The sequence below is a fragment of the Martes martes genome (assembly GCF_963455335.1).
Source record: "Martes martes genome assembly, chromosome: 6".
Classification (NCBI taxonomy): domain Eukaryota; kingdom Metazoa; phylum Chordata; class Mammalia; order Carnivora; family Mustelidae; genus Martes; species Martes martes.
In genome coordinates this window covers 9,289,861-9,394,852 of record NC_137893.1, presented here as the reverse complement: position 1 = coordinate 9,394,852, position 104,992 = coordinate 9,289,861, and the positions used below count along the sequence as shown (strand labels likewise).

The window sequence follows — 104,992 nt, the reverse complement described above, 5'->3', positions numbered from 1 at the left end:
GTAGAGGAAATGCTTTTAGCTTTTCACCTTTTCACGATGTCAGCTGTGGGCTTGTCATATTAAGTTGAGGTACTTTCCTTCTATACCCACTTTGCTGAGAGTTTTTATCATGAATTAATGTTGAATTTTGTCAAATGCTTTTTCTTCCTTCATTTTGTTAATGTGTATCACAGTGATTGATTTGCAGACGTTGAACCATCTTGAATCCCTAGAATGAATCCCACTTGATCATGGTGTATTATCTTTCTAATGTACTGTTGAATTCAGTTGGCCATTATTTTGCTGAGCATTTTTTACATCTATTTCCTCAGGGATGTTGAATCCTTGTCAGGTTTTATTTCAGGGTAATCCTGGCCTCATAAAATGAGTTTCAAAGCATTCCCTCCTCTTCTGTTTTTTGAAAGATTGAGAAGGATTAGTATTAATTCTTTTTTAAATATTTGGTAGAATTCACCAGTGAAATGATCTGGTCTGGGACTTTTCTTTGCTGAATTTTTTGACTACTGATTCAATCTCCTTACTAAGAATTGGGCTGTGCAGATTTTCTACTTCTTCACAATTCAGTTTTGGTAGATTATATGTGTAGGATTTTATCCATTTCTTCTGGGTTGTACACTTTATTGGCAAATAATTGTTCCTATTCTGTCTCTTATAATTCTCAGTATTTGTGTGTTGTTAGTTCTAAGTCTCTTTCTCCTCCTCCACCCTCCTCCTTTTTTTCTTTTAAGTTCCAGAAAGGCTTTATTACTCAGAGGGAAGGGGTTCAGTCTTCCTTGGCTACCACTTTTATCATAAGCTGCCAGGATGTTACTCAGCTCCTCTCTCTTCCCCTTGGCATGGAAGTGTGTTTCCAGCCTTTTCTTGATGAAAGTGGAGGGTACGCTTGTCCTCGGAGACCTTGAGCAGCTCCACAGGATGCCACTCAAATGTGGTGATGCCACACGCTTCTTGGAGCTTGGTCCAAACAAATCCGATGTGCTTGGTGAGCCACTACAGCAGGAGCTGTGCCTCTGCTTGCTCGCATTCACTTGGTGGACCTTGTTGAGGCCCGTGGCCGTAAGGTAGCGCGGAGCCGTGGCTACTGCTCTTCAGTAGCTCCCCTGGAGGAAGGGCCTCCTCTTTCATTTATAATTTTGTTTGTCCTCTCCCTTTTATCTTGGTATGAGTAGCTAAAGTTTTGTCTATTTTGTTTATCTTTTCAAAAAACAACTCTTAGTTTCCTTGGTCTTTTCTATTATTTTTTATTTTTTTAAAGTAGGCGCCATGGCTAGCGTGCATCCCAGTGTGGGGCTTGAACTCATGACCCTGAGATCAAGACCTAGGCTGATATCAAGAGTCAGACACTTAAACAACTGAACTACCCACATGCCCCTTCTATTATCTTTTAAGAATTTATTTCTTTTATTTCCACTCTGATCTTCATTTCTTTCTTTCTGCTAACTTGGGGCACAGTTTGTTTTTTCTAGCTACTTAAGATACAAAGTCAGGTTGTTTGAAATCTTTTTTCTTAATGTAGGCATTTGTTGCTATAAACTTCCCTCTTAGAACTGTTTTTGGTGCATCCCTTAAGTTTTGGTATGTTGTATTTCCATTTTGATTTGTCTCAAGGTATTTTTTATTTCAATTTCTTCTTTCATCCATTGCTCATTCAGTTGCATGTTTAATCTCCACATATTTGTGACCTTTCCAGTTTTCTTCTTTTTCTGATTTCTAGTTTCATACCATTGAGGTCAGTAAAGATGCTTGATAGATTTGTCTTTTTTAATTTTATTGACTTGTTTTGTGGCCTAATGTATGACTTATCCTGGAGAATGTTCTGTGTGCACTTGAGAAAAATGTGTATTCTGCTACTGTTGGATGGAAGGTTCTGTAGTAATCTATTAAGTCCATCTGGTCTAATGTCATTAAGTCCAATGTTTATTGAGTTCTGTCTGAATGATGTATACATTGTTGAAAAGGAGGGTACTGAAGTCCTTGCTATTATTATATTGCTGTATATTTTACTCTTCAGGTGTGAAAATATGTTTCATATATTTAGGCGCTATGTTGGGTGTGTAATATTTATGTTATTTTCTCTTGATGAATTAACCTTTTTATCATTATATAATAACCTTCTCTGTCCCTTATTAGACTCTGGCTTTAAGTCTACTTTGTAGTAGTATATTAAGTAGACCCCTAAGTAGACTTAAATACAGCTACCCCTGCTTTCTGGTTCCCATGCATGGGATATCTCTTTCCATCTTTTCACTTGCAGTTTGTGTGTGTCCTTAAAGCTGGAGCAAGTGTCTTATAGCTAGCATATAGTTTGTTTGTTTGTTTTTTTAAATCCACTCAGCGACTCTTTTCTTTGGATTAGAGAATTCAGTCCATTCAAAGTAACTGATTAATGAAATGGCAATACTAAGTCCATGTCTAATTGTTTTCCTTTCTCTTTCTCTTTTATGTATTTACTCTAAATTTTTGCATTGAGGTCATCGTGAAGCTTACATAAAACATATTTATGTCATTTTAAACTAACAACTTTCCAGATGTCTACCTAAGCTGTTTTTACTCTTCTCAATGTCACAAATTACATATTTTTTGTTCTCAATGTCACAAATTACATATTTTACCTTGTATATCCAGTAACAAATTGTAGTTATTTTTGGTACTTTTTGTCTTTTAACCTTCATACTAGATTTGTGTTTACCCACCGTTACGTTAGCATGTTCTGAATTTATATATTTACACTTACCAGTGAGATTTATACTTTCGTATGTTTTCCTGTTACTAATTAGCATCCTTTCATTTCAGCTTGAAGGAGTCCCCTGAACATTTCATGTGGGACTGGTCCAGTGGTGACGAACTCCTTCAGTTTTTGCTTGTCCGGAAAACTCTATTGCTTCTTTAATCCTGAAGAACTTTGCCAGGTGTTCTTGATTGCCAATTTTTTTCTTTCAGCACTTGGACTCTATTATCCCATTTTTCTGGCCTACAAAGTTTCTGCTGAAAAACCTGCCAATAGCATTATGGATTTCTCTTGTACATAACCATTTGTTTTTCTCTTGCTACTCTTAAGACTCTCTGACCTTTAACTTTTGGAAATTTAAATATAATGTTTCTTGGTGTGGAAATATTTGGATTCATCTGTAAGGGCCTATTCAGCCAGAGCGGCCCCACCCCGGTTGAACTGCCATTTTGTTGTAAAACTTAAATTGACCTTGGCCCACCCCTCCCACCCCGCCCCCAGGGAAACTTATTTAAAAGCAAGTCTGGGAAACCAGTCCCAGGTAACAAAGTCCAAATACAAGGGTGGGTCAGGCCAGGTGGAGGTATTCAATCAGTGGGGGCGCATACTGTCTCCTAGCTACCCAAGGTGATGGGCTAGTTTCCATGGCTACTGTGGGGTAAATTGTAATTCAATTAGCCACCTGTGTGTGGCCAGGCCCAACCACATGGCCTTTGCTCTATAAAAGTTAGTCTGGAAAGCAGGGAGGGGTTGTCCTCTCTGTAGGGGCGGCCTCGACCGGTCTGTTTGATGGTCGACTGGTCTGTTTGACGGTCAGTTTGATTCTTGATGCTTGGCGTGAAATAAAGCTTTGCTTGACCTTTGCTTTGTATCAGTCTCGCTCCTTTAATCACGGACCCATTATTGGGGTACCCTGTTTTGGGGGGACCCAACATATCTTATTTGGTATTCTCTGGGCTTCCTGGTTGGGGGAGAATTCAGCCATTATTTCTTTGAATAACTTTCTGCCCCTTCCTCTTTTCCTTCAAGGAGACCTATAATGCAATGATATCCCCCAAGTCCCTTAAGCTATCTTCACTCTACCTTCACTCTTTTGTCTTTTTGCTTCTCTAACTGGTTCAATTCCACTGCCATCTTTGAATCTGCTGATCCTTTCTTTCACACAATCCAGTCTGTCATTGAAACACTCTATTGAGTTTTTCAGTTTATTTTCCAGCTTTATGATTTGTTTGGTATTTGCTTATATTTTCTAGGTCTGTGTTGAAATTCTCACTTTGCTCATGCATTATTCTTCTGACTTTAGTGACAATTTCTATTTTGAACTCTTTATCAGGTCACTTATCTCCATATTTAAGGTTTATTTCTCAAGTTTCATCTTCTATAGTCCTCTGTTTACTCATTTTTCTCAACACTCTGTTGATTTCTGTGCATTACGTAAAACAGCCACCTCTCCCAATCTTGACAGAGTGGTCTTATTTAGGAGATGAATCTTGTCGTTCAGTCTGCTGAGCTCTTGGTTCTCTCTCAAACCTTTGTGACTATCCAAGCCCTTTGTTCTTAGTGTCTGCCACCAGTTGAGGGTCTGCCAAAACCTGTCAGTGTTCCAAAGTGGAGGCGGATTTGTCAGTACCCAGAAGCAGGCTGATTGGAAGCTGGACTTCTAACGTATGTAAACAGACTTCTTTCAGGTAAGGACTGGAAGACGGGTGTTCCTGCCTGCTATCTCCGTGCTGAGCCCTGAATGGTTTGTTTTCTACAGTCCTGAGGGACCTGCAAACACAAGCTCTGCTGGCCACCAGAGCCAGGCAATGGAGGGGTGCATTCCCTGCATAGCAGCCACAAAAGCCAGGGCACAAGACAGGCATCAACTTCTTCCGCAGAGCCACCAGTGACCTGGAATGTACCACGAGGAGAATGCACTTATGGCTCCCTTCTGCCTCCCCAGTCTCCGTGGAGAATCAGTCTCTAGATGTGTGCTAAATTAGAAGCCTAAGCCTCAGGCTGAAGCTTTTAAGATATGCAAATAAGCATCCATTAGGTAGTACTTACTGTTAGTTAACTTAATGCGGTTAGCTAACGGTTACATTCGCTGTACCTACATAATAAAACCAGGGGCCAAGTCACTTGTTAGGTCGGTGCATAATGAAGCTGGGTTGATAGGGTTTAGGGGCGATCTCAGTTTACCTTCAGACACTATACTCCAGTTTCAGCTTTGACTATCCCATTCTACAAATGTCTACCATGAAGACACGACCCAGCAATTCCACTCTTAGTCTATATCCAAGAGAATGGAAAACATGTCCACATACAAAAACTTGTACATAAATGTTTACGGTTCCATTATTCATAATAGCCAAAAAACGAAAAGAACCTAAATACCCATCAGCTGATGAATGCATCCACAAATGTGTATCTCCACACAACTGACTGTTTGACCATGAAAAGGAATGAAGTACTGATACCTGCTACATCATCAAAGAACCCTGGAAACAGGCTAAGAAAAAGAAGCCAGACACTAAAAGGCCACGCATTGTATGATTTCGTTTATATGAAATGTCCATAACAGGCCAGATCCATAGAGAGAGGAAGTAGATTAGTGTCTGCCAGGAGCTAGGGGAAAGGTGAGGAGTGATTGCTAATAAGTATAGAGTTAATTTTAGGGATGATGAAATGTTCTGAAATTAGATAGTGGGGAGGGTTTTACAACAATGTATATTTAAAAGGGTGAATTTGATGGTATGTGATTTTTTTTTTAATTTTTAAATTTTTTTATAAGCATGTAATGTATTTTTAGCCCCAGGGGTACAGGTCTGTGAATCACCAGGTTTACACATTTCACAGCACTCACCATAGCACAGACCCTCCCCAATGTCCATAACACCACCACGCTCTCCTGACCCCCCTCCCCCAAGCAACCCTCAGTTTGTTTTGTGAGATTAAGAGTCTCTTATGCTTTGTCTCCCTCCCAATCCCATCTTGTTTCATTTATTCTTTTCCTACTACCCAAACCCCCCACGTTGCATCTCCACTTCCTCATATCAGGGAGATCATATGATAGTTGTCTTTCTCCAATTGACTTATTTCGCTAAGCATAATACCCTCCAGTTCCATCCACGTCGTCGCAAATGGCAAGATTTCATTTCTTTTGATGGCTGCATAGTATTCCATTGTATATATATACCACACCTTCTTTATCCATTCATCTGTTGATGGACATCTAGGTTCTTTCCATAGTTTGGCTATTGTGGACATTGTTGCTATAAACATTCAGGTGCACGTGCCCCTTCGGATCACTATATTTGTATCTTTAGGGTAAATACCCAGTAGTGCAATTGCTGGGTCATAGGGTAGCTCTATTCTCAACTTTTTGAGGAACCTCCATGCTGTTTTCCAGAGTGGTCGCACCAGCTTGCATTCCCACCAACAGTGTAGGAGGGTTCCCCTTTCTCCACATCCTTGCCAGCATCTGTCATTTCCTGACTTGTTAATTTTAGCCATTCTGACTGGTGTGAGGTGGTATCTCATTGTGGTTTTGATTTGTATTTCCCTGATGCCGAGTGATGTGGAGCATTTTTTCATGTGTCTGTTGGCCATCTGGATGTCTTCTTTGCAGAAATGTCTGTTCATGTCCTCTGCCCATTTCTTGATTGGATTATTTGTTCTTTGGGTGTTGAGTTTGCTAAGCTCCTTATAGATTTTGGATACTAGCCCTTTATCTGATATGTCGTTTGCAAATATCTTCCCCCATTCTGTCAGTTGTCTTTTCGTTTTGTTAACTTTCCTTTGCTGTGCAAAAGCTTTTGATCTTGATGAAATCCCAATAGTTCATTTTTGCCCTTGCTTCCCTTGCCTTTGGCAATGTTCCTAGGAAGAAGTTGCTGTGGCTGAGGTCGAAGAGGTTGTTGCCTGTGTTCTCAAGGATTTTTTTTTTTTTTAAGATTTTATTATTTATTTGACAGGCAGAGATCACAAGTAGGCAGAGAGGCAGGCAGAGAGAGAGGGGGAAGCAGGTTCCCTGCCAAGCAGAGAGCCCGATGCGGGGATCGATCCCAGGACCCTGAGATCATGACCCGAGCCGAAGGCAGAGGCTTTAATCCACTGAGCCACCCAGGTGCCCCTCCTCAAGGATTTTGATGGATTCTTTTCTCACATTGAGGTCCTTTATCCATTTTGAGTTTATTTTCATGTGTGGTGTAAGGAAATGGTCCAATTTCATTTTTTTGCATGTGGCTGTCCAATTTTCCCAACACCATTTGTTGAAGAGGCTTTTTTCCATTGGACATTCTTTCCTGCTTTGTCGAAGATTAGTTGACCATAGAGTAGAGGGTCTATTTCTGGGCTCTCTATTCTGTTCCATTGATCTATGTGTCTGTTTTTGTGCCAGTACCATACTGTCTTGATGATGACAGCTTTGTAATAGAGCTTGAAGTCCAGAATTGTGATGCCACCAACTTTGGCTATCTTTTTCAATATTCCTTTGGATATTCGAGGTCTTTTCTGGTTCCATATAAATTTTAGGATTATTTGTTCCATTTCTTTGAAAAAAATGGATGGTATTTTGATAGGGATTGCATTAAATGTGTAGATTGCTTTAGGTAGCATAGACATTTTCACAATATTTGTTCTTCCAATCCAGGAGCATGGAACATTTTTCCATTTCTTTGTGTCTTCTTCAATTTCTTTCATGAGTACTTTATAGTTTCCTGAGTATAGATTCTTTACCTCTTTGGTTAGGTTTATTCCTAGGTATCTTATGGTTTTGGGTGCAATTGTAAATGGGATTGACTCCTTAATTTCTCTTTCCTCTGTCTTGTTGTTATTATAAGGAAATGCAACTGATTTCTGGGCATTGATTTTATATCCTGACACTTTACTGAATTCCTGTACAAGTTCTAGCAGTTTTGGAGTCTTTTGGGTTTTCCACATATAGTATCATATCATCTGCAAAGAGTGATAGTTTGACTTCTTCTTTGCCAATTTGGATGCCTTTAATTTCTTTTTGTTGTCTGACTGCTGAGGCTAGGACTTCTAGTACTATGTTGAATAGCAGTGGTGGTAACAGACATCCCTGCTGTGTTCCTGACCTTAGCGGAAAAGCTTTCAGTTTTTCTCCATTAAGAATATTTGAGGTGGGTTTTTCATAGATGGCTTTGATAATATTGAGGTATGTGCCCTCTATCCCTACACTTTGAAGAGTTTTGATCAGGAAGGGATGCTGTATTTTGTCAAATGCTTTTTCAGCATCTATTAAGAATATCATATGGTTCTTGTTCTTTCTTTTATTAATGTATTGTATCACATTGATTGATTTACGGATGTTGAACCGAGCTTGCAGCCCTGGAATAAATCCCACTTGGTTGTGGTGAATAATCCTTTTAATGTACTGTTAGATCCTATTGGCTAGTATTTTGGTGAGAATTTTCACATCTGTGTTCAAGGATATTGGTCTGTAATTCTCTTTTTTGATGGGATCCTATGTATGTGATTTCTATCTTAACGATGCTGTTATTTAAAAATAAAAAGTCAATATGATTTCCTTTTTTTTTTTTTATTTTTAAACAATCTCTACACCCAATGTGGGGCTAGAACTAACGACCCCGAGATCAAGAGTCACATGCTCTACCAACTGAGCCAGATACATGATTTCCTATTTCTCACATGCTCAAGGTCAACTGATGCAACTTTCAAATGAGCATAAAAGAAAGGTATACATTGTTTAGCTAAAGAGAATCTTCATACTAAGTACTGTTAGTATATATAATAGTTTAGGATAGTTTTATTTCATACTCTGATCAATAATAGATTAGCTACATTATCCTTATCCGGGAAAAATTACAAGTATAGGTAGCTGGAAAGTATAGGTAGTGGAAAGAATTACTATAAGCTATAATTCTTTTAAAAAGAGAAGTATTTGTTCTCAGCAATACGAAAATAAAAACTTACAAGGAATTGACCCATGGATGACAACGGGTCTGACAAAGTTAACATGTGAGACAAGGTTTACATGGATATATATTTTTTAAAATTTAGAGCACATGGAAACCTAGGACAAAAAGTCTTTATATTCTAGTTCAGTCTCCTTTCTAGTCTAGGTACTTTCTGAGTGGTATTTTTATAGAAGGTGATGATTGTTCTCCCTTTAGAAACCATCAGTGTTCCTCCTCGTGTGAGCTGGAGACCATCGCAGATGACAAAAGGCATTTTCTATCCCTAGCAGCTTATTCCCTGTACCAGGGACAACACTGCAAAACATAAGCTGGCACACATGGAATTTCTTTTAAATCAAAAGAATCCAGTCAAGCCCTTCAATCTTTGATTGCCACTCTGTTTCTGCTTCGTGGTGCAGGAACTGAGAACCATATTCCGTCGCCTGCAACATGCTGCAGACCAGGTCAATGCCACAGAGACTATGTTCACATGATTGCACGGAGCTTAAAAAGAGAAACAGAACACCAAGTTTCTTGCAAAATGGAAGAAAGATAACTCAGTTTTCAAGGTCTTTGGCTAAAGTTTCACAGATGAATTGTAAGGTACGCTGGTATAAAAAAGCATCCTTTTTCTTTGGCTTACAGATGTTCAAATGGTCAACGTCCACAGGAATTAGATCTCCAATGCCTAAATCTGAAGAAAACAAAAATGTCAACAAAATCTAAGTAAAAATCTAGACCTCCCCCGTCAATACTGAAAGATGAATGGGTAGTTCTAAATGGTGATTTGGTTGTACTAAGGGACTTTAAAAAGATACAGGAACTGGAGGTTTGACCGTAGCAAAGCTACATGTGACTAATCACATGGGAATGGGTTCTCAGTAGGTATAATTTTAAGCTTTCATAAACTCTTTGTATGTGTTCTGGCCTACTTCCTAACTGATTAGTGAACAGAACCTGAACAGCAGCATCAAAACTTTTATTCCAATGCATGGTACTACTGAATTATTCCATACTTCTTTTAACCGCCTCTTTTTCTAGAGTTTATGTTATTGAGCTCCCCTGTCCTGATGACAGGAGTGGGAATATCTCACAGGATCCATTCTTCACCCTGCCAGGCGGAAGGTGATCTAGTGCTTGAGAGCTGTAGCTGAGTTTCTGATGTTTCAGCCTAACAAAGTGCACCTAGATGCAAGTGACAAGAGGTCCTGGAACGCAGGTGGTGGTTATGAAGGAAGACAAACCTTGTGATCCCAAAGAAAAGGCAGACAGAATTTTGACAAGGCTCTACAGCTACAAACAGCTGGTCCACAGTATTACTTTTACTTTTGGTTGAAGCTTCCACAAAGTCCTTTTTTTAAGTTCTTCAACTACTACATAGTAACTTCTCACCATAGAGCACATAACTTTGTGGTAAAGCCTCTTTAGGTTCTACTGTGGAGTAGTACATCTTTCATTTTAATCAGATAATACATAATGGAGTTAGGCCAAAGCTTGTCCTACAGGCTGAAGAACCATCTGGCAGGCACTCCGGCTTCCTGTCCCTGAGAGCTCTCAGGAGGGCCAAGTGCCACCAAGCACCGAACCCTGCCTCAGAAGTCACCAGGTTGGCCAGCTGAGAGAAAAGCATTTCAAGGAGGGAAATGTGTGGGTTATTTACTACATACCGAGTAATAAAGGAGTCAGTAAAGAGAATCAAGATTTGGGCCCTACCTCAAAAAGCCTTTAATACATTATAATACACCACAGTAATAGGTATTGGCCAGTTCCTTCAACCCCAGGGTTATAAAAAGAAATTGTTGCTTGAATATTCCCCATCTAAGATTCCACTGGAAAAAAGTGATGTTAAAAAAAAAATCTTTCATTTATTAAAGCTTCCACACCTTTAGCTGCACTATATGCAGCTTTAACAAATCAGTCTATTAAATGCCCCTTTTGCTGTAGCCGATAGAAGGACTTTGAATTCTTACTACAACAGAGCTCACTGGGGCAACCAGTTAACCTCCGCCAGCTAAAGGGAGGGAAGGAGGAGTAATGCCAAGGTTGTATGTTGGCAGAGAAACTGTAATCTATAGCTGAAAGGAACAGACTCTAGATCTTCACGTAACTGTCTCCTAAAACTGAGAAGCTGAATATACAAATGGGTTCTTTATGATTAACTATAGGTACCACCAACCAGGCATCTGATAGCAAACAAACGTCAAACGAAGGAATACCTGCTGATTCCACGGGTACCACGTGCAGTTTAATCATGCTACCGATGTAAGTTGGCAGTGTTTCGACAAAATTCAGCACCTGGAAATTCTTGTCTTTAGCAAATTCCAGAAAGTCATCTTGTAGTGTTTTAAGTGCAGGAGAATCTGTAAAATTACAGGAAACAAGACTGTGACAAATTCTATTTACCCAATTCATAATAAAATGTACTAAAGAGAAAATTAGGGTTCTAGTTCAAGATAGTAACTTGTTTATTTTCTCTCCTTCCTAAGAAGTCATTAAGATGAGCGCACAGTTAAAGTCACACCAGGACTGATAGAGGCCAGCAGGCCGAGGGAGAGGCTCCAGATGTTACTATGTGGGACTGGGGTCCCTCAGGGTGCTGGCTGGCACCTTCACCCTAAAGCACAGCCTCCCTCGATAAGACCTGTCTATAATCAGAGGGCCTGGTCCCCCATCCTCAACTAGAAAAAGGCAACCAAGACATACCAGGCCCTAGAATAGCTTATAACCCTACAGAGACAGACCCAGTGAGTAAACAAAACATCTGCACACAGAAGAGACAGAACCCAGTGAAGAAACAGAAAGGAACTTTAAGAAAAAACTCCAATTAGTATCGTTAGAATGATTTCAAAAGAATCAGAGAATAAGAAAGAGATTCTGTGAAATAAAACTTGACTGCAAAAAATAAAGTTCAATAGAAGGTTTAGAAGATAAAGTAACTCTCCATAAAGCAGAAGAAAGAGAAAATACAAACAAAAAGACAACTAGCATATTAAAGGCTCAGCCACGGCCTCCAAACTGATTAACAGGCATTCCAGAAACAGAGAAAATGTTTATTAATCAAAATAAGTAATAATTAAGATTTTCAGGATATTAAGTTTGTTTATATTTTACCAGTTGATTTTCCAAACTCATGGAAAATAAGCAGTTCATTGGTAATTTGGAATAATCCTTAAAACATTATATAACTTAAAAGTTTAAATATTTAAGATAGTACTAAAACTGTTATATATGAGCAAATAATGGCTTAAGGAAAGGTATCAAAGAAAAATCAAGCCCAAACTAAAAATTTTCCATGATAATCTAAGCACAATTTATACCCAAATAATAAAATGGGATAATACAGCCAAGTTAGAAACCGTCTTCTTTTTCTCCTTCTCCTGTATAACTGATATTAATACAATCCCAAGTCCCCTTCATGACACAATATAAATATTACCCTTGCTGAGTTCTTTGACTTCCAAAGAGGGAAAGAGAAGATAGCGAATATTAACAGAGTATTCAGCCAGATGGGATCCATGATGAGGGACGCTATAAAAAATTATTCCTCTGGTATTGTTTATAACAGTACTCATTTCTGGCTTCTTAGAGGCTTCCAACAGCATCTTTTTGACAAGAAGACCTAGCCATACAAAGAAAAACAATGCGTAAGGTGTTTTTCTTCCCTCCATTATTCTAAAACAAGAGGGGGTAGGGAGCAAATAATACAGAAAGATGTTTTCTTTAAAGTTTAAATAATTCTCTAGAGTCCAACAGACGGGCCTGAAAATACCAGCACTAGGTAATACTGCTGATCTAGAACTCAGCGGAGCCTTGACCAGCACGGTTTGAATGGTACAGGTGCACTTACACACATGGATTTCATACAGTACTATTAATTATCTGACGATTTTCTTTATTGTAAGAATACCTACAGAACACACACATAGAACATTAATTAAGATCAGTAAAGCTTCTGATCAACAGTAGGCTATTAGTAGCTAAGTTTTGGGGGAGTCAAAAGTTATATGCAGATTTCTGACTGCCCAGGGTAGTCAGTCCCCCTAATCCCCATGCTGTCTCAGGGCCAACTGTATATAATACAAGCCTACAAATGGGTAAGATTCTTGAAAGGCAGATCTTATATTACAGAATACACTATCCCACAGAAGGAGCACGCAGCATTGCTATGCTGGATGTCCATCAATGAAGTAAATATGCAGCACCATGTCTCCCCACCCTGCCCCCAGTGGCCCACAAATGACCACACCAATAGACAGTACTAAGATTCAAAAAAGATAGTCCTATAAAGCTTATCCACCAGGGAAAACAAAGTTTCTGTAGGCAAACGCACCTAGGAAGGCCCCATCTCTTGGGCCTGAAGCTGATAATACAACACAGAGGTCACTTCCATAGTAACCGTGGATCTCTGTGGGCACAAAGGGCTACGTCTACCTCCCTCGCAGCAAAAAGCCTTAACTCAAGAGTCTGCAGTCCTGAGCGTTTCATCAGATAAACTAGGCCTGGGGCTGTACCAAGGCAGATGGTGACAACTCTCATGAAAAATGGGCTGGGGAGTGGGCCGAGAACAGACGACAGTTAGCAAGTGCACACCAGGACCCAAAGAGCAGACATCTGCCATCGCACCGCCTCCTCAGCAAGCTCGGGGCTGTGGGCTCTGCGATGCTTGGGGATGCAGGGAGGAAAGGGGAGCACAGGGACCAGCCAGGAATGCTGAGGGACAGGCACAAGTCAGGCTGATACAACCCACAGACGGCTTCTGATGTTTACTGATTATTGCTATGTGAAAGCCGGACGTTGCCAGCCACATGTTCCCTTATGTGGTTTGTTACTGGTGGTCCCCTTGTGGAAAAACAATTAGAATGGAAGGAAAGTAGTAATTTAAAAACTCTCAGCTATAGCCAAAAACATTAATTTAGAGGGAAAGGGGGCCAGTATTAAGTGAACCAGGCAGCTCTGGTAACAGGTGAGCCCCACTAGCTGACGATAACCTCCCAGTGCTGGCTTCACAAAAATGCAACATACCTCCCATGCTGTGTGATACCCAAATGACTGGCCTGTCCCCAACGCCAGCAGCTCTGAGCTTCCTTAGAAGTTCGTTGCTCCTGAATGCAATGGACTTTCTGAACAAAATGAAAACAGCAGGCATTTTACGAAGCTATCGATTCTGTACCCCACTGCCACTGCCAAATTTTACTATCCAAGTTTTTAAGGCAAGAACTTTTATTGGGCCAATACTACATACCACATTTTAGGGTCAGGAGTCCCCTACTCTGTTTGATTTCTACAACTGCTCATTCCCCACTTCTAACGAAGTCACAGTAGAATAACTGGGAATATGTAGGCCCAGAACAAGCCACTCACTCCCTAAACAAGCAGGGTGAGAGCACCTATTACACATCTGGCAATTTTTACAAGTTGGATCTCACACCAACTGCCCCCACCACCTAGGATGTGTGTCCTTGTTACGATGTGGCCTGAAAATAATGCTGTGTTGTCTGCTGTGAGCTCACCTACTTAGTTCTACTTGTATTATGCTGCAGAATTAAGTTTTCATCATTTTGGTTTATTTAGAAATACCAGAAAGCTATGAATCTTTGAATCAGAAAATTCAAAGTAATTTTCCGGCTAAGAGGGAACTTTGAAACTACCAGAGTTGATAGTTTTGAACTGTTTATCCAAAAAATCCTTTCCTTGCAGTAAAAGTTTGTCAGAGCTCCTCTTGGTGCAATGGGGAAAGACCCCGGGGCTTTTGCTCACTGGCCCTGAGAACACTGCCTCGGCACCTACAGGGGGGCCACTCAGAGACGACGCTCAGCTTATTAACACTGATTCAGACCAATGCTCTCAGTCTGCAGACCAAGCTTCCCAGCAAGTTAGAGGACCTAAGACCGCACAGTGGGTCAAAGGGAGAGTCAGCTACCATCCAGGTCCCAGAGCCTAGCGGTCCAGGGCTCCTCTTCCTGTATATACAATCAGCACGTATGACGTACAAGTGACAGAGGTGGACTACATTGCTCAGTATCTTCTCCTTTGCTTCCTGTAGCCAATACACTTGTGGACACAAAAGCAAAAAGCCTCACATTTGCTTCTGGGAGTAAAGGAGATTTTGCTATAGAACACATGGTCCTTAGTACCAGAACAGTTATGAATGAACCACTCTAGGAACCCAAGACTGACACTCGATCTAAATCTTCCCCCAGTTCATTGTTTATATATTACTAACTCCTTCTAGAAGGAAGAGAAAAGAGGTTAGGTTTTTCATTTAAAAAATTCTGTCTGTGGCATCAAAAGATAAAGCTCTCCTTGGTCCCGGAGGGTGCTGGGCCCCAGCCCTTCCTCCCTGTCCACGGTGTCCCCTCTGTCACCTCTCCACAGGACACCTCGTTCTCCAGTCGCTAAGGCTGGTGTCATACTCCACAGATATAATTCGGAGAGCAGGACAGTCTCTTGCCAACCATGTCTACGCAAAACAGAAGGTACAAAAGAACACGCATGAATTTCCACCGCTCCCACTGTCTGCTGGTGCAACTGCCCCTCAGAACAATGTATTACTTAAAATATAACCCCTGGGAAATTTTACTAGTTCCCAAGCACATTTAGATACAGCCTTAAGAAAAACAGATACTGCAACAGGCCTCTGCGGGAGAGGACGATATACGGCCTTGAAGCTGAGCAGCTGCGGATGCCCGGCCCGCGGAGGGCGGAACGCCGCCTGCTTCGTTTTTCCATTATCTCCCTTCCCGCCCCACCCCCCCACCCCCAGAGCACCTGTGGCTACTTAGGTAAGTCCTTTGAATGTGCTTGTTCAACTATAAACTTTATACTGCTTGTCCAGACATATTCTGCCCTCCGTCTTGTTTATCTACATGACATATGACTAACATCAAGTTTGACCTTCATGGACTCTTCTGTTGGTCACTGTTTCTATCTAATAAAAGTGATTCTGTGCAGTTGCTCGGGGCAGCAGTCTGTCTTTCCGACTGTTGTCCCCTGCTCCCAATCTCTTGCAGCTGACTTGTCTGTGCCTAATTCTTCTCCCGTTGGCCGACTGGAAGCGGCATGCTGGTGACTCCCACCTCTAACTACAGGCCACTGCGATACGACTGTAAAACATCGCATTAGAATAAAGGTTAAAGGTGACTAGGAAACCCGTCCCAGCATTTTATCTTTTTATGTCTCTGGTCACAAGAAGGCATCAAGATTTATAGCATAAAGCTGCTGCTCGTTTCAAGAGAATGTTCTCAGTTTTAGTGTGCTATAGCCAAAAGGGAGGAGGTTTTTAGAGTCCGGATCAAATGGCCTTTTAGAAAGCATTTTATAGAAAGTGGAGATCTCAGGACAGACAGGACAGTCTGATGCTTGGAGGTTCGAGCTGAGAACACAGAGATTCTGATTACAGTCTCGGTTCTCCTGTGGCCCCGGGGCTGCTCGTCCCCTCCTCGGTCCGTTTTGCCAGAGACCGCGTGCAAACCATTCCTTCCGCAGGCTAAGCCTCCGTGAGGGTGCAGAAGCTCCGGTAGGACAAAGCCCCGGCAACTACACGCATGTCCGTCTTCGCGGCGCTTCGGGTACATTGAAGGCAGTGCGTTCAGCCCGGAGTTAAGGCTCTTAGGAGAAATATCACCGAGGAAATCCAAAGTAGAATTATTTCTTCCAATTATTTCTGTTTTTATGATTATTAAAGTCATAGAACTAGCCAACTATTATGAACGTATTGTTCGTTGTATTTCTAAGAGGAGGGAACGAATACTGGTCCTTGCCCATTTTTTACTCAATGAACTATTCTTTTCAGAGTTCTAGCCCACACCCTAACCAGAAATGACACAACAGAAGGCAGGGTGACAAGCCCAGCTGCTCAGGAACGTCCTTCAAGGGTCCCTAAGGGACAGAAAAACTTCATGGTAGAAGACTCCCAGGAAAAAGAGGAAAATAAGCAAATCGGAATGCGGGCTTCAGCAGCCAGCGATGCTGTGAGGCTCCCCCAGGAAAGGGCGACCCCCCACCCTTGCCGGAGGCAGTGCTTCCTTACCTTGGGCCAACACGTGGTATACCTGGCTTCGTCCTCTAAAATCTTTTCAGTTAAATCCTGCTCACTGTCCTGCTGGCGCCACGTTTTGAACGCTGCTCCCATAAGGCCATGAATAAAAAGGACATCTGCTTTAATGGGCTGACTGACGGGGGAGAGAGTTTTAAAAAGAAGCAGAATAAATGCATTACTGCTTTGGTAAGAGTCTACCTAGTATTCTGTGGATGGAGCTTAGTGAGTTTACACGCAGGAAACAAAACCGTGAGGGCCAGCTGTCCCGGCATGGGTGTGGCAGAGGCGTACACAGAGTGCGCTCACTGCTCTCTCCATAAAAACAGAGACAGATCTAGCCCGAGCCAACTAGACCAGCCAAACTCAACCGTAAGGAGTTTAATAACTAATGAGGTGACATAGGCATAGACCGCCCTCCGAAGAATTTCATGGGAATATTCCACAAATCAATAAAAGTGTTTAAGATATTAACTTAAGATATTAATCAATAAAAGTGTTTAAGATATTAAATGCTAGTGTAGTTTTCAATTGAGTGTGCATAAGAAATTTTTAAGAACTTATCAAGGAAATAAATGTTTATCAGAAATGAGATTTTAAGGGCGCCTGGGTACCTCAGTTGGTTGTGTCCAACTCTTGATTTCGGCTCTGGTCATGACCTCAGGTGGAGGGATCGAGCCCCACATCGGGCTCCAAGCGCAGTGGGGATTCTGCCTGATATTCTCTCTCTCCCCCTCTTCCTCCCTCTGGCTCACTCACTTGCTCTCTCAAACAAATAAATCTTAAAAAAAAAAAAATGAGATTTTAAAGTAATCCATAGTCTTTAGATATGACTTTTTTTTTTTTTTAAATATGAGGGCAGGGGCAGAGGGAGAGAGAATCTTAAGCAGGCTCCATGCCCAACACAGAACCTGACACAGGGCTTGATGTGATGACCCTGAGATCATGACCTGAGCCGAAATCAAGAGTTGGACACTTAACCAACCAACCAACCACCCAGATGTTCCTAGATACGACAGTTTTTAAAAACTGTAGATAGCATATGACTTGTAAGCTATTTATAGGACACACACAATTATGCAACACATACAAAATACATTTCCATATTATTTTGTTTATAAATTGGAATTAACCACACAATTCATTTTTCAACTAAATGATTTTGCTATTTTCTGAGGTATTAAAGTACCTGAGAGAAATCCAAGAAACACGTAATTTTTGCATTGTGGTCCTTCCTACATTTATTATCTCAGCAAGGATACAACTGGAAACAGTGACCAGAAATAATCTTAAGAAGGAGCATGAGTCAAGTTTATTACAACTTACTCCTTCCAGTGCACGATTTTAATGTGGCATAAACTTTGTCCAGTCCTTCTGAGTTCTAGAACCAGGCTAATATAATATGGTCTCCTGCATAGGATGTCCTATCTCCTCCCATCCAGAACAACCTCTACAATCTGAATTGGCTATTAACTCAGATCTACAGGAAACAGTCATGAAACAAAGAACTACGCGTTACAAAGTGTAAGGGGGGACGCATTACAAGAGGTGAACATGATCTTACTGAAGGTCAGCCCTTGGTGTAAAATCACGCTGATTAATTTAGCTAGTTCCACACTCCCATGACAGCCCACAAATCTTCTCAGGTAATTACAGACAAACTGTGTCAGGAGATAAGGTTCCCGGGATTATTTGTAGGTATTTAATGATGGAGAAATAAAGCAAAGTAAGTAGCTCCCCAGGCTTTCCATTCCCTCGAGACACATGGCGATGGTCCGCTTTCTCACCTCGTGCGGTACTGGGGGTGCAGCACGTACACGCCGTCGTGGTATTTTTCTCGCATTGTCTCTCGGTCTAGATTAGCCAGGGTCCTGGCGGCATGTGAGGCCTCCATGATGCGCCGGGACTTCATTGCCTCTGCCAGTATGGAAACCCACCCTGGGGAGGAGAACAAACCCCTCAGTCCCACACCACTTCACGGGAGACTGTGAGCCGTCTCCGACTGAACACGGCGGGAGAAAGGCAGACTCCAGGGTCTGTCTCACAGAAAAGGAAGAATATTCCCACTCCGTTCTGCCCCAAGGTCCTCCACATCCCACGGCGCAGGATGTCCCAAGCCAGGCACCCTGTATGGGCGGTTCAAAGAAGGTAGCAGGGATTTAAGAGCCTTTTCCTTTATTTAGAAAATCTAACAGAAGTTGCAATTACTAGAGATGTCGTCAATAAAAATATGGTACTCTGCTTTTAGCGAGAATTACTAAACTCATTAAGTTTTTTTTTTTTTTTAAGATTTTTATTTATTTGACAGATAGAGAGACCACAAGTAGGCAGAGAGGCAGGCACAGAGAGGGGGGAGCAGGGTCCCTGCTAAGCAGAGAGCCCGATGCAGGGCTCGATCCAAGAACCCTGAGATCATGACCTGAGCTGAAGGCAGAGGCCCAACCCACTGAGCCACCCAGGCGCCCCTAAACACATTAAGTTTTAATATTAGTTATTTCATCCTGATTGTCAGACATATTGGCAGCCTTTAATGCACATAAGAAATGACTTCTTAATAATGAGTATTGGCATTAATAATGAGTATTGGCAAGGATGTGGGAAAAAAGGAACTGCTGGTGGGAATGTATAGTCATTGTGGAAAACAATATGGAGGTTCCTCAAAGAATTAAAAATATTAGTACCATATTAGCTAGTAATTCCTCTACTGGGAGAAAATAAAAGAAAGAGAAGAAGACACTAATTCAAAAAGATATATGCACCCCTCTATTTACTGCAGCATTATTTACAATACAGAAGAGCAAGATATGGAAACAACCTCAGCGTCCAACCACAGATAAACGGATAAGGATGTGGTATATATGTGCAGCAGAATATGGCCCAGCCTTAAAAAATAATGGTATCTTGCCATTTGTAACAACATGGATGGATCTAGAAAATATTAAAGACTTAAAGAAAAAAAAAAAAAGAGGGTGCCTGGGTGGCTCAGTTGGTTAAGTGTCTGCCTTTAGCTCAGGTCAAAATCCCAGGGTCCTGATATCGAGCCCTGCTGCTGGCTCCATGCTCAGTGGGGAGCCTGCTTTTCCCCACATCTGCCACTCTCCCTGCTTGTGCTCTCTCTCTGTGGCAAATAAATAAAATCTCGTTAAAAAAAAAAGATGGGTCTAACTTTTTTGCTGTATCTATGTTCTCTGAAGTATTTACCATGAGACTCTATTCCCATGTTATTTATATAACTTAAAATAATACAACATGGTGGGGCACCTGGGTGGCTCAGTGGGTTAAAGCCTCTGCCTTCGGCTCAGGTCATGATCTCAGGGTCCTGGGATCGAGCCTCGCATCAGGCTCTCTGCTCAGTGGGGAGCCTGCTTCCTCCCTCTCTCTCTGCCTGCCTCTCTGCCTACTTGTGATCTCTGTCTGTCAAATAAAATAATAATAATAATAATAATATAACATGGGCCTTGAGGGCAGAGATTTGGGCTCAAAATGTCTGTCCCCTACTTAATTACTGTGGAACCTCGGCCAAGTTAGTTGGCTCCCTGGGCTGGAAGAAGGTTCTAATAAATTAATCCATATAAAAACTGCCCGTATGAAGGCCAGCAGGCACTCAGGACAAAGCAGCTATCCCCATGTCCTCCTGCCTTGCTCTGCAGCCAAAGTGTTGAACATCAGTGTGATGATAATCCAAAAGAAGTTTCAGGCCCAATACTTCTTCAACAATATTCAAATTTGGGGGCGCCTGGGTGGCTCAGTGGGTTAAAGCCTCTGCCTTTGGCTCGGGTCATGATCTCAGGGTCCTAAGATCGAGTCCCACGTCGGGCTCTCTGCTTGGTGGGGAGCCTGCTTCTTCCTCTCTCTCTGCCTGCCTCTCTGCCTACTTGTGATCTTTCTCTGTGTGTCAAATAAATAAATAAAATCTTTAAAAAAAAATTCAAATTTGTTATATCAAAAAATGTCCCTTTCAAATGTGTAAAGAAAGCTTTATGATAACAATATAATAATGTTTTAAAATTCTACCTATGGAGATATACAGGTATATTATTAGTATACATACAAAAACATGGCTTTATTTTTAATGGAGTCCCAAGAAAGGAAACACAAGAGTAATCACGGCAGAAGCCACTTTTATGGCTTTTTTTAGTTGACAAAGTGTTCTCACAATGCCTTTTACAAAACACCAAATGCCCCTTGGAAATGTGTCTTTCAGATTCAGTGTTTTTAAATTATGTAACATCTGAATACAAGATAATCATAAAAACAATTTTTAAAAAATAGCATTTTATAATCAAAGTCCCACTTCAGCACTCCCATCATTTCCCAGCTCCGTTTATAGCCTCAGAAGTAACTAGAGTTCAAAGTTAGGTGGTGACCCTTCTAACCTTCTCAAAAATTCAGTCCTATACCTGTAACTTCTACATACACACTATACACTAAAGCGCTATATGCTTCCTTTTTTTTTTTTTCCCCTGCCTAGACGGAATCGTACTATTTCTACTGTTCCGTGACCGGGATCTGGCACTTCGGTATGGTGTCTTGGAATGCTCTCTGCATACATGGACTTTTCTTTTTAACTATAGCATGTGACATAGTTTGAGTATACCATCGTTTATTTACCATTACTCTTACTGACGACATTGAGGTTGTTTCTATTTTTTCCATACTGCAAACACCAGACCAAGAAACATTTCTGCACACAAATCTTTAAGAACACCCATGAGTATTTAGGTAGGAGAGAGTCCCAGTAGTATTATTACTACGTCAATTGGTGTATACATTCTTTTAATAGATACTACTAAGTGCCTATAAAAAAAAATGAATCAATTTACATTCTCACCAACAATGTATGAAAGGAGCAGTTTTCACACACCATCACCAGCAGTGGATATTACCAGTATCTTTTTTTAAAAAAAGATTTTATTTATACCAGTATCTTTTGAACTTTTGTAAATCTGAATCACAAAAATTAGACCTGAAACTATTAAGATGCATATATATATATATACACATACAGATATATACACGTGTGTGTGTGTATAGATATATATAGGTACAGACACAGGATACCTAAAGAAAAAATACAAGGTAAGGCAGCAGAACTCAAACTGAAATACTCAGAAATAATGGGAGCTGAGCAAAAAGAAGCACAGATAACTTTGAAAAGTTTAGACATAAAATGGAAAAGCAGAAGAGAAGGTGAAAAACCAGGGGGCTGTGATGTCGAGAATTTAGGTGGTTTTACACAACGTGTAAAACACAGATCTGTGTTGATCAAAGGAGCCTGCTGAGAAGGAGCCCCTGACTACACAGATTAGAAAAAACTGGCAATTCCCAAGACAGTGAAAGGAGCCAGGGGCCAGGTGTAGCTGGAGGTCTCATGAGAGATGTCCTTTTTCCTATCATCAAGAGCAGAAAAGGAGAAGACCAGTTGGTTTGGTTTTGGTAGGGGGAAACCAAGGGAAATTCCTTTCAGGGTCTCGGCTGTCTCACTGCCATAGGAGAGGTCATCTGCTGACAGGCACGGAGTCTGGAGAAGGTTTGAAGTATGTGGAGGAGGTTCGATCGTCATTGCTAGGAACAGTAAGGCATGCCGACTGGAGAAAAAGGACTGCTGAGCGATATGAAGGTGAGGACCAGTCTGCAATGATTCTATGCTCAGCCACAGAAGCAAGACAGAGTAGGTTTTCTCTAGCGCCAGGGTCTTGACCAAGGATGTGCTCAGAGAATGGAAGAGAAAGGGAGTTCCAGGACATTGAAGAGAACGTCAGTGAAATGAGGGACCATGGACTATACAGACACTGCATCAGGAGGGGAGTGCGGATAAAGAGGACAAATGGATGGGCAGAAAATAACAGAGTCAGCAGATAAACTCCTGGAGAGAATAAAACTGGTCACCGTGGGAGCAGATGCAAAGACAAACTTGAATGAGAGGGGGATGCACTCTGAGGGGTGAATTACGGATTCTGTAGGTGACGTGGTTTCAGGCCGTGACTAAATCCAGGCGTGGCATGGGAGTGGAGCACTAGACAATCAGGAGCAGAGAAGGAAGTCGACGGAGACGAGAAGCTCAAGGAGCTGGAGAGACCAAGGTGTTCAGTCGGCTGCCCAGGGGACACTGAAATCACCGAGACAATGAAAGACTTGGGGTAAGAGCCGGGTTCAGTTCGGGGAAGAGTGTTTTGTGGGCTTTTTAAATAAAATACTGATTTGATCAAGGCTCTATCCCATTAAAGAAACTGAAGATAAGTCAACAAAAATTATCCAAAGTAAAACACGGAGGGAGAGAAAAATATTTGAAGAGAAATGAAAAGAGTCTCAATGACTTGTGGAACAGAATCAAGAGATCTGATATCCACGACTGAGATCCCAATGGGAGAAAAGAGCAAACGGAGACAAGAAAAAGTCTTTTAAGATATACTTGCCGGAAATTCTCCAAATCTGATTAAAAAAACATCAGCCCACTGATTTAGTCAGCTCAGCAGACCCTGAGCAGCATAAATATGAAAAAGGAACCAAGCACTTCATAGCCAAACTGCTAAAAACCTTAAAAGAAGCCAGAGAGGAAATGACAAGGTACATGCAGGAGAACGAAAGCAGGAATTCGACACTTCTCATCAGACAGCGGTGGCTGCGAGACAATGGAATGGCAGTTTTAAAAGTGCTGACATTAAAAAGAACACACTCATCACAGAATCCTTTATCCATGGAAAATCTCTTTCCTGGGATAATCAAATAAAGGCAAAGTAAAGACTTTCAGAAAATGGAAAGTGAGAGAATTTGTCCAGCAAACCCAGGTCTTTAGCCCGAGGGGAAACGATATCAGATGTAAATGTAGATAAACAGAACAGAAGAATGCTGAATATTATCAATGTGCAAATAAGAAAGACTTTTTTTCTTACAGTCTTTCAATATCACTTGACTGAGTAACAAGAGTGTATCACAAAGTCTATAACGTGTAGGAATAAAATACATTATGCCAATACCACAAAGGATGGCAAGGGGTGAACAATTTCACACATCTCTCGGTAATTCACAGAACTAGACAAAACACAATGAAGACCTAGAGAAGATCTGAGCAACACTGTCAGCCAATGCGGTTTAATTGTTACATGCTGAACACCTCACCTAACACCCACAGAGCACTCTTTCTTTTTAAGTGCACACAGAACACTCACCACGACAGACCACACAACAGGCCATCAACTGCGTCTCAGTAAATTTCCAAAGACTAAAATCTTACAGGATATGTTCTCTGAACACATGCAATATTAAATTAGAAATGAGAGACATAGGATATCTAGAAAACAGCATTTATAAACTACACAGCATACTTTTAGGTAACCCGTGAGACAAAGAAAAAATTCACGAGAAAATTAGAAAATATGTCAAACTGAATAATGACAAAAATGCAATATATCCAAAATGCGAGGGACGCATTTAAAGCAGGCTAGAGGAAATTTACTGCTTTAAGTACTAAATTGCAGTGATCTGAAAACATGTCTTCAAATTCTTTGACACTATTGTCCATTAAGAGGTGATGAGTCTAGGGGCACCCGGGTGGCTCAGTGGGTTAAGCCTCTGCCTTCAGCTCACATCATGATCTCAGGGTCCTGGAATCGAGCCCCACATCTGGGGTGGGGGGGTGTCTCTGCTCAGCAGGGAGCCTGGTTCCCCCTCTCTGCCTACTTGTGATCTGTCAAATAAATAAAGAAAATCTTTAAAAAAAAAAAAAAAAAGAGGTGATGAGTCTAAACCTCTTCCAAGTCTCCTCCCCTTGAATGCGAGCCAGACTCAATGACTAGGTCCTAATCAACAGGCCGTGGCAGAAATAAGTTCCAATGTTTGATTACAAAAGGAAAGAGTTTATAGCTGGCCCTCTCTGGGGACATTTGCCCTTTACACCTGGCCACCATGCTTAAAGGAAGTTCAAGCTGCGTGCAGAGGCGCGGGGAGAAAGGAGCCAATGTCCCCAGGCCCAGCTGAGAGCCTGTACCAGTTTGCAAGCCAGGTAAGCGAGCAATCATGAAAGTGAACCCTCCGTCCCACAGCTGAGCTGCCCAGCTGACGCTGCTTAGAGTGACGTAAGCCTTCACTACCAAATCTTGCCCAAGTTTCAGATTCATGAGGAAAACAGAGGATCGCTATTTTGACCAATGAATTTTGTGTTTCATACACAGCAACAGGTAATTGAAACAAAAAAAGAGGTTAAAATCAATGATCTAAGTTTCTACCTTAAGGATCTAAAAAGTCAGGACAAATAAAACCCATAGTAGGTAGTCCTTTATGGAAAAAGTTGGCTGATCCCTGAATGAGACTTCATTAAATTAAAAACTTCTGCTGATCAAAACTCTCTTAAATGTAAACCAAAAAACAAAGCAGAAACACAAGAAAAAATGTAAATTCATAGTTTCTAATAAATATGAACATATGGATGTATATGATGAGCACACACGTTTGCATATTTGTGTGTGTGCGTGCGTGCGTGCGTGTGTGTGTGTGTGTGTGTGTATTTGCATAGATCACCTTGCTTTTTCCACTGAAAAGAGCCAAGAAGCAAAGACACTCCAGGACTAACAAACACACCAAGCACCCTGGTCTGTTCCAGTCGATCTGCACTAAAATCTCTCTGCATTTCTCCCCAGAGAAATGAGCCTGGAACATGTTGTTATTCCAAATAGTAATGAATGCCTCCCAAAATGAGGTAGGCACTTTGCAAGGACACAGGGAGCCAGTTTGTGGGGCTCCCACTACACAAAACTGAGACAATCTGGCATCAAATGTTAAGTACAGTAATAAGTTATAAACCATTAAAAAAACCAGGAATCTATATGCCCATACTGATGGGGGAGGGAGGGAGGGAGGAAGAGAGAGGCAAGAAGGAAGAGAGGAGGGGGACAGATGGAAGGAGAGAGAAAGAAGGGCTCTTGCTTGTAAGAAAATGCCAAATGCTAAAAGGCACACGGGGAAGGAGTGCTGCAGTTAGGAAACCACCCTTCTGCAACCAGCACGCTAGAGGCAAGATGAGGTGAGAATGTTCCGTAGACGAGGAACAGCAATTTCCGCAGGGTTTTAAGTATCTCCCCACCATCAGTTTATTAGTTGCAAGGCGGGGACATCACTATTTATACCCCGAGTACATCTCTTGGTTAACCAAATCATATCAAAGATAACGTAAACAATTAGATGGTCATGATGGCAAAAACTGCTCCCCCGTGACTGTCCCCGCACCGAGTATCTTAGATATGGGCCATCCACATGTCTCAAGCAACTCCGTGTCCCTACGAAAATGACATGCTCTAAGGACCCATCAGTAATCATAAGCAAAGTCTTAAGTCTATTAAAAAATTAAGGTATCATGAGGGGTGGAGGTGGGAGAAGAACAAAGGACCAAATCCAAAATACTCAGTACATAGAGGTGTTACCTGAGCGAACTATAGTAGAATGAAGACGTTCATTCAAAGCCATATTTCCAATGATACGCATTATATTTCTCTGTATTTTAGGACAATCCTTGTGAAGTTGGTACAGCCTCTGAAGTAGTTGCAAGCCTCCATTTGCTTCAATTTGATCACAGTGTGTAGATATCTAGCAGAATAAATTAATGAAATCTCAGTTAACGTTGCACAAAGTCACTAGCCAGGTGACCCAGCATGCTGAAGGCACAGACAGGGAGCTCCTGGTCAAGGACAGAGACCTACCTGAAACTCTCATCTCGGCTGGCTGAAATAAATAAGCAAACCCTTTTCTATGCGAGAGGTGCTTCAGAATCACTGAAAAAATTAAGGCTTATCTCACCAGGACTTCTGAAATTTTTATTCTTTTTTTTTTTCAAGATTTTATTTCTTTATTCGACAGAGAGAGACACAGTGAGAGAGGAAAGACAAGCAGGGAGAGTGGGAGGGGAGAAGCAGGCTTTCCACTGAGCACAGAGCCTGATGTGGGGCTTGATCCCATGACGCTGGGATCATGACCTGAGCCAAAGGCAGACACTTAACCGACTGAGCCACCCAAGCACCCTGAAATTTTTATTCTTATTGTGTAGGCATGGGTGCTTCAGTGGTAAAATTCTCTTACTGTTTAGCTCTTGATGGGATGTGTAACCTGACAATGTCATTATTATAGAACTGTTTCAATTAATAGTGATATTCTGGCTGGCCTGACCTTAAAAAGGTTTTCTACGCTTGAGAAAGCTGCCACCTGATAACAGGAAGAAACACTCACTTGAAGTGGCCGAGTTTGCTTCTACATCGAGAAGTCTCAGAGATAAGCTCCATCTGTGGCCTTGCACCCCGCCCCACACAAGCCCACAGCATTGGGGCTCTCCTAAAACTCGGGAGTCAGAACACATTTCTTAAAGAGAAGGATCAAGTGGTGAAAATAAAAAATAAAAAGGGAAAAAAAAAAGAAAAGAAAAAGGGATGTGAATTTTTAATGGAGAAACAAGAGAAAAGAAAGCCCAAGGAAATATGTAATAATATTGTTAAGTCCTCACAATGTGCCAAGGTCACTGGCACGGCGTTGGCCTCCTCCCATCACTGGTTGGGACTCACTGATACGTCACATGTATGCAACAATTTCCACTCTCCAAATTTTTATTGAATTTTATGACATTTTAAGTGCATTTAAGAGTATAAGAGTAGGTCTTTTAGACACACATCAGTGAGCTATGTAATGACTTGAGAGGTTTCTGGAAAGCTATTCCACGCACTCTACTTTCCTGAAGATGCATCTATTGCCTTAGAAACTAGTCTTAAGCCGCAAAAACTCCAGCTCATTTTCCTACATGCCCTTTTGAACGACAATGCTAATACCTCTGCTTTGTACTTAATTCCTAACCCCACTGATGGAAACTAGAGATGACCAGACGCTTCTGAGCCATGTCTAATGGTTCCCAAAATTAAACTGGAGAATATAAGAGCTCTAGAATGGGGTTTCTCACGATGTGGGATGGACCACTTCCAGAAGCCTCAACCAGGGATGCCTGTTAAAATGCAAATTTCTGGGGGCACCTGGGTGGCTCAGTGGGTTAAGCCTCTGCCTTCGGCTCAGGTCCTGATCTCAGGGTCTTGGGATTGAGCCCCACATCGGGCTCTCTGCTTAGCAGGGAGCCCACTCCCCCCCCCGCCCCCCTGCCTGCTGCTCTTCCTACTTGTGATCTCTCTCTCTCTGTCAAATAAATAAATAAAATCTTTAAAAAATAAATAAATAAAAATTTTTTTAAAAATGCAAATTTCTGGACACAACCCCATATCTAAAGGTGACCACGAAACTTGCACTTTTAAGCATGCTTAAAAGTGATTTTTAGACATTCACGTTTGAGCACCACAAAGTTTGTTGCTTTTTTCTTTTTAAAATAAAGAAGGTGGGGCGCCTGGGTGGCTCAGTGGGTTAAAGCTTCTGCCTTTGGCTCAGGTCATGGTCTCAGGGTCCTGGGATCGAGCCCCACATCAGGCTCTCTGCTCAGCAGGGAGCCTGCTTCCCCTCCTCTCTCTGCCTGCCTCTCTGCCTACTTGTGATCTCTGTCTGTCAAATAAATAAATAAAATCTTTTAAAAAAAATAAAATAAAATCAAGAAGGCACCAGGGGGCACCTGGCTCAGTCAGTTGGGTATCCAACTCTTGATTTCAGCTCAGGTCATGATCTCAGGGTCCTGAGATCAAACCCCATGTAGGGCTCTGCTCTCAGCATGGAGTCTTGCTTGAGATTCTCTCTCTCCCGCTCCATCTGCCCCTCTCCCTTCTCTTGCTCTCTCTAAAAATAAACAAAACCTTTAAAATAAATAAAAGTAAACAAATAAAATATGATCATGACAGAAAAGTTGTCATAAATGCCAAAAAATTTAAAAACCATTAATATATGCTCTGGTTAAAATTCAAGAGTATGGTCATCCAAATATTTACTTTTTTTCTATATGCTACATCTCTAGCAGATGTTTTACTGGAAATTAACTACCTAGTAATATTATTTGGAAAAATGATCTGAGAAAGGCAGTAGAAGATAGCATAATTCAAAGGTCAATGCTATATTTTAGACAATGGATTGCTTTCTTTATGTGCAATTAAGATTAAATACATTTTTAAAAATGCTTGGGAAAAATGAAATATGTGTCTTGGTGCTAAATTATGATTATCAATTCTAATAACTAAATGGGGGGAAGCAGAAATTTTAAAACAAGCAAAAAGTTTTTTTCTTCTACAAAAAAATGAGGATTACTTCCCTTGAATGAGCCAACATGTACAATTTTTTCATTGTGATCACAGAAACTAAACCACATTTTGAAAATGTAAGTTACCTCAGAATGTTTTACCAAAGCTTCTAAACAGAACATTTCCACTGTAGCTGAAGGAACTTCTCCAAAACTTTCAGCATAAGGAAGTCCATTTCCTCCAAAACACCATAAGCCACCCTGAAAGATAATTAAATGTTTACTGAAGAGAGTGACTCATATTTTTTGTTTGACAAAAAAAATCCCTGAGCTATACACGACATATTTTGGAAGCTGAAAGGGAACTAGTTATGCAAATTGTTGCTTACTAGAACAGAAAACATAAGGAATCATTTCTAGAAGAGGCAATCTTCATGTTTTTCTTACTTCTTTCCTCTGTGTCCTCTTCTCTGAATGTAAGACTAACACACAATTCTTTATCAAGTAAGAAAAGCCCAGGGTTGACCATATGTTCTACTGTAAGATGATGCTGGCAGAGTCTACCTGAAGGCTATTACTCAAAATAATAATAGAGAGAAAAGGCAGTACTGGGAAAGTTTAAAATGAAGATGACCGATGACAATGATCAGAGAGCTTTTAATTCTTCCTAAATTGAAATTCAAGTTCATATGGAAGAATAAACAGAAGAGCTAGGAAAACCATGAGACAGAACAGGGGCGTGTACTAGCCCTATAAAATAGCAAAATATAAGAATAAAGTGTGAAAAGAAAATTTCAACTCTTACTATAGATTGAATGCTAATGTCACTAGTAATAATCTCCTACAAATCAGTGGCAAAAATACCAGTGACGCTACGGAAAAATGAGCAATAGTCATAAACAGAAAGTTCCTAGGAAAGGAAATCTATGGCACGAGGCCCGACACCGCTCTCGTGAGAGGCATGCACGGTGACTCTACATGAGAAACAGTCCTTGTCTATCAGAGGCGTGGGGAAGCCGGCGCTCCTATCACCGTGCTTCCTCCGAGGAGGACAACTCAGGACAGCCATCTACACTGCAGGCACCTGGGCCCTTCAATAGTTCATCCTACTGAGACACACAAAGGCAAAGTGATGCAAGTACAGGTTTGTATACTGCAACAGCATTTGTAAGCACGAAAGACTGAAAGGACGAACTGCCCTCAACAGGAGGCTGGTTAAATCGTGATGGGACTCCCGTACGATGGAATGCTAGGTGAACATGAAAATCTGAGCCTCCTCATATATTGATATGTACCAATCTCCCACACAAACCCTCAAGTTAGAAAAAGGGGCAGAAGAGTGTATCATATGCTACAATCTGTGAGAAAGTAAGTGTGACCATGTGAGTGTGTGTGTGGGGGGTGTGGGGGAGATGGAAGGGATGGAAGGAAGACTGATTACTGTACCTCCTTTGAAGCGCTTTGTAGTTGAACGAGGGGCCATGACTGTGCATAGAGGCCACCTGCTGGTAGAAGAGCTCAACTACAAGGTAATGTTCTTCAAAAATGTGTACAGAAAGCCCAGCGTATCCTATAGGAAATATAATCCATAAATTTCTGCATTTTGAGCTAATGTATAGGGCCATGGTTTAGTAAACCTAGTAAACAAAATGACCATTCTATAATTCTTACTCCTGCCATCCTCTCTGATGTAACATTCTGCTTTTCCAAGTTTAAACATGCTTTAAGCTCAAATATTTACGTTCTTTCAATAGAGGGCTGGGAAGGGACTAACTCATTAAGAGTCACTCTCTCCTCTAGCAGATATAAGGGCAAATAGTGAAGTGGTGGGCTCTGGGGGATGGGGAACTTATCTTAAACATCTACCACCACAACCTGCCTCTCCCAATTCCCGCTCCCTACCTCACACCCTCAAATCATCTGACCTCTAAGCTAAATGCGCCAAGGAAAGAAAAAGAAGAAGGAAAAAAAATTACCTAGGATTCTGCGTTTTTCTTGATCATTTTCTAAGTGAGATATAAGAATACAGTTCCAATTCCGACCTCATCGGCAAAGCTTCGAAGTTATTTGTGAACCGGCAGATTGTGTGGTAGTAAGAACCACAAGAAAAGGAAGGAATAAAAGGTGCAAACTCGTGGTGTGGTCATATGGATTATATGCTAATTCTTTTTTTTTTTTTTAAGATTTCTTTTATTTCAGAGAGAGAGTGAGCAAGCACAAGCAGGGGGAGCAGAGGCAGAGGGAGAGAGAGAAGCAGGCTCCCCGATGAGCAAGGAGCCCAATGTGGGGCTGGTTCCCAGGGCTCAGGGGTCACGACCTGAGCCAAAGGGAGACACTTAACCAACAGAGCCACCCAGGCACCCCCTATATTCTCATTTTTCTTTTCTTTTTTTAAAATTTTATTTATTTATTTTTATTTTATTTATTTATTATTTATTTATTTATTTAATTTTATTTATTTGACAGAGAGAGCACAAGCAGGCAGAGCAGCAGGCAGAGAGAGAGGGGGAAGCAGGCTCCCCGCTGAGCAGAGAGCCCGATGCAGGGCTCGATCCCAGGACCCCGAGATCATGACCTGAGCCGAAGGCAGACGCCCAACCCACTGAGCCACCCAGGCGCCCCCCTATATTCTCATTCTTAACACAAAAATAAAACACATAGGTTACTACTGCTTTATCATTGGATTAAGATAGAGCAAGATTACATAAATTTGTAAAAATTTAAGAAATGCCATACATCAAATTCCATAAATGCAAACTAAAAAATGATCTCTTAAGGATCAAAGAAATGAAGAGGAAGGGAAAGAAAGAGTGACACTGTTAAAAACAATAACAAGGGTAAGGTATAAAAATTAGAAGGCAATCATAACAATAAAGCATAGAGGAAATGTCAACTAATAAAACAAGTTACTAAAGAATTTATATCCATATCATATATTAATTATGGGTAACAAAGCATTTTATGTATAATTGTTTATTATGATATTCAATGTGAGACAAAACATAACTGTGGATTAACACAGTATATTTCAAATGCGTCTCAACGAGTTTATAACAGCCAAGTCACTTAATACACAATAGAAATTTTCTTACCATATAATCTACAACTCCGATTAAACAGTATCTCCATTTTTGTCTGTCATACAAAAATACTTTGATTCTGGGGCGCCTGGGTGGCTCAGTGGGTTGGGCCACTGCCTTCGGCTCGGGTCGTGGTCCCGGAGTCCTGGGATCGAGCCCCGCATCTGGCTCTCTGCTCGGCGGGGAGTCTGCTTCCCCCGCCCCTTCTGCCTGCCTCTCTGCCTACTTGTGATTTCTGTCAAATAAATAAATAAAATCTTTAAAAAAAATTGTGTAAAAATACTTTGATTCATAATAGAAATATGCCAGTTGTTACTTAAGTATGTATACGTCTGTGCACAGCTGGCTCTCATGATTCATTCATTATTCCATAAATATTTATCGAGAACATATTGGGTGGGAGGCTGTATCTGGTACTGGGGAGATTATTAAAGCCTACTGGAAGGGAGTAAGAGGATGAAGTAAGCAAACAAAGGAATATAAAGCATAATTACACAATGGAATGAATGCTAGGAATGACAATAAATGCAATAAACATTTGCGATAAAGAGGAAGGTCTCTCTGGAGCTGACAAGCTGAGAGCTGGAGGACAAAGAGGCAGCCGTGTGACAAGCTGGGTAGCAGAGAATCCAAGGCAGAGGGAGAGCGAGCGGACAAACACTTCGCAAGTTCAAGGACTGGAGAGGAAAAGCCAGTGTGGCTGGAGCATAGGCATGAGCAGGAGGGAGAGTGAGCCTGTGGGAGGGGACAGTTAGAAAGGCGGTGAAGAAACAGATTCAGGTAAGCCGACACTGAGGGCTGCTAGGAGATGTGACATCTGAGAATGATTATCCATTTTCTTGAAACACTTAGAAATAAGCTGTGTTTGCTTTCTCTGTTACTTATAACTGTTGAGATTTACTCACAACCAAAGCTGGGAGAAGGGGAGGGACAGGGAGTTTGCGATGACAATGATGGATTCGTTCCAACAAAGAATCCTCAGTATGCATAGCTGTATGTCATGGGGAACCGCAGGACTGGGGAAGCCTGTCCAGCCATGGGAAAGCGAGCTTCACAGTTTCCTTTTTTGTGTAAGTATCTGTAGGTTTCTAAATTCTCGGGCATTAGGGGCGCCTGGGTGGCTCAGTGGGTTAAAGCCTCTGCCTTCGGCTCAGGTCATGATCCCAGGGTCCTGGGATCGAGCCCCGCATCGGGCTCTCTGCTCGGCGGGGAGCCTGCTTCCCCCTCTCTCTCTCTCTGCCTGCCTCTCTGCCTACTTGTGATCTCTCTCTGTCAAGTAAATAAATAAAATCTTTAAAAAAAAAAATTAAAAAAAAAAATAAATTCTCGGGCATTAAAGCAATCTCCCATCCTTAAACCAATCTGTCAGTGTCTTTCTCTCAATCATAACATGTTGCTATGCTTATGCAGATAGATGTCAGAAGTGTCTTGATGCAAAGACTGCAGACCCTAATACCTAAGCTGATTTCAGACTAGGAAATTACAGGGGCGAATGATAATATTAGAACTGCAGGATTTTAGCTGGGCCGTCCTTAAGCCAAGACCACAAAAGCTTTGTGATGGGAAATCATTTCAAGGTACCACATTTACTGTTCTCCTGACCCTAGGCAGCTTGTCACAGTAGATGAAAAAGCAAGTACAATCTAAAATGTTCAGACTGGGGCACCTGGGTGGCTCAGTGGGTTTAAGCCTCTGCCTTTGGCTCAGGTCATGATCTCAGGGTCCTGGGATCGAGCCCCGCATCGGGCTCTTTGCTCGGCGAGGAGCCTGCTTCCCCCTCTCTCTCTGCCTGCCTCTCTGCCTACTTGTGATATCTCTCTCTCTCTCTCTCTGTAAAATAAATAAATAAAATCTCTTAAAAAAATAAAAAAAAAGAGTCTGCCTTCGGCTCAGGTCATGATCCTGGAGTCCTGGATGGAGTCCCATACTGGGCTTCCTGCTCAGTGGGGAGTCTGCCTCTCCCTCTGCCTCCCCTCCTCCTCCCTGCTCGAGGTCTCTCTCTAATAAATAAATAAAATCTTTTTAAAAGACGAATAAAACGTTCAAATTTCTGCATCTCTGGTTGCTTCCTTAGGCTCTGAGTCACAGACACGAGGTCCTCTAAGAAAGGTTGAAATTTCAGACAAGCTGACTGATTGGAAGTGTCCAGAGGGTAACAAAAACAAAACGAGACTGGGCACCTGGGTGGCTCAGGCATTAAGCGTCTGCCTTCGGCTCAGGTCATGATCTCAGGGTCCTGGAATCGAGTCCCGCATCGGGCTCCCTGCTCAGCAGGGAGCCTGCTTCTCCCACTCCTACTCCCCCTGCTTGTGTTCCCTCTCTCTCTGTCAAATAAATAAATAAAATCTTTAAGAAAACAAAAACAAAAACAAAAACAAAACGAGACTGACAGCTGGATCCTGACACCAAAGAAGGAATGCTTTTGATGGCAACATCTGGGATGGTGGAAGGCCAAGGACCGCCCCTCCCCGCCCCTCAAATGCCCAGATTGTAGTCAGCAAATTCCCTGGGCGGACAATAGAAGGCTGCCAAGGGTGTAGCCATGAGAAGGGGACAGCAAAGCTGGGAAGTGCTTTTGTTCTCTCTGACCCGGCTCTTCCAATGAGCAGAAGGAACCAATGGAGGGATGGGAGATCACTGCCGGGGTGGGGAGCAGGGGGAGAGGCAGTCTTGATACTGCCTCTAATTGTGGGTCCCTTTGTTTTAATGTGCGTAAAAGCTAATCTCTGGTGTTTCTGCATAAAAATTCACAACCTCAGAACTCTGCAATTTGTGCAAACCAACTGTGCTTAGAAATGGTGATTATTCTAAAATAGGAATTGTTGACCCAGGGTCCTCCTTAAGCCTAGCGTAGACAGAATTCAGGGTAGGGAAGGCATACATTTGGAGGGGGAAACATTATGTCTTTATTCCTGACATCTCACATAAATTTTGCAAGGCATCCAATTAAAAACACAGAGAGTAAACCATATCAACAGTAGCAATCTGTGTGGCTCTGTCAGCAACCGAGAGCATAGATGTTTTCCTATCACATCTCATCTGCTGCCAGGATCTTCATTCCTTTGAATGTCAACTACACATCCTCATACTAGTGACCCAGACGTGTCACTGCCATCTAGTGTCCACCCACCAGCAGTTATCTGAGACCCATACATGGACAGACTAGTCCTCAGTTTAATATTACTGTTCAACCAAGCAACAACAGCATTCACACTGATGGCTTTAAAAAACAAAATTTAGGGGCACCTGGGTGGCTCAGTGGGTTAAAGCCTCTGCCTTCAGCTCAGTTCGTGATCTCAGGGTCCTGGGATGGAGCCCCACATAGGGCTCTCTGCTCAGCGGGGAGCCTGCTTCCCCTTCTCTCTCTGCCTGCCTCTCTGCCTACTTGTGATCTCTGTCAAAATAAGTAGATAAAATTAAAAAAAAAAAAAAAACGAACAAAAAAATTTACACATGGAATTGAACCACAAGAAATTGCAATTTTCGTCCCTGAAAGAGTCTAAACGCAACACTTGTAGCAAGCTTACACCCAAAAGTTGGTTTCCAACAACCACTGGCCTGGAAGTAACCAGGACTTCTTGAAGATTCGGCTGACTCCAGAGTGGGAGCACAGAAAGTTTAAGATGGAGTCTAGAATGTTTTCTAATGCCAGACAATAAGGAGATACTCAAAAAATAATGGAGACAATTTCAAAACACATGGGAGGCAACCTGAAGGAGTTCCCATACCAAATCTGTGACACTGAGCATCAATATGAAAAGTAGTACTGGGTTATAATCTAGTGAATAAAATAATAATCCACGAGCCCCTGGATCCATGTATCAGGAAGGAAGGAAGGAAGAAGGAAAGCTCTTCCTTACAGTAGACAGAAGTAAAGGGGGATTGTCTGAGTTGGGCAGGCGGAGATCACCCTTTTGCAATCACCCAAGAATAACCATTATCAGGCACAATTTATTCAAAGGATACTGAAACCATCGTCTGAAAGTTTGAAGAGGAACAGGATTAACAGCCTCAAACATCCCCTCTCCCCTCAGATCCTATAATCATTATAAACAAAGCATGTATTAACATCAAAGCAGAGAAACCTGGCAAGTTAACATCAGCAACAAGGGGACCAACTGGCCTCCTGTGTTTCTGGATGCGGCAGCAGAGCGGGAAGGACATAGGTCACCTCTGCCCTGTTCCTGCGATAAATGCAGAAGCAGACTCTAATCCTGAGGACACATGCGACACACTAAACTGAGGACACTCTGCAAACCGCTACTCTGTAGTCTTCAGAAATGTCAGTGACATGAAGACTAAGAAAGGCTGAAGCATTTTTCCAGATAAAAGGAGACATGACCATCAGGTGTGATGTTTCATCCTTAGACACAGATCAGACTGAAAACCAAAAACAATAAGCTGCCGTGAAAGAATTACTAGGATGCTTGGCAAAATTCAACCATGGAGTCTGTATTAGAGCACAGTATTCTATCAATGTTAATTTTTTTTAAAGATTTTGTTTATTTATTTGACAGAGAGAGAGTTCACAAGTAGGCAGAGAGGCAGGCAGAGAGAGAGGGGGAAGCAGGCTCCCTGTGGGCTCGACCCCAAGATCCTGAAGCTATGACGAGAGCCAAAGGCAGGGGCTTAACCCACTGAGCCACCCAGGCGCCCTCAATGTTAATTTTCTGAGTTTGATATCTGTACTGTGGTCGTATCTCAGAATGTCCATGTTGTCAGGAAATGCATGCTTAAGTCTTTACAGGCAAAAGGACATCACTTCTATGTCTAACTCTCAAATGGTTCAGGGAGGAAAACAGTAAAGGTGTGTGAACAGACATATAAAATATATCCACAGAGAGATGGGGAGTAATTGGGGGGTCAGAAAACAAATGGGACAAAATAGTAATAATTGATATATCTTAATGAAATGTATTATTTCTACAATTCTTAAAGTTTGAAATTACTTCAAAAGTTAAAATATTTTAAAAATAAACTTCAACTTTGTTTTAAATGTAATGTTATTTAATGCATCAAAAAGAAGTACATGTATTATAGCACAAAAATTATTTTTGGTAAGAGTATTTCAATATAATCAGTTTCCTTTGTAACCCTACGTACTGCGTTTTACGCATCTAGAAATGACTTCACTAAATCACCAGAAGGGGGGGTCCGTGGTATACAAAGATGAGGAAGCCCGGCTCTAAAACCAGACAGCTGTCGGTTATCTGCCCAGGCCGAGTGGCCTCCCGAGGAGGTAGCTCCGTACAGAAGCAGCGTATTGCCCCTTGAAAGGTGCCTGGAGACTACAAGGCAGCTTTGGCAGGTATCTAAAACCCAGAAGGACAACCCTCCCATCTCTTCACTCACAACTTCTTGGTAAGTAAAAAAAAAAATCTGAGAAGCCTGACTAAATCGGCAGGGGGGCGGGGAGGGGGAAATGAGAACTAAAATAGAGTTATTTATTGGTCTGATGAGATGGGGCCTCAGAACTGAAACTAAGTTAAATGTGTTCGTATTTTTTTAATGTTTAATTAAAGATGTGCTACTTGGGATGCCTGGGTGGCTCAGTGGGTTAAAGCCTCTGCCTTCGGCTCGGGTCATGATTTCAGGGTCCTAGGATCGAGCCTTGCATCGGGCTCTCTGCTTGGCAGGGAGCCTGCTTCGTCTCTCTCTCTGCCTGCCTCTCTGCCTACTTGTGATCTTTGTCTGTCAAATAAATAAATAAAATCTTAAAAAAAAAAAAAGTGCCTTTTTTTTTTTTTTAAAGGCATTCACCTCTTTGTTTAGGTTTATTCCTAGGTATCTTATTGTTTTGGGTGTAATTATAAACGAGACTGACTCTGATTTCTCTTTCTGCTGCTTCATTACTGGTGTATAGAAATGTAACAGATTTCTGTACGTTGATTTTGTATCCTGCAACTTTACTGAATTCGTGTATCAGTTCTAGCAATTTTTTGGTGGAGTCTTTTGGGTTATCTATACAGAATATCATGTCATCCGCAAATAATGAAAGTTTTCCTTCTTCCTTGCCAAATAAACCTAACCAAAGAGGTGAAAGACATGAAGGAACATAAACCCTCAATCAGAATGGTTTTCACGAGCGAAGGCAGTCTTCCTCCAAAGGTGTGAAGGACCCTGTAGAGCACTGGGCGAGCTCTGACAAGACGGCACGTACAGCTGGGCTTGCTGTCCTGTGCCCTTCTGACCTGTGTCCGGTGTCCTTGTTTGCACATCATCTGCCACTACACAAACTCCATCCTGGAACTGGTGCCTGTCAATTTCATCGCCATTCCAAGGGGAGCCAGTCTGATAAAGAGTGGCCAGTCCATGCCTTGATCACAAAAAGTAAAGGGCTCAGACGTAGCATGTAATGGGAAGCCATTTGAAAGGCTTAACGCAGGAGCATGAGTGGATCGAATTTATGTCCTTTTTTTTTTTTAATCACTCTGGCTGCTGGGAAGGTGTACAACTGGAGAGACACGTAAGGAGCTTGCTGTGGTGTCTGAGGTGATGGAGACGTGGTAAGGAAGCTTTCTGGATCCAGCACAATGCTGAACGTGGCTTCTAATGAATCCCTCCCACTACAAACATCTAGAAATGTCTAATGAAATATCATACAAGCTATTTTAAGACACAGCCAAGTTCTAAAGAAAATGGGGAGAAGAAATAAAGGTGAGTCCTCAGGTGACAGACTGAAAGCGGAATCTTCAGCGGAAGCGGTGAGCACCGGGCGGCTACTCTAAAATGCCTGCAGGCTCCTTGGACGGGACTTTACCACTTGTTCAGAGCAAGAGATGTGGTTTTGGGTCTCACGTTCAGTGGGAATTAAATCTGAGATACCTATAGAAAAGCAAGGCCCTGGAAAGCTTGCCCTCTCTCTAAGAGAGTCTAGAAAACTCTGCCCACCAGCTCATGAAAGCAATGAGAAGAGTCTGTTTCTGCTTGGGGCTCTGGATGAGAAATCAACCCTAAGACTACCATCCACAGATGTGTCTGAATTTACACTCCCCATGTGCCACAGGAATCCCAAACCAGGGAATGAATATCAAACTAGTTCAGCAACAGTGAAACCCCTTGGGTATCCGATGGAAGTAAGCACAAAGGCTGCTCTGGGAAGACAGATTTACAATCCAGGGTGCTTGGGACTCCCACAGAAAATGATCTGTTCGGTGAAAGACAAATTCACAGTAAAAATACATAACCCATTGTCAACCCACAATCTAATACAAGAGGGTCAATGCTGCCCCAAATGGTAATTAACACCTCAATAAACTAAAATAAAAGAAGACTCTGAAAGATACTTTAAAATTATCTTAAAAACGACAGCAAGAACAGAGCCGAGATGAACAGGACAGTATGAGAAAGACGTGATGGCAGCCAGGGGGAGTGGTTACAGCTCACACTGGGAAGCAAATGGACTCAGGCTGTACTTAAAGCGACAGCTCGCAGGAACTGCAGACGGGCCGAACGCGGAAGGAAGGAAGAACAGGAGTTCCTGGCCGTTAGCTCGAGCAACTAGGGGGGTCCTGGATGCCATGGCGTTTACCCAGATGGAAAGGCGAAAGGAAGGAAAGCTTAGCAGAGGAAGGGTGGGCTCAACACGTTGAGTTTGGGACATCGATTAGACATCCGAGCAGAGACAAGCAGCAGCAAGTTGAAGATTCAAATCGAGCGCTTGGGTTGGAATGTAGGATCAGAGATACCCATCAGTAGCATGTAGATGATATTTAAAATCTTGTAAATTAGTATCTATTCATTCTTCCAGAGGTGACTTCAGAGACCCCTCCATGGAGCCTTACATGACTTCCTAAGCAGAGTGAAGGGCTCTCAGACCTGTAATCTCTCTTACACCTTCTGGGATTTTGTTGATTTACTGTCTCCCCACCATTGCTGACAGGGCCTGGCACACAACCAGGAGCCAACACGTTTATTCTGTTCCTGGTGGGTGACTATTTTAACGTTCTACGTGCTAGACCCTGGCACAGGATCCTAGAAAGGGTGGGCAGGCACTCCAAAATATTTACTGAATGAAGAAATGAGCTAACCTTCTGAGCTGCCAGACTTTGACTGCTTTCACTCAGAGCCAAAGATGTAAAATACTGGATACACTCATCTAGCTCCGTTTGAGGTAGAGAAGCCAGCAACTGTCTGAGCTCTTCTTCAATGGAAGAATCCTGTCATAAAAGGAAAAAAAAGTCTTCATAATTAAGCTCCACAACTGAGCACAACAAAAGTACCGAAGAATCAATGCCAAAACAAAAGAGCAGGGATAAAGGAGAGCTTTTAGTCTTGAAAACTGTGGACCACCTAAGTACATGGTGAATCACTTAATTCTGAGTTCTGTACTTCTGTCTGCTGCCTCAGTCTGAGAGCCCTAAGGCAAAGTTTAGCTCTTGGCTCAAAATGGATTATTACACTCTTTCTACCTAAATCTTGCTTCTTTAAATCCAGAACTCATTACTATCTGATTTTCTCTAATAACTTACATCTCGCATATCCATTTTTCTATTTTTCAACAACTGATTGCAAGTTTTCAGATTTCCTTTTCTAGGAAAGCCTCAGAAAGGTGCTGAAGAAGCATGCTCTAATACCTATTAGTGGTTAATAATTAATATCTATGTGGGCTAACACATTAATATCTATATGTGGTGGTTAGTAAAAACCTATGCAGAGTGATATATTAATACCTACAGGTAGTGGTTCTCCGGGGGCTTTCTGCACCCCCAGGAAACCGTCAGCAGTGTCTGGAGATAGTTTTGGTTGTTACAACTGAGGGGATTGCTACTGGCATCCAGTGAGTAGACCAGGGATTCTGCTAGACATCCTACAATGTACAGAACAACCTTCCACAACAAAGAATTACTAGGCCCAAAATGTCAGTACTGTTGAGAAAAACTGATCTAGAGCAATATTAGAACTAGTTCATTGATTAGTTCAATATTAGAACTAATTCACTGATGTTGATTGGCTATGAAGTTCCCCACTGGTGTAGAGACTCACAACGCCCAAATGGGGAAAATAACACAAGAGAAACAACATCTCCTGGTAAATCAAGAAATCTTTGTATAGGAACTACAATTTCCGGTTAACATCTAGTTTACCTGCTTGTGAAAAGTAGCCGACAGACTACTTTTTGAGTGGTTACTTTGCGCCCAAAGTGAAGATGAAATATTAATCTATTTTTCACTCACTGGACTATTTTATTTACTTACTTCTTTTAAAGACGGCAAAGGAGGTGGTGGGAGAAAAAAGCGAGGATCACTCTCTTTGCTTCGTGCCAAACCAATAAGAGTTCTCAGATCACAGGCTTGAGCAATTATCCTGTACTGGTAATCTATTGTAAAAGTATGTTGTTAGCACCCAAATTAGCTTATAGTTGTTTTAAGAATTAAATGCACACTTAATTTTTAGACTACAAGTTTGAGATTCAAAATTTCCCAAGTCTCTTTACATAATTACAACTGCATTTACATACCGGTAACCCAGATATCCAACATTTCCACGACTGATCTCACAATTCTCCTCAACACATATGTAGGTATATCGTGGTCTAACCTTTTCGAAGAACTGAACTTCCAATGTGAAAACTGATAGGTCAGAACGGGTTGAAATGCTTCTCCTTTTCTTTGTAGTAATTCTAGTGTTTAAAAACTGTTTTGATCACTACTTAAAAAACCTGAGGTTGCACTGAGATCTATGTCACTGGTACAGTGTGGTGCTTTGCATCCTGGCATGTCCATGAGTAATCTGAGGTTCCAGATGGTCATGCTTTGCTTGAGCCTTCATGATTTAACCAGTCCAGCCTTTATGTATTGCTCTGAATGACTGTGTCCCCACCCCCATTCATAAGTTGAAATTTCCCGATGTCATGGTATTTGGAGGTGGGAACCCTTGGAAGCCCCCATGACTGGATTACTGTCCTTATAAAAGAAACCCAGAGAGACCCCTTGTCCCCTCTGCCACATGAGGACACACAGTGAAAAGCCAGTCATCTATGAACGAGGAAGCAGGTCCTCACCAGATATCAAGTCTGCTAGCACTATGACCTTGGGACTTACCAGCCTACAGAACTGTAAGAAATAAATTTCTATTGTTTATAAGCCACCCAGTCGACAGTATTGTTACAGCAGCCCAAATGGACTAAGCTATGTATCGAAAACAAAATTACAACCACTGAAGCAGACATTATTTTAATAATGGCAGTTCATAACCTGGGTGAGTTCTTTAAGATCAAGTGGGGAATTTTCCCAAAATCTATGTGCCTGGGCTCCAACTCTGATTTTTCTGATATAGTAAGTCTGAAATGGAGTCCTGGAAGGTAGACTTTTTTTAAAGATTTTATTTATTTATTTTGAGAGACAGAGAGAGAGAGACAGTGTGTGCACAAGCAGGGGTTGGGGGGAGAGGGGGAAAGGGAGAGGGAGAAGCAGACTCCCCGCTGAGCAGGGAACCCTATGCAGGGCTCGATTCTAGGACCCTGAGAACATGACTTGAGTTAAAGGCAGATGCTTAACTGACTGAGCCACCCAAGCACCCCTACATTTTTAAAAAGATTTTTATTCTAAGTCTTCACTCACAGTGAAAAAGCTTATAAATTATTTAATATTTTATATATATGTATATAAATACATAATATTATAAGTTATTGTAATTAGAGGCACCTGGGTGGCTCAGTTGGTTGGGCATCTGCCTTCGGCTCAGGTTAAGATGCCAGGGTCCTGGGATCGAGTCTCATATCACGTTCCCTGCTCAAGGTGAGCCTGCTTCTCCCTCTCCCTCTGCTTCTCCCTCTCCCTTTGCTGTTCCCACTGCTTGTGTCCTCTCTCTCTGTGTCAAAAAAATAAACTTTTAAAAAATATGTCTTTAAAAAATAAAAATTAAAAAAATATAAGTTACTGTAATTATAACCACCAATCAATTCAACTTGTATGGAGGCAAAGATCTTGTTCTGATACTTTTCTCTGAAAATATTTTTTTGTTTACCCCATTTTATAAGATGACTCTACTGAGAGAGTATACTTTAGTCCCTGTACTGTAATCAGAGCAGATCTGAACTCTTGCTCATGTACTTTTACTGCAGAACTCGCAATTTTTAAATACAATTAAATATTTTAAATCTTCCTTTAAAAATAATACACACACATGAATCAGGTACATTTGACTCAGTCTTAAAACAAAGTAACTTGCTTCAGTGAAAACAAGTATAACTCTATGGTGTGGCAAGCAATTAAAATATATTTTGTTAAACATGAACCAAAAGAAAATGCAAATATAGAATAAGGCTATCACTATCAGCACCAAGAGTTTCTCTAACCAGGTAAAACTTCGTTCTGGTAGAAAGTTACACAAATACATCTTCCTCAATTTTGAGCCTGTTCTTATCAAACACATCTGGCTACCAGGCCAGCAGTTTTCTACTTTCTCTATCCGTGGAGTTTTTTAAAATTTTCATATTCAGATTTCCTGAATCATTTTCCTTCCCTGACATCTCCTTTCTGTCCCCTGGTATCAGCAAACAGAAGCAAGCAGGCGGCGCGGCAGGTGCTCGGAGGGCCGTGTTACCGTGCCAGTGATGGGTCTCCGACATTTCCTGCACGGCCTGCAGCCGCGCGGCTCTGTCCCCCGACTGGCTCTTCCTTAGGAGCAGCCACACAGCACACTCGTGATCCTCGACATCAACTGTACTAAAGGGGTCTTTGCAAAAAGAAAAAAGAAGAATACAACATAAACAGTGTGAACAGTTAAAACATGTTTTCCTCCCACTTATTTAAGATGATAAGTTGTAAGCACTTGAAATCTATAATGAGAGACTGAATTCCATTTCCAGGTACTAATAGTGACTGACAGGTTTGTTCTAGCTCTGTCATATTATTTTGTTAATATTTATTTTGTAGATTATCAGGTGCTTTCGTTTTATATACTAAGTTGCCTTCACAACCTCATCTCTTTTTTGTTGCTGCTCTTTTTCCCTAAAAAACTTTTCACTGTGAAAAATATTGAACATATGGAAGAATTAAAAGAATAATACATTAACATCCATATGTTTACAACTATATTTAATAAATTTCATGTTTCCATATCTGCTTAATCTATATGGATGTGTATTTTTTCTCTAAAACATGTGAAAGGAAGTTGCAGATGGAACATTTGATCATTTCTTAGTCAATCCCAATCTCCTAAGAATAAGCCTGCCTTCTCCAATATACTCACAATGCCACGACAACACCCACGTACATTAATGAAAATCTTCCAAAACCATTTAAATCCAGTCTAACTCCATATTCAAATTTCTCCAAGTGTTCAAAAAATACCTTCAGTGCTGTTCTTTAAAACCAGGATTTGATTAAGTCTCTTTAGTATCTTTTAATTCTTGAAAAATTTCTCACCTTTCTTTTTCATGATGGCAACTTTTTAAAGAGATCAAGTAAGCTCTTCCATATCTAGCTCTAATTGTAGATTTGTTTGTAAAATCTACATTATTGATGCAATATTCTCATGTATGAGAAAGTAGGGAGTGATTTTCTAACAAATTTAAAATTTTAAAGCACTTAAGAGAAAAGGTTATATTTAGTCTCAATATTTATTTACAATTATCTAACAATAATACATCCACAAAGTAGAAAGAAGAAGACTGTCCAAGGCAACAAAATTAAAATGACCCTTAAAATTAAATATAGCCCAAGAAAATAACGTCACTCAATTTCCTATAGCTATAATAAATGTCAGTATAAGAAATGGGATAAGAAAAAAAGATCTCAAGTTGATCATCAGATGACTTTCAGATCATTGATAAAGACTCCAAGTTAAATATTTGATACTTACCAGCAAATGGGCCGCGCAGTATCTTGGCTGATGTTGCCAATACTTTTCTTACCGCTTTGTGAAGCTCTTTTCTTGCCTGGTAGGTGATTCCTAAGACGATTACAAATTAAGATAAAACCAAGTATATGCTCTTAATGCTACACTTCCCTACTTTAAAGAAAAATGTATAAACTCTAAATTTTTTCAAAAAATATAAAATAGTTTTTTAGGGTCACTATCAAAACAACTAAAACCATTATGTGAACACAGAGCTCTAGATCCCCAAATAAGCCTGCTCTCCAAGTCCGGAAAAAGGTTAAAAACTAAACAAAAACAAAAACACTAACTAAAGCTAACAAATTCTCAGATGTGACATAAGATCAGCTACATTCAGGAAAATGTCCCCGAACAACAGCCCTTCCCAAACTGAAATTTGGAGATGCCTTACTATGGAGATGCCCTACTATGGGGAAGAAGCTTTGCTATATGGATAAATTGTGAACTATAAAAATTATCTGTGTAATTGAAATTGTAACACACTAGGTGAGGCAATAAATACAAACAGGACAGATGGCAATTTATACAGCTGTAGAAAGGGAAGAGTGAAATCTGCCCCACTCAGAGAACATAATGTTGTAACGGGCAAGGTTAGTCTGGCCAACACTACAGGAACAGGCAGCTGTAAGTCAAGGGTAGTGACTCACCAAGCTACCATACTTTGATGAAAAGATAGGCCTCTGCTCTAAAAGTTCATGTTCATCAAGCAACTGTCTGGTTACTAATTAGGTTTCCCTGTGACCTAAACACAGAGAAGAGGAATGTTCGGACTAGTAAAGACAAGTTTTCCAGCCTCCGTGACAAACTCTTTTTTCCCTCTTTAATAAGTTGGTATTCAGATTTATGAATCCATGCCATGATTTTAGTTTGCATGAATAAATTCCTTAAGGCCAAGAATATAACTGAGCTAAGTGACAAAATCATGTTTCTATACTTGGCGAACTGAAGGTCAGCCTCTGACCTGACCTCCACTACGGTGTGGAATTCCAAGTTTAGATTAAAACAGCCGGCTAGGGAGAGTTGCAAACCTGAGTTAAATATAGAAGTCCAAAATTTGGTCTTCAACTACTTCTTTAGGAACTTAGTTCTCATAGTTGACTCTTAGAATGAGCTAAACCTACCTTGTTAATATTGTGTTTTTAATAGTCATTTTAAAAGTTAATAACTAGCTCCCACTTTTCACAGAAATGGGATTACTTTACCATAAACTTACCATAATTTTCTCTGTCATCTAAAGAAACTGTGTGCACATATATATAGGACTTCATTTTTTCTCTTTCTACTACTTGAGTATCTAACGTCAAAGATTTCTTCAGGGCCCAAACTTCATAGGTAAGAAATAAAGAACTGCTGTAAAAGGAACAAAAAATTCATCATAAGTACATGCTCTAAAGGTAACACAAGAGCCACTTTTTTTTTTCCAGCATGATATTGGTTACGGAGCTCATCGGATTACTGAGCACCACATAAACTGAATGGCTCGACCTATACAACAGCTGAGCTCTTGAACCTATGGGTTGAGAATAATATCTCCTGCAAGTGGTAAAAAAAGGCTGAAGGGCAGAATTTCCCAAAAAAAGGATGGGAAAAATAAGTGCTTAGTAAACACTGAGTGAAATCAAGCTTTTGGAATGAAAAGTTTTATATACACTAGCGATTTGCATCCCATGACGAAGAGAAATTTCCTCAACATATACCCTATTGATTGAGCCAGTCTTTTTTAATAAGCTTTCTGTTGTGGAATTTTTCATTCTCCTTGTTGGGAAACATAATATATACACATACATAATATAATAGTATGTATGCATATAACAGACTCTATATACATACATATAAATGCAAGCACAAATGTGTCTACTTTATGAATAATAATAATTACAGGGGCGTCTGGGTGGCTCAGTGGGTTAAGCCCCTGTCTTCGGCTCAGGTCATGATCCCAGAGTCCTGGGATCGAGCCCCGCATCAGGCTCTCTCTCTGCTCAGTGGGGAGCCTGCTTCCCCCTCTCTCTCTGCCTGCCTCTTGCCTACTTGTGATCTCTATCAAATAGACAGATAAAATCTTTTAAAATAATAATAATAATAATAATAATAATAAAATTACAATATCCAGGCAAAAAGCATTAACAGTACCCCAGAAGCCCACAGTGTGCCCTTCCCTCATCTTGACCCACTCTCTCATCCTATAGCTAGTTACTACTTTGACTTTTATTACAATAATGTCCTTGTTTCGCTTTATACTTTGCCATCTATACATGCATCCTTAAACAACAGAGCTTATTTTGTCTGTCTGTGGGCTTCATCGGGATGGAGGGACACTGTACATATTCTTCTGCTCAGCCTCTTGTCTGTGACATTCGTTCATGGGGCTGCTGTGTGAGGAGTTCATACGTGTATATTTTCATATGGTATGTGACTCGGTGATGGGATGGCTATACCACAGCTTACCCATCCCACCACAGAAGGGCATTCAGGGACTTTCTAGTTCGAGTCTGTTACAAATAATCCTCTTACACACCTTACACATCTACACTGTACACATCTGTATATGTTGTTCTGGGATACTCATCTAAAAAGGAGAATTACAGACCTTCTGACAGTATACATACTATTCAACTTGATTAGGTAATGCCAAACTCTTTTTCTAAAAAGTTTAGCCAATCTGTACTCCCATCACCAACATATTCCTCCTAAGAGCTAGGCCTAAAGTCAATTTTTAGTTGTGAAATACAACGTTCTTTGTTATGTACCCAAAATGAAGGTTTTTTTTTTTTTTCCTGATCAGACTGACATACACACTCCCTAATTCCAGACACAAAGGCTGCACTGTCTGGATTCAGGGCTGTATAACATCAGTTATACTAAGAATATACCATATATTCTCCTGACCTTTAACCCCAAAGTTAAAGCAGGTGAGACAGAAGGGACAGACACTGGCCGGAACCAGAGAAACAGAAAGCTCTAAAGAATCCTCTCCTCGGGCTGCCTGGGTGGCTCAGATGGTTGAGCATCTGCCTTTGCGTGGGTCATGCTCTCCAGATCCTGGGATCGAGCCCCATGTCAGGTTCCCGGATCAGTGGGGAGTCTGCTTTTCCCTCTCCCTCTGCCTCTCCCCTTGCTTGTGCTCTCTCTGTCTAAAATAAATAAATTAAAAAAAAAAATCTCTGATAGATCGGAGCACCCAAAAAGAGCAAATGCATTCAATATTTTTATTGTGCTTTCCATGAAAGAAAAATTCTTTACTAGAAATTATGTGATTAATTTTCATTAGATTCCTGAATATAATTGTGAAACAGACAAAGTACATGACTATATCTTTTGCCTGGAATGATTCAAAGGGAAAAGTCATCTAACTGTGTTTTGTCTTGTATTAGTGTCATGGAGAAATGTATATATTTGAATAAAATGCCAAATGCATCTCCTATAACACTTCAGCATTTCAGAGTTGTATGTGTGTATATACATATGATGTTATATGTATAATAGTGAAAAAGAGTATTTACAAATACAGTGGAATAGCATTAGACATATATTAACATGTACACTCCCCCTTCCAAAAAAGGGGAAGAAGGTCACTCCATTCATTAGGCAGGCACCTCTGAAGAGCATCAGATGAAGGATGTCAAACTGCTGGTTTTCTCCGCCAGCCTCAATCTTCTTTCATGAGAGCTCTATGGTGATTTAAGGGGTTTTCAAAAATAATTTTCGCTACAGTCAATTTTCACCTCTCTGACCCACGTTAGAACCTAACACAAGATGTGATTTTAGATATGCGAAAGCAAATTAGTGAGGCCCTGCCCCATATGGAGTCCAGTGCTCTTCTCAGAGCAACAGTGCCTGGTGGGTAGAGTCCTCATCGTACCCTTCGACCAAAGATAAGACACCTCTCAGCCAGTTAAGTAACTGGATCGAGATGACACTGAAGTGGTAAAACCAGTGGTTAATCTGCCTAATTCCAAAATCTATACCTATTTGCCACCCCATGCTACTGTAAACCACTTCCACTGGGATTTCAAATAGCATAAAGAAGCCAATGAACATTTCATAGTTGACACTTACCCTAAAATAAGTGATCCAGTAAACTTTATTACATTTCCTTCAAAAAGAAAGGAAAAAAGTCAATGTGATGAACTTTATTTTTAAAATGTGACAGGAAATGGGCAACAGTGTCTCTACCTGTATTATATAATTGGTTAAGAAGTTACTGATATTTTTCCCGGAATATGATTACTATCAACACAGGCTTCCTGTCCCCAGACAGACAGAGGAACCAACAAGCACTGGGTACAAAAATATACTCTGTATTTCATACTCATTCTCACTTCCTACTGTTCTCCCTCTCTTGTGTCTCTCACTCTGTCATCCCCAGCAAACCAGTGGAGACTCCAGTGCTACCGCACCCGGGATGTTGCCAGGCCTACAGCGCTTCCACTGAATGCGACTGCCGTGAAGCTAACATGCCTTCTGACTCCTACGTCACAACCAATTAAATAAGGGAATGGGGACAATTCTATCACCACTAGGATGATACTGGGGGGATCATGTTTGCGAAGCAAGGACACAAAATGACTTTTCCCAAAGTAACTACTTTGCAGTTGATGTTTAAGTGTCTTATGTATACAGCCCCATTAAAAATACTGGTTACATTCTACAAGTTTACTTAAAAATTTTTTTGTTTGGAACTTGGAAAACTTTTGTTTTAATATAAAAAAAAAATATCCTGGGGCACGTGGGTGGCTCAGTCATTAAGCATCTGTCTTCAACTCAGGTCACGATCCCAGGGTCCTGGGATTGAGCCCCACATTGGGCTCCCTGCTTGGTGGGAAGCCTACTTCTCCTCTCCCACTCCCCCTGCTTGTGTTCCCCTTCTCACTGCGTCTCTGCCTGTTAAATAAATAAAATCTTTAAAAATATATATACATCCTAGTGGAAGACACAGCTAGCTGTTTTTTCAATACACATAAGCCCCTTAATCCTCACTAACACAACTTAATTACTATCTAAAAATATTCGAATCCCCAACTCTTGCAGCTATGGTGGGCCATGCAACACAGGTGTAGCCCGTCAGATATAGACGGAGGTCTGTGAGTAGAGATCCCTCCCCCCAAAAAAAGACAAAGCTTCATAAGATGACTTTTGGCCTTTCTGCCTCCTTGATGTCTAGAGATTCAGCAACCATCTTGGGACCATAAGGACAATAAACATCATGGAGCAGGAAGACAGGAGGATTGCTGAACTGTGGTTCCTGCTCTAAATTGTCTCTATCTTAACTCCTTGTTAAATAAAAAAAAATGAGAACTTTACTAATTTAAGCCACTGCAGGCAAGTTTCTATTATATGCCCCGAACACAACCTTTACGGATACATTACCCGTAAGCATCAGGTCCTGCTACTTGCCTGCAAAACCTACATAACTTTTAACTTACTGGATGTGTAGAGGTAGCACATCGTCAGAGTTTCCACTTAAGGCTACTGAGAACACATTTATCCTCCCTACAGAGGGATAAGAAACTCAACTCAATCAACTTCTCTAGACATCAGGCAAGGGAGAGGGACATTCCTCCCAAACTCTGAGACCTTAGTAGTGGTTCCAGAATTGGGAAGGGTACAGTTTGAGGAGGTCTGAAGGGATGAGATCAGAAGCTGTGCCAGAGCTTCCTGACTGTGGGACTCCTCTAGCTTATTTTTCATTCTAAGATGGTGTCCTTCCCACCCCCAAACCCCACCCAACCCTGTGGGCCCTGGGAGCAGCTTGTTTCCCTCTCTACTGCTTGCTATGTTTCGTTTTTCACTGGGTCCTGGGAACAGAATACAGTCTCACAGCCTTTCTCCTATCTAAATTCACTACTCTCTCATCCTAAATTCACTGCTCTTCATTCTTTAAGAATGATGAGAGAAGAAAAGCTCCCTTTCAATGTCCCAACCCCTTTTTATATTTAAAATACAAAATCATAGAATTTTCTACATGAAAAGGATCTATCCTAAAACAAAGATTTATCTTAAAGAACAAACAGAAACTCCATGAAGACAGGGACTTTGTCTTAATCCATATTGTATCCTCAGGGCCTAGAATGGTACCTGGCACATAGCAGACAGTAAATAAATAATTTGCCAAATGAATGAAAGGTGATCTAGGCCTATCTTCTCTTTTGCAAATAAAGATCAATAATAAATAAGGTAAATAAAGATTTACAAATAAAGATAGACCAGCACTAGATCCCAACCTCCCATTGGACAAGCACAACATTTCTGCTCACTACTGAATTCCCAGAACCTAATATATGTGCCTGCCTCCTTGTTTTGCAGAAACTTAATAATGAGAGTGTAGTGATACTTGAGTTTGAAAGGATGAGCCTGAATCTGACAAAAAACAGGGGAGGAAAAAGATTCCCAAGAAAAAGGAGTATTTGTGGCTCTGGTCCTACAAATTTGGGGTACACCAATGGTATAGAACAGACAGAAACAAATATGAGATTTATCATGGATTAAGTAAATTTTTGAGGAGGCCACGTGGAAAACTCAGCCACCATTCTAGCAAAGTTTCTTTAAGAAATACTGTTTCAACTGGGGTGCCTGGGTGGCTCAGTGGGTTAAAGCCTCTGCCTTCAGCTCAGGTCATGAGCTCAGGGTCCTGGGATTGAGCCCCACATTGGGCTCTCTGCTCAGCGGGGAGCCTGCTTCCTCCTCTCTCTCTCTGCCTGCCTCTCTGCCTACTCGTGATCTGTCTGTCAAATAAATAAATAAAAAATCTTTAAAAAAAAAAAAAAAAAGAAATACTGTTTCAACTGTACTCACTGATATCTCTCCGGTATGTGGTACTTTTGGGCGGAGGAGTTAAGGTTCCTATTCTTCTGCAACAGATGATACAATAAGCAGCCAGGGACATTCTGTATATTTAGAACAATTAAAACAAATTTAACTTGAGAGTTAATTAAAAACATTTAACTATAAGAACATGTCACAATCACAGTGGATTGCCTATAGAGTTAGATTTTTCAAGACCAGGAAAAAAACTTTTCCATTAAAAAAGAAATTCCGGGGCACCTGGGTGGCTCAGTGGGTTAAGCCTCTGCCTTCGGCTCGGGTCATGATCCCAGGGTCCTGGGATCGAGCCCCGCATTGGGCTCTCTGCTCTGTGGGGAGCCTGTTTCCTCCTCTCTCTCTCTCTCTCTCTCTCTCTGCCTGCCTCTCTGCCTACTTGTGATCTCTGCTTGTCAAATAAATAAATAAAATCTTAAAAAAAAAAAAAAAAAGCTTTTAAAAAAGAAATTCCATCCTTAAAAAAGACATGCTAGAATAGTATTTTGTTAGTACTTTGATTATTCTTCAAACTGAGTCCAACTGTGAACAATGATTGTTACGAAGCAGAAAAACACCAATTATTAATCAGAATGTCAATACAGAATTTAAAATTTTTTCAATATCTTTTAAAATATATATATACATACAAAAATAGATATTTATATTTACCTTTGATGACTGAAGGCCCTACAGAAATGAAAGGCGCTCAGAATGGAAGACATACTTAGAACCCATGGAAGTATTTAGCTCTCCTCCAGCTCCCTCAGGATGGTACCCAGCATGGTTTAAAATCTTTGTTCACTGTTGGCATCCTATCAGAGAAGGAGAACTGTGGCTCAACTAACTTCATCGACTTGAGTAATGATGATTGAAATATGATGCAACGGTTTCTAGAACAACTCAGTATTCTAGAATCATATCAGACTGTCTTTGGAAAAGACTTCTTTCTTTTGTTTCTGCTATAAAGGTAAAGAAGAAAAGCGCATTGAGGGATTTGTGTGAGAAAAGGTCTTTTGGTTCAACATATTAAAAGTTCTAGCTTTACACGGATAAGGGGGAAATTACTTGGTATATATATGTAAGAAATATCTGTTAGAGATAGCACAAAATAGGGGCACCTGGGTGGCTCAATCAGTTAAGCATCCGGCTCTGGATCTCAGCTCAGGTCCTGATCTCAGGGTCGGGAGTTCAAGCCCTGAGTTGGGCTCCACATTAGGCGTGGTGCCTACTAAAAAAAAAAAGAGAAAGAGAAAGAGAGAACACAAAATAAAAATCTTTTACATTTTTTCTTGTAATTCCAGCACATCAATTAATGACTAAGCAAACTGGTGTAGGCAGAGGTAAACTTTAAAGGTCACTATTTTAAAGGTCATTGTTTCTTATTTTATCACTTGTTAAATGGGTTGCTACTACTTCTCCATGAGACATAAGGATAGAGTAAAAATGTTGGAAGGACTGCAATGAAGTAGATGCTCATGAAACCAGGGAAGAATGCAACATAAACTACTTTGAGTTTGTGTACAGATTTGCAATTTCATTACTACATGACAATTTAAGGAAAACAAAAATGCCGAGCAAAACTACCTATTGCTTCTTTTAATCCTGACGCTACAAAAGCAATCAACTACAAAACATTATACAAATACTCTTTGCTATTACTTCTCTGGCCTAAAAAACTTCAGCGTTAACTTACATACTACCCCACCACCACCACCCCAGGAGGCTTCCTTCCTACTAAATCCTCGGAATAAAGCTAAGTCTACTGGCAATATGTCCTCCTCTTATTTCCTTCTTGGTTTCCTCAGATGACATCACTGCCCCTTGCTGCTCTCTCCAGAATAAACTGCTCCATCGCTGATTCTCCCTCCATTCCCTCAGTGTTGATGGTTTCTCTGCTCTCCAGCCCCAACTTCCATCCCGTACTTGCCTGGGAGTGCGCAGCCAGTCTCCCAGGGAGGGAAGGCTGTCCTTCCCTCCCTACACATCACTCTCCGCGTCCTTCCTCAACAGTACTACACCCCTCCTTTTTTTTTTTTTTCCTTTTTAAGATTTATTTATTTTATAGAGAGATACTTAAGCAGACTCCACACTGAGCACGGAGCCTGATGTGGGCCTGATCCCGTGACCCTGAGATCAGACCTGAGCAGAAACCAAGAGTCGGATGCTTCAGCTGACTACACCACCCAGGCGCCCCTAGACCCCTCCTCTTTCTAGTAGCCTGCAACCCTAGCCTGAAACATGTGCTTTCTTTGTTCCTACACTGACAGCCAAAATGGGGTGCAGGGAAAGGGCTGGAGGAGTGGGGGGAGGGAGGTTAGGGAGTGGTTCAGGGAGAAAAGACAAATTGGGAGTGGGCTCTCAGACTCATTTCTGCTGTTCTTAATCAGCTCTCCCCTCACCCCCACAAAGACTGCTCTAAATGACCCACAAACCCTTCTAAGCCTTCTCCCTAAGTCCATCCTCTCAAATGATCTTGTCTTTTATTTGACTGAGAAAGTTAGAACTAGGAAATCCCTCAACCTCTGCCCCCTTACCTACAAGCAAAGACATATCCAGGCATCAAGGGGCTTAACATTTATTCAAGGTGGATGGGGGGACTCTTTAAAACATACACACACACAAAATCACAAATACTAAACTAGGTGCTAAAATGAAAGTTATCTAGAATGAGAAAAGATATCATAATAAGTGACTGGAGTCTTGGGAATTTTGATACCTTTCTTCTGAGATTCTGTTAGACAATGTGTCAGAAATACTTATATAGAAATGTTTCTGGATTACAAGGTGGCGTTCCCTCTCCCCCAGGACATTAAAACTCCTAGTAACTCACAGCACTCAGAGGGGCCCATGCAAGTAAGGCATCACCCAAAGCAGAAGGCTCGTAACTCCCCGGTAAATCCATCCTGGCCTGCAAATGTGTATTCGTCTATATTCATCTACACTGCCTTTTCCAGATTACAAATGGATCTTCTCCATTGTTCTTCCCAGTTTCTGAGGAAAAGATCTTATTCCCTTTCCAAGGGGAAATCGTATTCTAGGTCTCATCTCTCTCACTTCCACAGGGACCCTGATTCATTAATTAGTTGCTTTTCTCTTCTTAAACCTCACTCCCTTTCTTTCAGCTCTATTCCTCCTCCCTAAATACTGGATTTCCAATGTTGTCCCATCAAAACACAAAAACAAAACAAAAAACAAATGACTGGGGGGGGGGGAACCCTCCCTCGATCCAAGTGCCTCTTGTCTCGCCTTCCTTCCTAAGATGCTTTCTCCAGTGTCCTTCTCTAGCACTGACAGCACCGCTTAAGGTCACCAGTGAGTGACATCTTTGCTCCTAAATCCACTTTTCAGTCATCCTTTTGCTTTTTCTGAAGCATTTCATTTCTCTCCTCTTCTCTTGCTACTATGACTCCGTGTCTTCTAGTTTTACTCTCACAGGTCTGGCTGCTACATCCCATTACTTATTCAACAAACACTTGTTGAGCACCTATCATCTGTTGGGAACGTAAACCTGAGATGTGAATAAGACCATAGAGCCCCCGCCCTCACTGGGCTGGCAGGTGGCTCTGCTGTCTCCACCGGGTCCTTAAATATTAGTGTTCCAAAGGCTTCCATCTACTCTCCTCTTTTTCTCTCAGGTTACACTCTCTGGCTGAGTAATTTCAGTTTTTTCCTCAAAAAGCTCTACCATAAGCTTGTGATTCCCAGATTTCTATAACTAGCCCAGGTCTGTCTGCTAAGCTGCAGGTGCATACACATTCAACCGCCTAATGAACACTTCCACTTTGAAGGACCACAAACACCTAAAACCCAGAATGTCTAAAATCAAATAATCATATTCATAAAATCAAACATTCCAAGACCATTTATTTCCAAACTGTAGTTTCCTCAGTGATTAGAAGAGTCCTCCATATGCCAAGGTCGAATCTACATAGGCTTCATTTCTGGACAATTTTGCTCAACTGATCTATTTGTCTAAACTTACATCAATGAGGTAACATCTTTCTTAATTCCTGTATCTTTAAAATAAATCTTGACAGCTTCTAGAGTGAGCACTTTTATGGTTTGCCTCCTTCTCTGTTTTTACCTCATTTTATTTTTCCTTCCCTTCCCCTATATCCATCTGTTTTGTTTCTTAAATTCTACATATTAGTGAAATCATATGGTATTTGTCTTTCTCTGACTTACTTCACTTAGCATAATACTCTCTAGTTCCATCCACCTCAGTGCAAATGGCAAGATTTCTTTCTTTTTGATGGTTGAGTAATATTCCATTGTATATATGTGCCACATCTTCTTTATCTGTTCATCCGTCAGTGTACATCTTGGCTCTTTCCATATTTTGTATCTGCCATCTCTATCCTTTGGTGAAGAGTCTGTTGAAATCTTTTGTCCATTTCTAATAAGGCTGTTTGTTTTCTTATTGAGTTTTAGGAATACTTTATATATTCTGTATAAAAAATCTTCATTAGATTTATAATTTACAAATATTTTCTTCCAATCTATGGCTTGCCTTTTCATTGTCTTAACTGCGTTTTTAGAAAGCAAAAGTTCTCTGGGGTGCCTGAGTGGCTCAGATGGTTAAGCATCTGTCTTTGGCTCTCGTCATGATCTCCAGGTCCTGGGATCGAGCCCCAAATTGGGCTCCCAACTCCGTGGGGAGTCTGCTTCTCTCTCTCCATCTGCCTCTCCCCTTGCTTGTATTCTGTCTCTTTCAAATGGATAAATAAAATCTTCAAAAATCAAAAAGAGAAAGCAAAAGTTCTCAATTTTGATAAAGTTAAATGAATCAATTTTTACTTTATGGATCATGCTTTTGCTATTGCAAAAAAGAAATCTTTGCCTAACCCAAGATCACCAAGATATTTTCCTATACCTTTCTCTATAAGATTAATAGTTTTAGGTTTTTACATTTCAATTTATGATCTATTCTAAGTGAATTTTCGTATAGGGTGAAGAGTATTAATCAGGGTTCTTCTTTTTTTTTTCTTTTTCTTTCATATAAACATGCAATTGTTTCAGAATCATTTGTTGAAAAGACTACCATTTCCTCATTTAATTCCCTTTGCATCTTTGCCCCCCAAAATTGACCATGTGTATACGTATCTACTATTACATACTATTTCATTAATTTATATGTTGACCCCATCTTTTCCAATGCCACACTGTCCTGATTATTATAGATTTATAGCAATCTTAAAATTAAGTAATGTTTCTTGAACTTGATTGTTCTTTTAGAAAATTGTTTTAGCTATCCTAGTTTGTCTTTCCATATAAATTTTAGAATCATCTTATTTCTACAAAAAAAAATTCTCCTGAGTTTGTGATTAATACTGAGTCTTCCAATCCATGAACATGGATTACCTCTCCATTTGTTCTGTCATTTTTTTTTTTCCACTTATGTTTGATCATTTCCAGCATACAAACACTGCCAGGTATTTTAAAATTTTTATACCAAAGTATTTCCCGGGTTTTGGTACAACTGTAAATACTTTCAGGATTTTTTCTTTTTTAATTTCAATTTCCAATTGTTCTTTGTTAATATATGAAAATGATTGATTCTGTGTATTTCCTTATATCCTGTGACCTTGCTAACTCAACTCATTAATTCTGGGACTTTTATTTTTTTTAGGGGGGTGACTATTTAGGATTTCTACATGCCCAATTATATTCCCTGTGAATAGGAACAGTTCAATTTCTTCCTCTCCAATCTATATGCCTTCTATTTCTTAATCGTGCTTTATTTGATGGGGTAGGACCTCCAGTAAAATACCAAACAGGAGTAGTGAAAGCAGATATCCTTATATTGTTCCTGATCTTGGGAGGATCTCCCAGTCTTTCATCATTAAGGATGATGTTAGCTGTAGACTTTTTTGTAGATGTCCTTTACCTGTTTGAGGACACTCCCTTCTATTCCTAAATTGCTGAATTTTGACAAAAGCATTTTATGCATCTATTAAGGTGAACATGTGATTTTCTGTAGTCTGTTAATATGTTACACTAATATTTTAAGAATAAGTTGAAATAATGATACATTAGATATGTTTTATTTGATTTGTTAGTATTTTGTTAGGGATTTCTGTGTCTATGTTCATGACAGATACTAATCTCTAGGGTTTTTTGGGGTGAGATCTTTCATTTTCCCATGAAGGTAATGTTGGTCTTATAAAATAAGTTAATAAGTATTCCACCTTCTTCTATTTCTGGAAAAGTTTATGTAGAATTGGTATTCTTTGTTCCCTAAAAGGTTTTAATAAATATTCCTGTATTATCTTTTTAAGGTCTTAGGATCTAAAATGAGGCCTTCTCTTTTATTCCTGATTTTGGCAATTTGTGTCTTCTCTTTTTTTCTTATCCTGTATGGCTAGAGGTTTATCAATTTTATTGATATTTTCAAAGAAGCAGCTTTTAGTTTCATTGAATTACCTTGTTTTTCTATTATCAAGCTCATTGATCTGTGCTTTATTTACCTTTATTTCTGTTTTATTTCCTTTTATTAGTCTCTGTTCTCTGCTTGTTTTGATTTCAAATACCTCTTCCTTCTCAAGCATCTTTTTTTTTTTTTTTTAAGATTTTATTTATTTATTTGACATGGAGAGAGGGAACACAAGCAGGGGGAGCGAGAGAGGCAGAAGCAGGCTTCCACTGAGCAGGGAGCCCGATGCAGGGCTCGATCCCAGGACTCTGGGATCATGATCTGAGCCAAAGGCAGACACTTAACGACCGAGCCACCCAGGTGCCCCCCCAACCAAGCATCTTAAAACTGAAGCTTAAATCATTGATTTAAGGTTCTTTCTTTTCTGTCAGAATTTAACACTAAAGACTTCTCAAGTGCTGCTTGGCTGCATCCTTCAAGTTTGGATACACTATTATTTTCTTTTCATTCAATTAAAAATATCTTCTGGGGTGCCTGGGTGGCTCAGGTCACAATCTCAGGGTCCTGGGATCAAGCCCCACGCTGGGAATCCCTGCTCAGAGGGGAGTCTGCCTTTTCCTATCCCTTCCTCCTCACACCACTCATGCTCTATCAAATAAATAAAATCTTCAAAAAATATATTTTCTAATTATATTGTGACTTCCTTTTCAACCCATGGAATATTTAGAAGTGTGTTAATTTCCAAGTATTTGGTAATTTCCAAATATGTCTGTTGATTTTTAGCTTAATTCCATTGTGGTTGGTGAACAGGCTTTGTATATTTTCAATTCTTGAAAAACGTGCTTTGCTTTATGGCACAGAATATGGTCTGTCTAGGCAAATGTTCCACATGCACTTGAAAAGAATGTATATTCTGGTTTGTTTGGGGGCAGAGGGCTCTACAAAAGTCTATCAATTGGTTGGTAGTGTTTTTCAGCTCTTCTCCTTACTGATTTTATGTCAGCTCATTCTATTGATTACTAAAACAGGAATAGTGAAGGCAGGGGCTAACAGATCATCAAAGTCCTTTTCAGCTAAGTTAAGGTGTCTGAAGTTTACCTTGAGTTATGGGAAGCTATTGGGAGATTAACCTTAAGAAATGGAGTAACATGGTAAAAAAATTTTTTTCAAACTTGACAAGATTGAAAATAGGCTGGAGGAAAGCCAAAGCAGCAGTGGGGAAAATTACTAGGAAGGCATTTAATGATCATCAAAAAGAAACATGTACTTGATTTAAAGCAGTGGCTCTGAGAATGATGAAAAAAAAAAACAGATTAAGGAACTATTAAGAGAACAGAATCTAATAATCACTTGAAAAAGGTGGAGAATAATGAATACCAGGGAGGAGATGGTTATGGTTCCCAGTTTCTGATTTGGAATACTGGGGTATGCAAGGGTATATACAGGTTAATATTTACCAAAATAGGGAAATACAGGAATGGAAACTGATTTGAGAAGGATGTATTCCCAATTTCAACATGGTGAGATTAAGGTTCCTATAAAATATTCATGTAAAGATGTCCATTAAATTATCTCAGTTCAGGGGCGCCTGGGTGGCTCAGTGGGTTAAGGCCTCTGCCTTTGGCTCGGATCATGATCCCAGTGTCCTGGGATCAAGCCCCGCATCGGCCTCTCTGCTCAGCGGGGAGCCTGCTTCCCCCTCTCTCTCTGCCTGCCTCTCTGCCTGCCTCTCTGCCTACTTGTGATCTCTCTCTGTCAAGTAAATAATAAAATAAAATCTTTAAAAAAAAAAATTATCTCAGTTCAGACAGGTCTAAGCTAGATAGACTCATGAGTCATTAGCACATACTATTAATTGAAACCATTTGTTGGGGTGAATTTATTGAAGAATGGTATATATATATATGTATATATATATATATATATGAAAGAGCTTATCCAAATGTCATTTTAGGATTATCGGATTATTAAAATGCAGATTCTCAGGAACTACTTTAGATTGGACTTCTGTTTTCACCCTCATGAGGCTGAAACCAAGGTGTTCCAGGACTGCGTTACTTACTGAAAGCTCTAGGGGAGAATGCACTTGCACACTCACTCAGGCTGTTGGCAGGATTCAGTTCCACGCAGCTGTGAGACTGAAGCCCTCGTTTCCTTGCTAGCTGTTGTCGGCGTGCCACCCTTGGACCTCTGTAGGTAGCATTCTACAATTCAGAACTGGCAATAGTTTATCCTTTTCACATTGCCTTATCTCTGACACTTCCGCTTTCCTATTCCACTTTTAAGAACTCATGTGGTATTAGGCCCTGTCAGATAACCTAAAATAACCTCCCTAGTTTAAGTTCTAGAACTTTCTATCTGCAAAGTTCTTTTTTTTGCCATACAAAGTAACATATTCACAGGTTCCAGGGATTTGGGCATTGATATTTATGAAGGGCCAGTATTCTGCCTACCATAAGCTACTATAAGCATTCTGATATAACACTTCTTGTAGACCTATGTTTTCATTTTTCATTGATCTTGGGTAAGTACCTAGGAGTGGAATTGCCGGGTCATAAGGCAGGTATATGTTTAACTTTATAAGATGCTGCCAGATATTTTTCCAACATGATTGTACATTTCACACTGCAACCAATAATGAAGGAGCAGGAGAGTTCCCGCTGTTCCACATCCTCACTGATATTGGAGCTATTAGCCTTTCTGGTCTTAGCCGTGTTAGTGGGGTATCCCCTTGTGTTTTTAATTTGCAAGTCCCTGGAAACTAATGATGCTGAGCACTTTTTCATATTCATGTTGGCCATTTACATTTATTGGTGTGTGGAGTGTCTGTTCTTTTACTCATTCTTAACTTGGATTATTGGTGTTTCGAATGAGTTACTAGCTCTTTATTCATTCTGGAAACAAATTCTTTATCAGATATATGTACAATATATACTGCAAATATCATCTCCTCTTCTGTGACCTGTCTATTCACTTTCTTAAAGGCACTTTTTGATGTACACAAGTTTTATTTTCATAACATCTCTTTTATCAGATTTTTTCCTTTCATCATTATTGCATTCTGTGTCCTGTCTCAGATATTGCTGCCTACTTCAAAGTCACAGAAATTCTCCTATAAGTTTGTTTTATCTTTTACTTTTAGGTCTTTGATCCATCTCAAATTAATATTTGTATATTGGGTGAAATGGGTTCATTTTTCCCCCATATGGATATCCAATAGTTCAGCATTATTTGTTGAAAACATTTTACTTTCGGGGCACCTGGGTGGCTCAGTGGGTTAAAGCCTCTGCCTTCGGCTCAGGCCATGATCTCAGGGTCCTGGGATCGAGTCCCATATTGGGCTCTCTACTCGGCAGGGAGCCTGCTTCCCCCTCTCTCTCTCTGCCTGCCTCTCTGCCTACTTGTGATCGCTGTCTGTAAATAAATAAATAAAATCTTTTTAAAAAATACAAAACAACATTTTACTTTCCTCACTAAACTGATTGGTGCTTTGTTTGAAAATCAGTTGGCTATATAAGGATGGGCATATCCTGGACTCTATTCCATTTCATTGATCCATTTGTTTATCCTTATATAAATACCACACCATCTTGATCACTAGAGTTCTATAATAAATCTTTAAGCTCGGTAGTACAAGTTCTCTGGTTTTGTTCTTCCTTTTCAAGATCGACTATTCTAGGTCTTTGGCACATTCATATAATTTTAAAGTCAGCTTGTCAATTTCTATTTTTATTTTTATTTTTTTTAAATTTATTTACTTGACAGACAGATCACAAGTAGGCAGAGAGGCAGGCAGAGAGAGAAGGGAGGAAGCAGGCTCCCTGTTGAGCAGAGAGCCCGATGCGGGGCTCGATCCCAGGACGCTAGGATCATGACCTGAGCCGAAGGCAGCAGCTTTAACCCACTGAGCCACCCAGGTGCCCCGTCAATTTCTATTTTTAAAAAAAGTCTTTGGGATTATTCTTGTGATTGCATTAAATATGCAACACTAGTTTTAAGTAGAGAACGGAGGAGAAATTCTGAGGACACAGAAAGTAAAAATGGAGAGATTAAAACCAAATGAAACAAATGCTCAAAAATTCCATTAAATTTAACAACAAGGAAGTCACCAGAGCTTTTACAACGGTAGCTTCATTGCCCTGGTTGGAGAAGAAACCAAACTGGAACTAAATATCCCATTCCCTCTTCATTCTTACTAAAACCAACCAACCAACCAACCAAACAACAACAAAAAACCCCTGAATTGCAGCTGGGCACACAGATAACTGAATAAAGACTACATTATCTATCTTTCCCTCTACTTAATTGTGACCATTGATTAGAGACCAGCTAATGGGCTCTCAGTGGATGTGTCACATGCAACTTCTTAGAAGTGTCCTTAAGACCATATGCCTTTCCAACAGACACCTGAAAAAGTGCTCGACATCACTCAGCATCAGGGAAATACAAATCAAAACCACAGTGAGATGCCACCTCACACCAGTCAGAATGGCTAAAATTAACAAGTCAGGAAACAACAGGTGTTGGTGAGGATGCGGAGAAAAGGGGGACCCTCCTACACTGTTGGTGGGAATGCAAGCTGGTGTAACCACTCTGGAAAACAGCAGGGAGGTTCCTCAAAAAGTAGAAAATAGAGCTACCCTAAGACCCAGCAATTGCACTACTGGGTATATAACCTAAAGATACAAATGTAGTGACCCGAAGGGGGACGTGCACCCGAATGTTTATAGCAGCAATGTCCACAATAGCTAAACTATGGAAAGAGCCTAGATGTCCATCAACAGATGAATGGATAAACATGTGGTATACATATACAATGGAATATTATGCAGCCATCAAAAAGACCACGAAATCTTGCCATTTGCACCAACGTGGATGAAACTAGAGGGTATTATGCTAAGCAAAATAAATCAGAGAGGGACAATTATCATATGATCTCTGATTTGAGGAATTTGAGAAACAAGACAGAGGATCATAAGGAAAGGGAGGGGGAAAATGAAACAAGACAAAACCAGAGAGGGGGACAAACCTTAAGAGACTCTTGGTCTCAGGAAACAAACTGCAGGTTGGTGGAGTAGAGAGGGGTGGGAGGGATGGGGTGGCTGGATGATGGACACTGGGGAGGGTATGTGCTATGGTGAGTGCTGTGAATTGTGTAAGACTGATGAATCACATACCTGTACCCCTGAAACAAATAATACATTATATATTAATTTTTTAAAAAAAGAGTATGTGCCTTTCTTCACCTTTCCCTTTTCCCTCTTGCTATGAGCAGGTGACAGCTGGACTTAAATCAGCCACCTCAGCCATGAGGTAGCATGCTAAAGAAGGCAGAACAGCAAGGAAGAGGAGCCCAAGGCCCTGATGATCATGGAGCTGCTGCCACACCAGCTATGGCCTACCTAGCTATGGAATCTTATGCAGAGTTAAGGCATTATCATCATCTGTTTTCTTTGTGAGGTACCCAAACCTAACTCTAACCCATCACAGTTTTAACAATCTATATGCCAGTGATCCCAAAGTTGTACCTTCAGCCAGACTCTTTTCAGACTCATCTGTCCAACAGCTACCGGAACATTTCTACTTGGATATCCAACAGGTCTTTCAAATTTAACTGTCCAAAACACTGTTCTTTATTTTTTTTCTCTCCCTAAAATCTTGCTCTACTCATCCTCCCCACTGCAACCAAATGGCAAATGGTTTTGGGTTATAAATGAGAACTGATCTATCTTGTAGCTCAAGGAAAACACCTAAGTGTTGCCTGATTCTTTGGTTTCCCTCACCCTCTTCAAGTTAAGTTTTGATAAGGGACTTCATTTGATTTTCTTTCAAAATTGACGTGGCTGTTCTTAGTCCTTAGTCCTTTCCATATATAGATAGATAGATAGATTTATTTATTTTAGGTTCAGCATGTCAAGTTCCATGAAAAAATCATGTACAATTTTAACTGGAATTGTACTGAATTTGCAGAATTGGGGAAAACTGACACCTTTATGATATTGAGTATTCCCATCCATGCATACGGTGTATCTCTTCATTTACTTGGGTCTTCTGTTATGTGTTTCAATAGAACATTACAACTTCCTCCCTAGGTGACTATACAGCTTCAGTGGGATCTGTTTCTAGATACCTTTAGTTTTGAACACTGGTACAAATAGTACCTGTTTTTTAAATTTAAAATTCCCAGTTAGTTATTGCTGATACATATAAGTTTTTTTTTTTTAATTCAGAAATCCGGGGCACCTGGGTGGCTCAGTGGGTTAAGCCTCTGCCTTCAGCTCAGGTCATGATCCCAGGGTCCTGGGATCGAGCCCCACAATGGGCTCTCTGCTCAGCGGGGAGCCTGCTTCCCCCTCTCTCTCTCTGTCTGTTGCTCTGCCTACTTGTGGTCTCTGTCAAATGAATTAAAAAAAAAAAAATTCAGAAATCCTTCTGAAGGCCATTTTTCACCATTTATTAATACTTCCCTTTCCCTCTGATTTGTGATCTCTTCCCCTACCTTATAAATGCATGTATATGTATGCCTACACATAGGCACACACATTTCTCTGTTGTTTTGTTTCTGGGATGTTTATTCTGTTCCATTGTTCTGTCTTGTACTACTACCACAATGTCTTATGCTGTACTTTTATATTTTGATAGCATTACTCTTCTGTCTCAAGCTCTTCTTAGCTATTTATGTTAGTTTACTTTTCCAGATAAATACTGCAATTATTTTGCAGCTTTCTCCCCAGAGCCTACCTAAGTTATATCATTTGGGGGCTCCGAAGGCCATTCTGACACTCTCTAAACAAAGCAGCCTTTCCAATCACTCTTTATTACATCACCATCTACCTTCTCGTTAACTGATTTTGCTATCTTTCTCCTCCCCACCCCCAATGTAATTGGCTGCTTGTTAATCACTGTATTCCCAGTGTCTACAACAGTGTCTTGACACATACCAGGTGCACAAAAATGTTTGAATAAATGGATGGAGATTTTAAATCCGGATTCAGAGAAACACGGTAAGAAAAGCAGGTTTTGCAGTAATGGTGAAAGATAAGAACTCGCTCAGTTTAAGAGGAGGGGCTTAGATTACTCACAGGTGATTCATGTGTAGGCCTCACGCCAGCACCTGGGGCACAAGAGTGGAGGGTCAATGAAATGTTCAGGAGGAGAATGCTTGCAAGGGGGTAAAAAAAGTAAAGATACTTGGAAATAACAAGTGCTGATGAAGATGTGGAAAAAAAGAAACCCTTGTGCACTGTTGGTAGGAATGCAAGCTGGTGCAGCCACTGTGGAAAACAGTACAGAAGTTCCTCAAGGGGTGCCTGGGTGGCTCAGTTGGGTTAAGCCTCTGCCTTCCGCTCAGGTCATGATCTCAGGGTCAAGGGATGGAGCCCCCATCGGGCTCTCTGCCCAACAGGGAGCCTGCTTCCCCCTCTCTCTCTGCCTGCCTCTCTGCCTACTTGTGATCTCTGTCAAATAAATAAATAAAAATCTTTTTAAAAATTAAAAAAAAAGAATGGAATCTTGCCATTTGCAACAACATGGATGGATCTAGAGATTATAATGGCAAGTGAAATAAATCAAAGACAAATACGGTAAGATTTCACTCATGTGGAATTTAAGAAATAAAGAAAAAACAAAGAAAAGCAGCCTCTTAAATATAGAGAACTGGTGGTTGTCAGGGAGAAGGTGAAGGGGATTAGAGTACACGTACAGTGATGAGCACTGAGTAATACACAGAATTGCTGAATCCTTCTATTGCACACCTGAAATTAATGCTACCTTCCATGTCAATTGTACTTGAATAAAGAATTTTAAAAATTAAAAAAAATTTTTGTCAACATGTTTTAATGAGAAAAAGACACTTTGTAAGAACCATACCTAGGGTGAGCATAGAACCAGCAATATGGAAACCAAAAAGAGGAAAAAATGTCAGGGCTGAGAAGAGGGAAATGAATATAAGAGCTGGGTTTATTAATCACATAAACACATGTAGTAATGGGCAGCATTAGCTTAACTGGGAAATACAATTTAACCTAAGGACGCTAAGCAAGAGCCTCATACCTCCACCGGTAAAAAGAATTAGAGAGCTCTATTAAACGACACATCAAAATTTGGGGAAAGGATTAATTCTGGAACCCTCTGGGGTCTTACAATGACCGTTCGGGGCTTAAAAACCTATCCGCATTCGATCTATCCACCTCCCCGGGTCCCAGTTAGAAGCTGTGGGCTGGCAGGTTCCGATGTGAATGAGACAGTTTCTTACTCCTCATCATCGTTCCGTGACAACCCAGTGAAGGCTGATGGTACCGGCAGCTGCTTTGAGGGCCTCAGAGAGGAACAAGTGCTGGGCAGCGACCGGGAAAGAAGAGTCCGGCGGCTGCGGCTCGGGAGAGGCCCTCACTCCCCGCGACGGGTCGGCGGGTCAGCCGGTGTGTCAGGGGCCGTGCCCCCGCGCCGTCCTCCCACTCCCCGCCGCGCCGGCTTCGCCGACGCCCTCGCCCGCCCCCACGAGCCCGGGCTCCCCTTCCTACCTGCCGGCCACCTCTCGGCCGCTCGCCGCCGACCTAGGCGGCAGGGAGCCCACCTTCCTCGGCGGGTGCCAGCCTGAGCCCTCCAGCCGGCTACTGCCGGCACGTGATACCGCCCCCGTCGCTCCTCGCCCCGCCCCTCGGCCCACTCCGCGCTCCGCCTCCCGCCGGCGCGCCCCACCCACAAGAGCGTCGCTGACCGATGACGTAGTCGGCGCAGGCACACTTGGCGAGGCCGGGGTGCTGCTGGCTCTGCGGTTGGAGGTACGTGGGGTCGGCTCGCCCAGCGAGAGGGGAAAGTGAGGTGCGTGGCAAACCGAGGGCTCCCGAGGGAAGAGGGGAGGGGGAAGAAAAGACCCTGAAGCCTGTCCTCCAGGTGCGGGGGTACGGGGCTGTGTCCCGCACCTCTCGGGGCCCTACTGAAGAGGCTTGGAGGCTGTCCCGCAGTAATGAACCGCGGGTTTCGTTACGGGAGGTAATGGCTCGCGCCCAGGTGTACGAGTTTAAGCGTCCGCTGCGTGGAATATGTTCCTGCTCGGGCAGATCATTGGGGAACCTGAGTTATGTGGTAAAACACGAGATCGGGAGACCTCGCTCCACTCTTTTTTTCCCCCCGGGTGCTATGGCTCAGTTTCTTCGCCCTAATGAGATGGTCGACCTCACCATCCCTTTCACAGCTACCATTCTGTGATTTCTGCCTCCCAGAGTATTATCTTTTATCGTTATTCTGGGCAGAAATAGAAAGCTTGTGACTCATGTTCTAAAGTTGAATTGGGTACGCGGGCATAGAGTTCGGTTGCTTGCTTTCGTTAGGACTGACTTGGGTAGCATTTGCAAGTAAGATTTCTGCATTAATAGTCCAATAGACTCATTTTAAATTTTAGAAATCAGAATATCTATGTTTTCTTAATGTTAGCCCTCTGTTTTTCATACTCAAATATTTAATGAGACATTTAATATTTTGTCTCATTTCAAGAGGCAAATCTCCAAAGTATATTGAAGTTGATTTTTTTTTAATTTATTGTCACCTTACCTCTCTTATTAGCATTTTAAAGGTCATCTACACCTTCTGCCTGGGAAAAGATGGTCAACGTCTTGAAAGGAGTGCTAATAGAATGGTTAGTAGTTTTGATACTTAATGAAATTTAAATCTCCACATTGAACTTGATGTATGTGTACCTCCTCTAAAATCCATGTTTTCGTTTTGTTTTAAGATCTAAATGAATCAAGTCTTACAGCTTTCGCAACTTCACTTTTCTTACATAACAAGTGGGACAGATTTCGTTGCAGCGTTTCTTCCTGGTACCAGATTTCAATGTCTCAGTCCAGTTGATGTAATTGGCATATTTCCAACCCGTTTTGGTCAAGGGCAGTGTATTTTTTACATCAATGCTCTTTAGAGGAACAGTGCTCGTTGTTGTCCTCCAACCATTAGGGAGATTGACTAGAATTTTAAGGTCTGCCTATGTCTTCACCATCACAAGCTGTGGTCTTGAAGAGTAAGAAAATCAAGAGCCAATTGAAGATTTCTTAAACCAGGCGCATATTTCATAGGAGAAGCTAGAAACCATAATGGGCAGCACTGGATTTCTCAAAGCAAGCTACATTGGGCTTTGTTACCACGCAGTCTGAAAACCTGAACTACTGGACCAGTTCTTGCTCCGTCTTCACTTGTTCGTGATAGCAGGGCTGGGGAAGGAGCAAAACCAAACCTTAGGATACTTCTGGCATTTAGAACAACATTGTCTTATAGAAATATAATATGAACCACATATGTAGTCTTGACTCTTTTATTAGCCACATTAAGAGTAAACTGAAGCAGGTGAAATTAATGTTTTATTTAACCCAGTGTCCAAAATATTTCAACATGTTCCAAATCTTCAAAATCCATACTAAGATTTCAAAATTTTGCTAAGTCTTTTTCCATACCACGGCTTCAAAATCCAGTGTGGAGTTTACTTTCACAGCCCATCTCACAGGCTGGTCACATTTCAAGTGCTCAGCACTGAGTCATGCAGATTTAGTGTTTGGATAGACACAACAAAGATAAGAAAAGAGTCAGTGATGTAGGTGGGAAGCTAAGAGGGAATCTTTCATAAAAGTGAGTCCCTGGTGATGAGAGATGGACCACGATGACACACTGGAAGTCAGCGATTTCTTTCTTTTTTTTCTTCTCCTATTTTTAATGAGTTTTCGTGGAGAGGTGAGATAGATGTCAGATTGGAGTACTTTGGGAAGGGAAAGGAAGGTGAGGACGTGAATAAGTGGAGAGGTCTCCTTGGAGAAGTTTTGTTGTAGTAATGAGCAAAGGAATGGAGAAACGTGTTGATGGCTGGAGAAGGATATGGTAAGGGACTCTGATTCTTGTATTTGGTTTTAATGTGAGAGACTAGAACACATGTTGATAAGAGTAAACTGCTTAGAAGGTACCTGGGTGGCTCAGTTGGTTAAGCGTCTGCCTTCGGCTCAGGTCATAATCTCAGGGTCCTTGTATAGAGCCCCATATCGGGCTCCCTGCACAGCGGGGAGTCTGCTTCTCCCCCTCCCTCTGCACCTCTTTCCCGCTTGTGCTGTCTCTCTCAAATGAATGAATAAAATCTTTAAAAAAAAAAAAAATTACTTTGATGTTCACTTGGGAAAGCGAGGGGAAGGGCTCTAGATCCCATAAGTTCTAAAAACAATGTGCTGTTTTCTTTTAGAAAAGACATTTAGGCTACTTTTCATATTTTATTTTTCTTAAAACATTGTCATATCACAGTTTGAGCTTCACCTCTGGATTTAATAAGTCTTCTGTCTTTTTTTTTTTTTAAGTCTTCTGTCTTGTAAGATTTTTGTATTTTAGTTTTTGTTGGTGTGTTAAGTTTTACTTATCTAGACTGTGTTAGGAGGACGGCCATATTAGGTAAAGATCTGAATTCATACTTGTTTTTCTTTTTTAGTTGAACAATTGTTTCACTGCATTTATTCCTTTCTTTGATCATAGGTATCTCTTTTATCACATTGTTTCATTCTCCTTGTTACTTTCCTTAGTCCTGTCCCACATCCATTCTTTTGTCATTGTTGCCTCTTTAAGAATAACCTTAGAATAATTTAGTCTGTTTCTAAAATAATCCTTTTGGCATAATGATTCGGATTGTGTTAAATCTGTATTTTAATTTGAAAAAATATGACTGGGCTGCATTTAAAGAGAGCAGAACTCTAGGAGACTCATTAAAATCTCAGTGGTAGGCCTTCAGGGTAGCCTTGAGGACAGAGTACAGATTTGTAAGAGGAGCTGAGGTGTTCAGTTTTCTTTCCTGATAGGCTGAGCTGTCGGCCTGGTTTGCTGTCATGTAATCAAACCTCTGAGTTCTACCTGGGCTCTGATGACCCTCTGTCACTTTGCTCTTCTGTGTAACCCCAGGCTAGCAGCAACAGCATCATCTGGAACTTGTTAGAAATGCAAAATCTGAGACCTCACCCTAAATCTCCTGAATCAAAATTGTATATGCAAAGGAACTTGTTAACAAGCATTAAAAGTTTGGGGAGCACTTAATTGGCTTAAGGTTGAGCATCAGTTTTCCTATGGAGAACTATTTTGCACCAGGACCACTAAAATTTTATTTTGCAGATAGTGCCTTTGGCAGAACTTCCAATTTTTTCCTTCAAGGTGAATTCTGAAGTGTAGCCTGCACAATTTTTTGAAAGGGTAACTGTCTTCCCAAAGGTTAAATCTTCCGAAAAGACTTCAGGCCTAAGAAATGACAGATCCATAAAGTGCATGGTCAGGGCTGGTGGGTACTCCACAATCAGATGTAAATGTTGGGATGGTAACTGGAAGAGTCCTTCAGTTCCCCTCGTGTCTGTATTTGATGCCAAAGAGAAGATTCTTAATAACATAGTATCATTATGTTTATTACTTCATAATCCTCATGGATTCTGTGGAGCCTCTCGGTGTACTGGAGTACAGAATTTGATAGGTCTGGAGTTTATAGGCAAACTGCTCAAGAGTCTTCTAAAACTATTCCATCATTCCACTTATTTTCCCTCCAGATTCCAGCCACATCACCGTACAAGGTCATCTGTCACGGCGGATAGTACTGTTCACATGTTCTGTTCCAGCGGCCAGCAAAATACTTCTCAGGCGTGTGTGGCCTCCTTCAGGAAGGGAGTCTGACTTTGACACCTGTCTTAGGATGGCTTAACTTACTGCCATATTTAAATTCCATGTCTGTCAGTTCCTTTTAACAGATTTGAAGTCTCTAGTAAAGAAGCAGATAAATCAGATTATAATAGCGACCATTTAGGCCTAACTGTCAGTTTGCTGGCAAAGTCAAGGTGCTGGGTTCCAAGAAGACGCTTTCCTACAAGGCTTATCGAAAGCTGAATTGAAATTCTTCTGTTTATAAATTTGAGTTTTTAAATCAAAATGAGATTGGTGAAAACTTCCTCTTTGTTGGGATCCACCACTGTCAACTGCCAGCCTCACACAAGCATTTTCCCAAGTCCAGCCGAGCACGGCAGTGTCGCAGCAACGTGTGCCCAACAACGTCTGTCCGATTGCAGGTGCTAGAGCAGACCTCCGGGGTGACAGTTACCCACGTGGTGTGGCAAGTGCTCCAGCAAGGAGGATTTGTTGCAGAGGTGCAAAGGATTTGGAGAAATAGATATTATTAGACCAGTCTTACCCTTATAGCTTTGGCTTGTAAACCTGTATTGTGTATGAGAAGCAAATAAGAAGGCAAAAGCATCTACCATTTTTTTCTGTTCTTTCACATCGTTCACATCTCTCTTGTGAGCCTCTGCTGCTTGGAAGGGCCATACCCACAGAAGTTCCCTGGCCACCCAGAGCAGTGTCTAAAATTTGACTAGCAGGTACTTAGAAAGTATTTTGTTTACTGAATGAATTTTGTCAACAGAATTAAGTCAAGGAATGTAATCTCAGCGTAAATTCAGGTTATTAATGTTCCATTAGAACTCTGTTACCACAGTGATAATAGTGGAGAGAAGAATAGGTTTTGATAACTTGGATTCAAGTTTCAGTACCAAAAAGGTTTGTATGCCAGACCTCCTTTTTGGCAAGTTACATCAAAATAGCTCTTAAATGAAGTGACTGTTGTCTTCCAGTCTTAGTTTTTAAAAAGCAGGCTCTCACCAAGCTACCGATATGGTTGATGGAGATGCAGTCTTTTTTTTTAAGATTTTATTTATTTATTTGACAGAGAGATCACAAGTAGGCAGAGAGGCAGGCAGAGAGAGGGGAAACAGGCTCCCCACTGAGCAGGGAGCCTGACGTGGGGCTCCATCCCAGGACCCTGAGATCATGACCCCAGCCAGAGGCTTAACCCACCACACTACCCAGGCGCCCCTAGAGGTGCAGTCTTAAACTGCTGATCTAGAAAGCAATTTGTAATAGGTTTTTTTGAGGTTTTATATGGTTTAACACAATAATTCCATTTCTAGAAGTTTATCCTAAAGAGGTGACCCTAAGGAAGTGATCAGAACTGCAGGAAAAAATGTAGGAGATTGAGGGGTGGCTCACTCGGTTACACGTCCGACTCTTAGTTTCAGCTCAGGTTGTGATTTCAGGGTTGAGAGATTGAGCCCTGCTGTGTCAGGGTTCCCGGCTTAGTTGGGAGTCTGCTTGAGAGTTTCTGATTGTCTCTGTGCCTCTCCTCCCCACCCCCCAGAGTGCACTGGTACACATGCACGCTCTCTTTCTCAAATAAATAAACCTTTTTAAAAATGTAGGTAATTGAGGGTGCTATTAAAGTTGAGGATGGAGCTAGAGAGTAGAATGCGAAGCGAAATTAGTTGGTCAGGGAAAGACAAAAACCATGTGATTTCACTCATGTGGAATTTAAGAAACAAAACGGGGAAAATGTGAGACAAATCAAGAAATAGACTCTTAATGATAGAGAACAAACATGATGATGATGGGGAGTAGGGAGTGCAACTCGGAGTGACGAGCACCAGGTGTTGAATGGAAGTGTTGAAATGTTGTCACTAAATTAAGAAGTGTGACATTTTTGTAATCAAATAATGTAGCTATTAAAGTATTTGAAAACATTTTAAGTGATAAGGGACAATGACATGGTGTAATACAATGATAAGTCTCATAAAGTGACACTGAGCATTTACCAGATACTGTACTAAGTCCTTGGTAATATTCAGTTAGTTCTCACAACAACCCTATGAGATGCAGATTTTTTTTTTTTTAAGATTTTATTCATTTGAGAGAGCACACATACAAGCAAGCATAAGCGGGGTGGGGGTGGGGCAGAGGGAGAAGCAGACTCCTCGCTGAGCAGGGCACCAGATGCTGGGCTTGATCAGAGGACCCAGAGACCATGACCTGAGCCAAAGGCAAACTTTCAGCAAACTGACTGAGCGACCCGATGCCCCAGATGTAGGTATTCGTATCCTCATCTTACAGATGCAGAAATTGAGGCACAGAGAAATTAATTGCTCAGGCTTACACAGCTGCTAAGATGGGATTGTAAACCATAGTGTTCTGCTTCGGAGCCCAAGCTAGTAAGCCTGACATAGACTGTCTAACACAAAGCTAAGCATAATACTGTGTTAAGTTTTTATTTTTATTTTTTAAGATTATTTATTTATTTATTTGACAGAGGGAAAAGCAGGCTCCCTACTGAGCAAGGAGCCTGACTAAGGGCTTGATCCCAGGAACCTGGGATCATAACCTGACTCAAAAGCAGACACTTAACCAACTAAGCCACCCAGGCGCCCCCTTTATTGTGTTAAGTTTCCAAAAAAAAAAAAAAAGCATGCATATTCTTAGAACATCATATACACAGGCTAGTAATAAAAAAAATATTTTTGTAACAACAAATCCTTTAATAGGATAGAAGTAGGTAATTTGAACCTTTCTACCTGTATCCTCCCACACACCCAAAGACTCTAGGCATTTTCATTGCTCATCATTTGAGTATCTGCCAGGAGCATAGTGTTTTTAGATGTAGTCTCCAATCCAGCAGCCCTCCACTGTAAGTAGCACTGTCTCCATCTTACTGCCTAGGATGCTAAGACATGGAGAGGTTTAGTGATTTTACGTATCATGCATCTTGGTTGACAGAGCTGGGGCTTGGAGTTAGGCTGAGTCCAGTGCTGTCTTTAGTGTCATATCTTTCTGACAGTAAACCTAGTGTGTGTCATATTGGGAACTTGAGACTATTACTCTGGTTAGCTCGGTGTCCCCTGTGGCGGCCCTTTCTTTCTCTTAAGACTCTTCTCATTGCAAATATTTACTGAGCCATCTACGATCTGTTGGGTCCTAATAAAGGTACCTATATCTCAAGCTGGACAATGGGCTTATTCCAAAACACTGTGGAAAATGCTCGTAAGAAAGAAGTAAACTTAAGTAAACAAAGCCATTTCATTTCATTCAATAACAATTTTCTAAAACATTCTTTTCTCAGGGCATACAGAATTTGGAGAAATACTTTTAAGATTTTTTTTTAAGATTTTATTTATTTATTTGAGAGACAGAGATCACAAGTAGGCAGAGAGGCAGGCAGATAGAGAGAGGAGGAAGCAGGCCCCCTGCTGAGCAGAGAGCCCGATGCGGGGCTCGATCCCAGGACCCTGGGATCATGACCTGAGCTGAAGGCAGAGGCTTTAACCCGCTGAGCCACCCAGGCGCCCCTACTTTTAAGATTTTTAAGTAACTATACCTGTTAGCTAATTATTTTCCGGAAGGGTAGTTTATCGTGGATCGAGCCGAGATTATCATTCTGACAGGACGGACAGTGCTGACAATTTTGTGCAGGTGACCAGTGAAGTCTGTGATCTGTTTGACAGCGAACTGCGTCATCCTAGTAGAGTCTTTGTGGGGTAATACTTTTTAGAATCATGTATTATAGGAGTTTTACTCAGGTTGTGTAGGAAGGAGTCGATTGATACCTACTTTCACGTCTCCAGGACCAAGACATTATTTCCCTTGCTCACTAACCCTGATCCCAGGACTTCAACCAACTATGTCTGTGAGCTCTTGGTTTTGTTTTTCTTTCTTACCAGCAGGTTCTCCCATGGACTCTTCATGAAGAAGTAGAGTAAATAGCCCTGAATTTAGGCAAGATACTCCAGTTCCCTCAATGTCTCATGATAAAAGTCCCTTAAATTTTGTCATTTTGAATCATTATAAATTAAATTTCAGGTACATGCTTGAGAATTCGGTCACAAATTGACTGCTGTTTCCTTTCAAACAGTTGAACCGAGGCAATGAAGAAGGGAAGTAGTTAATTCAGTGTTTCACCAGCCAGTCACTTTCTAACTATCTCCTTTGTCAGTGAGCAGGTTTCCCCAGGTATGGGGAATGGCGCTGGTGTTCAAGATGGTTCGTAGTAGAACACAGAAGGGAGGGGGAGAGGGGCGCCTGGGTGGCTAAGTGGGTTAAGCCTCTGCCTTCAGCTCAGGTCATGATCTCAGGGTCCTGGGATCGAGCCCCGCATCAGGCTCTCTGCTCAGCGGGGAGCCTCCTTCCCCCCAACCCCCGCCTGCCTCTCTGCCTACTTGTGATCTCTCTGTCAAATAAATAAATAAAATCTTAAGAAGGGGGGGAGGGGGGAGGACACAGATACTGTTTTTATATGACCAGTTTGAGTTATTTGAGGATGAAAACACATTGGGATGACTGGTGATTCATGCCAGGCGAAGTCAAGCTTAAAAGTTGATTTAAAGGCAATTTAAAGAAAAATAATAAGTAATATGTAACTCAGTTGTTACAAGGGGTGCTAAATGAGCAAGGATAGTATGCAATGGCAGAACTTTTGAAAACACCAACGTGCTGATTCAATGCGCGAATGTGAGTCCCCCTGGCACTTAGGTCTCAGTCCTTATCTTACTGTGCCTGTTCCCAGCCCCTGACACAATGGACCACTTCCTCTTCCTGAAGGTCCTTTGTTCACTTATCTTCCAGGACTCAGGGTTTCCTTCCTACCTCAGTGTCACTGCTTTATAGTCTACTTTGCTGATTTGTCCATTTCTTCCTAACCTTTTATATCGGAGCGTCTGGGGCTTAGTCCCTGGTCTCTTCTCTGTAGCGATGTTCACTCCCTTGTCAGGGCTTGAGGACTGACTTTTTCTCCTCAGTCTGGACTTGACTGCTGAAATCCAGAATTGTGTATCCACCTTCCTACTCGGTTTCTTCTCTTGGGTGCCGGGAGGCATCTCGCGTGTAACATGCCTAACACCCAGCTCTTGATCTCCCCAGCAAACCTGTTCCTCCTGCTTCTTCCGCGTCTCTGCAAAAGGCAACTCCATTTTTCATTTGCTCTGACCAAAAAGGTTGGGAGTCTCCTTAATCCCTCTCCTCCAAAGCTGGGGTCTAGTCTCAGCGAATTATGTTGGCTTTACATTCAACGTATGTCTAGAATCCAAATACTTGTCATCATCTCACTTGTACTATGTAGGTCCAAACCATTGTCCTCTCTTGCCTGGGTCACTTCAGTCACTTTCTAATCAGTCTCCCTGTTTCTGCCCTTGCCTCCACTACCCTCCGGGCTTTTCTTATCCCCGCAGGCGGCATGATCCTTACGTCTAAAATTGAAGTCAGTCTGTAAGTTAAATCATGTCACTCAGTAAAAGCCAGACTTGCTAAAATCACCTCTGAGGCCTTTGTGATCTGGCCCGGCTACAACTAACTTTCTGACCTCACCTCCCACTTCCGTCCCCTTTGGTCACCCCTCTCCAGCCTCCATAGCCTTACTGTTCACTCTGCCTGGGATGTTCTTGCCTGAGTCACCACATGCCTTGCTTACTCCCTCCTCCTGTTTGTTCAGATACCGCTGCTCGGAAAGGCCTTCCCTGCCTCCCCCGTTTAAACTTACAGGATCCTGTCATTTTCATCACTGCCGTTTCTCATCCTACTTCGCTGCTGCGTGTGTGTGTGTGTGTGTGTGTATCGGAGTCCTACCAGTAAAATGTAAGCTCTGTAACAGGGAGGATTCTGAATTGTATTGTTCACTGCTGAATACCAAGGATCGAGATATTGCCTAGCACATCCAGGTGCTCAGTAAATATTTATTGAATGCATGAATAAAGCTTAAAGTAGCAAATTTACTTCTGAACTAATCAATTCTGCACATTAGAGTGGTCATTCTAATTCTGCAACAATAGAATATGACTGAATTTTGCCAAACCTAAGTGGACAAGCATAACCTAGGTGTACTGAACCTACATGTACGATGACAGGCATACTAAATTTAAAATTGTGTCGGTTCTGATATGTGCAGACCTATTCATTCACATCATTTATTGTGTAGTAAATTGTTAATAAAATCACTGTAATGGTTAAGTTACTGAAAATAATTTAAAAAGTCATCTTTTCAGGAAGACTTGATTTTATTAATAGTTAATATACCATGAACCATACTCATATAGTGCTTGAAATCCTTTACCTTTGTTATCTTCACTTATGCCTAGTTTGTACTTAAAAGACGTAAAACTTGTTTTTAATGTTTTCAGGAAATTATACTGACTTCTTTTGAATTGTCATCTTTGTAACTGACGTTGTCATTCCTCAAGAAACAATAAGATTTTGTAAAGTTACATGTTCTCTAAGATTTAAAAAAACTATATGCAACTTGACATTTTTGTTTTCATCTGTTGCTAACCACATTGTTGTACATTATATTAGGTCTAGAGAGTGTCCTTGTTGTGATTCAGGCTTTTTTTTGACAGAGATATGTTTGTGTACATCCTAGAAATAGGGTTTTCTTTTCGTTTTAGATTTATTTATTTATTTGAGAGAGAGGCAGGAGAGAGCCAGGGGAGGGGCAGAGAGAGAGGGAGAGAGAATCCTCAAGCAGACTCCCCACTGAGCACAGAGCCCAACAAGGGACTTGATTCCAGGACCCCGAGATCATGAACTGAGCTGAAAGCAAGTGTTGGACACTTAACCAACTGACCCACCCAGGCACCTCATGTAAATCCTAGAAATTGTATCCCTCTTTTCCTTGTGACTTACTCTACTCATTCCAAACTAAAAATCACAAATATAGAGAATTAAATTATGGCTCTTCTTTGAGCTCAGTATTCTCAAGAAGATTTTGGTAGAATCTCCTTTAAAGATTCTGAATGATAGTTCAGACTTTAAAAGTTCAGAATTTTAAGGAAGAAAAAGAACTTGAGAAGCTGCTGTGAGCCAAACACTACCCTCGGCATTATTCTCCTTTGATTTCTCTTAACAGTCTGGTATGTAGGCTTATTTTGTGGCGTTAGAGTTTAAGTACATATTAAGGTCACAAGTGATAAAGCTGGGATTGACTTTTGCTATTCACCCTGCTCTATCACAGTGACTGTTTAACTGGTTTTGTCAATTAATTATTCCCTGGCAAGATAGTGAAAATCTTTTGACTTCTTAGATATAATGGTCATAGGCAAGTAAGGAAATTCATTTTTTGAATCAGTTAAGGGAGCTGTGATTCTAGGCCCTAATAAGTGCAAAGCTCTGAACATTACTTTTTCACTTGTCAGTGACAAATTAATCTTTTAAAATCTCATCATTGGCCTCTTTCTCTAAAACTCTAATGCTTGAGACAGGAAGTGCGGGATTGAGTAACAATTTAGAACTTTTACAGTTGCCCTAAAAATCCTGCATGCCCAATCCTAATTGCTCAGGTGTAATTTGACAGCACAGTGTGTCATTGTCGTGTGTTTCTTTCTGCAGTGACCCTGCCATGAAGCAGTTCCTGCTGTACTTGGACGAATCAAATGCCTTAGGGAAGAAGTTCATCATTCAAGACATTGATGACACTCATGTCTTTGTTATCGCAGAGTTGGTTAACGTCCTCCAGGAGCGAGTAGGTGAATTAATGGACCAAAATGCTTTTTCTCTTACCCAGAAGTGAAGATACTCAATATTGACCACTTAGGAATTACAAGTAACAAATGTGAGACTGTCACCATTCAGTGTCCTGTGTGACAGATGAGACTTAGTGGCTTAGGCGCATATCATGGGGAAAACTGTGATGTCGTTTGTTCAGAAAAAAGTCCCTGATTTTCTTGTTTGTTTTTTTTTCCCTGTTCATGTACCCTAGAATTTAAAGAAAAGAAAAAAAAATTCATCGGTTGTCTGTAATTTGGCTTTTATTATCCTACATTAAAATGTAAATGGTTTTCCTACCTTTTTAATACCAATTTAATACAGTAAGAATATAATGGAATATGCCTTTACCAGTTTAACCTAGGTGTTTTGCTTGTTCCTGTTAATGTGGGATTTTGTAGTGTGGGTATGGTTTGTTCTGTTCTAATTAGAAACTTGATTACCTAGATAAATACGCCAAGGTGGGACTTTGGTAATATTTATGTCTTTGCAAATAATATCTGCATACTGGCCGGCTCTACTGGTGAAGAAGATGGGGAAGAGAACCATGTTACATTGATGTAAGCTACAGTTTGCATTTCCCTAAAAATACAGTGTTTTTAAAGTACAGAGGGTTTGGGGCACCTGAGTGGTTCAGTTGGTTAAGCCTCCGACTCTTAATCTCAGCTCAGGTCTTGATCTCAGGGTCATGAGTTCAAGCCCCACATGTAGAAGATTAGAAATAACCAAATGGGAAGGGGGAATGTTGCATTGCAAGCTTTATCTTCTCTGTGTTTAAACTTTTTCAGTCACATTTTCCTTTCCCATCAGGGAAAATGTTCTTCTGTTTAAAAAAAAAAAATTTGTTTTATTTGTGCCTTATTCCATATGAGAATCCATTTAAACTCTTTTTAAAAAGAGATAAGGACTGTAGAAAGAGTACAGCATAAGGCATGTAGTCAGTCATACCGTAATAACGTTATATGTGACAGTTAACTGGACATACCATGGTGAGCATTTTATAATGTATATAATGTCAATTCACTATGTTATACATACTGAATTGTGTCAACTACAATTTTAAAGAAAGGCAAGTAAGAGCAGATAGAAACAAAGTGAGTCTTGTGGGAAGTGGGATGATTAGGTTCAGATGTATTGCATATGGCTTTATGATTGTTGGGAGGCAGAAATAACACTAATAGGAGCTTTGCTTCCCTTCCTGAAGATAGTGTTAACCAGGATGGGTTCATGTGGTGAGAATTTTCCAAGAGAGAAGAGGACTTTTGTGATGCTATAACCCAGTTTTCTTCCCTCCTGTGGTGTGCTTATTCAAAGCACCTGTGTACCATTTTCAGTCACACAAGCTGGACACTGCCACCCTTTGGTACAGTAGGTCCTCGCTTATCCATGATTTCCCTTTCCACCGGCAACCAAGGTCCAGAAGCAGATGATTGTCCTTGTCACTATTGTCAGAGGGTAGTAACCTAATGCTGTCCTGATGCCTACGCCGTTCACCTCACTTCTCATCCTTTGGGCATTTTGTCATCTCACATGAGGAGCCCACGAGAGGAATGACAATGAGTACAGTACAGTAAGATAGCTAGACCATATTCACATAACCTTCATTACAGGTTATTCTATTTTATTATTAATTATTCTTCATCTCTTACTGTGCCCCATTTATAAATTAAACTTTGTCATAAGGATGTACATACATCTTAGTCTACACGGGGCTCAGTACTTCCTGTAATACAATTGTAATACAATTCTCCATCTATCATGATTCCCATCAATATAAATCAAGCTACAGAAGTTTGATTCTCATATAATAATGCAAACAATTTTGTGGCATTATTGGTACATTTGGTACTAAAATGTGTTGAGTACAAAATATATTTCTTTAGAATTTCCAGCTGTACTGAAATGGTACTCAATCTTGTATTTCAGGCATATCTAAATCAAATCTAATTCAAATAAAACTCAGATATTTGTCAGCTAATACCTTTTATATTAACATGAAACCTTACAAAAATTTTTCTTAGAATCCCAGTTTAAAAGGTATGGAAAAAAACTATATTGAACAGTGAATGCAAAGAGTCTTACGTGAAGGAAAATCTTTCATCAGCTCTCATTTTTTATTTTTTTTTTCCAAAGATTGATTTTATTTATTTGAAAGAGGGGGAGCAGAAGCATGGGGAGAGGCAGAGGGAGAGGGAGAAGCAGACTGCCCTGCTGAGCAGGGAGCCCAACGCGGGACTCGATCTCAGAACCCCAAGATCATGACCTGAGCCAAAGGTAGAGACACATAGCCAACTTAGCCACCCAGGCACCCAGCTCTCAATTTTTAAAAAGTCCTATTGGAGCAAATGTTAAATATTTCTCTCCGGACACTGCATTAAGAAAGACGGGACACTGTGACACTAGGAAGCCCACTTGCAGCTGTTTAGTTGACTTGTTCAACTTCGAGAGAATAGGACGTAACCAAGTGACATTTTACCCAGACCTTCCTTCTTGGAATCTGACCGACATTATTTAATTTGGCACATTTTAGATGTTGAGAACAAGAGACACAGGCTGCTTGGTAGTGGAGAAATTGACTACTCTCTTTTTTAAAGATGAAGTCCTGAATATTATGAAAAGGTAGTATTGACTGAATTGTCTTACCTGCAAAAAGAATCACTTCAGTTCACAGAGGTTAGGTGACCAGTCACAGATATCTGTGTGCTAAAATTGTGATATTTAGAGTTATACTAACTTCTAACTTCTCTCTCTCTCTTTTTTTTTTAAGATTTTATTTATTTATTTGACAAGTAGGCAGAGAAACAGGCAAAGAGAGAGCCCAATTCGGGACTCGATCCTAGGACCCTGAGATCATGACCTGAGCCGAAGGCAGAGGCTTAACCCACTAAGCCACCCAGGTGCCCCTAATTTCTAACTTCTTGATAGTGTTTTTTTTTTTCCTTAAATACTGTATCAAGTCAAAAATGCTTAATTCCTTGAACCCTGATTTCCTTGTGAAATTTCATGGGATTACTTTAAAATTCCAGACATCTAAGTATGCATCACAGTTAATGTAAAAATGTATATTGGGAATCAGTTTTGGTGAACAGTAACAGAACGCTACTAATAATGGGCAACAAAGACTACTCCCCTTTATTGCTGATAGACACCAGGGGCGGTAATCAAAATTATTAATGATTGTAATGCTCTTAACATCAGCTGAAACGGGTGATTCGACATACCTGTATTATTTTCTGAGAAGATGGTAGTGTGTACTTACTCTAGTTTGTAGTTGCTCAGTAAACCTCATTTACCTCAAAGAAACTAAATAAAAGCTCTGGTGTGATTCCTTCTCATTTAACTAGAATGCTGGGATCATTCTCTTAACATTCTCCTATCTTAACAGATAGGAAGAGGTTATATTTTAAAGGTGAAGAAATTATGCAGTTCACTAATATACTCAATAAACATTCTCATGTGTGTGTAACTCTACCTCATTTGCAGCAAAAATGACACTGAAAGGTCTGTTGGTGAGGTTCCTGAATAAGCGTTTTAAATACTTTATTCTCACTATCAGAAGGTGATTAAGAGACAACCTGCATGCGAATGTCTGCTCCCTGCTTGCTGGCTCCGAGATCTTGGGCAGGTCACTGAATTTCTCTCTGAAAACAGGAATTACCTGTCCTCAAAAACAGTTTGAGTGATTGTAAGTTAACGTGTCAAGCACATGATTCTGAACTTCATTTACTTTGAATCTGGAAGAGCACAGTGGAGGGGAGGAGGCGGATTTCAGCACACGCCCACAGGCGCACACACGTCCATGGACACTTTTTTAAGAAATTTCTTCATAATCAACGCAGGGAGAATGATCAAATGGGGGAGGAGGGGAATTCTTAGAAAATGAGCATTGGGTACATAGCAGACTGGTGGCCCACTACCTCCACTGACCTAGAAGCTGCTCTTCAGCAACTTGAATCTTGTTGGGAAATACCCAAATCGTTCATTTTTCCAAGACTGTCCCCAGGGCCCAGGGGTGCAAGAGCACCCAGCCCCAGCGGTCCCAAACTAGATTCGCCTCCTGGCTGCTGACTGAATCCAAAGGCAGAGGGACAGTGTGAAACAAGGAATTTATTTCAGTGAGGCCAACACCGGGAAGACAGCGGACTGACATTTCAAGGAGGGTGTCTAAAGTGCTGACAATACTTCTGGGTTCATATTAAGGAGAATGTGGGACAAAGGTAGGTGGGTCCGTGCAGGCGGGACAGTACAGGTCAGGTCACTCATTTTGTTGGGGTCAGGCATGTGGGGGCTTTCTGGCATCCAAACAAACATAAACAGATTGGATCACATAACATCTGTACCATTCAATGTTAACATTCGTATTAACTCTGTTGATTTAAGAGAACTAAAGCAATTACAGGATTGAAGTCCTGCCTGTTTTCTTCCTCAATCACAATATTCTTTTTTAACTTTCCTAATGTAAGTGTGACCTTGAAGTTGATGAGTTGTCATCTGTGGCTTTTACCGTATTTTTTTTTTAAGATTTTATTTATTTATTTGACAGACAGAGATTACAAGTAGGCAGAGAGGCAGGCAGAGAGAGGGAGGGAAGCAGGCTCCCCACTGGGCAGAGAGCCCAATGCGGGGCTCAATCCCAGGACCCTGAGATCATGACCTGAGCCGAAGGCAGAGGCTTAACCCACTGAGCCACCCAGGCGCCCCTACCTGTATTATTATGTATCCATCAGAAATACATACTCTTGTGTTTTAAACATAAATGATACATAAGAGGTATAATCATGTAAACCATCATTCTGTAATTCTTTTCACACTCGTTTTGAGATCTGTCTTGTTAAACATTTGGTTTCATTTCCTTCATTCTAACTTATTACTGTCCAGTCATATGAAGACATACAATTTACGCATCTCTTCTTTATTGTTGCACTGTTAGGGGATCTCCAAAAGTTACTACAGTGAACATTTCTATGTGCATCTTTTCCTGCGCCTGTGCAAGTGTTCTACATTGTTTCTCAGAAATGGAGTTCCTGCTTTCAGCTTCAAGAAATCTTGCCAGATTATTCTCCAAAATAGTTGAATCAATTAAAACTATACCAGTGATATGTGAAAGTTCTATTCCCCACATTCTTGCCAACACTTTTACTAATCTGATAGATTGTAAAACTGCTTTTATCTTTTTATATTTATTTTCAAAAGCTCTTTCAGTCTTGTGCATGCATCATGGGTCATTAACACACCTGTGTTTAGTGGAAAATTTTATGGTATTTCGGCTCCATTATTATTCTTACAGGTTGACCTTTACCCTACCCTTTATTCTAGGACTAAACCAGTGGGCAAATATCATTCGTAACAACTGAATTGTAAATGAGCTATTATGCAAAGAACGTTTATGGTCACAAATTGAGACTCCTGCGATAAGCTAGTTTTCCCTCTTCATCTAGGTTTTGCCACAAATAGTGAGCCACGTGTGGCGTCTGTGAACAAACAGCTTAGGAGCTGTAGCTGCCCCAGTTGATCAGTAAGATGCAATAGAGGTTTTCAGGTTGAATTTTTCTTTTTTTTTTTTTAATTTTTAAAGATTTGATTGATTTATTTGAGAAAGAGAGAGAGCATGAGAGGGGGAAGAGTCCGAGGGAGAAGCAGACTCCCAGTGGAGCAGGGAGCCCAATGTGGGACTCGATCCTGGGGCTCCAGGATCATGACCTGGGCCGAGGGCAGAGCAGCTCAGGGTTGAATTTTCTAGGCAAACTTTTTTTTTTTTAAAGATTTTATTTTATTTTACACAGAGAGATCAAAAGCAGGTAGAGAGGCAGGCAGAGAGCGAGGAGGAAGCAGGCTCCCCACTGAGCAGAGAGCCTGATGCGGGGCTCGATCCCAGGACGCTGGGATCATGACCTGAGCCGAAGGCAGAGGCTCAACCCACTGAGCCACCCAGGTGCCCCCCAGGCAAACTTTTTAATTGAAGTGTAGCACAAACAAAAACTGTGCAGACCGGAAATGTACAGGTCTCTGAATCTTCACAAACTGAACACAACTCTAACAGCACCCAGGTGAAGAAAAAGAAACATCAACCACCATCCCAGAAACCCTTCCATACAGACTCCTCTGTCACAGCCTGCCCAAGGGTAAACGCTGTCCTGACTTTGAATAGCAGAGTTGTCTCCTTCTTAACTCTGTATCATTGCGGTCACGCAGCATGTCCTCCCGTGGCTGGCATCTGTCACTTGGCATTATATTTGTAAGATTCCTCTGTGCTCCTGCCTCATGTAGACTGTCTCATTCTCACTGCTGTATGAATAGTATCCATTGTTTCTCAATGACACTGTAGATTTGGTTACTCTATCCTAAAAATTAATAACTATACATGTATTAAACTTGAGTTTGAACTTGACAAACATAACATCAAAAAATGTTGTCACTGTGAAGTAGTCATGCTAACAGGTTTTTTCCTCCAATGTCAGAATGTATGTAACTTTGAGAGAAGAAATGGGAGTACAAAGTGTAACTGCAAAGTATGTTAGCATTAGTTACATTGATAGTCTGTGGTGATTATAATAGCTTTTTCAGTTCATTCAGTCCCTCATTTATGCATTCAAAAAATAAGTGCCTACCATGTCCTAGATGTGGAGGATAGACACAGTTGTAATAAAGATGGATGAGGCATCATGTATCAGAAATGTTTGACTTCAAGTACCAGAACACCAACTAAGAGTGACTCAGGCAAAAGTTTAATTGTTCCAGATAGTAAGTCTGGAGGCAATTCCAGGGAGTTTAACCCTCTTCTACTCTGCTATCCTAATAATGTTGGCTTTTCATTCTTGGTTCAGTGCCTCATGGTCACAAGACGGTGGCTGCTGCTCCAAGGATTCCGTGTTCACAGCAGGAGCCCAAAGAAGGAAGGTTCCGCTTGCCTGCAGACAAAACAAGGAAGAACTTCCTTCTGGTATAACTGTTTCTTTTTATCAGAAAAAAACATCTTTCCTAGAATCTCCCCACATGTCCTTCGCTAGACCACTCACTGGTGAAGATGAGTGGAATAATCATAATTGGCTTAGACCAATGATTCTTAACTTTAAAAATCACCTGATGTCTTTCTTACAGAAGAATCCCAAATAATTTCTATAGACTCCGTCCAGTCCAGGTGGAGCTTAGTCCCCTGCCAATAGTGTGGGCTGCTCTATTAGTGACTTGTTTCCAAAGAATAGATTTGGACAGGCTTAGAAAGTAACACTGTAGAGTAACCTGGAAAATACTACATTAGCCAAGTAATCAGAATTAACATCAGACATAAGTCAGATTGAGAGCACGTACCCCTAAAGTGATGTGATGAGAAGGGCACCTCACCACTATAGTTTTCTTCCAAAAAACAACATGATACCAGTCTTAACCTTGAGAACAGCATCAGACAAACCGAAGGGAATTCTACAAAACACCCGGCTGGGGCTCAAACCCATCAAGATCATGAAAAACAAGTCACGACTAGGAAGCTTAGTCTTCTGCAATGTGAAGTGGATTGCAGATGGGATTTGGAATAGGAGAGGAGTGTTGGGTAAAAACAAAATCTGTGTAAAGTGTGCAGTTTAGGAAGTTACCAACATTGGTTTTTCGGTTGTGATAAATGGACCATAGCTAACATAAGATTGTATGATGTTAACTATGGTGGGGGTGGGGATGGGGCTAAGTGAACCAGGTTTGGCAGCATGTTGAAAATGGGTCACAGGTCACTGGGCCCGTCATGCTGTTCTGTCTGCTTTCATCTATCCTTGAAGATTTTCATTAAAAGTTCTAAAATGTGAATATTTTCTTCTAGTGCATAATATGCCTACATTTGTTTCAATAAATAATAAAGTATAGGGTAATGGTTAACAGTACGGATATTAGGATCAAGAATTCTGCATTTGAATCTCAGTTTTGCCGTTTAATAGTTGGTGACTTGGGGGAGGCCTGGTTGGCTCAGTTGGTTAAGCGACTGCCTTCAGGTCACGATCCTGGGGTCCCCGGATGGAGTCCTGCATCAGACTCCCTGCTCAACTCGGAGTCTGCTTCTCCCTCTGCCTGCTCCTCCCCCCTCTCATGCTCTCTCTGTCTCTCTCAAATAAATAAAATCTTTAAAAACAAATAATAGTTGGTGACTTGGGGCAAATTCCTAAACTTTTCTAAATCATGGTTTATGTGGAAATGTAGGTAATAATATGACAAGCACTGAACAATTCGGAGATTTCCTCACCAGCATATAAACTTACTTCCTTCAGTTCTAATTAACTGAAATATACTTCAGTTAGATTAAGCAAGAAGAAGAAGAAGGAATTTATTACGAGGTGTGTCTGATTTAAAAAAAAAAAAACAAAACAAGGATAGGATGTAGCTGATCCTCATGTATGAGCTAAAACCAAAGATCTTCTGGCCCCTCTCTAAGCATACCTTCCTTCTTCCAGTGAGGACTAACTTTCTCTGCTTCTCATGCTTAAATTCAAGAGGGAACCCTGGTCGCCCACATCTGTTAGGTTCCTCTCTGTCCATTCAAGATTCCTGCCAGACCGATGCTGAGCTCCCTTGCTCCCAGTGCCTCGTTTCCTAGGAAGGACTCACTGCTCCCAGCCAGCTGTGGCCAGGAAAACCATTGCATTGTACAGCCATAAGAAGTAACCCCGTGGATGGATGTGGACAGCTCAGAGGAGGTGTTCACCAGAACCAGCTAATTTACAATCATGGGCTTTGCAAAGTACAATATCTTCACCAAATTCTCTATGTTGAAACATGAGACTACAATAAAATCCAATTAATACCCATGCTTTTTTCATTCATTCAACAAATGTTTACCGCACACCTGCTAAATGCCAGATACTGCATAACAAGCTCAGGACAAGGGCCCCGGGGTGGCTCAGTCAGTTAAAGTGTCTGCCTTTGGCTCAGGTCATGATCCCAGCGTCCTGGGGTCGAGCCCCGCATCGGGCTACCTGCTCAGCGGGGAGCCTGCTTCTCCCTCTTCCCTTCCACCTGCTCTTGCTCTTTCTCTCAAATAAATAAATCTCTTTTTTAAAAAGCAGCTCAGGATATATTGACTGAATCAGATTTACTCCTCATTTAGCAACATGGAGAGCAGAATTCAGTTACTTACTGGGATGTGCCTGAGACAAAAGTGCGAGCATTCATAACTCTTCCAAACTCTTGAGAAAAATTGGTGTTCTGAGACAGATGTGGGGGTGCTGTGTTCACCTGTAACACCTGTGTATTCTCTAGCACCTTACAGTGTGCTTCCCAGGGGTGCACATACCCTAATTTCAGAGGCGTTGGGTCTGGTTATGCAGATAAAAATAAAATGAAGGCCGTCTTCTTGCCAAGTCTCCCTGCGATGTTCCTTGGGAACATTCGCTACTTTGTTCTAATCCCATCCTGAGCGGGCAACCCTCTGACCTAACGCTTGGCCACCAGAGGACAGTGGTCCGTGAATACAGTTGTGGTTGTCAGCAGTTGTCCTCTTGCTCAACTTTATTCTAGAACCAGAGATGACCTGCTTGATCATTGCAGGTGCGTAAGGGAGAAGCATAATCTTAAGGTTTGAAGGTGTCTCTGACTGTAAATAAATTTATAAATCTCTAATTTCTGGAGAAAATAGTACAGCCTCAAGTTCTTGTTTTAAGGACTTTATATTTGAGAGAGAGCGCAGGGGAAGGGCTAGAGGGGGAGGAGGAGGGACAAGCGGAGTCCCATGTGAGCTCCATCTTGCAGCCCTGATTTTTGTTTTCTTAAAACCCAGATGAGGACCAATAAGGTATTTAATAAAGCTCATAAGAAAAATAGAAGTTTATTCTGTTTGGTGACTCTATCCCACCATCTTCTTTACTCACATGACATTTATATTTGGGAAGAAAAAAGGCAATTTGACACATTAGCTCTTCAAGGGGTGTGTGTGTGTTTTAATATTCGTTCTAATGGCAGATCTTGAGAGCCACGTATGGCCAGGTGGCAAAACCGTATAGAAGGGCTTCCAAATTCCAAATGCACAAGGAGCCAGTTGAGGTCATTTTAAAATAGTTACACCCCAGGGAAAGGAAGTGCCTGGTCTTTTCCTCTTACAGTCTCCAGACAAGCAACCCATCAGAGCCCTGGGCGCTCCCAAAGCCCCCAGACTCCACGAGCTCCAGCTGATTAACAGAGCTCCCGCCCTCCCTCTCCCCCTGCGCCTTCTCTCCCTGTGAAGCTGGAGCCTCAGAATAACCACATCAGTGGCCTCTTCTTTCCCAGAAAGCCAAATTTTAGCAGCGGCTAAGCTCCTAGGCTGCCCTGACGAGTCCCCAACCTGCTCTGGAAGGATCCGCTCTGGGTCAAGGGAGAGAACTTGAAAACTGACTTGGGGAGCCACAGGAAGAGCAGATCAGGGGGTCAACGAGGGTCTTCCCAGCACTCGTCTTGTGCCTGTTGATCAACCTTGGACCTTTCATGCATGTGACCTGAAACTCTACCTCCTGCCACCATCCCAGTCTGGGGAGAAACGTAGGGATTAAAGACACGTGATATGGGAGTAGTGTTTTCAAGGAAGATTTATAATGTCACCCACTCCACAGAGGAGCAAATACACTTTTACCAGCACAAAGCCAGGCTCGTTACGTCACAAGAAATAGAGCCAAAGTTATGTTAGTAAAAGAAATACAAAAGGAGGGGCGCCTGGGTGGCTCAGTGGGTTAAAGCCTCTGCCTTCGGTTCAGGTCATCATCCCAGGGTCCTGGGATTGAGTCCTGCATCGGGCTCTCTGCTCAGCGGGGAGCCTGCTTCCTCCTCTCTCTGCCTGCCTCTCTGCCTACCTATGATCTCTGTCAAATAAATAAATAAAATATTTTTTAAAAAATTAAAAAAAGAAATACAAAAAGATATCTGAGATGCCTCACTTCACAGATGGGAAGGACAGAGCTGCCCTGTCCGGTGCCATTGCGCGAGTTGGCAAGAGGTGGCCGGTGCCTGGCTTTGCTACTGGTCAGTGCCTTTGGATGAAGAGAAAAGGCACCCTTTCTTCCCTGGGTCTTCACAACTCTAAGTAGGGACCTGGAAACCCTCAGTGCAGAAGAGAAATGACAACATGTGACAGGACAGCGAGGTGGCTGACTTTGCCTACCAGCTCACTCAAGTTCCCTCCAGCCATGACAGACAAGTAAACCGCTTCATTGGCCGATCATACACAAATTCTATGACAGAATTTACCATTATTGCATCGAGAGTCATTAGATGTCCACTTTTTATTTTTAGATGCTAATTTCCCCCTTTCAAAGGCGATATGTCATGGGGTGCCTGGGTGGCTCAGTCTGTTGAGCATCTGACCTTGGCTCAGGTCATGACCTCAGGGTCTTGGGATGGAGCCCCAGGTTGGGCTCCAGGCTAAGCGGGGAGTCGGCTTGTCCCTTTCTCTCTCCCTCTGCCCCTCCCAGTCACACTCCCCCTGCTCATGCTCACTCTCTCTCAAATGAATAAAATCATTTTTAAAAATTTATTTTAAAAAACAATATATCAGGGCACCTGGGTGGCTCAGTTGGTTGGGCGGCTGCCTTCGGCTCAGGTCGTGATTCCAGGGTCCTGGGATCAAGCCCCAAATCGGGCTCCCTGCTTAGCAGGGAACCTGCTTCTCTCTCTCCCTCTGCCTGCCACTCTGCTTACTTGTGCTCTCTCTCTATCTCTCTGTCAAATAAATAAATAAATAAATATCTTTTCAAATAAATAAACAATACATCATATAACATGAAAATAAAAAATATTTGCCACAACCTCACCACCCTAATCCAGCCAAAATTAGCACTTTAATGTATTTCCTGCAAATCTTCTCCAGTGTGCCCTACAGCTCTGTGGACATCCCCTGGCCCAGTGAAACATCCCAGGCCTTGCATTTGGGGAAGATGGACCACATTCTAGAAACTAGTGTCCGAACTGGGCTTCAAACCCCCTGCACGTTGATGTGCGCTCCACCCAACTATTCCCACACTGTCTCCAGGGCGTGTCCTCTCACTGCCCCTGCTCTTTGAATTTAGTGATATGTCAATCAACAACTTAGGCTCCCTATCCCAACTTGGGACACCCCTTTCCCCCAACCCCACCTCCTGGTTGCCAATCCGCTTTCTCCCCCGAGTCCATCTGTAGGCCACTGAAGAGAGTTGCCCCTTGGCTCAGGCCCAAACCCATCTAGCCATAAACTCTGCTTTCACCGAACTGTATAGTCCAGAACAATGCCCTCTCCGCCTTCAACAGGAAGGTAGAATTTGTCCATTATGTGTATGTCACCGTATTTGATTACTGTCGGCCTTACCCTGTGCTATAATCGCAAGTTCATCTCAGCTTCTCAAATTCCTCTCAACGTCAAGGCCCAGAAGACCAACAGTGTTCACCGCAAATGCCTGAACTCTCCTGTTTTTACCCGTTCTGCCTTCATTGCAGCCACTGATCCTCCCCTACCCTTTATTTTTAAAGATTTTACTTTTAAGCAATCTCTGTACCCAACGTGGGGCTCAAACTTACAACCCCAAGGTCAAGAGTCACATCTCTACCAATTGCGCCAGTCAGCTCTCACTGATACCCCTTTTTAAGGTCGTACTGTGACTTTTTAAACTAAGAGATTGTACCTTCTGGCTTCTGACTTTCAGTTCCCCTTAAAGGAGGTTGGTTTACACTCCAGTTGCTATCTCCGCCCATCCCAGACCATTCTAGCAGCAGGCCTAGTCTTAGCTAGGTCCTGGGGCAACACTTGGGGGACCATTGTAACTGGAGTATGCATGCAAATGCGTGCCCAATGTTGTTATAAGCGATTCTCCGTGCCCAGTAGTTCCTTTAATAAAAACCGTAGATTTTAATGACTGCTGCCTACCTTCATGTATCATAATTTGTCCAGCCGTTTCTCTATTGCTGGAATTTCGGTGGTTTCCAGTATTTTGAGTGTCTAAATAATACAATATGAATAAACTATACAAAAATTTAAGACTATTTCCTTAAGAAGGATTCTGAGATGCAGAGTCACTGGGTTTAAATATTAATATTTTTATGATATGCCTTGATATAGGTTTCGAAAATTGCTTTACAAAATGATGGTACCCCCTGATAGTGCCACCGGCAGCATCTGAGTGACCTAGTGTCACAGTGCACTGATCAGAACGTCTTCATTTCATCCTATAACAAACAGGCACTGTTAGGGACTGATTAGGGCTTGGGGAATTAGAAACAAATTCTTTTCTGCCACCGAGCTCAGACTCTAGGGCAGCAAAGAGATGACAAAATGATAAACACCATAAACTTATAACATGCTGTATGAGGGATGGGAACATCTAATTCATTCTCTCTCTCTCTTTTTTTTTTTTTTGGAAGATTTTATTTATTTGTTAGATAGACACATCACAAGTAGGCAGAGCAGCAGGCAGAGAGAGAGGGGGAAGCAGGCTCCCTGCTGAGCAGAGAGCCTGATCCCAGGACCCTGAGATCATGACCTGAGCTGAAGGCAGAGGTTTAACCCACTGAGCCACTCAGGTGCCCGTAATTCATTCTTTAAAAAAATATACGTATCCACTTATTTGAGAGAGAGTGTGCACATGCACATGCAAGCATTCAAAAGCAAGTGGGGGGAGGGGCAGGGGGAGAGGAAGAGAATCTTCAAGCCCACCGCCCGCTAAGCCCAGAACCTGGCACAGGTGTCCAGCCCAGAACCTTGCCGTCATGACCTGAGCCGAAATCAAGAGTCGGATGCTTCACCGACTACCCCACCCAGGCGCCCCAGGAACATCGAATTCCCCTGAAACTTCACAGAGGAGTGGCATTCTCTAAAGATGTACTCATCTCCAGGCAACTGGACAGGAGAGGGGTTTCCAGCATAAAGAACCACGTGGACCAAACAATGAGGTGCGCAAAAGTGTGGCATGTTCAAGGACCTGCAAGCTATTCGGTAAAATGAGAGGACAGGCAGGGTGTGTTCAGGAGAGTGGCCGGAGAGGAGATCCCGCAGGACCTGTGTTTGTATGATAGCATGTCTGAATTCCATCCTGGAGGCAATGAAAGCCACAGAAATTTGTAAGCGGAGTCATTTCATGATTTGCCCTCATTTATGCTGATAGAGATTTGTTTCTGGCACCTATTAAAGAAGGTCAAAGGGGGAAAAATAATAAAAAAAATTTTAAAAAAGGGTCAAAGGGGCCATTGGCAGGAGTACGGAAAATGAACTGGAGTGGTGTGGACTGGCAGCAGCAGATGTGGTTAAGAAGTCATTGCATCGTACCAAGTGAAAAGTCAAGGATTCTCTACTACCAAGGTTGCAATGGAGCAAAGGACCTAAGAGGTTGGGTTGAGAGGAGTTGCTTAGTAATTGCATGCGGGGGGCGCCTGGGTGGCTCACTAGGTTAGGCGTCTGACTCTTGATTTCAGCTCAGGTCATGATCTCAGGGTCCTACAATCGAGCCCTGTGCTGGGCTTGCTGAGTGTGGGGCCTGCTTAAGATTCTCTCTGTCCCTCTCCTTCTGCCTCCCCCACCCTCCTTTGTGTGCACGAGCACACACGCTCTCTCTGGTTTGTTGTAAAACAAACAAAACTTAATTGCATTTGGGAGGAAAGAGAAGATGGATTAACCCAAAAGGGAAGAATTCCGGAAGAAGATGTGCTTGATTTGGGAATGTACAAGCTGACTCCATGCAGATGGGGAAGTCCAGGGACACAAGGCTCTATGTATGGTTCACTATTCAGGAGAAAACAACAACAACAACAACAACAACAGGGTAGCTCTGTGAATTTGGGAGTGAGTCTAAGGGAGGTAGCGGTAGTTTCGACCATTTCCTCCTGCGTTTTATCTAGGCATGGGGGTCTTACTTATAAGTTTGGGTGAGCTTGTTTTATATTATTATCTGTTCTATTGGTCAAAAATTAGATGTCCCTTTCGGGAACCTGGGTGGCTCAATGGGTTAAAGCCTCTGCTTTCGGCTCAGGTCATGATCCCAGGGTCCTGGGATCGAGTCCCGCATCGGGCTCTCTACTCAACAGGGAGCCTGCTTCGTCCTCTCTCTTTGCCTGCCTCCCTGCCTACTTGTGATCTCTGTGTCAAATAAATAAATAAAATCTTAAAAAAAAAATTAGATGTCCCTTTAAACCTGTACTTCCTATTTTAGTCCTTTCATGTGGAGGAAAAATAAAGGTTTAATAAATTAACATTGTCCACGCAGACAATAAGCTATGTGAGCTGCAAATATGGTGAAAGAGATAGGAAATACCTCCTAACATATTTTAGCAAAAAAAAAAAAAAAAAGAAAGAAAAGAAAAGAAAAGGCAGGAGAGATGAAGATTTATAGTACATATCTTACACTCGGCCACAAAAGAGAACAACGCAAAGTAGAATGACCCCAGCACAGGGCGTAGAATTGTAGCTGCTGTCAGCGAGCTGGGTCGTGTGTTCTCGATGGACAGGCAGCATATAGTGAAGACTGGAGCTTATGGAGTAGCCAGTCTTACACAATAACCCAGCAACCCACAGCTTGCTCCCTCCGCCCACTCCTGTCATGGTATCCTTGTCTTCACACAGAAGTGCCACTAGGATCTTTGCCTCATTTTTATTTCCTTCCTCCAGTGGTGTCTCCCTTTGTTCCTCTAATGATGTGGAAGCTTTGGACAATGAAGACGTAGGACCAAAGACCGCTTGTATTTTATTTTATTTTTTAAGATTATTCATTTGAGAGAGTGTGTGTGAGCAGAGTTGGGGGGGAGGAGCAGAAGGCGAGGGAGAGGCGAAAGAATCTCAAGCGGGCTCCACGTTCAGTGTGGAGCCTGCTGCTTGGCTCGAACTCAAGACCCTGAGATCATGACCTGAGCTGGAACAAAGAGTTGGAAGCTTAACCAACTGGGCCACCCAAGCTACCCAAGACTGCTTGCATTTCAATAAAAGGTTCCTCTCTGGGTGAAATTTGAATCTGATTATAGTAATTTAATGTTTATAAATTTATATATATATTTATATTCATATTTATATTTATAAATTCAAAATTAAATGCAACAATATGTTTATCATAAACATGTTGTTTATGATATTTTATTTGTTATTTTATTATCATAAAAGAGCAAATAAAAATTCAATATTAAAAATAATTGTAAAAAAAAAAAAATGGGGCGCCTGGGTGGTTCAGTGGGTTAAAGCCTCTGCCTTCAGCTCAGGTCATGATCCCAGGTCCTGGGATCGAGCTCCGCATCGGGCTCTGCCTCTCTGCCTACTTGTGATCTCTGTCTGTCCAATAAATAAATAAAATCTTTTTAAAAAGATAATAATTGTAAACTTCTAGTCCCATTTAGTAAAAGTTGCCAGACAACATCACTCTTGCCCTCACAATGAGAAATAAACTAGGTATAGTACCAAATCATTTGTTTCATAAATTCATCAGCAATCTGAGGCCACAAAGAAACCTGACTGAACTAAATTCCAGAAAGCGATGAGACCTTTCCAAACAGAAGAGATCTACAATCATTGTCTTTCTTGCCATTGCAGTAAGGATCCTCAAGGAGGAATCTGCCAAGACAGAAGTAGGGAAAAATAAGCCTAACTTCTAACAAATTTTAATGGCTCTATGTGGGACAGCATGATGGATTGAACGCCAGTCATCTGGACAGTCTGCATCGCCCCAGCAACTCTTCCACTGGTTTTTGCCAACATGCACAAGGGGAGTACGGGCCAGAGACCTGAGAAAAATCCCGCTACAACTGTCTGGGCCTTTACCTAGTGGTGTGCCTGTCCGAAGGCTGGGGACAGAGCAGGAGAGCAGGAAGCAATCCCTCTAGTAGATTTTGGGCCTTACCAAGTACACTGGAGTAGCCTTCTGAAAACTGAGGCTAGGGCAGCAGGGTGAACAGAGACCTCCCAAGCACAGACATACTGGAACAGGACTGGAGAAAAGAGAGAACCTTCTAGCAGCACCCCAAAGCTAGCAGCCAGGCTATTAATTAACCATAAATCACACAGAACTATCGTTCATGGAGCTGGTGATTGGGTTGCAAAATATCAAGAGATCTCTGGAGTCCCATTGGTGCTCAGATTCCAAACCCTATCAAAAGCAAAATCTAAATTCCAATCTCAATACATTAGGATAGGTGAAAATCTAAAGCTGTCACAAAGCCCAGACCCAGCTTATCTATATATTATTTTTGGTCTCCCCCTCCTTCACTAGTGGCATGACAGGAGAAGCAGCATGATCTTTTCTGAGATTAAATGACTTTTCCATATCTGCTGTTCTTTTGCTCATACTGTCATTTATACAGTAAAAATGATTACACATGCAAAAAGCAAAATGTGACTTATGGTCAGAAAAAGAAATGGACATAGAGATGCCAGACTCTTAGACTTAGCAGGTACAGAACTTAAACATGCTATGATAAATGTGGTAAAAGATCAAGTCGAAAAGGTGGGCAATACGCATGAACAAATGGGGATATTCAAGCAGGAGATAGAAACTAAAAAAGACCAAATGGAAATGCTAAAAATAATTTTTAAAAGTACATCAGAAATTAAAATTCAATGGCCTTGACAGAAAAACTATATACAACAGAAGGAAAGATCAATGAACTTGAAAATAGGTTATGGAATATATTTAGGCTGAGATAGTAAGAGAAAAAGAATTTTAAAAGAAGAAAAGGAAAGAACGCCAAAGATCTGTGAAACACAATCATATGATTTAACATATGTGTAAAGGGGAACAGGGAGGGGATTGGGCAGAAGAAATATTTGAAGGGAGAATGGCTGAATTTTTCAAAAATTGATGAAGGATATCAATCCACAGATCTATCTTCTTAGACATAGACACAGATCTATCTTCTTACATCTGTGGATTGATATCTCCCTCTGTCCCGCCTCTCTGCCCTCTCCTAAAAAACAAAAACAAACAAACAAACAAAGAAACCTGGGGTCAAAATAAAGACATTTTCAGACAGACAAAAGCAAAGAGAATTGTCATCAGCAGATCTGTATTTCAAGATATCCTAAGATATGCTCTTCAGGCTGATGGGAAATGATGTTTGAAGAAAGCCCAGATCTGCTGGTAAGAATGGACACCAGAGAGAGTCGATACATGGACAAATATAAAAGATCTTAAATTTTCTTTCTTTTCTTTTTTCCCTTCCCATCCTCTTTTTCCCATCCCTCCTGGCACAGAAACTTTGGCCTTGGAGGAAGTGAGGCAATGAGGGAGAGGGAGTGCTGCATGGAGCCTACAGCACAGAATGCCCCAGAGTTGCAGAAGAAGGGTCATGGTAGAGGGATAGGGTGTCATACAGAGATAGTAACTGATGCCCTGGTGGCCAAGGACATGGAGGAATGAGGGAAGGATGTCACGCAGAGGCTTCGGTGGAAGAGTAAAGTGAGCAGTGGAGGAAGGGTGCAGAGGTAGTTAGCGGGAGGCACTGGAGACAGTGGTTGGGAGATTGGCTACGTTGAGCCCAAAAGTCAATTGGTTGAGCAAAGAAGTAAATATACTGGGGATACTAGGAGCCAGGTTTCTCACTATCTGAGAAGATACTTACAAACATAGAAAAGGGGAAGGCTAGAAAGAACATAGGAATGTTGAACTGGAATTAGAAATGATGTAAACTCAGGGCACCTGGGTGGCTTAGTTGGTTAGGTGTCAGATTCTTGGTTTCGGCTCAGGCCCTGATCTCAGGGTCATGAGATGAAACCATGAGTGGGGCTCTGTGCTCAGCCGAAAGTCTCCTTGAGATTTTCTCTCTCTTTCCTTCTGCCCCTTGCCCCCCAACACCCCCCCTGTCAAATAAATGAATAAAAAAAGAAATGATATACATTCATGAATATATATACAAACCTACATACATATATTTATTTTATTTATAAATTTCATAATATAAATTTTATACCCAGATACTTCTAAAAATAGTTATAGATGTGTTTACAAAATTTCCTATCTCTGTCTGGATCCAGAAAGGGCCTAGGAAGCAATGATAGCCTCATTGCAAAAGCACCTAATACTGGGTTCAAATGCTATCCTGTACTAAAAAGAAGAAGCATTCTTTGGAGAAATGGCCAATTCAAGTCAGAGCACAGAAAGTATAAGATGAGTAAAGATATAGAAGATTTGGACAACACTCTTCACCTATTTGCTATTTACAGAATACTTCACCTGACAAATGCAAAATACAAGTTATACCTTAGAGATACGGCAAATTCGGTTCCAGATCACCACAATAAAGCCAATATTGCAATACAGTGGGTCAAGTGAACTTTTTGTTTTCACAATGCATCCAAAAGTTACATTTGCCTTATAATGTAGTCTATTAAGAGTGCAATAACATATGTCTAAAAAACAATGTCTTTAATCTAAAATTACTTTTTAAAGATTTTATTTATTTATTTTAAATTTTATTTTGAATTTTTCGTTTTTAAAATTATTATTAACATCTAATGTATTATTTGTTTCAGGGGCGCAGGTCTGTGATTCATCTATCTTACACAACTCACAGAGTTCACCATAGCACATATGCTCTCCAATGTCCAACACCCCACCACCCCATCCCTCCCACCCACCCCCCAACTCCGGCAACCTTCAGTTTGTTTCCTGAGATTAAGAGTCTCTTATGGTTTGTCTCCCTCTCTGGTTTCTTCCTGTTTCATTTTTCCCCCCCTTCCCCTATGATCCTCTGCCTTGTTTCTCAAATTCCACATACCAGTGCGATCATATGATAATTATCTTTCTCTGATTGATTTATTTCACTTAGAATAATACCCTGTAGTTCCATCCACATCATTGCAAATGGCAAGATTTCATTTTTTGATGGCTGCATAATATTCCATATAAATGTGTATGTGTGTGTGTGTGTGTGTGTGTGTATACACACACACACATATATACACATCTTCTTTATCCATCATCTGTCAAAACACATCTGGGCTCTTTCTGTAGTCTGACTATTGAGGACATTGCTGCTATAAATATTCAGGTGCACATGCCCTTTCTGGTCACTACACTTGTATCTTTGGGGTAAATACCCAATAGTGTAATAGCTGGGTCTTAGGGTAGCTCTATTTTTAACTTTTTGAGAAACCTCCATGCTGTTTCCCGCAGTGGCTGCACCAGCTTGCATTCCCACCAACAGTGTAGGAGGGTTCCCCTTTCTCTGCATCCTCGCCAACATCTATCGTTTCCTGACTTGTTAATTTTAGCCTTTTTGACCAGTGTGAGATGGTATCTCACTGTGGTTTTGATTTGTATTTCTCTCATCCCAAAGGACGTTGAGCACTTTTTCATGTGTCTGTTGGCCATGTGGATGTCTTTGCAGAAATGTCTGTTCATGTCTTCTGCCCATTTCTTGATTGGATTATTTGTTCCTTGGGTGCTGAGTTTGGTAAGTACTTTATAGACTTTGGATACTAGCCCTTTATCTGATATGTCATTTGTGAATATCTTCTCCTATTCTGTCTGTTGTCTTTTGGTTTTGTTGACTATTTCCTTTGCTGAGCAAAAGCTTTTGATCTTGATGAAGTCCCAATGGTTCGTTTTTGCCCTTGCTTCCCTTGCCTTTGGCAATGTTTCTAGGAAGAAGTTGCTGCAGCTGAGGTCGAAGAGGTTGCTACCTGTATACTCCTCAAGGAGTTTAATGGATTTCTTTCTCACATTGAGGTTTTCGTCCATTTTGAGTCTATTTTTGTGTGTGGTGTAGTTTCCTTCTTGTGCATGTGGCTGTCATCAATTTAAAAATACTTTATTGCTAAAACATGTTAACCATCATCTGAGCTTTTGTGAGTCAGAATTCTTTTGTTGGTGGAGGGTCTTTTCTCCACGTTGATGGTTGTTGACTGATATGGGTGCTGGTTGCTGAAGGGTGGGGTGGCTGTGGCCGCTTCTTAAAATAACACAGCAATGAATTTTGCTGCAACAGTTGACTCTTCCTTTCACAATTTCTCTGTAGTGTGTGATGCTGGTTGATAGCATTTTACCCACAGTACGCCATTTTTTAAAAAATCTCTAACCCTGCCATTCCTTTCTTAACTAAGTTGATATCATACTCTAAATCCTTTGTTGTCATTTCAACAATCTTCACAACATCTTCACCGGGTAGATTCCATCTCAAGAAACCACTTTCTCTGCTCACCCATCAGAAGCAACCTCTCATCCATCCAAGTTTCATCATGAGACGGCAGCAATCCAGTCTCATCCTCAGGCTCCACTTCTACTGCTAGTTCTCTTGCTATTTTCACCACATCTGCAGTGAAGTTGTGAACCCTTCCAAGTCATCTGTGAGGATTAGAATCAACTTCTTCCAAACTCCTGTTAATGTTGGTATTTTGAACTTCTTTCCATGAATCACCAATGTTTTGAGTAGCATCTAGAACCCTAGAAAGGTGAACCCTTTCTAGGAGGTTTTCAATTTGCTTTGCCCAGATCCATCAGAATTACTATCTGCGGCAGCTGTAGATTTAGGAAATGTATTTCTTCAATAATAAGACTTGAAAGTCAAAATTACTCCTTGATCCATGGGCTACAGAATGAATGTTGTGTTAGCAAGCATAGAAACAACAGTAATTTCATTGTATGTCTCCATCAAACCTCGTGAGTGACTAGGTGCATTGTCTATGAACAACAGTATTTTGAAAGGAATCTTTTTTTTGTTGTTGTTGTTTTCCTGAGCAGAAGGTCCAACAGTGGGCTTAAAATATTCAGTAAACCATGTTGTGAACAGATGTGGTATCATCCAGGCTTTGTTATTCCATTTATAGAGCACAGGCAAAGCAGATTTAGCATAATTCTTAAGGGCTCTAGAACTTTCGGAAGAGTAGGTGAGCATTGGCTTCAACTTGAAGTCACCAGCTGCATCAGCCCCTAGCAAGAGAATCAGCCTGTTCTTTGAAGCTTTGAAGCCAGGCATTGACTTCTCCTCTCCAGCTATGAAAATCCTGGATGTCCCCTTCTTCCAAGAGAAGGCTGTTTTGTCTACATTGAAAATGAGCTGGTGAGTGTAGCCACATTCATGAACTATCTTAGCTAGATCTTCTGAGTAACTTGAGCTTCACCCTGCACTTGTACATCCTGGAGACGGCTTCCTTCCTTAAACCTTGTGAACCCACCCGTGCCAGCTTCAGCCTTTTTCCCCCAGCTTCCTCACTCCTCTCAGCCTTCACAGGAGCAATGAGAGTTAGGGCCTTGCTCTGGGTCAGCCTTTGGCTCAAAGGAATATTGTGGCTGGTTTGATCTTCTACCCAGACCACTAAACCTTTCTCGATATCAGCAATGAGGTGGTTTCACTTCATCTTCCTGTGTTCACTGGAGTAGGCTTTTTTCCTTCAAGAACTTTTCCTTTGCATTCACTACTTGGCTTAGAGTTTGTCACAAGAGGCCTAGCTTTGTGGCCTATCTCTGCTTTCAACATGACTTCATCCCTAGATGTATTTTTTTAAATTTATTTATTTATTTGAGAGAGAGAGATGGAGAGCACGAGTGGAGGGGAGGGGTAGAGGGAGAAGCAGACTCCCCACTAAGCAGGGAGCCTGATGCAGGACTTGATCCCAGGATGATCATGACCTGAGCCAAAGGCAGATGCTTAACCAACCGAGCCCCTCAGGCGCCACCAATCACTAGCTTTTTATTTGAAGTGAGTACAACTCTTCCTGTCACTTGAATACTTAAAGGCTATTGTATGATCAATAACTGATCTAATTTTGATATTACTCTGTCCCAGGAAATAGGGAGGCCTTAGGAGAGGAAGACAGATGGGGGAATGTCCTGTTGGTGGAGTGGTCAGAACACACACAACGCTTACGAGTTAAGTTTGCCATCTTACACAGGCACGATTTGTAGCACTCCAAAACAATCACGATAACAACATCAAAGATCACTGGTCGCAGATCACCATAACAGATAAAGTAATAATGGAAAGTCTGAAATATTACAAGAGTTAGCAAAACGTCTGAGCAAATGCTGTTCAAAAAATGGCACTGATGCAGGCTTGCCATAATCCTTCAGTTTGTAAAATAAAATAAAATAAAATAAAATGCAGCATCTGCAAAGCAATAAGTAAATAGAGCAAAGTGCACTAAAACCAAGTGTGCATGTACGTTCTTTTCAAGGGCATGTGCAACAGTCACCAGAATAGAGGATACACATTCACCTAAAACAAGTCTTGATAAGTTTGAAAGGGTAGAAACAAAACACAAATTAGAAATATCAGGGATGGAAGAGCAAATATCATTACAGAGTTTAACAACATTAAAAGGTTAATGAAGAAAATTACAAAGAACTTTGTGCTAATCAATTTGAAAACTTAGAGGTCATGCACAGATTCCTTGAAAAAAATACAATTTATCCAAAACAGATGCAAGGTAAGATAGGAAAGCTGAGCGCCCTTTTGCTATTAAAGAAATTGTTTAATCAAAGATCTTCCCACAAAGAAAAGTCCAGGCCCAATTGAAATTCCATCACACATTTAAAGGAGAAATAACACCTTTCTTAAACTCTTTAAGAAAACAGTAGAGGAGAAAACACCTCCCAGCTCATTTTATGAGGTCAACCTGACAGCATATCTGAGCTAATATTATAAGAAAGATGATCAAGTAAGGTCTCTCATGAGGATAGATACAAATATACTTACAAAATATTATTCAGTGGAATCTAGTGACATATAATAAGGGGAGATAGACACAGATATAGACAGATATAAAATCTGAATTATACAATAAAGGTAATACATGATCAATTGAACAAGGTTTGTTCAATAGTCAAAAATCAATCAGTGTAACTCATAACTCACTACGTTAAAAGAATAGAGGAGAAAAACGATATGATCATCAAATATGGACTGAAAAAGTGTTTGACAAGATTTAACATTCATGATAAAAAAACTCTCCATAAATTAGGAAAACATGGGACCTTCCTCAATCTGATAATTGCATCTATTGGAATAACAACAATTAATATACAATGATAAAAGACTGTGTGTTTCTGCCTAAAAATTAGAAACAAGGCAAGAATATGTGCTTTGGGGCACCTGGGTGGCTCAGTCAGTTAAGTGTCTTGACTTCAGCTCAGGTCATGATCCCAGGGTCCTGGGATCAAGCTCCACATCAAGGAGTCTGCTTCTACCTCTCTCTCTGCCCCTACCTACCCCCCACCAGTGTGCACTCTCTCTTTCTCAAATAAATAAATAAAATCTTTTTTTAAAAATAGTATCTGCTTTTACTATTTCTATTCAACATTATGCTGGAAGTCCTAGCCGGTGCTCTAAGTCAAGAACAAGAAATGACACGTATGCAGATAGCAAAGGAGGAAGTAAACCTGTGGTATTCGCAGACTGCATAATTGTGTATGTTGGAAACCTCATGAAATCTTAAAAGAAAGACAACTGATCATTGAATTTAGCAAAGTCCTAGGATACTACATTAATAAACAAAAATCGATTATATATAAATGAGCATTATATCTCATATAGAAAAAATAAAAATTAAAAATGAAATTTTAGAAATGCCATTTACAATAGCATTATAAATATCCAATACCGAGAAAATAGATCTATACTTGCATCTCCGTTTCCTCACCCATGAAATCAAGATGATGGCAATCCTTCTCTCATAGAGTGGTTGTGAAGGTTAAATGAACGAATACTTAAGAGTTCCGCCAGGCAGGTCTTAAGTTCTTTGTAGATAGTAATCAAAACTGTACATAGCAGTTGTAAGGTAAATGGAAGCTGTGACATGGATTTTTAAAAGTCACAGTGAGAAGTCTTTCCCGTTCCACAAAGAAGGAATATGAGATTTATTGATTATGTAACTCTGTGTTAAATCTGTGAAAAGTGTGAATCTTGACCAGGAGTATGATGGTACTGAATAAGTTTTTCCAGTAGGGGGAGCTCTGACCAAGCATTTTAAAAGCACAGACACGCGCTTCTGTCTCCGCTTTGGGGATCCAGACCGTGCATGTCCTAGAATTTGTCCTCCCTTTGCTCCTTGTGTCATGTGAGTGAAATAAAGTAGTGCTACAAAATATATTTTTTTCTCCTTGAGAGCAGTATATTGTAATAAATGAACTTGATTTGGATTTCAGACTTAATTTCGACCAGAGAAAGAATGCATTTATCTTGTATTGGCAAAAGCGTATAGTTTCCTACTTCGTAAATATCTACATTTGGGGATTACAAATGGCATCTTCGCTATTTTTTCCTTCTTTGGAGACCACTGTACAGAAGGTTCTACAAAGGCTTTCTTGGCCCGAGACTTCAAATTTACCCTTTTGCTTCCATACTCCCTTTACTATTTAAAAAAAAAGAAGGGGCGCCTGGGTGGCTCAGTGGGTTAAGCCCCTGCCTTTGGCTCAGGTCATGACCTCAGGGTCCTGGCATCGAGCCCCACAATGGGCTCTCTGCTCAGTGGGGAGCCTGCTTCCCCCTCTCCCTCTGCCTGCCTCTTTGCCTACTTGTGATCTCTCTGTCAAATAAATAATTAAAATCTTTAAAAAAAGAAGAAGAAGAAGAAGAAGAACCCCTGCCTCCCCCTACCACAGAGACTCTGGAGAAACAAGTCTTCATCAGCAAGAGCCCTTCTTTGTTGTCATGTTTTGATTTTATTAAATTCAAAACATTTTACCAATTTTCTTTTGACTTGTTTTTTACCTGAGTCATCCCTAGAAGTGCAGGGCTTTTGTTTTTGTTGAGGTATATTTGACAATTAAGAATTATGCATATTTAAGATGTACAATTTGATGTCTCTATATACAGTAATCACATTAGATCTAAGTCACCTATCCAACTCTTCAAATACTTGCCACTTGGTAGGACACATTTATTATTTATTTATTAATTTTTAAAAGTTTATTATTTTTTTTAGTAATCTCTACACCCAACGAGGCTCCGACTCATGGCCCTGAGATCAAGAGTCACGTGCTCTTCTGGCGGAGCCCCCCAGGCACCCCGGTAGGAGCCATTTTAAGTAAGTTTAATCGTCACGGGGAAAAGTTAGAATATTCCAACTAAAATTACTCTTTCCCAAACCAATCTCAATATCCTAACATGTGGACTACATATACCGCCTCGTTCCTAAAGCTCACTGCATGGCGCTAGCATTATGAGTTTTATATTTTTGTCGTTCATCTCATAGCTGCCCTGGAAGAGCTTGATTTAAAATCAAGTCCATGAAAAGGGACGTGTCTCACTAATTTCAGGTTGCTAGGCAACTAGTCTACTGGGTAGCGTCTGTTCTGTTCCCCAGGAGATTGGGGAGAGTTAGCAGAAAACCTGTACCATTTAAGCCAAATACATACATATATATTCATTTACATATCACAAATGTGTACTTGTGTTTGTGTATTTTAACTTTTGTGGGGTTTTTTGCTTTTTTTTTTTTTTTTTTTGGAGAGAGAGAAAGAGTGAGCATGCGTGGGGAGGGGCAGAGGGAGGAGGAGAGAGAATCTCAGGCAGGCTCCAGGCTTAGCACGAGACGGACGCGGGGCTCCATCCCACCACCCTGAGATCATGACCTGAGCCCAATGCTTGTCCAACGGAGCCACCCAGGTGCCCCATATTTGTATGTTTTAAAAAGAACTATTTCTAGGAAAACTGTTTAACCTGCAGAATTTGTGTTGTCTTATTTTTCCAAGGAAACTCCCTACTCCATCGTTTAGTCTTACTAAGACAAGTAAAATTAACATTTAGAATTCTAGTTTAGGGAAATGAACGAATGTCAACCGTGTATTTTCTCTCTCGTTCCCTGAAGTTTTCTGTATAGGATCTAAGTTTTTCTTAAAACTAAT

The 104,992-nt window shown here is 41.2% G+C and overlaps 2 protein-coding genes across 4 annotated transcripts; one reads left to right on the top strand and one right to left on the bottom strand.

The window, feature by feature from the left end:
* Positions 1–8,284: 8,284 nt before the first annotated feature.
* SERAC1 (serine active site containing 1) lies at positions 8,285–66,577 on the bottom strand. Of its 2 annotated transcripts, none has more exons than XM_080807087.1 (19): positions 66,446–66,577; positions 52,669–52,778; positions 52,220–52,509; positions 51,545–51,636; positions 48,809–48,845; positions 45,966–46,102; positions 44,717–44,806; positions 43,457–43,588; positions 41,107–41,228; positions 39,940–40,068; positions 28,977–29,090; positions 26,107–26,269; positions 18,478–18,628; positions 16,685–16,826; positions 15,021–15,115; positions 13,678–13,775; positions 12,092–12,274; positions 10,872–11,015; positions 8,285–9,349 (listed from the first exon to the last, which is right to left on the bottom strand). In XM_080807087.1, the coding sequence occupies exons 3-19, from the start codon at positions 52,270–52,272 to the stop codon at positions 9,213–9,215; spliced, it is 2,019 nt and encodes a 672-aa protein (XP_080663213.1). In that variant the 5' UTR covers positions 52,273–52,509; positions 52,669–52,778; positions 66,446–66,577; the 3' UTR covers positions 8,285–9,212. The 2 variants fall into 2 exon arrangements, with proteins under 2 accessions (XP_080663213.1, XP_080663214.1); XM_080807088.1 differs by having other exon boundaries at positions 52,220–52,362.
* Positions 66,578–66,636: 59 nt separating this feature from the next.
* Positions 66,637–78,565, top strand: GTF2H5 (general transcription factor IIH subunit 5). 2 transcript variants are annotated; one of them, XM_080805173.1, is made up of 3 exons: positions 66,637–66,706; positions 67,488–67,560; positions 78,111–78,565. In XM_080805173.1, exons 2-3 carry the CDS (start codon positions 67,526–67,528, stop codon positions 78,289–78,291), a joined length of 216 nt encoding a protein of 71 aa, XP_080661299.1. In that variant the 5' UTR covers positions 66,637–66,706; positions 67,488–67,525; the 3' UTR covers positions 78,292–78,565. The 2 variants fall into 2 exon arrangements, with proteins under 2 accessions (XP_080661299.1, XP_080661300.1); XM_080805174.1 differs by having other exon boundaries at positions 66,662–66,746.
* The last annotated feature ends 26,427 nt before the right edge of the window (positions 78,566–104,992 follow it).

Coding starts and splice junctions, on each gene's coding strand:
- SERAC1 (XM_080807087.1), bottom strand. CDS start 52,272: ATGTCTTCCATTCTGAGCGCCTTTCATTTCTGTAGGGCCTTCAGTCAT. Junction 29,091..39,939: donor AAAGTCTGGCAGCTCAGAAG/GTTAGCTCATTT, acceptor ATTATCTTTCAG/GGTGGCTTATGGTGTTTTGG. Junction 11,016..12,091: donor AGTCAAAGAACTCAGCAAGG/GTAATATTTATA, acceptor GTAATTTTACAG/ATTCTCCTGCACTTAAAACA.
- GTF2H5 (XM_080805173.1), top strand. CDS start 67,526: ATGGTCAACGTCTTGAAAGGAGTGCTAATAGAATG. Junction 67,561..78,110: donor AAAGGAGTGCTAATAGAATG/GTTAGTAGTTTT, acceptor TTCTTTCTGCAG/TGACCCTGCCATGAAGCAGT.